This window comes from Megalops cyprinoides, chromosome 3 (assembly GCF_013368585.1).
Source record: "Megalops cyprinoides isolate fMegCyp1 chromosome 3, fMegCyp1.pri, whole genome shotgun sequence".
NCBI lineage: Eukaryota > Metazoa > Chordata > Actinopteri > Elopiformes > Megalopidae > Megalops > Megalops cyprinoides.
In genome coordinates this window covers 43,753,876-43,898,054 of record NC_050585.1, presented here as the reverse complement: position 1 = coordinate 43,898,054, position 144,179 = coordinate 43,753,876, and the positions used below count along the sequence as shown (strand labels likewise).

At 43.8% G+C, this 144,179-nt stretch overlaps 7 protein-coding genes across 10 annotated transcripts; 4 read left to right on the top strand and 3 right to left on the bottom strand.

Annotated features, from left to right (window-relative positions):
* Positions 1-48,581: 48,581 nt before the first annotated feature.
* On the top strand, positions 48,582-53,217 carry nudcd2 (NudC domain containing 2). The gene is made up of 4 exons (XM_036524091.1): positions 48,582-49,133; positions 50,944-50,992; positions 51,146-51,297; positions 51,511-53,217. Exons 1-4 carry the CDS (start codon positions 48,945-48,947, stop codon positions 51,589-51,591), a joined length of 471 nt encoding a protein of 156 aa, XP_036379984.1. The 5' UTR covers positions 48,582-48,944; the 3' UTR covers positions 51,592-53,217.
* Positions 53,218-53,296: 79 nt separating this feature from the next.
* On the bottom strand, positions 53,297-57,364 carry ccng1 (cyclin G1). Its single transcript, XM_036524090.1, has 7 exons — positions 57,166-57,364; positions 55,714-55,977; positions 55,117-55,370; positions 54,751-54,829; positions 54,302-54,400; positions 53,818-54,030; positions 53,297-53,716 (listed from the first exon to the last, which is right to left on the bottom strand). Exons 2-6 carry the CDS (start codon positions 55,975-55,977, stop codon positions 53,839-53,841), a joined length of 888 nt encoding a protein of 295 aa, XP_036379983.1. The 5' UTR covers positions 57,166-57,364; the 3' UTR covers positions 53,297-53,716; positions 53,818-53,838.
* Positions 57,365-62,816: 5,452 nt separating this feature from the next.
* Positions 62,817-66,253, top strand: ccni2 (cyclin I family, member 2). The gene is made up of 5 exons (XM_036525653.1): positions 62,817-63,149; positions 64,288-64,444; positions 64,555-64,689; positions 65,008-65,082; positions 65,314-66,253. The coding sequence occupies exons 2-5, from the start codon at positions 64,331-64,333 to the stop codon at positions 65,485-65,487; spliced, it is 498 nt and encodes a 165-aa protein (XP_036381546.1). The 5' UTR covers positions 62,817-63,149; positions 64,288-64,330; the 3' UTR covers positions 65,488-66,253.
* Positions 66,254-66,356: 103 nt separating this feature from the next.
* LOC118775641 (septin-8-A) lies at positions 66,357-94,207 on the bottom strand. Of its 3 annotated transcripts, none has more exons than XM_036525649.1 (10): positions 93,901-94,207; positions 86,722-86,836; positions 86,396-86,591; positions 84,833-85,019; positions 81,699-81,860; positions 79,497-79,593; positions 75,692-75,860; positions 75,389-75,521; positions 74,687-74,871; positions 66,357-67,321 (listed from the first exon to the last, which is right to left on the bottom strand). In XM_036525649.1, exons 1-10 carry the CDS (start codon positions 94,021-94,023, stop codon positions 67,156-67,158), a joined length of 1,533 nt encoding a protein of 510 aa, XP_036381542.1. In that variant the 5' UTR covers positions 94,024-94,207; the 3' UTR covers positions 66,357-67,155. The 3 variants fall into 3 exon arrangements, with proteins under 3 accessions (XP_036381542.1, XP_036381543.1, XP_036381545.1); XM_036525650.1 differs by having other exon boundaries at positions 66,357-67,318; XM_036525652.1 differs by lacking the exon at positions 66,357-67,321 and adding an exon at positions 71,740-73,486 and having other exon boundaries at positions 93,901-94,205.
* Positions 94,208-95,060: 853 nt separating this feature from the next.
* On the top strand, positions 95,061-96,655 carry LOC118775776 (ankyrin repeat domain-containing protein SOWAHA-like). The gene has a single exon (XM_036525874.1). It carries the CDS (start codon positions 95,061-95,063, stop codon positions 96,534-96,536), a length of 1,476 nt encoding a protein of 491 aa, XP_036381767.1. The 3' UTR covers positions 96,537-96,655.
* Positions 96,656-101,596: 4,941 nt separating this feature from the next.
* shroom1 (shroom family member 1) lies at positions 101,597-129,962 on the bottom strand. Of its 2 annotated transcripts, none has more exons than XM_036525175.1 (8): positions 129,778-129,962; positions 108,839-111,550; positions 108,480-108,532; positions 107,513-108,073; positions 106,557-107,147; positions 106,155-106,278; positions 103,964-104,236; positions 101,597-102,955 (listed from the first exon to the last, which is right to left on the bottom strand). In XM_036525175.1, the coding sequence occupies exons 2-8, from the start codon at positions 111,410-111,412 to the stop codon at positions 102,701-102,703; spliced, it is 4,431 nt and encodes a 1,476-aa protein (XP_036381068.1). In that variant the 5' UTR covers positions 111,413-111,550; positions 129,778-129,962; the 3' UTR covers positions 101,597-102,700. The 2 variants fall into 2 exon arrangements, with proteins under 2 accessions (XP_036381068.1, XP_036381069.1); XM_036525176.1 differs by having other exon boundaries at positions 108,839-111,544.
* A 4,148-nt stretch (positions 129,963-134,110) lies between these two features.
* LOC118774544 lies at positions 134,111-139,736 on the top strand. Its single transcript, XM_036523893.1, has 6 exons — positions 134,111-134,226; positions 134,669-134,735; positions 135,477-135,567; positions 136,826-137,815; positions 138,358-138,708; positions 139,147-139,736. The coding sequence occupies exons 3-6, from the start codon at positions 135,537-135,539 to the stop codon at positions 139,734-139,736; spliced, it is 1,962 nt and encodes a 653-aa protein (XP_036379786.1). The 5' UTR covers positions 134,111-134,226; positions 134,669-134,735; positions 135,477-135,536.
* The last annotated feature ends 4,443 nt before the right edge of the window (positions 139,737-144,179 follow it).

Here is a 144,179-nt window from a genome sequence, read left to right as displayed (position 1 = left end):
CAAGGCAAGCTCGGGAGCCTCTTGAGGTCAAAGCTGATCCCAAAACAAATTAAAAACACATTTGAAAAGTAGGAAATGCAGTGGAGGTACAGTAAGTGCCTTTACAGGTGTGTCGCTGCTTTTAGCTGATGTATAAAGGTGACCGCATTACCATGCAAATGGTTTTAAAAGCCCTGGTTTTAAAACAAAATTCAAAGAAACAAGCCAAATTTAAAAGTAAAATCTTGTCCATATACTTACCCAGCATAAAAATAATGCTTCCTACAAAGAGACCAAACATTTTTCTGAGCTCTTTTGTATTGTATATTTCCAAGCGTGTTGCAGTTTGACAAGCGTCTGTCAAGCGTGCTAACATGCTTGTCTGCTCTCTGTCTGAATAAACATTTTGCCATTGTGAATATTGTGGCTGTCAGCTATCCTGTATATTTCACAAAGACAAGATATAGTACTTAAATTTCAGACTGCCTAAAGAGCCCAACTCGAAACATCACCATTTTGCAAAGCAAATGTGCGTATGTCAAAAATGAATGAAATGACTGCTTTTTAAAAAAAATACTGATGACTACCAGAATGCTGCATTTTGCTCACTAGAATGCTGTATTTAGCGGTTATACTATGCTATTTTCTATCCTCAGTGGGCCATGCCTCTTAACCTTTCTAGATATTTATGAGTGCTCCCCCCACCAACCCATCTTTGAAATGACAGTTACACATCACTGCTCCTTTAGCCCAGAAAGTAAGTCTTTTTTCCCTTTTCTTTCTGTGCAGGTCCCCACATTAGATACCTGCCAATGAGCTCAACATTTCCTTTGGGAAATTCAGCACCTGTTTGTGAATCTACAATGAACCTGTCTCCCAAATATTTGTCTCCCAAAGATAACCTGCAATTAATTTATAAAAAGGTATAACTTTTTTGCATTGTGCATTTATAATACAACAACTGCCTAAAATGGAATGTGATTGTATTATTGTTATTTTAAAACTAAAAATCCCATGAAAATCATCCATTGGTGTGGAAGGATGCAAGGATTTTTTTTAGCCAGTACTTGCAGTTGGGTGACATGGCTCGCAAGATAAAGATCCCCCACGGCAGTGCGCTCATGATAGCTGTGATTGTCGCACTGCGTGTCCATTGCGAGAGTTGTTGTGTTGTTCAGGGAACCGTGGCGTCTGGCATGAGTTCTGAATGGATTGCTAGCCTAGAGGTAGGAGAGCGGCCAAATCGAGTTGCTCTTTTGTTTTGTTTCGTTTTGTTTTATGGAATATTGAGAGGACATGACACAGCAGCTTACAACCACCTGAGCTGGAAACATTGCAATGTGTGCACAAAAGGACACTTTCGGCACCCAGACAACAGGGATCCCGTAGCGAATGCAGGTGCAACTGTGCAAAAACAAAAGAGAAAAATGGGTCCTTCTAATTTACCGGCCTGATCCCGGCTTCATTTCCAGCGCGCTTTCCTTTAATTAAAGTTGTTTTGCTTCTGGTGGAAATGCCGGTACTGCTGACTGCAGCTAAGGTCCCTGTGCTTGAAAGGTCTTCGGTACTAATCGCTGCAAACAGTGCATGTGAAATGCGACAACGACGTTGAAAGTGAGCAGCTGAGATGTGCCGAGATCATGCGGGGACAAGCCTGTGACGGGGGGGGAGGGCTCTCTTCTTTGTGCATGAGCCATCCCTCCTCCTCATTGCAGAGCTGACCCCATCTCCATGGATAACAGCTCCACGGGTCATTGACTCCACTCTTCCACCATCACAGACAACCAGTCCCCTTGGAGAACGAGCGGCCCCGTCAATACCTGTCATTCACTCAAGGGTGTTTAACCAAGGCCTCTTTTAAGGCCTGTGACTTGTCAGGTTTGAATCGTGGGGAGCATCTCATTTCCTAGTCTGTCCAATGCTTTCATTCTGACTGACAAATTAGATCCTTACTGTATCCTTAGCCAGCAGCAACACCACTCTCTATCTGTCTCCTGCCAAGTGATTGAAAGTAAGTGGGGCTGGGTTTGGTGAGTGCTTACATGGGAGACCTCTTAGGCAGACTCAGCTGGTGCTGGAAGTAATGGCAGTCAGCCAGTAGAGGGCAGTGTTCCTTGTGAACAAATTAGGAAACCGAAGTCCCAGTGCAGTGGCAGGAACACTGTGCTGTAGGAGGTTATGGTATAATCACGCTGGCTGGCTTATGAAAATAATGGAAAGACCAAATTTACAATAAAAAAAATGAATTAAATCCAAGCACAAACTCAAGACCCTGCACTGATACAGCCACAGCACCTGCTCAGCTCTGCAGCAGTCATCTGTTTTTAAGATAAGCGAATTATTGGTTTTGCGTATTACCCAAAGGCTGGCCCTTACCCACACACATTCTTCAAACGTACACAGTGACAATCACAGTTGTAAATGAAGTTGATTGAATTGATCACTCACCGCAAAGGTTATACATACGGTATTAGTGGTAGTGAACACTGAGGATCCTCAAAACACATCTAAAGCAAAAATTCCCCACACTCACTCATGTTAGTACAAAACGTTATTGATTGACCGTTCTATACAAAAATATAAAATCAGCAGTTGCATTTCCCAATGAGGCAAAGGCTCCCCTTTTACATGTAGGCTTTCGGATACAATGCTAAACTGACGTCTTTACTCACTGGCAACATTCAACACCCCATGGCATTCCTAGCCAAATCAATGGCCCAAATCAATCAGCCCTATCAACGGTGATCTAATAGCCCTGTCGGTTCACTCAGCTAAATATATCCTTACCTCAAGTGATGTGTGGGGACTCTTTTGCAAAATGGCTGTCAGGTCACGCCTAGATGGATGCTATACGCTGAATGAGATGAGCTCCCCACACACACTGTAGAGTACTCCGAGGTCCTTTAATTGGATGAGAGGTGCTATTTAATCAAATGCAATTCAATTACATAAGTGGCTCATTGGCAAAGTGGTTGTGCTCTGACAGGCATTTGAACCAATGACCCTCAGGCTATGGGATCAAAACCATGAGTTTTGCTGCAGTGTTTTCCAGAAAGCTCAAAGCTAGAGGTTTGTCGCTAGCTGTGAATTCCTCTGTCAGTTTGAGGTGAATGTTCTTATTTTCTTACCTCAACCTTAATAACTTTTGACACTTTTGCTTGTGATTTTCCTTATTGGACCATGGTACAGTATGTACAATACGTCTCTAAAATATCTATCTAATCTAAAATAGTATTTGGTTGGAAGTCTACTCATATTCCAAGGTGTCATGTATTCTTCAAGGCAATTGATTTTCAAGAACAATCCCACACCAAAAAAAAAGAAAATATATTTGTTAAAATGAACAAATAAACGTAGAGAAGCATACAATATTGTTCAAAAATCAATTAAGTAGTTCACATACAGCCATATTATTTCTTCCCTCACTGGAACAGAAAAATCTATGCGGCATTTCAAGATTGTATTGTATGCTTAATTTATTTTTTGCTATGTTTAAATTAATTTTCCTAAATAATGTATTAACCTTTCTTTTATATGATAATAATAATTATACATTATCTTGGCATTATAGCGTTGCAAACAAAAGAGCTTGTTCATTCCCAGGGTAACATATTTATCGCTTTATTTATTTATTTATTTTCTACAGGTCAGCTTCACAAAATGACAAAAACAGATTCTTAGCTCACAATGCTGTTGCTTTCTGCTAACATTAATCACCACTATCATTTCTGAGGAAATGATAATTGACCCATTTGCCGCCACCCTTAGGTTTGATGTCAGCATTACAGCTCAATACTGTCTGGCTTAGTTGAACCATATATCGGCTTTTTATAGGGGGGTTCCGGTTGTCCTTTCTGTGTGTCACAATAACTGTTTCCAAGTAGCTATTGTGGCAATACTAACCAGGTTTTTAAGGATACAAATGAACTGATTAGCACTGATCTGTGCACTGTTCCACATTTTAGAGCAAAGAAAAAAAACATTCAACACTGAGTAACACAATCAATCTGACTGGCAAATGCTTTCTTTTGAAAAACAGGAAACGTCTTTTAGCTTAATTTACAGCCATCCCTGCTTTTGACAATGCGTATGTCCTCAGTAACATTTAGCATGACTCTGCAGTAGAGCCACTCAATAGAGTTCAATTAAGACATTTCAATGGAAGAGCGAGGTCAGCTCATCCTTTTCCTGCGAAAAGAAATGATGTTATTTTTAAGGGTCCTTTTCATGACTCTCAAGATTCCACTTGACTGCTCATAAAATCGTTAGGTTTAAAAATATACGTGACTGTATCTGAAGTAGCAAGGACTGAGAACAGACTATGTAAACTAAGCAATAAGAAAAGGGTGAGAATGATGAACTTAAATACTTCAAGAATGGAAGCGATATTTTTTCAAATCATGAAAGGTAGAAAAGATTTCAATGCGCCATTATCTGAGGAAGGTTTTTTTGGTAATTTTCTGACATGAATACAAATAATGCTAAAATGAGAAAGCAAGAATTGTTTTGCATTGCATTCATGAGACGACACGCAGGCAGACATCCGAGCCAGAGACACAAACCCTCTGAATGCTCAATACTTAAAATGCGGCACCACAGGCCCCGAGATTCATAATTCAGATGGCTGTAACAATGTCAAAATGCTGAGCTGCTTCATCTTGTGAACTAGACATAACTACATTGTTTATTATATTTTGATCATGTTCTCTGGGAGCGGGGAGGCAGTGGTGGAGATGGATGTCTCAGCGAGGTCGTGGTGGGGGGTGTGGGTGGTGGACGGGGGGGAGAGAGGGGGGTTCTCATCTTCTGCCCCGGGACACTGACGAGGACAGGCAAGCTGCCATCACCCTGCAGACCCGTCCCCGAACACTCATAAATATACAACGCCGGAAACCAGCTTAGTGCTCTCAGAGAGGAAAAAAAGGGATGTTTTCCACGGAGTCGCCAGGGTTTTTCAGACGATTTGAACATCCCCCCCCACCCCCCCCTCCCCTCGACCTGACAAGCATTTGAAATCAAGGGTACATCAGAAAGTAATGGAGGGAACCTTAATGCTCTTATCAGGGAAGCAGGCTTCTTTACACTGCTGGTATAGCAGAAGAGCAATGAAATTCCTGGATAACTTCAGGCTGCATTCAGTCAGCATTTGTCTTTTGACTTACGAACGCAGCTCGACAGCTCCAGCAGTCTGCAAAATGGATTAAATAAATTGATTAAGCAAATAAAGTGTTTTTTTTATTGAAAGAGGAACATGAGTTGAGTTTTTTTGTTACATTTTGTTATATTCCTTACATAAGTTAGGGACAAATGCTGATTGACCTTAGGCCTTAGTTCAACGGGGGAGGGGGGGCATGTGGGCTTGTTTGGGCTGAGCAAAAGTCGGACTTTAATGCAGCGCACATCAGACGGGATTATGGGAAGCCGTACAGCCATTTGCCATTCGGCCTGTTCTTTCGGAAAGGCCCCCGAGCAGGGGAGACAGTAATACGAGGGGACTGCGTGCTTTCCACCACTGCGTGACATTTTCCTCCCTGTCTGCCCTTCCATTTCACCGGGGCCACGGCCGAAAATGTCACCTCCAGTCTGGGAATGAGAGGGAGAGGGGGAGACCGGCAGTGGAGAGAGAGAGAGAGAGAGAGAGAGTGAGCGAGATCATTCGGCTTCCCCTGGTTCGCGTCTCTTCTCTCTCTCGCTGTTGTTCTAATCAGCCAGCCTTCACTCACCGCCGCCTCGCCCAGCCAAACCCGCAAGACACCTGCAGGAGTTAAACACGGAGGGGAAATAAAGAAAGTTTGGGAAGTTGTGTACAGCATCATAAAAACTTTAGTTTCAAGCTTAGTTTTTGAAGGAGGGCATGGCGAGCATGTCGGAGGCTGGAGTTAGGCCGCACTGACTACACCCTGGATTCAAGTCATCTCAAGGGGACAGTGCTATTCAAATAAAGCAAACATCACGCAAAGCATCTTAGATTAATCAGGTGCCATACTGCAACAAATCCCTTACAACAGCTTGGTGATTTTGGTGAATTTAACCCAGGGGTCACTTTATCTTAACATCAGAACACCAGGTCAGTCTCAGAAGGACTCGAGGTGTTTTTGATTGAGTAGCAGTTTGCCTTTAGCTGAGTCTAAAGGGAGCAGGGGTTGCGTGTGTCTGAGACTTCAGTGTGGAACTCACACACCTCAGACCTATGGCTAAATTTACTAAAGGGTTATAAATGTTCAGCAAAACAGAGAGTACAGTTAAAAGCAGCAGCGTCAGCATGAAAGAGGCAGGTTCATAAATAGAAATTCTGCCAGCGTGTCTCTGAGAGACACCTGCATACAGAGCAAAATGCTTCAGACAGTTCAAAAACCCAGGGGGCATCATGTCTGGGTACAGCGGCGAGCACGAAGCCTCCGTGGTAACGTTTGTTCTTTGACCCTCCAACACACACTGTGAAAGCGAACCAGGCTGCTGTCGTGACCAGGCACTGAACTCACACAGCACGGTGCACGATGTTCACCCTACAGCCGGTTCCCATTAGCAAACTGCACAAAGCTCCTTTATAGCATAGCACCAATGTAAATAAGAGTTTTCATTTCTTTTAAAGCCCCATGTAGGACTGCACCTACATAGTAGAACAATCAACTTTAGGCGTCTGCCATTTCGCTGAGGAAAATTTTAAATTGTTGTAGTTTACTTGTCTCACTTTCTCTCCACCTAAGATGACGTGTGGTGAGCTTTCTGGCACAAAATGGCTGCCATGCATCACCCAGGTTGGTGCTACACATTAGTGATGGTTGAGAGGAGGCTCCCCACTCCTTCACTGAAACACTTTAGAACCTTGAAAGATGAATACAAGGCTATATAAATGTAATCCATTATTATAATGATCACGATTTTTATAGTTATTATATTCTGTGAAATTAATCAGGGATGGGTAGTTGCACTGCAGCATCTGGGACCATGGGTGGATTTTGTGATGTAAATCTGCATAAAAAATCCAATTTGTGTAAGAAACATGCAATGGCATCTGCGTACCCAACACTGTGCATGTCCCATCATGCCCGAGACTGCTTGGGCGTGTGCACACTTCAGCCAGACGCACGTCTCTGAGCCTGCTTCGACCGGCTCACAGCTGGCCATTTCTGCTCACCGAGCTGAAAGTTCGTGGGCTGCCAGCGCAGCGTGGCAGTGAAGCAGCTCAAACAAAAGACAAGGGCTGGGAGAGCGGAGTGAAGCTTGCCGGCACCGATGGGGCTGCCGTGTTGAATTACAATGGGCACAGCGGCAGCTCCAGCTCGGCATCTCTGCTCCCCCCTCCTCCGGCCTGACCTGTCTGCTCCTGCCTCCTCCCTGCTCTTCAGCCTAGCCTCTCTCCCACTTTCCACCTCCCACCTCCTCCCCACTCTCCATCCTGGCCTCTCTGCTCCCATTTCCCCCCAGATGTCCTGCCTGGCTTCTCCACTCCTGCCTCCACCAGCCTAGCCTCTCAGTTCCCACCTCCTCCCCGCTCTCCTGCAGCGGCGGTGCGTGCCACGACACAGGACCTGTCGCAGCCGGTGAGAAAATTACACAGCAGCGCACCCCCGAAACTGCAACCAGGAGCTTCAGTGTGATGGGCATGGGTAATGAAAGGGAGAGATAAGGAGGACGTGCTAAGGAACACAGCAGGCTGGAAATAGTTCTCAGGAAGCCTCTGCCACCTCTGCCCCCACCCCCCCCCCCCACCCCCATTTCTTCCCCCCACCCATCCCCCACCCCTCACACCATCGTTCCCCCGCACACCCAATCCTTTCCGATTAACTAAGCCATCACCTGCACTCAGACAGACACTCTATCAGAGAATTCATCCCAGTGACACAGTGTAATTACCGTTAAACACATACCGCTGCTGCCATCTTTGATGCGCACCTGGCGAAGCCAAAGCCATGCTCAGCGCCCGCCTGCTCCCGGTCTCTTTTGACGTTATTTATTTGCTCAGCTGACGCTCTTATCCGGGGCGGCTTACTTGGCTTACAGTTTTACAGCTGAATACATTAGCGGGGCAACTCAGGTTAAGTACCTTTGTAAAGGGTGCCCTGTCTGGGGACCGAGCCTGGCACCTTGAGTCCAGCTATTTACCCACACGGCACCAATAATGTCAGTGCCGTCTGTTAGACATTCGAAAGGCTCGCAGTGTCTGTCTGGACTGTAACAAATATATGAGATTGTTATCCTAAATTATGGAACCCCCGCTCTCCATGTGCATACACATAGGGGCGGCAGCGTAGCATAGTGGTTAAGGAGCAGGCCACGTAACCAAAAGGTTGCCAGTTTAATTCCTCACTGGGGCACTGCTGTTGAACCCTTGGGCAAGGTACTTAACCCACAATTGCCTCAGTAAATTTTTCAGCTGTATAAATGGGTAACGTGGAAAAAAACTGTAACCTATGTAAGTCACTCTGGGTAAGAGTGTCTGCTAAATGCCAGTAATGTAATGTAATGCTTACTCTCCTTTCTCTGATTTAGAATTGCTGCAGTGTGATACAGCACATGTTTAGTGGCTGTGACATATGTGTCTGCATAGCTGTCATGCTGACCCCTTACCTGCATATACAGCCAAGCCCTTAGTGGAGCATTGCTTCACACAGTGGTGAAGCAGCCCATCACCCACAGTAGGATAAGTGTCCAGTCATCCCCATTAGAACACAATGCTGACAGCACACTTACACACACATACGTAATCCCACCAGACAGTATGTCATTGCATAATTACCTACATTCAATCAACCCGCAAATTCATCTGAAGAAGACAGTTCGATTCAATGAAACAAACATTCCAAGTCCTCCGAGGTGAATGCAGGACAATGGAATAATGAAGTGATTTTCTTTTTACTTTAAGATGGCTCAGTGGTTTTGGTCGACTCCAGGGGTCACTTGAATGTAATATGATGCATGACGCTGGGTTAATCTGGGAGGGTTTTTTTTGCTGGGGGGGGGGAGGGGTTTGAATACCACTTTCCCTTAAGATGACTTGGCAGTTTTGATTGAATCCAGGGGAAGGTTCATTTGCGAGGGGTTTGGGCTCGTCTGCAGCACCCTGCCGATGGTGATGACGAAGGGGTCACAGCGGCCCAATTTCGTCCAAGGCCAACAGGAGCGGGGTGGGGGGGTTGTGTATAAAGAAGACTGGAGATCAGCTGAAACACTCTGGGGGGGGGGTTGCTTTTTGGTCTGAGAGCCAAGATGAGATGAGACAAGACACCCGACGCTCAGCTGCACTGCCCTGGAAGTCCAGAGTAAAAAAAAAAAGAAAAGAAAAATGGCTCAGACAGGAGGCTGAAAGGCCCTGGTGACAATAAACCTTCCTGAGAGCCTCCTTTGGACTTTTGGAGATGCTGCCTTCTTTGAAAACCCGGAGGATCACAAAATCCTGCTCTCTGAGGCTCTGCGGGCGGTCAAAGCAAGCATTTCACTACCAGGGCTGTTCGGATGGAGCAACAACGGTGAGGATTCAGCCGATTAATAGAGTAACATGTTTCATCGAGGGATGTCAAAGCCCGTTACAGTGGGGGAGCCTTCACCATGTCAGAGCACAGGAGCCATTTCCCCTGCTTTCCCATCCAACGGCTCACCTCTAATATGACACAATTAAATATAAGTGAATAATGAATTGCCAGAACAAACCCGGGGTAATTACACTCAAATTATATCTACAAGCAAATAGGCATTGTTAACCCTAATTATGAGGATAAAAAAACAGTAATAATCACAACCCTACAGCAGACAAGCAATTACAGTATTCTTAACACAACTTGCCGTGTCTAAAGTACATGTAGAGGTGATTGAGGTTAGCCAAACCTCTAGCAAGTATTGCAATTATAATGCTTACTAAAAATACAGCACAGGCATTTCACGTGGCAAAAGCTCAAGTGGTGACAAAAATAACTCGCAATAAAAAGTGCATATGAGAGAGATTTACTGGGAGAAAAAAAAAACATACTTAAAAAATATGAAAATGGAGAGTTAATGTAATCCTTGAGTGTAAGTAAATAGAAAGCACAACTCAGAAGCTTAAGAAGTCTGAGAGTCGGGGGAGATTCGCTCTCCCGCGGCGCCTTTGAAGGCATGGCTGGGAAGCAGGGCTTTGACAGGGGCAACCATTCCTGGGCAATTTTTTTTTCTTTTTTCTGTCAGCGAGCAGATCAAAGCCCTAGAACTGGAGGTGTTTAACCCGTCGCGGTGCACCCTGATCAACGCTTTTTCATGTCCCGCCACTGCAATGATTACCCCCTCTCTCTTCCCCCATAAACATAGAGAGCGGGCCAGGCATTTGATCCGGTCCCACTTCGGGTTTTCAACCGCGCAAGGAGGAAAGGTTACCGGGATTTAAAAAAAGAGAGAAAGTGCTGACGCTGTCATCGATTGATATCTCTCTTTCGGACCGATGTAAGAACGCATGCATAATCACTATTACAGGGGGCTCTGATCTTTAATCGACAGCAGGTTCATTTCAATTGATATCCTTAATTTATATTCATTAGTTGTTTGAACTTGCACGACTGTATTCTTTTCACATCTGTAGGTGCGTAGGCTCTGGTGGCTATCTTTAATTCTCGTTATATAATGAGTTTTCTCTTGATGTTAACGGCTGGCTGGCTCTCTTTTTTCATAAGGCAGAGAGCTTAAAATTCATCACATCTTGCTGCCGAGAGAGAACTTCAAAAGACTTTCACAGGATAGAGTTCAACCAGGTTAACCCTTTTTCTGATCATGATGTGTCTGTACTTATTATAATTAATGGGAAATGCAACAGAGTGTTCAATTAACTCTCATCTGTCCAGTATATATCTCTCTTTGAATTCAAGAAGACAGCCAAAGAGCCCAAAACAGCAGTCCTCTCCTCAGATTAATGTAGAAACTGAGATTTTATTCGGCATGGGTAGTTCATTTTAGAGTAGATAAACATACAGGTAAAAAAACTACCCTTTATTTCATTTGCATCTGACTTTTAGCATGTTCCCAATGTTCCATGTTTCCATGATTTTTGTCCAAAAAAATTCCCACAATACTATCTCTTTTGCTTTAGCACGCAGGGCTGATAGCCGGGCAATTTCCAGTTTTTTCAAAGTGGGCACTTTTTTTTAGAATTAATTATTGAGATAGCCCCACACAGTAAACAAATGATTAAATCAACATTTTAAGAAGCCAGCTGAAAGAGAACCATTTTCACTGTACTGCTGAACAGGCAACTCACACACTGAACATACCCCCCCCCCCCCCCCCCCCCCCCTAAAAAAAAAAACCCTTACACACAGAAAGGTGGTGTCAGTTTGTTGTGGTAGCGATATATTCAATTCTGCCCAGGCTATAAAAATGGGTATTTTAAAATAAAACCGTACAGCAGATTCCCCAATATAAAATGTAACTGCAATAATGGCAAAGGAACACTTTCTCTGGCCCAGTGCACCTTGGAGTAAAGTTCTCATAATGAAAGTGGTCCTGGCATGGGCTGGTTGATAGGACTGGTTCTCATTGGTGCTGATGGAGTAATAAAGAGACGGGCTGTCACATGTGCCTGACATAGATCTAGATGGCTGATAGGTTCTGAGCTCCAATCCACCACCCTAACCATTTCTGGCAGCCATATCCACAGCTCTTGACTGAGTGTGATTAATGATTCATGTTAAACTTTGCATTAATGCTCACGGTAATGAGAATAAGCCACGTGCGAGGTCATGCCTCTTGAGGTCTCACACGGCCGACAGCGGTCACATTCGCTGTATATTCTTTGGAGGAAGACGTGAGTCAAACAGGCGTGCCTGTGTTAGACACACACAGGTAACCGCATTGGTTAGTTCCACTCAATGGCCTGCAACTTGCACTCTGCATGTGAATGATTGCTCTCAGACTGTCAGCAGCGGCCGCAAGGTCATCTATAAAACATGGTCAAGAATGCATGCCAGTGCATACAATCTGCCTTTCAGTCTATGCGAAGAAAATATTTGCTATTGTTTTACTGTGTGGGGAAATCAAAACAATCCTATACATTCAGTTAATCATAAATGTTCACACCCCATAAACCGTAAATTTTCACACCCAGGTCAATTGAGATCTGAGTGGCAGGTTATGGAGCTGAGCAGCCTGTGACAAACAGATGGAAAAAAAAATGATTACATTTGCTCATGAAGGGCACCAGGAGAGCGATTTTCCATACATACAGATGAATAAGAAAATGATTTGAATATTCTGACTGCAAAGACATAAGCAGTAATTTCAATCAGTATATGTTGAGTTCAACCACAGACATCTTCACAAAGAAGATTGCATGAACACAGTTTGTATTATTGGTATGAATCTTTACAAATAAGATGATTAGCACAGCTCTGTTTGTGACTTAGATCATTAGATGAGGGCTTCCTGTGCTCAGAGCAGCCACAAGACAGCTGTTTAATCATATAGTAATTACAGCCAATGTCCTGCCAGATTTTGACCCTTGCATGGTTAGTCTAGTTATTGTGGGACAGATGTCAGGACTTCATTCATTTTCAACCATTTCTCATATCCAAATAGTAGCACTAGCTTCTCCATTGCACTTTAGTTGCTCTGAAAAGGATGCACACATATAGGAACCTTGTGGAAAAACACTACATGAGAAATGTTTCAAATGTTTAATTATTTAGCCACAACCTTTTGGTGTTTCTTAAAAACAAGAACAACTGGATGGGAACAAGGAGTACCGCAATAAGCCATCATCCCTGCAACAGTGAACACACAAATGGCTTTGTATGAAAGTGTAAGTGTGAAAGCATTCTAATGTGCGTAGTGAATATAAGTGTGTTATATACGTGCGTGTTGCAGCACGTTGCAGCACGTGGCTCAAATGCAGAGTACTTTTCCCCATAACAGAATGCTGGGTAAAACAGCAGCCAAGAACAGAACTAGTTATACCTACATGCAGAACGACTCAAACCAAGCACACTTTGTTTCTGATTCCATTGCAGCATGTGGGTGGAGTAACAGAGCAGTGTTTCTCCAACCTGATCTCAGTGACCAGTCGCTTGTGCTGGTTTCTGTTCTGTCGGAGCTGCCGGTTACCTCTGCTTCATTGAGCTCTGAATATTGATCTTTATTTGATATGGCTGTTCTCAGTCTAACATGGATTCATTGTAGAAGAAATGTGCTGTGTGAGATGTACCAATATTAAGACTAAGATTCAGATTAAGTTGGTCAATTTATTTTTTGTGAATATGTCACCCTTTACTGTTGCTGTTTCAGCATAATTAGTTGTTCAGTTACGTGTTTATGCCCCATTGAGCAATTAGTCTTCAGTCAAGGTAAATACTTGAATCACTAATTTGTTTGAGGTGTACGCCATGTCTTTATCCTCCTGTTAGAGCAAATATGTTTCCAACAACCTCTGTAACCAAGAACTAACAGTAGATATTTAAGCAATGTCAAACAGAGATCAGTATTCAGTTAACAGTTCAAACATAATTAATTGAGAGCTCAGCAGGGGAAAACCCTAGCATACACAGTGGGACTCCCAGACCTGGGCTTGAAAAAGACTGGTTTAGAACTCAGGAATCAGCCTAGAGCAGATGCTGTGAGATCCATTAATCCTTATGTCATATGAATGCAGTACTGTAATCATCTGTGTCCATGACTAACCCATCCCAATGATATAAAGACCAGCTGATCTGCACAGTGCCTGTTCCAAAGTGATTCCTGTGAACAAAAGCAGGCAGCTAGATTGTGGAGCCAAGGGACATGGGTCTGAGTCCTACGTTGGCCACTCTGTCTCTATGGCTCCAGTACTCATTCCCTTGACTGAACTTTGACACTAAAAATAAATGTAAGACAGCCAACACAATTCTGCCCATTAGTTTTCACCTTTTAAAACCAGGTTTATGAAGGAAAAATGTAACACTTATATTTAATTGTGAGACAAATTTAAGATGGCTGGAACCCAGGGGAGTGGACCACTGACAGCTTGCTTTGTAAAGCTTTAAATCACCCAGGATAAGGCCAACTGACAAGCAAAATAAGGAAGAATATTCCATTTCTTTCACAAACCTCCCGTGTGGAAATGGACATGCTCTTTAATTATTTCACTCTTTGTGAATAACTAAGGTAAAATACCGGAGGGGAAAAAACAAAGTTATGCAGATGCTCCACGATGGCTGAGGAGGAAAATTTTCACTCTGTTTTTATTTGCTCTCCGATCTCCCCACAATCCACGCATCTCTTGGGGGATCTCTGTCAATTAAACTATCATCAAAGCAAATGGCGTATTAAGGGGCTCTTTCTTTTCGCTCCGTTTTGTGAACGCCGAACCGGGAGAGGAAAGTCGTAGCGATGCGTTCCGTCGTCCGTCAGCATTCGGCCACCGCTTATCGCATCTGCGCAGTCAGACAGCTGCTGCCTACCATCCCCAGCCGTCGCTCCCAGCCCCACCCTCCCATAGCCAGACACTCCATCCCTCAATGTCACACGCTGAAGGACTGGCAGCAGGACGGCTGGTCACCCGTGCAGCCCGGAGATAAATTGCAATAATGCAGCCCGCATGCTCTCCTCTGCCTGCATTGCTTAATTAGCACAAAGGACCCGAAACAAGGGAGAGCAGTTATAGCTCCAATGTTGTCAATCAATTTTTTTTTTTTTTTTTTTTTTGCATGGTCATTTTAGGTATTCGTGAGGAGACTGCTGACTGTTTTTTTTTTTACCTCCAGCAACAAAACTGGGAGCCATTTTTTTTCTCCCTCTCTCCAACTTTTGTTGGTTTATTTCCCTCTACAAAGTCTTCCTGAGGGGACCTCTTATCCCTGTCTCCATCTGATCTTTTAAAACAGGTCAATTACTTCCTGTAAAACGGGAAAAATAGAGGCCGCTTTGAAAAAGCGTTTCGGCTTCATTTCAGATGATAGGATGCATAACCCAATTTGCGCCGGCTCCAAGACCATCGCGGAGATAAAGCGCCTGCTCTCCCGGCTCGTCTGAATCAGCGCAGGCCGCTGTCGCCGCCAGGAAACATCCGTCAGAGCTCCGGTCCTGGGGAAAACATCTCACCGACAGCTTCGGGCCTTTTTCAAAGTTGTGGTTACAAAGTTTAAAACTCAGCAAATAGCTGCGTACGCAACCTTGCGTTCCTCAGAAAGGGGAATTCAGGTTGAGTTTGTTCCTCACAAAGTGGATGCCTCGGTCAGTCAATTGTCATACGTTTTGAATTTCATAAGTTTTGAGGCTCTACGCAAGTCTAAAACCTGAAGCAGCAGTGTGTTTCTTGCCCCAGCTGACCTCAGAGGGGTGAGAACCTCTGTGCTTTCGGCTTCACAAAGGCAGAATAGAGACTGTGCTGGGCAGGCCTCACGTCCAGGGAGGGTCTTTGTATCTGCTTCACAGCAAGTAAATCAGGACGTGCTCGAACCCAGCACGGTGACACGCTGTGACACCAGCTGGAGAGGGAGGGGAAGTGAGCGTGAAAGCTTTGTGTTAAAAGCCACCCTCAGAATGGTCTCAGTATGTTTTGGTAGCACTGCTAATCAACTCTGCCACTTTCAATTACTGTGACACTTGGGTGCTCTCATATTTTAATGTGAGCTAAATGAGAAGGCTTCCCTCATACACTGACCATCAGCTTTAATGCTTTAAGGGTTAACATCCATTTTTCCAGACAGGGAAACTGGAATCAATATGCAGTTGATTCAGACTGCAGACATGCACCCATAAACCCCACTTTAGTGCTTCCCAGATGTGTCTCTGGTTTGGAGTTTGGTCAAAATGAGGGTGTCTTGACACTCAAGTGTCTTTGCAACCCTCGCAAGCATGAAAAGTAAAATGCATGCATAGTGGCAAGCATGTGTAACATTGTTTGTAACTGGATTAAAGTTGTTTGCAATTGGACATGCAATTGCATATGTATTTAATAACCTCACACAATGCCAGCTAGTGGACCTGTCCAGTTATTCAAAGATTCGGACCACAGACTAAGTGGTCTGCTTCACTACTGATGTGTCAGTTTTCTCACTATGCTGCTCATGCTCCACACTGTCCTGTAAGCATGCTAACGTTGCTCATTTGCACTTTTTATAAAATCTCCGCAATGTGATATTATATGGCTTATATGGCTGGGAAGCAAAGGCAGGATATACCCTTCTGTGAATAGAGCCAGCTAAATTTACTTGGAAGTGTAATAACTAGATAGCAATTACAAAGGTAATCTAAAGTCAGAATCAGCTCCTATGTTTTCTATTCCCAGGGAAACTCCCTATTGGTCAGTGCCTTTGTACATTGTCCCGAGAACACTCATCTCATTGTTCTCATGCTTCATCTGGAGTCCCTGGGTCTGTGCTGGCTCTTAAAAGTGTTACTTTCACAGTGTTAAATGTTTGTGTTTCACACAACGATACCAGTGTCAAACAGGGAAAGTGCATTTCTCCCTTTTAATTTTTTAATGCCAGTGTTGTTTCTGTCCCACCCACACTTTTAACTACCGTTAAAGTGGGTTAGTCAGGCAAGACCACGACATGCCATGCGAATAGAACATGTTGAGTAATGGCAGCACTGTAGCAACAGGTTGAATGACCACAGCTAGGCCACATCTAGCTACAGTTCATCCTCAGAGGACATTGGTCTAATGATAACATAGTAATAAGAAGAGGAAGAAGAAGAAGAAGAAGAAGAAGAAGAAGAAGAAGAATCTATCCATTTATGCTTCACAGGAATTTTCAGTAGTCAAATATTGTATCATAACTACAAAAAAATCAATAAAATTGATTACATGCGCATTATAGTATTGCCCATGCTTTGTCAGATAACTATATCGGCCTAGACCAATATAGACAGCAGTGTGGCACAGTAGTAAGGAGCAGGGCTAATAACCAAAAGGTTTGCTGGGGCACTGCTGTTGTGCCCTTGGGCAAGGTGCTCAACCCATAATTGCAACCATAAATATTCAGCTGTATAAATGGATAACCAATGTAAGTCACTCTGGATAAGTACATCTGCTAAATGACAATAACATAATGTAACGAATTGTATGCCGAGTTGGTAAAATCCTTAACAAATCAGCCTGTCATTCGTGTCAACTGGCCTCTGGTAAAGAGTATTTCTACGAGGGGGGGGGGGGGGGGGGTGAAAAAATGTTATATTTACTCCCCCCTGTTGATCCATTAGCCCGTGTAAAATGTGCGTGAGCTTGTCCCATTTGCTAATTTATTGTGAGAATCATGAGCACTGACATGGAGAAGATGTGAGAGGCGGAAGTGTTGTTCATTCATAGAGTGGTGGGATGCATCACTGTCCCTGACTGTTCAGTCACATCCTGCTCAGGCTTGTAATTATATTCCGTCTGTGGAGAACAGAGCAGGTACAATCTGTTTACCGTCCCCCGAACTCACTTAGCCTGCCTGCACCTCGGCTTATTGCATTTTCAGGCCTAGCAAAACTGGCTGCCAAAGTGCCACAGCAGTACTGCTCTCTCTCTCTCTCCTTCTGTCTCACTCTATCTTACTCTGTCTCTCTCCCTCGCTCTCTCTTTCTCTCCTTTACTCTCTTTCACTCTCTTTCACTGTCTCTTACTCTCTCTCTCATCTGCCCCACTCCCTCACTCTCTTCCTCATTCTCTTACTCGCCCTCTTTCTCTTTCCCTTCCCTTTCTTTCTCTCTCTCCCTCTCCCTCTCCCTCTCTCTGTCTCTCTCTCTCTCTCTCTCCTCTCTCTGTCTCCCTCTCCCTCTCTCTGTCTCTCTCTTTCTCTCCCTCCCTCTCCCTCTCTCCCTCTCTCTCTCTCTCCCTCCCTCTTTCTCTCTCTCTCTCCCTCCCTCTCTCTGTCTCCCTCATTCTCTGTCTCTCTCTTTCTCTCTCTCTCTCCCTCCCTCTCTCTCTCTCTCCCTCTCTCTCTCTGTCTCCCTCATTCTCTGTCTTTTACTCCCTCTCTTTGTTGTATTTCTCTCACTCTCCCTCCCTCTCTTTCCGGCTCTCTCTTCCTCACTCTCTCTCTCACTCTTGTTTTCACAATCCCCTCACCCCCCCCCCCCATTCCATTAATCTCATTCCTCTCCCTGTGCAGCCCAGAGGTTAACACCTCTCTTACTTCCATCTTCCCCGTTCCTTAAAGAAAATCGCATTAACGGTGTCGCCCGGTGAGGTGCGGGGAGCCAGAGTGACAGCAGGGTCTGCAGCAGAGAGGGTCTGAAGACAGCAGCCCCAGAGGTGAGGTGATGAAGTGACCGGAATTAGGAGCTTCCTTCCGCCCAAGTCCAGGCCGCAACCCCGGGGATCAGCTGCGAAAGGGACTGTGGCCACTTGGCATTGAGGAATATGAATTCCTGCAGCAACGCTCATCTGGGCCCTAAGCATGGGAAGACCCTGTGAGGTGACTGAATCATGGATTAGCGGAAATGAACTGGAATGCCTGGGACATTGTTGGATTAGAGGAATAATACCACATGCCCATACTACAATACTACTGTAGCTATCACTTTTTTAAGTGTCAATCACCTAATCCAAACCAGCGGTTCAGTCCCGTGTCAGAGCTTTGGCAGGATCTGCGAAATCACCCCTTAAAGAATTTATTAGATCTGAATATTTTTGCCACATCAGTAAAACCGCTATCTGCTCCCTGCAAGCGCGTGCGGAGAAAGATGTAATGCATTCCGCTTACATTCCTGCAATAGAGCAGAACTGCGAGCCATCAATCACCCTGGCAATTTTCCGTGCCACGGTGGTGAACAGAGCTGTGCAATAATGTAAATTATTTCACATTTCTGCTGAGCCAATGTGAGCAGAGGCGGCTGATGAGCTAATGTTGTCCCATCATTGATAATTCAGCCCTACTGCTACCCAGACGCTAACAGGTAATACGAGCTTTATGGGAATTCATTACTCTGTCTGAGATGATGGAATCACAATGGGACCCAGAGAAAAAGGACACTGGTAAATAGTCAAATATGATTACAGCAATAATGTATCCTCGCAGTCCTCTCTTTTGTCCAACTAAGATAAATGCAACGTATTCGTCTTCATATTTAATCCTTGGCTTTTGCAAGGTGCCAGAGTGGGGAACAGCAAATGAGATGTGCTTTCAGAGTGTTCTCGGTGTGAGGAAGTCCAGCAAGTTTCATCTGAAAGCTCTATAAGGGGGACCAGACTTATTCTCTCTGTTCCTCTCTCTCTCTCTCTCTGCCCATATACATATATATATATATATATATATATATATATATATATATATATATATATATATATATATATATATATATATATATATACATAAATCTATATATAAACCTGTACTGCTTTGTACAAGCACATGTGGGTGTTCATGTCCTAGATTTCATATGATTGCGTCAGTTGCCGTACGTACCAGTGACTGCAGTCAGACATCTCATTCTCAGCATGGTACAGTGGTCAGGGTGCAGAACTCATCACTAGAGGATCATGGGTAATCTCCAGTGAGGCCCATTCTTCTGCTGCCGGCTGAGGTTGTTTGCCTGCGGCCCTGTTGTGCGTTTTGTTTGGATTAGAACATGAGGGAGAAGCATAATAATGATAATAGCCTCATCGCCATCACCAACGCTATCATCGTCAGCATCATCATCATCATTATCATCAGCATTTTCATAATTATCATTATCATCATCCACTTGGATCTCTCTTTGCTTAGAGGGGTGACAACCGGTATAGAGAGGAGAGAGCCCCCAGCCAGGGAGCACTGCTGATTTGAGGGTTCTGTAATCCTGCTTGTGCTCTGCTATGGGTGAGGATCCATGCACAGTGTCTCAGAGAACTGCAGAGAGAGAAGAGGGGGGGATGGGGGGGGGCTGAAGGTTGAGAATAATTTTGGGCTGCACCCCCAGGCAGGGGAGCGAGCGTGTCTCCAGCAAGCCTCACCCAGAAGTACAATGGGATCAGTCACACTGCAAGCACAAGCGCGCATGTGCGCCCAAAATCCCGCACTCACAAGGCCTGCAACCTGACTGAGGAGGGGGGGGGAATAAAAAATAAAAGCAGAGTTGCCATCTTCCGGGGAGGAAAGGAGACACGCTGCAGAGGAGAGGGAGAACACACTGTGAATCAGGGTTTATTTTTTTCTTTTTTTTGGGAAGGGCTCCGTGTGTGGTGGAGCACACCACTGTCAGCCGTTTTTATTTATTTATTTATTTTCTGTTTTTTTTTTTTTCAGCGCTGGTTGTCGTCCCCGTCCCCCCCCGCTGTGCATCGAGTGTCCGCGCACTGTGAGTACTTCACAGAGTCGGTCTGATCGCTCCACGCCCGCTCCCCGCATGAGCCGTGCCACTCGTTCAAAGGAGAGTATTAGCATTCCCTCTCCCTCTCACTTCACCAGAGTCACATGTCACGTCGTGTGACTGCACAGCCCCAGAAAATGGAACGCGCCTCCTGCTTCCTGACGCAGCACCCCAAATCTTGGATCCAAAAGGAAAACTGATGCGCGTCCACGTGCATGCACCTGACACATGCACACTCAGTGTACTATCCTGCTTCTCATCCTGATCGTGAAAAGTCAGAGGACCTCTCTCAGGGATGCAGTCTTACTCTGTGTGTGTGTGCGTGTGTGTGTGTGTGTGTGTGTGTGTGTGTGTAAGTGCACTTGTTCTGGTGAAACATGGGGACAAATGTTTGTCTGCATAATAATGAAGCAAGGCCATGTGTAAGTGTGTGTGCATTTGTGCATCTGTGTGTGTGTGTGTGTGTGTGTGTGTGTGTGTGTGTGTGTGTGTGTGTGTGTGTGTGTGTGTGTATGTGTGTGTGTGTGTATGTGTGTGTGTTTGTGTGTGTGTGTGTGTGTGCGCGTGCGTGCGTGCATGCGTGCGTGTGTGTGTGTGTGTGTGTGTGTTTGCGTCCATCTGTGGATCACTCCACTCCCCTTTCTGCTCCTGTCCTTTTGCCTGAGGGCTTGCTTTCGCCTGCAGCTCCGTGGTGCCCGCTATCTCACGGCTAAAAGCGTGCACTCTCCTTCCCTCTCTTACCCTGACACCCCACCATCAGGACCCAGCACAGCGTCTCTGCCTGAGCCGCCTCGCAAAGGGGAAGAAGTCAGCCTCGCCACGGCAACAAGCTCACGGGGGTTTAGAGCCCATGTTCTGGAGGGAAAGGCGAGCTGCTGGCGCCGCCACCGAGACCTGGGAACGCCGAGCCGAAAACACTCAGCACGCGCTTCTCAGCGCGCCGGCGATAACGCCGGAGTGGTGTTACCGCGCAGACGTCAGGGTGTGCTCTAACCCAGCCCCTCTCACCAACACTCAAACACACGGAAACGAGAACGAACCCTATCCCTGTCATTAAGCACTTTAGGAGACTGCTGGGGAGTCAAACACTCGCAGAAAAAAGGCCGGAAAAACTCAAGAGGCGACGGAGAAAGTGTGCTTCAGCGTCGCTAAATGCTGCAAATGCGTTTTGATTACCTGTAACGCAATTCTGAACTGCCGTAATTCATCCTGAGGGCAGTCTTCCCAGACGCCCTCACACAAGAGTTCAGACTTTACCCTCACCCATCTCCTCACCCCCCCTCCCTCCACTCACACACCAGCAAACTCTAGAGCTGAAGGAAAAGGTATACTTATCACCCAAATGCAGCAAATGTGCTTTGATTACCCCGTAACACAATTTCAAACTGCCGTTATTCACATAAACGGCAGTTTTGCCAGACTACCTCAGACAGCAGCTCCGCATTACCTTCACCATCTCCGTTCTCCCACCCCACTCAGCGCTGAAACGGCAGCGAGTTCAGGAGCTGAGGGAGGAGGTGCGCTTATCACAAAAATGCAGCACATCTGCCATTATTACCCATAATGCAATTCAAATCAGCCCCGTTATTCATCCCAACGGCGGCCGTGCCACCCGCCCTCACATAACAGTTCCACTGCTTCACCTTGCCCCTCTCCGACCCCATCCCTCCCCCCCCACCCCCCACACCGATCCTCCAATAAGCAAACAGCATGAAACCAAAGATGAAGAGGGCCTGACTACAGACGTGCCCAGAGGGAAGGTCTCTGACCTCATCGCTTCACCTCCACAGCACTAGCACCTGAGTACAGAGAGACAGTGAGAGAGCGAGGGCGAGCAAGTGAGCGGGCGGGCGGGCGGGCGAGTAAGCGGGACTGTTTAATAAGCATCAGGAGCGGCCTTGAGGACGGCTCTCGTACCACCCCGCACCCTCTCATCCTTCACCACCGGGGGCAGAGGGCCTGCTCACTACCGTCATCAGGCTCTCATTAACTCAGGGGGGAGGAGAGGAGAAAGCGTTGTGCGCACGTGGAAATAAACAGCAATCCACAGCTGGCCGCATTCGGCCTGGGTCAGAGTGATGGAGGAGAAGAAGGGGGGAAAACACAAATGAAAATGCTCATGCCTGCGTGCAAACGCTCCTGGCTTTGAAAGGCTCTCTGTTTCGCCCCACTTTAATGAATAACCCTGTTTGCCAGAGAATGCCCCTCTTCTGGCTGGCCTCGTATACAGCCAGGGGTCTAAGGGTCAACAACTCGCTGTCAGGTAACTCATGCACAGCACACAGAGAGCAAAACAGCTAGTCAGAAACCGCAATCAGATAGGAGGAACAGCAGACCCACAAACACCTGACTTCTCTTTGCCGTTCGTCTCCTGCATATCAAAAGTGCGCCATGATTTTTTACAGAGGTTTACTGTATGTGGTTTAATGGTGTCCCTGTGGCTTGGTAGATGGGTGATATCTCAGCACCAAGAAGGTAAACTAAACAGACACAGATATTAGCCTTTTCTCAAGCCATACACCAGGTCAGCTTTTCAGGGGTTCAGGTGAAGACAGCATCCCAGATTACACCCACCCCCTCCCCATCACATTCACGCAGTACACACTTTGTTGTGATATTTTGATGGTATTAGGAGGTGCCCAGTGAGGTTGGCTTGTGGGTGAGAATGTGGGGAGGCGCTAACAATTCAATCCCAGTGGCACACTTCATTATCATCATTTTGCACCATTGCACCAAGAGCAAAGCCAGATTGTGTCATTTGCTATGGTGTCAGCAGCTCCCGCAGAATTCATTTATAATGTACTTTCTGTGCCATTTGCCGCCTGCACCCAGATCAGCTGGAGCATTCTTGTTTGCATACAGTTTATAGCTAGCTTTCATCATTTGGTAATATTGTGTTTGTGTTGCAAGGAAGAGTATGTCACGAGTAAAAATGTGCCTTCTCTAGCTGGCATATCACTTAATTTCTAACCCTACATCAATAGACAATTCTATTCACAGGAACTCCCACTAAAACACATTTACAATTTATGACCTTCTACCATGTCCACTTCCTTTTTAATGTCTTTTTTGTATCCCCCTATAACACCAAGACTCAGATCGTGAGTGCTCTGCCCCTTCATATGAACCCTATGCTTTCATGCTCACACAGAAGGGGCCTCTTATGGTATTGGGATGCCCCTCAATATGGAAGGTGAGGCTGTCATGTGCAGACAAGAGCGTGCTAGTTCTAGTAGTCCCAACCAGCTCTCCGAAGACAACCGAAATGAAATACCCAGGAGAGGTGGTTTACTTTCCCCCATCTACCTTATTCGGGAGCATGTACCAAAAGGACTATGGCCTTTTAATGGGCTCCCTGGCGATGTCCCTGACTCCATAATCACCTCACCATGGCTTAAATAACATCAAAAGTGCAGGGCTGAGGGAAAGGTCAGACGAGAATGTAAAGTAATGGGGTAAACAGGGATACACTTTCAAATAGATTTCAAATGAGCTCACAGATGCAAACCACAATAGCACGCTGCCCAGGGGCAGATTCAATCAAAAGTTCAAAGTGTAAAAGGCCTTAAAAAGCCTTGGTGAATGTTTTAAGGCAATGTTTTGTCATAACCTAAAGGCAGCCAGGGTTGATGTATGATAACATGAAACCTAGGGGAAGTATTTATTTTGACATACTATGCATTTTAAAATAATGTTTCGTGAGGGCTATTGTCTTGATGAGTGCACAATGGGTCCAACAATGGGTCCAACTAATAACTTTCCCTGGGGGTTGTTATTCACCTTTTCCAGGTGGCCTAAAATATACTTGAAGCTCTAATTGGATATGAGGAAATATGAAATGATTCATGAGGTAATCTACATCTACCTGCTTTCAACAAACAGCCACAGGTGTTTAAGGTCCCATAAAATCTATCGCGCTTTATGATTCAGACGGACTTCACAGTAAAATTGAACTGGCCATGTCGCAGGCAAGAAATCATGCATTATTCATTTGCTTAGCAGACACCTTTATCTAGGTCACCTTTCATAGCTGTCATTTTACACGTTACCCATGCACACAGCCTGAGGTTTTCTTCAAGGAATGCAGGTTACTGAAGGGTACAACAGCAGCATCCCCCTTACAGAGTTCAAGCTCACAACACTCTGGTAACATGTTCCGGAACTTTGTCAGAAAAGACTTGTATTCAAATTAAATTAGGCCGCATTCCGTCACATTCACATTTGTTTCGCATCACTCTGACTCTGAGCTCTCACGGCTCAGAATTAATATTCCTGGTATGAACACAGAAACAGGACGAAGCTGTCTCAAAATATTTAATTAAAATGTATTTGGCTGCATACCGGAGACGGAACACAAAAAACAAACATAAGCTCTAATCACCATTCCTCCCCACTTTCCATAAAACAAGTCTTGACAGCCGCTGAAAGTTTCCAATAATTGCGAAGAAAATGGAATCAGAAAGTTGAGGCAACACTTCTACCCCCATTTATCATTTTAGGCAGGGGGCTGCTGTTTCAGACAAGGCGTAACCCGACGGGGTACACTTCAGCATCCTGACTGCTTCCTCACAAGCATATTTATCCATCCTCTTCCGTCACTGTCACTTTTCACCTGTGGAGCTACAACCGTCCGTTTCCAAAGCGAAGGAGGCCAGGTGCTCGTTTCCCCAGTAAATTACTGCAATTCACTTCCATTTAAAAACAATGTGAACTCAGACATATGCCTGCAATAAGAGCTGCTAAGTGATCATGTGACACTGTAATAGCCTACTGTATACCGTAAGAGGTTATGGCCAGGAGAGTTTAAACAAAGCAGATTCTTTTGCTGTACAGCCAGTCTTTTCAATCCGTGTCTCAGAATGGCTCAAATGGTGTTTGTATATCGTCTGAACATGCACCATCTGTTATATTCATGGGCAGTGGGTTTGCCATCTTTGTCATCTCATTGTAATATATATTCATGGTGTTCTATTAGCCAGAGAAGGACTGTTTGGCAGTCTAATTAACCGAAATGGTCTCTGTCTCTCTCTCTGCCTCTCTTACAGTCTGTGATATGAAGGTGCGTTTTGCATGCCCCGCCACATTCACCCTTTTTAAATCAGTTCATGATTCGCTATGATAACCTGCAGTGGAACCACTGCATATTTAAATAGGGCGTAAACTGCACAGGCTGTACGATTCCATTCCCAGAGCGTTCGTGCTCCCCTAGCGGGGTCCACGTGTCTGCACGTGAACCCAGACGCACACACCCGGACACACACACACACACAGCACTGCTGAAAGGGACACGACCCCGTGTGGCTCGCCACAGAAAGAAAGGGGGAGATGGGGGGTGCGGGGGGGGGGGGGGCGTTATGTTCCAGGACACTCTCCCCCGAAGAGGCAGAGAGGACAGGCAAGGGGACCGGGTGACAACCGGGGCTCAGATGGAGGGAAGGGGAAAAACGTAGAATGAGACTGACATGAGGAAGCAATGCCGTGTCATATCATGCCAGAGTGTAACCTTGACAAGAGAACCATACAGCTGTATCTGTGTCCTGTGTCCTCACACAGGGAAGACACTGCTCAGGAATTCATATGCACAGTAGCTAATAATAGCCCAGGCTTGGGGGGGGGGGGGGCTGATTTTGATCAGAGATTGGCTCCAAATGGTACCGAGACAGTGGTGCTGGAGGCTCATCTTTAAAGACATAATCACACAGCAGTCCTCATCGTCTTCCTCCTCCTGTCTTCCCAGCCACCCCATCTGCATTCAAGAATGTGCCTTTCTGTCAGCAGCGTTGCATGATAATGTGCATCTCTCCATCAGCAATCTTACATACAAATGTGCGTTTCTCCATCGGTCCGCCTACATCGAAATGCGAGTTTCTCCATCGGGGGCATCTACATTCAAGTGTGCTTTTCTGCATCAGGTCATCCACATTCAAGTGCAGTTTCTTGCTGCCTATCAAGTCATCTGCATGTAGATGTGAGTTCCTCATTCAGCTCATCCACATGTTGATGGGCCCTCTTTTCACTTTCATCTTCGGGGGGGACCACCACCTGGCAGCCGAGCGGCGGTTCCACGGGCCTTCCCCTCCTCCCCGAGGACCCGCATTGTGCCTCCCAGTTCCCAGCATCCTCCCGGGCCTGAATGACACCTGCCAGGAAGAGCACCTCATTCAGAGTACCAGTGAGATGAGAGCTCCAGTCGTCTGGCCATTTCCATTTCAAAGCCGTCTCTGGATCTTTAAGAAGCCACAAGGCTTTAATATCCACAGGGCCCAATAGAGCCGGCTCCTGTCACCCAAGACACAAATCGCTCACCTTCTGCGGACCAAATTGCCCGGCTGTGTTTGTGGAAAAGCCCCCACGTAACGGTGGGTCCGTTCTTCACAGGAAGGTGACCTGGAGGAACAAAGGAGTTGCATAACAACATAATCTATCCAATCAAATCACATCTTTGATGTGCCCTCCCCAGCCACCCCCCCCGAGCTTTCAAGTTTCGCACAGAGACGATCTACTTCTGATCAAGCGAGCATCATCAAAAAGAATTTTTGAAAAACGCTGGGGTGCAGAGATTCAAGGCTGTGGATCTGTGGTACCTCTCTGTCCAGTGCTCTTTAAAGAAGCACACGAGAGACTCTGGCAAAATGTGAAAACAGATGGGATTTGGGCGGCAGAACTTTAACTTGGCGGTTACGTCAGCAGTCGCTCACTTTTGTGCATGCAGGCTGCTGTGTAATCTCTTTCTCTGACTTTGAAGTTTTTTGATCAAACCGACCCGCTCTCCCCCCGGGAGGGCACGGATGGGGGCTCTTTGGTTCATTATGTTATGCTAACCAGTTATGCCTTCCCCCGGCTTCCTCGTACAGTGAATTTGCATGGTTTCTTTCTTTCTTTTTGAAGGAAGCTTGCTCGCTCGTTTTGTGCAAGATCCTCTTTCATGGGGTTTAAACAGCTGAAGGACACACACACAAAAGAACGAGGGGGAGACCTGCTCCCCATCTTTGCCACACCCCCACTCTGAAAAACTGCAATAAAATAGCTGAGATGGTGCAAAGGCACAGACTAACAAAAGCCTCACAGTGCAATACTGAGGCCAGATCATTGCCCAGCTGTCAAATTATGTAACTTAATGTGAGGTTGCAGCAAAACAGTGTGTGGAGAAAAGTCTGAGATCAGCTGGTCTCATTTTGACACCCAGCTGGTCCTTAACTCATGTATATGGCTATGTTTCAGTCATGCGGGAATGGCAGACGATACCACAGATCAAAACGGTTACTGCTAGTGAACTCAAAAAGGTTAACTGGACAATTACAGTGAAGCGAACCAAATCAGTCATTTGAACAAAGCCAGTCCTACTCAGTCCAAAGCTATTTGTGACAAACATTTAATTCTGCAATAGATATAAGAGCAGGAACACAAATTCAAGACTCCAGCAGTAGATTTTATCCCAGTGATAACATTACTACCATGGGTAACAGATTCTGCTCGATGCAAAAGGAGTCTTTACTGGAAATATCTACTACAATCTTCTGCTTTTGCTGGTTGCAATGACGTTTTGAGATGCTTGTTAGTGTAGTAAGTGTCTGTTCTCTAACTAGGGGCTAAGCTAGCACTGATCCACTTCCTTTGCTTCACTGAAACTGGGCCACTGTGACTAATCAATCACTTACCACCTTTACTGTGTTATAACCTTATTGTTTACTGTGACCAAAAAAAAAACAATGAGACGTGCACTGCTGCCCCAGCTATGGATGAGATATTCTGAAACAAGTGAAGCTTGAGTAAGCTTGAGTCCCAGGATGGACTGACACCAAGATCTGGGGAAGTGCTTGTAATCCCGGTCTCCTTCTTGCCAGAGGCTGCCTTGTGGCATTGCAGGTCTGTTCATGTTGTGAGCAAGTGGTTGGAAACGCAGGCTTTGACCGCAGAAGGTCAGCTTGCCGGTGTCCCACATGGAGGAGCATACGGATCCGGAGAGATGCTGAGCTTTCGGTGAGAAAACACAGAGATCCCCCTCCGCAAACACACTCCAACCCTAGCAACTCCCCCACAGCTGCCCTGGCTGCCATGGGATTGCTCTCCACCATCCCTCTTCCCTTTTAACTTAGCTCTCCCTTTCACCACAATCCCCACAACCCCCTTGATTAAAACATGACTTTCTTGCTCATTGCTTGTCTCACTTTTTTTTTTCCACATATTGATTTTTTTTTTCTTGGTGAGGTAATCCACTGTTCAAAAAGCAGTGTTCATTTGCCCAGCTGTAAGAAAAGTGGCATGTGTATATGCGTGTGTGCGCGTGTGTGAATAGGATGAGGGGTTAATCGCGCATGTGTGATAAGCTAAGGATCACAAAGTTCACGTTAGGAGAGAGAGAGCCAGCTTTGGACCACATGAAATCCAGTCTGGAAGCGATGGTGAATGCAGTGAGAGGATGGCAACACCTGCACCCCTCTGGCATGCCCAGCAAACCCAGGGCTTCTTCTCCCTGGCAACGAGCGGGCAAGCTTAAATGAACATCCACATCAGTTATTCTGAAATAAAGTGCTTACAAGCCTTCCTTTAAGGAACACTAGATCTCGTCTCTCTCTTCACACAAGCCGTTTGAAGAAGTTGAAAGGCTCCCCACCGCCTGCTGCTGCCGCTGATGCTGCTGCGTGTCGGGGCAGCGACCGACCCGGAAAACCCAGGGACCAGGCGTGTGCCTCTGCTGCCATCTACTGGACATGAGGAGGCTGCGATTTCAGCACCGGGTCCAGCACGATGCGACTCATTGCGGCAAAGCTTTTCTTTTCTTTCAAAAAAAAAACAGGACAAACCATTGTGCTTTTGGCTACGGGCGATTTTAACCTCTGAAGCATATCCTGACAACGGTAACGAAAAAAGAAAAGGAAACGATGATATCTGGAAGCAGCATCTGCCACGCGAGAACGCAGGCGGGTCCTTCAGAGGGGAGCGTGTGGCGGCAAGTTCGTTTTTTATGATGATGAGTCTAATTGTTAAGCGTGGCGTGGATGGCCCAGAGCAGGGCGCAGTGACTTCAGATGGGCCTTCTGGTTGGCAGCAGCTGTCTTCTGCCAATTAAGGCCGGCGTGATGAGTGTTTATCCGCCGTCCCCGGGGCAACCGCTGCACCCACCCAGGGCCCTCCTGCCCCCCGGATGGCCGCTCCACTCACTCCCACCGTCATCAATTCAGACCTAATTGCGGCCTAAATGAATCGCGGGCGGGCACGGGGAGGGGGGGGGGTGCGATGGGGTGCGATCCGAAGGACATTGTCTCGCAGCGGTAAGCCCCCCTTTAGTTTGGTTTCAAATTACAGTCGCCCCAGCGCAGTCGTTTCATTAGCCCGGCGCAATAAATTTGATCCACTCGAAGAGACGCCACGAAAAGGGAAGTCGGCGCTGTTGACCTCCAGAGCCGGGCGCGCAACTACCGAGGCGGTCTGAGTCTGGCGTGATTCAATCTACCGGATAACACAGCTGCCATCTGTATCACAGCTAAGGAGAGTTTTTTTCTTTCTTTTGCTTTCTTTCTTTCTTTCTTTCTTTCTTTCGCTCCCTTCCCACAAAGTCAGCGGAAAGTTTCGGCAGTCCTTTCCGCTGTCAAGGTTACCGTGGTCTTGCAGTGCTAGACGTGTTGCGTAACAGCCGATAGATCCCAGAGGCAAGGAGAAGAACAAAAGGCCGGGAGTGGAATAGGGCTCCTCCCCAAATGTTCTCGCAAGAAAACTGTGCAGTGGAACAGGGCCCCTCTATAACTGCTCTTATAGGGACTCAGTAATGAAATTCAGCCCCTCCCCAGCCGCTCCTAGAGGTAGTCAGTGTAGTGAAATTTGGCCCCTCCCTAACTGCTTCTATAGGGAGTATGTGTATTGGAATAGGGCCCCTCCATAACTGCTCTTGTAGGGAGTCAGTGCAGTGGAATAGAGCTCCTCCCTAACACTTCTATAGGGACTCAGTAGTGAAATATGGCCCTCCCTAACGCTACATTACATTAAGTTATTGTCATTTAGCACACGCTCTTATCCACAGCTATTTACATCCATACAGCAGGTTACAATGTTAGCCGTCTCTACAGCTGGATGCTTACTGAAGCAACTGTGGGTTAAGTACCTTGCCCAAGGGTACAATAGCAGTGCCCTAGCAGGTGACTCGAACGAGCAAACTTTTGGTTACAAGCCCTGCTCCTTACCGCTTCGCCACACTACTTAGCCTAGTCTCTAACTGCTCCTATAAGGAGTCAGCGTAGTGGAACAGGGCCCCTCCATAACTGCTCTTGTAGGGACTCAGTATAGGACGGCGCAACCCTGGACAGGCTTGGAGTCATCACCACTGGCTGCAGGGTGTCCAGAGAACTCTGGAAAGCCCTTGCCCAGTCTCCAGCACCCTGAGGCAAATCAGCCCTGCCCTGGATGAGGAGGACCACACTCAGACAACTGCCAGAAAACAAACAAAAAACAGTTACATGGGATTCAGGACTGTGCTGTCTCAATCTCTCACAGACCGGGGGCCACCTCTGGAGATGGTGCCCCTTCATATTCACTCTGAAGTTGTGTGTGTCTCTCAGACATAATGGCTGCCCTGAGGGAGACCTGTGAGAACCGGCAGGGAGGCTGTAGAGGTGACAATGGTCTCAGATCTTGTCTGGGGACCAGCAAAGCACAGAGACACCCAGGGCGCACACCCCCGAGACGAGGGCTCTCTCTTTTAGCCATACATCCTTTAGAAGTGCGCTATTCGTAGCCACCAGTCAGGTCACAGATGCTCTCTTAAGCTGAGTATGAAGACACCTGAAAATGCAGCTCCATAGCTTCAAACCTTAAGACAGACAGTGGCTCACCTATAGAACACCTGTGCGTGTAGTTACAGCAAGTCACTTAGAAAAGGGGCTTTTAACTAATTTGGTTGAATTTTAGCCTAGTCCCTGCTGATTTGTTAATTAATGAACAACAATAAGGAGAAGACTAAGAATAGCACTAATCAACTAACACAAGAAACTAACCCCTTTGATATCATCTTACTTCAGTTTGCCCTCTGCCAAATGTTCAATTACTCTATGATGCAAAGTTAATAATAAACTTACATAATTAACAGAGATTTTCTTTTAATTCCATTCAAGACTTTACTTTCTAACCAAAGTTATCTAATCCAAATTCAATATTTAAGGGCACATATGCAATTATAGAAACAGCGTTAAAAAAAAAATCAGCATTATGAAACCAAGCACATAAGTAATATTCTGTAACCTAGCAACAGACAATTTTAGCAGCCGTGGCAAAAAGGAGCTATGTTGGTCTCAATCAAATTAAGAAAAACAAACCTAATTTCCCTCTGCCTACACCAAGGCCAGCAGCTGCTTGTGCTAGATTACAAGTTTCAAACATCACTTTCAACCACAGAAAAAGACAATTTATGAAAGGGGCAAAAAATAAACACAACTAGGGGAAAACACTGACAGAGGCAGAGTATACTGGAATAGTTTTCAATCAGTCAGTCAAACTAAGAATCCTTTTTGCTGATGACCTACACTATAAAGTTACCAGTTCAGTCAAGTCATGATTTTGGAAAACACTAATTAATGTACATTTATATGAAACAGGCAGACACAGGTCTTCAAGAGTGTCCCCTAAACAAGGGAAAAAAACTGATGCCCAGAATGCTTGATCAACAGCAGGCTGAGGGCAGGAGACAGTCTTTGCCAGTCCCTCATCATGGACAAAAAGCAGCTGGAGGCCAAAGTGCAGGAAGGACATGCATGTACAGCAAGCATAAGGCATTTCCTTATTAGCTGGGTACATTTAAATAGACAACCATATGTAACTGTTAAAATATATCATTGCTTGTCTTTAAATGAGGCAAACAGCTGATACCGACAACACTGATTGCTACCTGACAACCCGTTGAGTTCCCATCCTGAACTCTGCTCTGCTGATCACCAAAGAGGAGTCCAGTGACTTCAGACCGGAAGAGGCTTCAGCCTCTCCTCCCAATTGGATGGCCACAGACCTGCATCACTACTTTTTCAACAGCTGCCTGCGGACAGACTCTGGGACTCTGGTGCGTTTGAAAGGCACGAAGGTCGCAGGTGCCCAGGGGACAGCGGGATCTCCGCCACCTCTCTCAGCCCGGAGTGAGCTCAATATGCACTGCAGATCATCTTTTGTGTTTGAAGAGCTGAAGGCAAATCCCAGGGAAATCCTGATCCAAATGCATTTCGCTTACCTTGTCATGCAGCAGCCCGTAGTTCAATTCAATCTCTGCATTCGGTGTGCTTCTGTTTTTTCAATGCCAAACATCAATCTATAGGCGTTGATTCATATGTACTTATCATAACAACAGGATCAATTCTCATCTGACTGGATTGAATTAACAACCCTCTGTTCAATGAAAAACATCTGTGCAGTTATTACATTTCAGGTTCTCACTACCATGATCCACCTATAGGTATCGACCCATATGTATTTTACTGTAATAAAAGCATCAGTGTCTGTCTGTTCTGATTGAAATATGTTACTGAGCAATTAAACACAGAGCTACTATAGTGCTCATTGCAGACGGGTAGTTATGTTTTGACAAAATGCTTGGTGTTTTAGTCATTCAAAATAATGACACTGATCAGCATACAATATACAAAGAAAACAACCAAAGTCCACTGAAACAATGTGACAAGGAATTTACAGAACCCAGTGTCTACTGTTCTCCTCTGGATGAATTATGAGACTTTAGTCAATAAACAACTCATTCTGCCAAATACGAGCATATTCATCAAGAGATTGTTTTGCTTTTGTTTGCAAATAACGAATATTAGTTCTTGGCACAGTAGGCCTTGTTCATGAAGCCTTTGTTCATTCCTAAATTAATTTCAAAATTTTCTTTTCGTTTATTTTATTGAAAAAACTTACAAACACAGGGCTCCCATGCGGCTCAGCCTTTTAAGGCATTCGTATTGAGCGTAGGTATGTCATTCATCAACAGTGACTGGGAATATGTAGCAAAGGAACATGGCTGACTTTGCTCAGCTGGGGTGGGATGGGTTTTGTCAGTATCCAGGGTCCCCACATCCTGCCACTTTGCCATCCTCCAGTGGCAAATCACAGGCACCTGGACTCCCCCAGATGACATCAGTGGACATGCATCTATACTCCAGCTGGCATTCGCCCTGTTGTGGTGCACTGTGGGAATTGTAGTGTGAAAACAGCCATTGGCTGAGTGTGGGAGTACTGCCATTTGTCTTGCTCATTTCCTTATCTCCTACAGGAGAGGCAGATACTACTGGAGATTAAAAAATAATAATAACAATTGCTGACATGCAAGCTACTCCTATGAACAGTCTCATCACAATTTGATTATATCTATTTACAAATATCTATGTTTTTTTCCCTTCATTTTCCTAACTTCCTTTATTGTTTAATCCCATACAAAAACTTATATATTGAGAACACTTTAAAGAACATTTTTAGCTGACTAAATATATTTTCAATATGGAAATTATTGCCATTTTGGTGTATTCCATTATATTTCTGATTCTCCTTGATATGTTTCAATTATATTTCTGATATATTTTTGGGCTGAACAACCAATTTTTTGGAATATCACAATATATTTCATTTTTGTATGCGATTTGAAAAACAATGAAACTGGTTCACTGGGAAAAAAGGTACTAAGAAAAGGTACTAAAACTGGCCAGTCGCTAGCACTCCTGAACAATTCCACCCCGGTTCACACGTTAATTTCGGCACATTGCCCTCCACTCCTTACACAGCAGCACCTGGAGGTCGCAGGAACCTCAAACATTCAGCCAGACCCTTCTCCAGACTTAAATGTAATTGCATCCCAGGGGGTCAGACACCTACAGGTCCAAAACGCCACCTTGCGTTAGCGTGTGTTTACATGCGGGTATGCAGCCCTTGCCAGGTCATATCAGCATCATAATTAAAGGCAGACGGTAAATAAGATGGGCGCCTCTTTCACCCCTCCCCCACTCCCCTCCCTCCCTCTCTCTCTCCTCTGCCTCCATCTGTTGGGCCCACAGCCATGATTAGCGCCTCTCCTTTCCCCGGCGCCTGGCTGAGCCAGCGCAGCGAGATGCGTCAACAGGTGACCTCATAATTAGTCTCTCCTCTCGTCCACCCCTGCCGCGCACCACCCACATGACAAACTGCGGCGCCCCCTCCCCGTCGATCGCGCCCAGGTCATAGGAGCCGAGATCGGGGCTCGTTAGTGGGGGGGGGGGGTTCGAGCGGTTCAGCATGCCCCCCTGTGCGGTCTCTTCTGATGCCACTGTCCGGTCGTGGCGAACCGCTGTTTGGTCCTTCGGAGCAGGGAAAAGCACTTATGTTTCGTCTCCCCCTGCTCTTCCCCAGACATCCCGACATGATCACAGACACCATTAAGGTTGTGTGGGCGGCGACTGAAAATAGTCCTGCCAGCCTCCCCCACCGCTGTGGATCTGTCAAAGCCATGACTGTGCAAGAAAGTTCAGGTTATGGGTTCTATTTTCAATGCTGCGAACACCGGAGCTGACAATGTGACCTTTCTGAATTTTAATCTTGTTTTTAATGTGTAAGCTGCAAATGAACAAGAACACTTTTCCCCAAAAAAGCAACCACTGGAATTTACCTGGATTATGGATATGTCTGCTGACATTTTCCTTCACAAACTTGTTTGCTATTTAATATAACCAAAATAAGGGGTTACATCAAAATTCTGAAAACTCGGTCGATCTTTTCCGCACGTCGACACCTACGAAATCACCAAAGCCTGTGCAGCAAGCAATCAATAAAGATCTCATTCCACATTAATGCCAGATCATAGACAGCTATTCAGAGATGCAGGTCTCATATTGCATTTACATATCTCTGTGGCATCTTTCAGACAGCGCTCTTCAGCACCTGCCTGTCACATCCTACACACTTTTAGGCAATCAGATTTTAAATTGATAGTTTCATTTACAGCACGGTGAGATGATCCACTGTGTAAGGTTAACGTTTAGAAGGCTGTGCGGCTCTTGATCGGCGGTGAGTGAATGGATTAAAATTAAAATCACGCTAATGGAAAATGGCAAAGCTATCGCCAGCCATCTTATTTAATCTTGGTTTTAATTACCAAACGGTCAATTATTTTCATCATAAGGCTAATTAGTGTTGCAATTTGATTAAATGGCTGTGTACTCTGACACAAATGTTTAATTGTTTGGTTGACTGCAACGAGTCATTTCAGACACCAGACATTTTCAGATGCTTTCAGATCTCTTTCCCCCACTACGACACGGTTTACGACAGGCTAGACATCTGGCTGTTACTGGATACTCAGGGGGGTCTTAAATTGATTCTCTTGGCGCCACAGTCATTGGTAGATGATGACTAATCACTCTTTAATAACCTGTAATACATTTAGTATGGATGTAAGTGAGCCTGTTTCCAGCATCCCATGCGCTGTAATAGGGGGGAACAGCGGATTCTGAACTCTGGACCCAAGTGTTTGACGCCCAGGTAGGTCACTGCTGTCGTGTTTTAAAGAAACACAATGTAATAAGGAAGGCATGGGCAGTCACGATGCACCGAAATGCATCTTGTTGTGTTTTCAGCATTTAAAGGCAGGCAGCTGGCATGGCATCCCCGCATATCAACACAATGCAAGGCACTGACTGGATGCAGCATGTGCTAAAGCACTTTCTGCCAGGTCAAGGAGCTTACTGGAGATGCAGCTGAAGAGCCAAAACCCAAAGCACCTGTGCATTGGACAGGTTTGGGGCATGCAGGGGCTGGAGCTGCACACACAAGGGAATCTCAACCCAGAACTTAGTGCATATCAAAAATGCTGTAATGTAGAAAGGTAATGGAAAATGTGAAAATGTAAAATAATTCAGACCCCTCACTGTTTTCCCCGAGCGTCCTCAATCTTTAAAGACCTGTTGTGTCTGTTCGGGCACCACCCCCCCATCCTTATCATTTGTCATGCTGGTGGTCATGAATCGTTAAAACTGAAGCTGGAAAAAAAAACTGTCATGTTTGTGTGAGGCGCTTCCTCCAGAGTTATTAACATTGTTGTTAAAATGAGAGAAAAAGAAATGGAAGTCACGCGCTATGCTCTCTCAGATTGTGCACTCACGACCCAGGGGTTGCAGGTTCAATTCAGATCCAATCTACCCTTGAGGAAAATAGATTTGTACAGCTGTACGAATGGGTTCTGGGAATGTCACTCAAATGAATAAATAATAAAAGCACAGCGTACACAGAGATTCAATTTACCTTTAAGACAGAGGTCTCACACAAGATGTGGTCTACCACACAACAATGCTATTACAAGGCCCTTCCTTTCGACAGCACATTGCAATACACTAGCTCCGGCTATGGAGAAAGTCAAGGAAATTAATGCATGAAATCCAAACACTGGCCTGTAGTCACAAGTAATACTCAGACAAAACTTAAAAATGACAATGGACAGCCTTTTCAGATTGCAAGATCTTTAATTAAATCTTGGAACACACTGGAGATCTTTAATTACCCCTCTGTTTCACACCCGAGACTTTCAAATCTCCCAAACTTGAAGCAGCTGTCACCCAAATGAAAACGTGTTTGACTAAGGGTAGGAAGTTTAGCAGAGCCCTATTACAGGCCGTGGCTCAGCCCCCCCCCCACTGTTCCATGGGTGGCGAATGTCTGACCACAGTGGTTCACAACACTAAATGGCACCTGACAGAGCGAATTAGAAAGCAATTACAGCAGCAAGGCCTGTGTTGGTGCATTGCTCCACGGCTCATTTGAGCAATAAATTCAAACGCAGGGAGAGGGGGACAGCGCGGACCGCACACCACCTCCTCCGCATCCCACACAGTGGGGTGTTCGGCACTGATCAAACATCCTTATTTACAGATTATTACACAATGCCTTGGCCAAATGCACAAGCAGGGACCCAGGATTTGCTCCTTTATGGCCCAAAGGGTCAGGCTTTAGTAAGGAAGTAGTGCCATAAAGCAGTCAAGCATGTAGGCAATCCCCCCCTCCACAGGTCCACCAGTCACTAAGGCAGTACTGACATGAACATCAAAACAAATCCTTTACTGTTAATTTCGCCTAACCAAAATCTGAGAGGTTTTTTTGCCAAAACCAAATACTTCTCACTGGTTGTACCAACTTTAAAGTTGTGAAATTTTAGTATTTAGTATATACACATATTTATTTATTTAGTATTATATATAGTATAATTTTAGAATTTAGTAATATCAGGCAGATAGTTCAGTAATATCAGGGAAACCATGCAAGACCACAAAATGGAAGTTTTACTGACCTACACTGTTACAATTCTGAGTTTGTTTTAACAGCATAAAAGTGACAGGAACTCAGGCAATCTTCTGGAACCTTTTATTTGCATCTAGCTGACTACATACTAAATGATAATTTACTTGGACTTGTAAATGAAGACTGTGCAGCTGACATCAACGGCACATCACACTTAAGTGCAGCCGACATCAATGAAAACAGTCATTCTGCAAGACGCGATGTTGACATGTATTTGAACTTACATATCGGGAGTGAAAATGAATTTGGCTGTTCCCTTCTGGGAACCTCCTTAATTGCTCTCCTGGAATGACAGACTGCTCGCTTCTCATACATATATACATACCCTCTGTATGTGTGCTCAAATTTAATCAGACTCATTGTATTCTCAATCTTTTCAAGTTTGAAAAAGAACAGAAGATGATTACCAAATCTTTTTTTTTTATCAAAGGAGAAAAATTCCACTGAATATTTTGTTGAAGTTTTACTGTCTAAAGCCTGCTCCCTCTGCGCTCTTCAAAGGACTGATGGTGCGTCTTTGTGCAGCTACAAAGGAATGCAGGTTTGTGACCCGTTTATTTGAGCAATAAATCGCATTTTCATGATAATCCCATTGTGTCAGCCGAGCACAGGGAGACTGGGGTACAAGGGGGCGGGGGTGGGGGGGACAGAGCTACCGTTTAGAGCACTGGGCTGGTTTGTGCGTGTCTGGTTTGTAAGTGCATTTACTCTCGGCTGTGCAAAAGAAACCTGACAGCGAGATTATCTGCAAGGCCCAAACCGAAGGTTGAAAGGCACCGTAGCATCGCTTTGTGTGCGGCGCCGGAAAGGTGCTCGTCTCCCCCCCTTTGATCTGCGGAACCGGACGCCCCCCTAAAGCTTCCGCGGGAGGGTTATCATATCAGACGAGCCCTGCTTCCTGATTGCTCCCTCCGCGAGACGGAGGAATTATACTGCCACACCGTAATTGATATAAAAAAAAAGGGAATAAACCCTGCTGTATGTAAAGAGGGCTTTCTCGAGACTTGCAGAGAGCTTATTTGTGCAAGGGTTGCAGAGCACGCCTGCTTGCAAGCCATTTCCATTCACACGTGCATTCTTCTGAGGAATAAAATGGGGGTTTACTTTGCACAGTTTATATCATGTTCCCTTTTTTATTCTGTTTTTCATTTCCTCTGTCTTTGTCTGAAAGTCTGGCCAGTTATTACAGCGTTGAGCCTTCTTGCTGAATAAATGAGAGGTCCTTCTCTTGGCCGCCACGCTTTAAAAACTGAACACTAATAACTCCAGGGGGTTTGGGAATCCTTCCTCCAACTGAATTACTGCAGCAGTTCAGAGCTTCTTTAGTTCCAGTTGTAGTCTAAGGGGGGGAAGTTCAGCTCTGGGCTAGCTGCACATCTGAGGCGCTGTTTGCAAGTCATCAAGGTAGTTCCATATTGCACAACATATCAGATGAGTTTTGACCGAAGTGCCCCTTTAAGCGCCCACATCATCCCCCACGGGGTGAAGGGTGGGCTTAATTAGGAACAGAGTTTGACACTTAGTCCTTGCCTCACAGCAGCTGATAAGTGAATTAGGCCCCTCCTGACGTTATTTCCTTAAAAGCCCAAGTCACGCGAAGGTGCCGCGAGCAGGACGAAGGAAGCATTTAAACCGAGAGTGACGTTGCCAGTTATCGTCGCTTTCATTTGACCTGTTGACGCATCTTGCTCCAGTGGCTCAACTAGGTGCTGGGGGGAGGCGGGTCACAGTTAGTGAAAAAAACATGAATTTTTCTCAGCATAAATCGCTCTACATTTTTTAAAGCAACAGGTTTTTTTAAATGTTTTTTACCATGGTGATGGCAGGTGTAGCAGCGTGTTCAGGCAGATCAGATAGCTCACTGCCTGTGGAACCCTATCTGATCACCGACGCCCGTCACGCCCACCCCTCACCCCAATTCGTAAGATAAACACGTTGCATCCGATTTTGGGGAAGAAAAAAAAACTCAAGCCTCACCCTGGACTGAGTGTTCTAAATGGAACTGCAGGCCTCTGTGCGATTTCTCAGCCAGGATGTTACAAAAGATAAATACCCCTGCGCATCGATCACAAGCTAAGTCATCAAGCATAACATTTCTAGCCTATCCACAGCTCTATTGGGGGCTGTCCATATAAGCCACACATTCTGTTCAGAGAGGTGTCAATGACACTGTCTCATGGATAAATGATCTGAGTCCATTTATGTGTGTGCGTGCGCATATGTGTGTGTATGTGTGTATGTGTGTGTGTGCGTGTGTGCGTGTAGGATGTGCATGTGTGTAGTGCTAGGGTCTACTCCTTCCCCTTCACATGAGAATAACTATATAAAAAATCTATCCAAACATTTTGATAGCAATAGTGTAAAAATGAATTCAATCAACCAAAGGGTGAAATAAAATGTATAAAATAAAAAAATCTTCCATATAACTGCAAAATCCTTTCAGTGGCCAGACAATCACCTCGGCACAACTGCAAATGGAAATCTAGCTCTGGATAAATACATTTTTCTGCTGATGAATACAGATTAGTGCACTGAATACAAAAAAAAACCAGCTCAGGGAAGCAGCCAAACAATATGACACCGCCACAAATAATCTTCCGGTGAAAAACTGTTTTGTAGATGAGCGGACACAATATTAGTTTTTTTTCCAGTATTATTTAGATTAGCATTTAGATGCATGCCCATACACGCAGGAAGCAGCCTATTGCAGCGGGTCACGCCGCTGCTTAACGGAAACCGTTCTAATGGGAAAGGACACTGAGGTATTTTGTCATTGGAAAGACTCCCTAGCTGCCTCTAAAAAATAACACTCCTTCTCAAAGACCACTTAGGGGGCTCTTTGTGACAAAAAAAATCCTTGAACGGAGAGCCATCAAGTCTGATGACGCACCAATTATGTTCCGCTTGATGGTTCCTGCGCGGTGACAATGGGGACCTGGAAGAGTTATGGCTTTCTGGGTGCTGTGAATAGTGAGTAGTTATGATTGCACAGTAGACAGGTGTCGGCCTGGCAAGCTGTCTGTTAGCAGGTTTTGTACTTTAAAAAAGTCTGTGTCATCACAGTAGCCCTGAAACAATGGCAGACACTTAACTAGTCACCTAGTATTGTGTCTGAAAAGTGGCTCCCCAGCAGTATCTTCTTTATAATAGTACAGCCAAGTGGCATTTTTTTAATGTTCATGATACACCACTCCATGCTAATTCAGCCTGCATGCAGCCTCCAGTGTTTATGAGTTTAACAAATGTGAACACTTACCTGGAGTCAAGGTAGTCCAGGCAGGGAACTACTTGGGTTGCCATAAACCGGTATGCTGCCTTACTCTCATTCCTGCTGCTTCATCCATAATCTAACACTTTGCAATGATATCTTCCAACAGGTACCTGTGGTGGTCTATTTAATCTTATCCTGCTGGTGAAATGCATGAGGCTTGCCATGCCTGCGGTTCTCTCCTCCAAACAAGCCCCTACCTGAGTTTTGGGTTCCCCTAATATGGAAGTCGCTGTCATTCTGCCTCCCTGTCCCTAGCCACCTGTCGGTCAAATGTACTGGGTGTTGTTGTGTCTCCTCTCAGATTGCCATCCTGATAGGCAGAGGCAAAGGCCAATGTTAGAGCTTGCTTAAACACACAGAAAATGTTTGCGTGTTGTGTAAACAGAGCCGAACTTATGCAGAAAGTGAAGCGTCTGTCACTCTGTGCTCTGAACATGCGGTGCCAAAGGCATCCATCAAGGACACTGGGAAATTGCATTCGGTCGACTGGTATAAGGTGGGAGCAGAAAGCGACGGGCAGCCATAGCTCACTTGTCATCTCCCATAATTCCAAGGATTTGGAGTGTCAGGTTACATTATTCACAGACACCCCAGCTGCGGTTAAATAAATAATCAAACAAATGGAAATAGGAAATGGGAGTTTGTACAGACTTGAAAGGCAATTTAGCCCATAACCTTGAATAATGTATGTTGAGCAGATTCCGTTTTTTTTTTTCCCCCCTCGCTCAGGTGTGGTGGAAAATGGCCGGGCGCTGGCTTGGCGTGGATCCCTCTCCTAACGACCACCAACCAGGACGGAGTGTAATAACATGCATTTGCATACCGCTCCACCAGGCGCCTCGACGGATCCCAGCGCTTGCTGCATAAAATGATTAATAACAATTCCAACCCCGTCAGGCATTCTCACAGCTCCGTAAAAAACATTTTCCAGCAGGTTTCAGAGCATCACAAGGGCATAGCGTGGATAAAGTTGAGCTGAATGGAAGCCCTTTCAAGTCATATGGATCCCTCTCCATCTCCACCACCACCACCAATGCCCCTCCCACCCCAAACCAATTTTCCTGATCTGACTGATTCATTATCAGCCTCTCATACACAATATTGTTTCATTTGGCCTCATCCTGTGAAGACATGGATCCAGCTTGATGAAAGTTCTGTTGTATTTGTGTAAGACAACACAGCATCAGGGTCTGGGGTGGGGGGCTCTATTGGCCATGTTAAGGTCTTGGGGATGAGGGTGACTGGTTGCACTGACTGTGTTCCTTACCGGCCTCTTCCCTACCGGCTTCATATACACACTATTGTTTGTTCATTCCTCGGTCTGTGAGTGTATCAACGCATTCAGCTGGATGGAAGCCCGTGGAAGCACAGGCGTTGGAGCCCAGCACCGGAGGCTGTAGCTGGGGCCGGGTGTCTTCACATACTGCTCATGCAGGTTCCTGTGGATGAAGGTGACGACAGCTGCATTATTCAAATCGGACCCCAGAGGTGTGCCGAGCTGGCTTTACCTGGCGGGGCCCCACGGGACACGGGGAGGAGACAGAGATGCAGCAGCGGAAATTTAACTGGAAGTCCCCTGGGGGCCTTCTCACGCGCCTGCAACCTTCCCGCATTTCACAAATCTCAGCGATGCCATCCACAGAGCACCTATAGCGAAACGCAATAAAGGCAGCAATATTGACTCCAGAACAAAAAAAAAACAATAACAAAAAACAAAAAAAAGTGTCCAGGAGAGAGCTCTCAGGATTCGGGGAGCTGACTTTTCGAAACATTACTACCTGGGAGGCAAGTATTGATCAGCCCCTTTTCGGTCTTGAGAGGCGGATCGGAGGATTAGCGCAGACGCGAGGGCCTCTGGGGACGGCAGCAGGAGGGAAAGCAGGCCTCGCTGCGGCGGGAGCTGGCAGGACAGCTTGTCCCCTGCAAAAGCGGGCTAAATGAGCCGCGCAGAGAGCATCCATTCAGACATCTGATCCTCCACGGTGCCGTAAACAATGTCAGTCACTGTGCCTGCGTCCAGACCACCATCATACGGCACTGTCACAAAAGAACACACACACACACACGCACACACAAAATCGTTCAGCTTTCACTGAGCCGTGTAAAGAGACCGCCGACGAGCGGGGTAGCGCCGCGCAAAACGCCTGCCCCCGTCGCTCCACATCCAGAGCTCGCATTTCAGAGGACGGGCATGAGAGTGGTTAAACGAGGCAGGTCACCCGTGGAACTCGCAGACAGTCGATCCCGAATCACCTTCCAGAGCAATTCAAGTTACAGTCTGTACGTGTGCACCTGCCATCAGTATATCTCTTCCTCCAGTACCAGGGGTTGCCAAAAAATGCCCACTCAGATTCTGCTGCATCAATATTCGACATAGGACTTCCCTTATTAAGTTGTAGTCACCTCTTAGAGAGGAACATAAACACTGAAAATGACATTCTGCAACTCTCTTCCAGCACCCAGGATGAGCAGGAGTTGACCATCTCGTTATAGAAAATACACAACGACACATACATAGAACTACATTACATATGTATTGTCTGTGGTGCTCTACTGTCTCTGACATTGATACTGTGGCTGACATAAGGGTGCTTAGGTAAATAAATCTGTGACCTAGCACCTAGCCAGCAGACTAAAAAAACAGTATTACAAACTCAATGTGTGGAATGAGACTGCAGTGGAACTGCAGACTCTCCTGGACTCTGCCGGAGGACAGGCGGTAGCACTCAACCTGTGTTGATGTGGAGTATAAATTATTTTCAAACTGAAGGGGGGGTCCTGCATAGAGGTCCTTAAAACAGAGCCAAAACCCTTCTGGCACTTCCCAGATGAGGGAAACAGCCCTGGCCTGTGGAACTCGGCGCTATTCGTCAAATTCCGTATTCCATATGGAATGCCATCCACTTTAATTTACACGAGGCTTTAGATTCTTTGAACCTTTCATTAATATTAATTTCCTTTCGCATTGCTTGGTGGTTTTTAAATGTTTAATTTAGTTCAGAGGCATTAAACAATAATGCCAGGACGCCTTTTTACTCTAAATGTACACAGACAACGCGAGTGCATTTCCGACGTGGGCCTCAAGATTCTGAATCCCCACCCCCCAACCCCTACCACTTTGCTTCTTCAGTTAATCAACATGCATCAACTGAGCACTTCCAGCTGGCTGGAGCTCAAGGTTAACATTAACGTTGAGGTTAAGGGGGAGGTTAACATATTGTCGGGCACTTTGCTTACAGTAAATGCCGGGCGCACACAGTACGAGCTGTGGATTTGCATTTTCCCGTCCTATTGTTTCTCTACTGATGCTTGCAAAAACCACCCTTCGCTCTCAGCCATTTACAGCACTTATTTGGCTAGCATACACCCTTATGCAAGGCAACTAACAGTTTTGCCATTTTGCTGAATATTTATTCATACAATTCCAACTAAGCAGAACGCCCCTGGGTACAACAGCGCAGCCCTCCTCTCAAGATCTGAGCCTGCATCTTTTCGCTGCTAAGCCCTTCCTTTACCACAGTGCCACTCTGGCAAGTAGCACTCTCAAGCAGAACAAACACACCCACAGAAACAATATTAGGTGCGCGCTTGAGATTACGTTACGAACATCTGGGTCCTGGATCTCCCTCTTCGCTTTGGCAACTGGCCTCTGTTTGCACGCAAAAGAGGGAGCGGAGGGTGTTCTCCACAGCCACAGAGAGCACAGAGTAAATCGCATTAGCGGTGCATGACTAGATGACTGACTTCACAGGACGCTGCGGAGGCCCGTAACATGATCTGACTCGGAGGCGCACCAAGAGCGCCCAGTTCCTCTTTCAGAGGGTCCACCATCGCAGAGCACACAGCACCTGCCAAACAGGGCAAGCATCAGACACGCGTCAAAAAAAATGACAGAGTTCCTCCTATCTATCCAGTGAAAATCAAGCGTTCAGCACCACTGAGACACTGCATGAAGTTTTCCCCCGTACATACACCAGGTAAGATTAACAGCACTGGCACCCAGAGCTCTGTTATTACAATTCTGAAGGCATCTTCATTTTTTTTAGCTGTGGGGTAAATGTGTCACAGCAGCGGCTCAAATTGCAGCAACAGAAACCAGCTGCATTTCAAAGAGAAATGCCACTTCTTTCCATCTCCAATGCTACTCCAGGAATGATAAAGAAAATTAACCACTAGAGAAAGAAGGGTAAACACAGTCACTCAGCACTGAGACACAGAGAGTCCATCATGGCATTAATAAGCACCTTCAGGCAGGTTTTCCTGTATGAATATTTCTATGGACAAGAAGACAAATCATGATGATGAGAGTGGCCTAATTGTGAGGTAAATGCAATGGCCTAACACTACCGCATCAAAAAAAAAACTACAATATCAAAAAATGTGTCTTTCAGGCTCGATATCATTCTTGGCTCTATAATACCTCTCCCACATGAGAACCTGGCATCCTTCTCTGACCTTCATAAGCACAAACATCATCTGAACAAACTTCCCTCAATGCAAACGGACTGATATCATGACTGCTGGCAAGAGCAATATAGCAGTCAGTGTAATGTTAGTAGTTCTTATTCAAAGGGCTTATGATACCAGCAGAGGATTCGTCATTATGATTTCTCACATGTAGTACTCCCACACATGTAATTTATGTTGAGTCGATCAAAAAATATATATATGGGAAGCTTGCATATGTCTGTTTTTATCTTTTATGGCAACCCATTCCTCCTGTTTCCAAGCAAACGAGAGGAGAGGGGGTGTGAGATATGTAAATTAACCAGGCTTTCGGCCTCAGGCGATCTACTTTGGAAAAACCCATGTGAAATATGTTGAAACAATTACATTATTATTAAAATATGTTGACGTGACGTCAAGTGCTCAAGTGACAGCAATGTCTTTGGTGGTTTTTTTTCCTTCAGGGAGGCATTTCAAAAACAGCTAAAAAAGAAAGATCTCTGGCCAACTGGGAATGCCGTGCATCTCCCAGCTGCAGCAGCAGCCTGGTTTCAGGCTCAGACGTGTAGTAAAAATCACCCATGGCTCTCCGGGTTTCTGCTCAAGAGGGAACATACGCTCCTCGTTCTAGGAAAGAAAAAAGTACTATGTGACTGAATCGAGTCAGTCTGACCTGTACTGTTACCTCTTTTGAATCAGGTACTGTGCTAATTCAGACATTCATCTATATTTCAGAATCTTCGAGTGTAATTATTTATACCTATCTGGAGAGACAAGGTAAGAGTGTCCTGACATAAACCACATTCTCATGGTTAATAACTGTGAACCTACCAGAGAGGCAGCACTTACCTTAAAAGCCATCTTCAGAACACTTAAGCAATTTCAGTATCTCCTTTATCTGCTCGCTTAGCACTTTAATGTCATGCACGCAGACTGCTCTGACAATTAAAGCTATTATTTTCTGTTTTACAAGTTCCACATCAATGCTTTCTAATATCAGCAGTTATCTTACACAGTGTATATGTTGAGGAGCGTTTTCAGTCAGGATCGTGAAGGCTGCCAGCAAAGTTTTTTTTTTTCCCTGAGACAATACTGCCCCCCACTGAGCACAGAATTGCAGAACCTATTAGCAGCGTGAGGTTGACTGTGCAGCTGCGGATACATTACCTTCTGCCTCTTACTTTTAAAGTGTCAGGGGGGCTGCGGTGCGGTATTTGAGCATTATGGACTCTTCCGGAGACAGGGCCTACAAATGTTTTATAATGCAGACCTCCATCTTAGAACCACATGGAATGCGATGAAGAAGAGAAACAGATTGCAGATTGATAAATTTAATAACTGTGTTTAAGAGAAAACTTCAATGCATCAAGGATAAACATCTTCCCTCTCCCTACTGACAATGATATGCCATACTATATTTTCTGGCAAGTATGATTAGCTAAGTGGAGATAAAGAGTGTAATATTTTGACAATGTTCTTTTTTCTTACAAAAGTGCTTGCTGAAGTCTGTGTGAATTTTTTTCTCTGGTCATTACCTTTAGATCACAGTGATGATTATCCTTGGGATTAAATTTGCTCTCAAGTTTGCCCGCATGCTGAGATACACTGCAAAACCTTTTAGAATACGAATACGTTAGACTGTACCCCTATCAAAATGAGACAAAGAACTGCGTTATGCTCAGAAGATTCCATGATGAAAGAGCGATCTAACTTGCAAATATAAATGCCAATGGCAGTACCAACCACATTTTATGGTTTCTGGCGCCCTCAAGTGGTAGCTTGACGGCACTACTCCACTACTGGATAAACAATTAACAACCCATTTCTCTCCGGGATAATTTATTTTTACTGGTCCAAATGAGAACAGTAAAGCAATGGGAATAACTGTTCAGAGGAGCCCCATTTAGTTTATTCCCATTCCAACAAATCCGAAAAACCTATACTGGAGATCTGAAGTATTCTAAAATCACAGGATTAATCTATTTTTGAACAGAGGAGGTCATTGGAAAGCAGAAAATTTGTTTTCAGTTACAGATCAGTAACTGACCAAAGATACAACCCATATACAGTACATGCCACCTTTTACGTTTTCTCCATGGAGCGGAAACAGAACCAAAAAAACAACATACAAGTCAAATGTATGTCAATATACCTATAAATCGAATGTATATTAATTTAGGCATACCCTTCTAAAATACAGTTTAGGCTGCAATATACTCAAAGATACATTTTATACATAGTTACATTTGTGTGCATAATGTGTTACGCATCAAGTATAGTTTTCTTTTGAAAATAAAATGGACACCATCTGCAGCTGCAGGTGGCTAGTTCATACCTTCAACAGATTTATGTACGTCAGATTTCCACCTGTTGCATGTTCAACAAAGAATTTAAACATAAGTTGCATATTCAAACAAGGGCTGATAAACACGATTTAAATGTCCCAAAACTAAATTTCATCGCAGATGAATATCATCGCAATAAGACTGTAAAATAAAATAACAAATTATCAGATTATGCTCCAGTCCTGTAAAAATTGGTTTTACTGGCGCTAACAGTAGCTATCGCATGTTGATATTGGAACACGGTGCCTACTAGGCCCTATTTCCATTAGGGTTGTTTTTTAATTTCTATGGGCAAAGGTAACAACATAAACAGCCTAAAAAGTGCCACTTCGAAAGCAGCATTCCACTTGGCAGAGCTGCCATATTCAACTGTACAACCTCTACAGGCCTGCTATACATTCTTGTCCACCTATGTTGACAAATGTATAGCAACTCACTTTCTTCCTCTGCTCGGCATGTAGATCAAGCAAATATTCCCGAGGGATCTGCCACAGCCTACCGGCGTCTGACGAGTTCTGGCTATAAAAGAAATCTCATGATTAATGATTTCAAATTACATCTACAAAGCTGAATCAAAAATAAAAACCCTTCGACCCTGTAGAGCAGGACTACACTATTCATCACAGAGGGGGCTGTTTTCTCGGATCAATGCATGCAGATTCAGTGCGGAGTGTTGAGACTATAGTTTGTGGATGAGCTGTCCGCGCGGTTAAAAACTCGGTGCATTTGCAGTCGTGCTATGCAATTCCGGCCTGGACAAATGAGTCTTAAATTAGTTACGACATTACAGAGGTGCTGTACAGAGTCAGTGCGAAACCCCGCGAACAAGATCACAGCAGTTAAGTTTTTTTCCAAGACATTTTCGCCACATAATTTTGACATTCATTCAGGACTACGCCTCCCGTTAAAAGGCTGGAGCATATAAACGTCTATGGAACAACTTTCTCCACTCAATCCGAAGGAGGGCGCACGACTTCCTCCGACGCAGTCGGCGCCTATACGTCATTGCGTCAGCACGTCCGTTTGCGTCAGATCACGTCAAAGGCGTGAAATCGATAATGTTACCCTACCGAAACTATTCGGTATAAATTACGCGTAATGCGTCTAATAACGTTAGGAAGTTTCACTCAGTGTGTCGTCAGATAACGCAGAACATTTTCAAACAATCTTATGTAGGCTTAATAGCGTTAGGTAAACAGATGGATGATATAGCTAGCTACCTATGATACCAATTAAGAATAAATTTCTCGCGGGTAGGTACCTAGTTAGTCTAATTACTCTTCTCAAGGTTGTTAGCACTTAGTGTCTTAACACTAACTAGCCAACATTAGCTACCGTTTTTAGCTAGCTATCTATTGACTTATTTAGCTACCGGGCTGTCCAGTAGCTAGCTAACTAAATCAGCAATGTCAGTCCATTTTGAGGAGAGAAGTGGGATTGTGCCCTGTCAGACATCATGGGGTGTGTGGTATCAGACGATGGAAGAAGTTTTTATCGAAGTGAATGTGCCGCAGGGAACGTCTGCCAAAGAGGTCAAGTGTGTCCTCGGCAGCAAAGAAATAGAGCTCTTCGTAAAAGGACGGGAAATACTGAAGGTAAGAAATCAAAGAACCGACAATAGGTGAGACGCTCGTTAGCTTGTTACCTAGCTCGAGAGTTGCCAAGAATGTAGTCAGCTCGCTACCTTTTTTGTCACCTTAACTTTCATTAAAGAGCGACATTTTGTGTCTGTTATGTGACTCAGTTTAACTTAAGTTTGCGAAATAGCAAAACTTACATTTTACATATTCTTTTACGTTTACATTGAGTTTAGATTCAATGGCTACTTTAGCTGCGACACCATGTGGATTCGGGAGGCCAGCTAGTTTACCACGACTGTCAATCTCCTAATTGAATATTTTAATTACTAACCTTGTGTGTTCTCAGGTCGTAACGTTCGCAGTAGTAGAGACCAAGTTAAAATGCAAAAATGCCGTTGTCTGTATTATATTAATGTCAACAAGTCCATCTTACGTTTTCCCGTTTGATACGTGTGATAGTAACATATTTAGCTGTAATTAGCCTCTGTTTATTTTGAATATAACGTAATTCACTATCATTTACTTTTACGTATTAGGTTTCAGCTATGACAAGACACAGATTTCTGACACGTTTATCACTAGAGTCTAACAGACAAATCCGAAAAGGAAATGGGCCCGTCAAGTACAGTTTTAAAAATGTAAACAGAGACTGATAGTCTACCTTGGCTGTATTAACAGCCAAAAGCATCACTTCATTTCTCCCAAAGATGTTACTGTGACCGGCTGTTGGTCTGTCTCCTCCTCCCTATACTGCCTTTGACACCAATTTTGCACCCTAATTTTGGGAGTGTAGTAAAAGTCTTCACACACTTGAACATATTTTCTCAAAATAAAACTTAATTTTCATTTTAAAAAATCAGTAGTGTACCATAATGTGTGGATCAGTGGTCATTGCCATCAATAGACACGTCCCTCAAAGGGATGGCGTTAGAATCATCACTAGAACTGCTGTATCTACATTTACTGCCAGAGACTGTTAAAAGCCAGTTGCTTAAAATCCAACAATTTTGGATTTTAAAGACAATCAGTCTGAAAAAATGTAGATGTTTTTATATCACTCAATTTGAAACGTATAAACCAGCTAAAGCAGTCTTTTTCAGTGATTGATTATGCATAATACACTGATAAACATTGTATATCATGGCGTTTTAAAAAATAAAAGTGGAAAATAGGGATTTCTAATTGTGTTGCACAAGTTTGTCCTCAGGATAGCCACCTGGCACAAATGTGTGACAACCTAGCATTTGCAGCAGCTTTCCATGCTGTTGGTCCACTATGTCACAGCTCTTTTTCTCTTTCTTTGTACTTCATCCTATCATAGGATTCATCTGTAAGTGTTGATTTCTCCACTTACACAATGACTACAACAAGCTAACATTTGCAGCTTCTCAGCTAACTTGGTATCTGATTTTGCCAGCTTAAATCTCTTGCTTTGGTAAACCTAAACACAGCAGGAAATGTTATGGCCCAGTGATACTTGCTCCAGTGTTTCATGTTACCTCCCTTAAATGGTAATTAACTTTAACAAATCAAAGTTATATTTTATATGCATACAATAATTAATACAATAATTACAAAATTTGTTGTGGCAGCTCCTTGACTGCACTTTTCCCTCTCTCCAGCTATGGTGACAGCTGCGTATTATGAGACAGCAGCTCATATTCTAAGTTAATGCATGCAGACACGGCTTTAATACCTTACTGGACTCCCCCGGTTCCCTAACAGCCACATCACACTGCTTTTTACATGATATGCTTTGCCCAGATTTGGGTTAAAAAAAAGCATTTACTTGTCTATTTTTTTATTTATTTTTTTTTAATTTCAGGGGAAATTATTTGGAACCACTGTTGCTGATGAAGGAACATGGACTCTCGGTGAGTGTGCCGTTACGGACAGTGAAGTACTTCTTGCTTAGAGTCGGGCTAGTTTATGTATATTTCACGGCCAATCGGTGATAAGCAGAAGCAGTCACAACGAACAGTGTGTGTTAGTGCATGAACACTTCTTCATGAGATCTGTCCAATCAGAGGACAAGAAGCTGATCCGGATTGTTCTGATGAAGTCAAACCGGGAGGCGGGGAATTGCTGGCAGTCTCTGCTGGAGGGGGAGTACTGCGCTAATGCTTGGGTCCAGGATCAGATGCAGAGGAAACTAACGCTGGAGAGGTTTCAGAGGGAGGTAAGATCCTCAACTTGTTAGCTCAACTTGCACGTTCGCACAGAAGTTAAGGATTTTCTTAAACGCTTGCATCAGTACATATTTGTCGTATTAGTGAGCAAAATGCCATAATATTGTCAGCGAACCTCCCTCACAAGGGCCATTACTAAAAAAATGTTTTCCCATAAAATTGAGTTTGTTTTGAAGGGGTGACTAACTAGAACTTTCTTACAGAATCCGGGATTTGACTTCAGCGGCGCAGAGATTTCTGGGAACTTTCATGGGGGTGGACCAGATTTTTCCAATTTAAAGTAAAAAAAATATATATAATATACAGTATACGGTATACATATACGGTATGTTCCTGAAAGGTGGTACACTGAGTATATGAGATGGCAAGCTGACACATTAAAGCCCAGATGTAAAGGCACTCATCCTTGACCATCTCCTGATGACTGTCATTTGGGGCAAAAAAAAGATCCAGTATTGAACACAGCCGGGAAACGCTTGAGCTGTTGGGATGTTATGCCATTTTTTTCCCACCGGGAATAGCAGAGATGTCCTTCAGTGGTACTGCTGATAAATATGAATGAGAAGCCTCAGCCTCATACTGGTTAAATATATCACAAGTACCTTCTAAGCCTCATTTCTTTAGGGATTTTAGATATGCCTTCTGGGGAAAAAATATGAGGCTGGATTAGTATTCAGTACTGTCTGAAATGAAGTCTTGTATGAAAAGGCTTACCTTCAGTAACAGGTTTATTTGAAGTAGACTGATCCATAACAAATTTATATTTTTGCAAAACAGTATCGGGATATTACCTGACCCATACCAGTGCATGCATTCGACATAACGCCAAGCTCAGGATTGTACTCAGAAAATTAAATTGTGATTTTAGCCACTTGAGAATGCGTGGATATTCTTAGGTCAAACTTGCCATCAGTTCCATTCTTTTTTGTTGGCAATGAGCTATTAAAATGCAAAGGAATATTTCATCTTTGTGTGAGTGAAGCCCTTTAACTGCACATTGTTCACATTTGTATAGATATTGGTTGTTAGACCAGAAATGGTAACCCAAATATAAATGTTTGCATATTGTTACACTGTCTGGGCATCTTGGATTTGTAATAAATGTTTTCTCAAATAACACACACGCTGCATTTCAATGTTTTATTGGAAGGTCAAACTTTAAAACATACATCAGATTGTGCTGTAGCAGGGGTTCCACAAAGCTTCCAATTCAGACAACACAATCACTTCATGTTAAAAATCAGAAAATTCATTTCAGATTTTTAACAGAAAGTATGAAAACTTTGGCACTTCTCAGACACATGAAATTAAAGGTATTACTACGATGTATTTATGAAAGCCAATTTTCACCACTGTGCACCCTCAATCCATGTTCACATTCACCTCCACAAATGGTGCCCAGTTCATAAGTTTTAATCATCCCAATTTTTTTGCAACATAGAAACCCAAGATTTCCAAAAAGGGAAGTCTGTATCCTATAAAATTAACAAATGTGTATGCTTCAATGTTTTAACCATCTGTAAAGGGTGTTAGTGTCTACATTACAGTATGCAGATTAAGGTTCGGTTTCTCTCTGATCCAAGACACCACAATCCACAACATTGTAACATTACCAAAACAAAGGGAGGAAAAAAAAAATAATAAAAAAGGTTTTCATGACCATGAGCAGGAGTGTGCATTCGGATAGTTCAGCTACCTAGGGTGGAAGTTAAGGGTTTTGGGCCCGATTTCTTGGTTGTGTTTTTTAAGCATTCACAAAACCCTTCTCCCTCCTCTTCCACATAGTGGACTGAGGACCTAGGTGGTTCAATACTTCATTGCTTTAAACCATCACCAGTGCCAAGAACTACTTCAGAATCATGGCGCCGATTAGAATGAGAATAGATACACAAGCCTCCAACCACTAAAGAAAATGCCTTCTCCCAGGGGACTCAGGATTGACCTTTTCTTTGTTATTGAAGGATTATAAATAGGCTTTTTTTAAAAAAAAAAAAACAGATCCCTGCCCATTCATAGTTTTTCTCACAATTTGTTTCTCAAACAAAAATGCTATTAGCTGTGTGAGGAAAAAGGCAAGACCAGTCATAATGAAAGTGCATTTACAGAAAGTTGAGGTAAGGATATGCAAAATTAGACTTACACATTGGGGGGGGGCATGGCTGACTTTTACACCTACTAGTTATTTGTATACCACCATATGCCAAATGACATCATGCATTTTAGTTTCAATTCATTAAGGAAAAAAAAAGAGCACCTCACTTCTCTGCTCCCTTAATTGAATTACGCCCTAAAGCTAAAGTCAAGACATTTCAGGCACATGTGGATTTTGTTTTTGCATTTGCCTTCAGCTACTGAGAACTTTTTTTGTTGTAGTTGGAAACTGGCTGCATTCTTCATTTCTGAAGTAACCTGGGGGATCAAAAAAAAAAAAATCATCACCATTACATTTGTCAGTTTGAAAGGGCAATATCAACAGTGTGGCAAACGTTCATTTAAAGTACAGCACTTACATCGTTTCTGTTTAAGAAACTTCAGCATGCAGCCTCTGGGATGGTGGGGAGATGAGCAACCTTATAGTAACTGTGTTTCAGCTGCCTCGCTGTCCGGCCAGAGATGATCCATCGCAGTTTGCGGTTGCTTGGTTTGGAGCATTTTGTTGAAGAATACTCGACCAGACACTTTGCCACCAGCTCTCTCACACAAACAAGGTCCCCACTTTTAATCTGAGAAAGCACAATGCACAAACTCAGAAAAGGGTTTTTGTACAAAATTAACATTCTCAGCAAATCACAATGACTAGCTTTCATATTGCAACTTAGGGAGAATTGTTAGTTACAGATTAAACTCTTCCATAAACCCCTTAAGTAATGAGTTGCGCAATGACCCTTGTTATTTTGGGCACACAGCTGACTATGTGAAAACGTTTCATTGGTCATATTCAGTTACCCAAGAGGCATGTTTTGTAACGCAACCCTTCCCTGTCAACTTGCTTACATTAGCTTGCAGCTGTAGAGTCTGCTGTGCTTCTGTCAGTTCACAGAGGCCTTGCTCCTGGATTTCCAGGGCCAGTATGGCCAGGGCAAGTAGAGAGGGCTGTAAACAAAAAACAAGCCAACAGTTTACAAACACAAGCAAGGAATCTGCCCTTTCAGTTCTGTGGCATTGGTCAACACAATGATTCCATTCTCTGGCTCACAATTACAATAGGACCCCCGTTAGCGTTCTAGAACAGTGCACAGTTCAGGTAGTAAGGGGAGTCCTACAACAAAAGTGGGCCTGTACAAACACAAAATGTACACTCTGCAGGAGCACTGAAGAATACAGCAGTGCGTCACTGTATCCATGTAACATCTGCAATTTATACTTAAGAGACTCCCTTAATTCCACTCCCTGACAGTCACCTTGATATACTTTTAAAGGTAAAATCTTCATAGCATACATACCTTTATTTTGGAGAAGCCAAAGCTGCAATGACAGGCTTTCAGTTGAGCCTCAAGCCTCTCAATGTTTAGATTCTTCTTCCTAGACAAGGGAAAAGACCACTTAGCATCATGGAAACAATATTTACATTATAGGACAGTATTGTTTGACATCTAACAAGGACAGGTTATGATTTAATTAACACTTCAAGCTAGATGTAAGCAGCTTCATTTGTTTGTGGGATAACTGTTCAAGCTCCAAGGAGGTCCTGTTGTTCATTTAAAAAAAAAAAAAAAAAACGCAACTATCTTAATGAATGGGTGCTGTCACCCTCTCCAGTCTGCAGAGTAAAGCTCAGCTTGGAAAGGTAAGACGCAGAGAGAGCTTACCCCTCCGCATCAGACTGCTGGAGAACCATCGCATGGAACAGCCGGAGGAAATGCAGTGCCGTGGGGGCGCGGACCTTCCAGTACAACTTCTCCAAGATGATCTTCTCCATCCGCATCATGTCTGACACCGTGAAGCGGTTCTGGCTTATTCTGATCAGGTCGTTGGCCAGAGGAACGTTCTTCTCTTCCTCGAGTGACTTCACAGCGATGTAGAAACAGCACAGTCCGACGCAGGACAAGTGCTTGGGCTGGATCTGAGGAAAAAAGGTCAAGACATTCACTTCTGTCAGCATGTTTCACACACAGGACTTGAAATAAGACAATACACAGAAACATCAACTTTGCATTCATTCATAGTCAAAACAAACTATGAATAGCAGCAGATCCTGTGCTGGAAATCAGCTTCTGCATTCCCTGCAGAATAAAGAACATATTTGGTTCCTGAAACCAACAGAGGATCTGATCGAATACAGTGAATGGGCCACGCTCATAAGGCATCTTTCATTGTGACACAAACGGGAACTGCCCATTTCAACGAACACCCCACTTTCGATTGAACAAACGCACACCTCAGCGATATGGAATTCACGTTCCTACCTTCATCGCAGCGAGAAATCGATCCAACAGGTTCACCGCAAGGGAGAAGGTCTCGGCACTGAAGCCGAAAAACCGCGTGAGTGAGAGCAGGTCTTTGACCTCGAAGTCCCGCAGTCTGGGCGTCATTCGCAAGCCGTTCTCCTGAGCCGACTCAATGATCCTCATCCCGCACAGTTTGGGCTGGTACCGGGTCTCCTGCTCCAGCAGAGTTTTCAACTGGACGGCGTAAGGCAAGCTTTCTGCTCCTGGCGCTGTGTCAATCATCTGTAAGGCGGGCGGCCAGTAACAAAATTCAAATTATAATTTATTTACATTTATTCATTTAGCAGACGCTTTGTCCAAAGCGACTTACAAGTGAGGCAGATAACACAAGCATGGAGTCAACAGTATTGAAGTGATGCATTACCAGGTTTCAATAGTTTCTTCCCTTTGTCAAGGTAAATGGAGTGTAGTGGTTGAGATTATATAGATAATATGTGTGTGTATTTTTTATAATTCATCGTCATTAATGAACATAAAATTTCACACTGTCAGTCATTTTAAAGGTCCTGAATGGGTTTACGACCGAGTGAAATAATATCGATATCGAATTTTCCGAATGGTAGGCATCGTGTTTTAACTCACTAATTACACCCGATAAATTAGTGGGAAATTACCCACCTAATGTGCTCACTGAATGAAATAATGGCTTGCGGTCCTACTGTCATTTCGGTCATAACTTTTTCGAAGTTAAGGTGCATCTCCATCATGAGAAAGGAGAAACGTTAGCCAGCTAGCTAGCGCAACATGTCTAGACATGTCTTCAGGCCATCGAGTCCCCGAGTCTTATAAACTTGCTGAAGAAGAGTTTCGGTTACAGTAACGTTATCACTCTAGTTAAATTATTTGGTTAGGCTACATTATAGCCAAAGCTTGTAATCCAAGTGCCAAAAACGTACTTCAGAAATTATTTACAATATCAGCATTTTGAGAAAAACCATGTGCGCTTAGGCGAGACACGGGCAGCACAGAGAACGCGCAGCTCCCGTGTCGTGCCTGGGCATGTTCTCAGCCATTGAAGTCAATGAAGCTCAGTTGGTAGCTAACGCTACGTACTTTCAACAATATTAATGACATTAATTACAGACGAAATCGACGTATTAACTACAAGCACTGTCAAATGTGAAAAATGAGTATGGTTTAATATTAACGTATATTGGTTATATTCCGCTATTTAAGAACGGCTGGCCAGGCATAAGTGTAGTCAGCTAACTAAACATCTGTCAATAGTCAACTCCGTCTATGTAGCGAACTACAATTATCGAAATGTTATTCGTAAAACAGCAGAATTTGGGCTGGCAGGCTAGACAGACCTACTGAAACAGCTCCCCAAGACGTCAGAAAAATACACGGCAGCTGTTTAAATAACTAAAAAGAATATGAGGTAGGTAGTTTGCTAATTAAAGAACTTACCTTGTTTTCCGTTCGTAAAAGCAAAATCAAAGACAAATGAAAATATCAGGAATATCTACAGGGCTTTGAAATAAAAAAATACGTTATACAGTAACTTAAAATGTACTTTTTCACATTTAACATGAAAAAAGAATTTTATCTAGTAACGGTTTAAGCAGACTTTCGATTTTCACCCAAGCACACCCCTCGCCCTTGGCTGAAAACGTAGAGTTAAGGGCGTCCCACCTTTAAGTAAGCACCAGATCCAATCCCAATGTGGGGGACGGAAAACCCACAACATGTAGATTTTTAATTGGACAAACGGCAGAAACTCAATCGCAATCATTGGCTTTCACGACGATGAGGCGGGACTAAGAGCAGATCACATGTTAGCCAAAATGGTTTTCTATTTTTTGCTGAATAATACCAGCATTGTGTAGTGTTTTGTGATTTATTTTTTTCTCATTTTCAGCTAGAGTAGAAAACATTTATACTCACATTGTCTCCATTGTCAGATCTCTTTTTCTTTAAAATAAAACGTTTTCATTTCAATGAATGTTTCGGTATGTACAGCATATTGCTGAAGATCACCATTAGTCGCCATTAGAAAATGTTAGTCAATTAACTACAGGAACCTATCGCAATCAATCAATTAATCTAACAAATCTATTGTAATTAATGTATATAAATAAGTGATTCACAGATTAATTGGTTCCATATAAGCAGCGGATTTAAGTTCCATATATAGAGGTAAGATTGTCCTTTATTTGTGGTCTTGAAAAGGTCTGTTCTGATCAACAAAGTATAAAATTATTATATGATTATCATCATTATAATCAGAATAAAATATAAAGGATAATAAGCAGTTGTTCAAAATGCTTTGTGCTTCCATGGTGCATTTGGATTTTGCATAGCAGTGTGTGGAAATGTTTTTACATTTCCTTATCTTCTACTGAGAACAGCCTTCAGGCTTATCCACTGTGATGGTATTTCTAGTCCGCATAATGCCTGAAGAAGATAAACCACAACATCAAGTAATACATCACTACAGCTTAACTGATCTAATTTCTGTGTATGATGAGGCATATGTGATATTTGTGGATGATGACTCAATTTTGACAGTGAAGTTTCCTTTACAGTTTAAAGGATAAGAATAATAATTTTAAAATCTCACAACTTTGAGCATAGAAATTGTAAATGCATTTATTGGAGACTCGAAGGTGATTACCTTACAATAGTCCAACATTACAACACACAGAATCCTAATAGGATGTCTTTGTCCTCTTACCAGGAATAATTTCAAGAACAGCAAGGCTCTCAGAGACAGATAGGTTCATCCAGGCGTTCCTGCCGTTTACACACCACTCCAGTGTGGACACTTCTGTATTTGCCTAGCAACATCTGACATCAGTGATGTCGGAGAGCAATAATAACATGAGATCATTTGTCTGTTGTTCTGCATTTAAAGCAAATTGTAATAAGACTCATCCATAAGCAGCAGGTTCACAATTGTGTGGCATTACCCATGTGCACATCTAATTACATTTACATTTATTCATTTTTACATTTATTCAACATAAATAACTTTATTCATAACACAGAGGTTGGGTTACATGAAATGATTGCTATTGTGACAAAGATGCTGGAGGTCAATTTTTAACTGACACAAAATGTTTTTGTTTTTTTTTTTTGTTTTTTTTTTTGTTTTTTTTAATTTATAACTAACTGGATGCAAAAAGATAGGGCCACCACACAGGCAATCAAGTAAAAGGAATCATTCACTAGTGAGTGAGCCTTCTTTAAACAAGCATTCTTGTTAGTCTTGCAAAAGTAAATAAATAAATAACAGGGACAGAATCATTTCACCAATAATGGTAAGGTCTCTGCCTTCCCTATTTGTTTCTTGCCATACACCACAGATGTGACCCTCATCTTGTAGTTAAGATCGTAAAAAGTATATTAACATTAACACATAACAACGGCAACTTCCATCCTTTAAGAAAAGAACACACATGGCGAGGGGTAGTTATAACATTAATAATAACAATTTATGATTTCATCACATGATGTGTAATAATCACAGAAGCAGTACCACTTTCAAAGCATCAGGTAGAAATAATTTCATGTTTATGAATATTCCCAAAGCCCACCACGCCACAGTAGGAACCAATGAAAATGCAGGGGTCTTGAGGCTAGAACCAATTAAAATGTATACATCGTTCTAAAAGGTTCTTAAGCCCCCAAACAGGGACTAGATCATATCTCATAAAAGTGGCCAATAAAGAAGCGTTAGTAAGCCATTGGTAGACGAAGGCTTTAAGGTAGATTATCATTTGCTTAACGTTCAGTCAATCATTGTGTGGACTCTGCCCTCTTCACAGCTGAATTGTCAAAGGTCTTTCACTCTGAGTAAGGAGAGTCAAATTTCACTCCCATACGACTCCGCCCTGAGCTGTCATATGGGTACAGAGGGGGTTATTACAGGACATCTCTATGGGAGAACGTTGTCACTCTGCTGTTTATATAAGATCACTGTGTCCATAGAGCGTACTGATTGCTACACTTTGCCAAACTATGCTCTACATATATTTCTGTATATTTCAGACTGTTTTATGCTCTGCACTGATAATTTGATGCTGTGTGAACATGTACAATTACATGTGGAGTGTTGCACAAGGACAGGAACATCTTGTGTAGTCTTTTCCACCACAATGATTGCTTTGTTCACAATGTATTAACTAGGTGAGGACAAGGAAGAAAACCTCCCATATAAGAAATCACATAATCATCCCAATCGTACATTTTGAACAGAATAAGTCCTTCATAATGATTAGCCACTGCAAAGCAGGTAAACTAGACAACTACATCATGTTGTGATTTTTTGAGTGATTCTTATGATGACTGTGACTATGTGATAAGTAGTAGTCATCTGAACACCCTCTTAAGCGCTGTCCACCATCTACACTGTCACATGTTCTTTCACAAGCAGTGTAGGTCTTGCCAGTTTTATATATAACTGGTTTAACTTTGATGGTCTGTAAAATTACAACTAGAACTCAAGTCTTACAGTCTATATTTTGTTATATTTTGTTTCATGTATTTCATTTATTTCCCACCATATATCCAGAGGAATGAATTTTAGATGTAAAACCAAATGAAACATTAATAATAATAATAAAAAAAACTGTTAACCTTCTGTTATTTTAAAGCTGAGGTTGTGAAAGAAACAGAGAAAACAGTCTGTAGCCTGGTTACAGTTCCTGTGCATCTGTAGGGCTGACTGAGGACACAGCTAGGTGCTTGAACCTGTGTAACTTGAGTGAGTCTGCTCTTAAGATGATGGATGTCCCCACTGCCTCCAGCTTTTCCTAGGGTGTATGACACACACTGACCCCAAGGGATGATGACCTGACAACCCTTCTGTCAGTTGTACAGGCAGAAATTAACAGAGGGCTACACAAAAATGTACTAGCATAGAGTGGAATTTCAGCCAAAAATAAAACCAAAACCAGTAGAAGTTGAACTGCCTAAATGGTGTCAGTAACTTTTTTACATTCTCATTTTTTGGCAAAGCCGTGCCAAATTATGATTGAAAATGAATGGCTGCAGGCTTCCAAGTGGCTCAGTCAGTTAAGGAGTTGGTTTGACCTCAGCCATCTCATAAGCCAACAATTACTTGGAACCCCCAACAGTGGAGCAAACTGGCCTTTTTGCACTGGGGTAGAAGTGAATATGTTGGCAGGGCTCCTCATGTCTCAGGCAGCGTGCAACTTGTCAGGTGCCTAGTTGCTGAGTCAATGTCAACATGTACCTCTCTGATGTTCAGCATCTGTTCTGCTGGTGTACTGTGGTAATTGTAGTTGGGAAAACAGTCATCAACTGCATGTAGGCGCACTGGAGGATTGCGCTCCTGGTGTTTCAGCACCCTTGCAAGAGTACAGTGACTGCCGTTGTGAAGTAGAACCTGCTGTGTACAACTAATGATTCTAAAGCTAGGGTATGTGCATAAAAGGAGGAAAAAGAGAAAAAAAATATGTCAGTTGAGTATTGATCATCAGTGAGCATATTTCTTTTCTTTTTTTTTTTGTTAGTAAATTATTATTTAAATTGAGTGGATGTCCTAAAGTCCTCACATCTATAGAAAGAGAGTTTTATTCCAATAGCATATCACCAGCTGGTGGTAGTTTAGACAGCTGACCCTACCCGAGATGTCCTCAAAATCAAAAGTGCAGAACGTGAAAGTGGCAGAAGTCTAACCTTACTTTTTAAGTCTGTACGTTGTTGATTGATTTAGGCTGAGAGCATGTGCAGACATCTTAAGTGCAGTTAAGACAAGCCCACCCCGAGTGTTATTTTTTATACTGATACCCCTTAAGAACACCATCCCGCCAACTTTGATTGGCAGTTCATAACATTTCTACAACCTGGCATGATATTATTGTGTAAATCGGTTGTTTTAAAACGACACACGCACAGGCCAAAAAAGATAAAATTGGCCATTCAGAAGGTGAGCATTTACTTTTTTGCTGATATTAAAAGTCTATTTAGTCCATTCTTCCAGTCCTTTGATACCAGTGGAGCATGGCTGATGGTTGTGAAAAAAAAGTGGCATAAAGAGAGATGTGATATTAAACCAGGTGTTGTCATAAAGAATAATCTATAGCTTCCATGAAGATCATGCGTCACAATTTCAAATGCTGTAATCCCTCACACATCTCTCATTAACACTTGTGTAACAGTGTATTAATAAGGGACTGGCTTAATCTTTTTGTTTTTAGGAATGTTATTGTTGAAGCAATGGTGAAATATTTCCAAAGCCCATTAATGGTTGGCCTTTGAAAGATCTACTGTTCGTTAAATAAAACAGTACTGTTAGCCGGACGTTGCTAATGCTGTTGAGCGAATGGTTGTCTGCGCAGCTTGCAGTTGTAAGTGGCTGGCAAGCGTCACACCTAGGTCTCCAAACGATTACCAACTCAGATGTCCACTCTCCAAGAGCACATCAGGTTAGGATACTACGAAACAAACAAATCAAATTATGTTTTGATGATGGTGTGGCATAGAAGTTAGGAAACTAGATATATAAGCAAAACTCTCATACCCCTGAGCAAGGTACCTCAAAAATAGGTATGTACATACAACAGTGATATGCAAGTCTCTGGTTAAGGGTGCTTGCTAAGCAAATCAAAACTTTGACCTACATTCCCATGAAAAACTCATAAGGACCGTGTCTAGTGATTTGCACTGGTTAAAGTTCAAGGCTGCTTTTCCAGTATCAGGTAAACTTACGTGAGAAGTGAGGATTAAGCGGTCAACTAATGGCTCAAATGTAAAGAAATGTAATACAATATATTTCAGATTCCTCTGAAATCTTCCAGTTTTGTTCACAGTAATTTGTATATAATAATTTGTACGTTATTAACTGAAATACTTATGGATCAGGCGATTTTGAAGCGTATGAAAGTCAATTGATGTTATAAAGAAGCTGTTCTTGCACATTTAACTACTCAGTTTCGCTTTTATGACAAAGAATGTAACCTTATATTTTTTGCATGAAAAACGCCCCCCTTTAGCTTCCGGGCCCGTATGTCTGACCCACTAACACAATTCTTCGTTTCTTGTTTTTTAAAAACCAGCTCATGCTGGAGACGTGACGAATTTGTAGGCGGAGCTGGGGCGTTTAAAAACATACACGGACAGTCAATTTAGCCGTCTCTTCTGGACGTTCAAGACTTGCATTTTCGGTTTGCACAAATGCCCTTTCTTTTCTTGCATTTGATTCTTATTTCACCAAAGCAGTTTACAATTAAATGCATTTTATAATGCACCTTTGTTTTCGTTTCGAATCGTTGCAACAAAATAGCCAAGACCCCTTCTGTGATCAACAGACTCCCTTCCTAGTGTTTGAATTTTAGTCTTTGTTTACGACTGAAATGGACGAATAAAGACCTGTACGTAAATGCGCCGGGACTCGAAGCATTTTTTTTGTTTTTCGATACGGAGAGGTAAGAGCAATCTTAACAGAATGATAGCTTGTGGCTAAGAAAGATACTGAATTTTTGTGAACTCCTGGCTAGCTAGCTAGTTGGCTAACTACGAGCGCAAAACTGTCCCGCCCATGATAATGTTTAGCCAGCTAGCCAGTAATTTCTTGCAAGATTGAGTTTTAACAAACAGCCTTAATAGCAAATATACAATACAGACCCAACTGTATATTTGTTTATTTGAAGAAATATGGAATGCATGGCGTTTGGCGAGCTTTTTAAAATGTTTTCCACATACGCTATTGTGACCAATCAACAATGTAACTTCCTTAGCTCTCCAGCTAGTGGCTATGTGAAAATTTTCTTTAGTCTTCTGTTCAAAGCAGACTTTCATTTCATGTAATCGTGATTAATGTCAATTTATAGTTCGTGTTTTGCACTCAGCTGAATTTTGGTTGAGAGGTAGGACTAGTGTTTGAAGTGCCGCTATTGTGCACTATGTTTTTCAAATGTACTTAGCAAGCTGAGGATTGTTAGGCTACATGCAAATCTTTTTTTGTGAAACATATTCTTGGAAACTCAGGTCTGAATCGGTTAATCGAAAACTCCGCGTTTTAACCCTTTGAATTATAAGATCGCTTAGTAAGCCATTTTTCGTTAAAACATTTTATAAGGTAGTACGTCGCGAAACGCTCATTGTTTGAGTCAAATGCCAGCTGTTGTTGATCAAGATGGTTTAGTAGCTTTGTTTCCTGAATTTAGTAATGCTGTGTAATATTGTGACCTTGAGTCGTACAGTATTTATCTGCAAGTAAATTCTGCTTTAGTCACCCATTTAGCTACTTGTGTGTGTTCAAGATATATCATTTAACTAAGCCTAAGGCATAGGCAAATGCCGATCAGATTTAAGTGATCGATGTGGATTCGTTTAGGTATAGTACTAGCTGCCTCTCATAATAAACTGTATGGTGTTTCGTTGTCGCTTGCACAGTTGAGAATAGGTTGGTCTACTTCTCTAAATGCGGAATAAGAAATGCACTCGTGACCTCGGTACATTAACAGGAAAACTCGATTTGTTTTGCTTTTATTTAATTTACTTTGGCGATGCATTACGACCTCACAATTACTCTTTAACGAGACGTCTGCGTTTTGTCGTTAGGTGTCCGTGCCCCCGGGAAAACCTGGCCGACTCCGGGGCTGCTATGAAGTACCCTGGACTCACAGAGAGCCAGCGGCTGGTGGCATTGCTGGAGGACGCGCTAGCTCGGGAGACGCGCCTATGGAAGGCGCCAGTCTTCAAAAACGGCCGAATTCAGGCGAGTACCTTAAAGGTGCAACCTTTTATATAGCTACTTTCACACCATCTCAACGCATGTTTTGCGTTTTGTTTACGTAAGTCTTGATAAGCCTCCCCTTTTTATCACAGGGCACGGATATCTCTCAGGATCAACACCAGGACGTGATTTTGTGGCTGGGTGAATTGAGCAGATTGTTTAAGTTTTGTACTGAAACATACGCTCTTGGAGTATGCATTCTCAACAGACTTTTGGCATCGGTGAAGGTGAGTAGGAAATTGTTACATTATTGGCATTTAGCTGACGCTCTTACCCAGAGCGACTTAAATCAGTTACAGTTCTTTACAGTGTTATCCATTTATACACATGGATATTTACTGAGGCAATTGTGGGTTAAGTACCTTGCCCAACAGTGCAGCAGCAGCAAACCAGCAACCTTTTAGTTATGAATCCTGCTCTTTAACCACTTTGCTACACTGCTGCCCATGTATTGTAACTGAGAAACATCTTATAGCAAGACAACTGTCACATAAGAATGCACAATGAACCGAGAATTCACCTGTGTATGACTGCTTTCTGTTCAGGCTCAGCCCAAGTATCTGAGATGTATTGCAATAACTTCCCTGATTCTTGCTGCAAAAACCAACGAGGAAGATGAGGTAATGGCATTTTGGCAAAATTAGACTATGCAGTAATTGCACACAAGTATTAAAGATTATATTTCACCAAACAAAATATGCAGACTTTGGGTGCAGTAAACCCTAATTGATATATCCCGTGTCAGACAGTAAATAAATGCATTGAGAAAAATACATTTAATAACAGCACAAGTTGTTAATTTCATAGAATCAGCATTTATTGGTTTTTCTCGTTCATGTCTGCAATAATAGGTGATTGCGTCAGTGAAGGACCTTGCGGTGCGGAGCGGATGCAACTTTTCAACAGCAGAGATTCTTCGCATGGAGAGGATCATTCTCGATAAGTTGCAGTGGGACCTTTACACTGCAACACCAATCGACTTCATTCACATCGTAAGTAGCGGCTGTCTTATTTTTTCCACTTGAATCTAAAATGCATCAATACAAAAAGCACAAGGGGAACACACATACACATACACACACGCACGCGCACACACACACAGATTTTGTCCAAGAGCACTGTGTTGGCAAACACTTCACAGAATGGAGCACTGGTCTGAGAAATTGCGCCTCCATTTTTAGCTTGGCACCCTGAACAGGAATGGTGTGACAGGTTAAAGCGATTATTCCATGCTCTGTATCCGTGCAGCTTTTCTGTGTTGCACCAAGCCAGCATTTGCAAGCCGTCACGCTGAATATTGAGAATTAAGTAGGCGTTTCAGGCCAAGGCACTTCTCTATAACTTTTAGTAGTAACAAGAAAGTGTAGGCCTTATACAGTATAGGGAGGGGGAAAAAAATCCAGAAATAATTCAATCCATCTGTAGTCATCACTTAAAATGTCTAAATAAGAAAATAAATCTCTAACAATTTTACATATGTAAATTTAAGTTGTATCGGCAAAGAGGAAGAAAGGAAAAAAAAACTGTCCTGCATTTTTTGCCCGGGTGTGCAAACGGCTGTCTGCATATTCGTTGAAAATAGCCTCGATTGCTTGCTTCTCTTCACTGAGCAAAATTTCTGTCTCACAGGATTGTCTTGTATGTCCTGTGTTTATTACTGTGCAGTTATATTCTTCTATAAATTCACCATTCATAAATAATACATTAACAACATACTGGTACAATCAGGTTAAAAAACGTTCTGTGATTTACCTTGAAAACAAACAATGGAAATATATCTTGCATCGAAGTAATTTGACAGGAATGCAGTAACAGGTAGAGACTGAGATTTTTTTTTAAACAAAACAACAGCCAACCATTTTTGTTTTATGGCACAAAGCACTGTGTAAAACAGTTCTGTAACACCCTGAATACGCAGAAAAATATGTAACTGTTTTTTTTTTTTCTTCATTTGTTTTTACACACACAACACATTTCATCTAAGTCTCACGAACCTTCTCTGTTTCAACAGTACATTCCTCATGAAAGTTGTTGTTCAATTAAAAATATTCATCAAGTGGGATGTTTCCTCGTTCATTCTTAACATAATGGATGCCTCACCAAAACCCAATCATTTTTTTCCCTATTGAAAATTTGTGGTGATATTTAGTGGATCTCAGCCAGCCTGCTCTATAGCTTCACCCACATTGATATGTCACTACAACCCGTAAAACTAAAGTTACTTTATTTTTAAATGCCATGGCTTACTCACTAAACTTTAAAGTTTACAAAAGCCAGACTGATCAGTTTTTGAAGATTTAAGAGAAACATTTTTTTGACAGGAGGAACAACTCTGGTAAATACAAACAGGGACATTAGCTGAACCAGGAATCAGAAAGATAGGCCATCCAGTCAGTTGGTAAATGGTATTAGCCTGGACAGGGAGACGGACTAGCACAGCACATAGCAAAGAGGGGTTTGCACCCCAGCGGAGAAAAAGAGGAGGGTACAGAGATAAGGAGAACATGGACATGGACGGTCGGGAGAAGATGGGCGCGAAGGATGTCCTCAGTGTTAGTTGTTAGGCGCGGTGGGGAGGTGGGGGGAGGCTGACGATGTGTTTTGGTCTCCGTTTTTTACTTTTTGATTTTCTGATGATCACAGTTCCATGCCCTGGTGATGTCCGGACACCCCCATCTTCCCCACCTGTGCGCTCAGAAGAAGCCCTGCCTCCAGGTGGCGCCGTGGACCAGGCAGGTGCAGCACTGTATGGCCTGCCACCAGCTCTCGCAGTTTAAAGGCTCCACGCTCGCCTTGGCAATCATTACCTTGGAGCTCGAGAGGCTGACTCCTGACTGGTTTTCTGTTTTTACAGATCTGCTAAAGAAAGCACAGGTAGGAATTCATCTTAAACCTTAAATCGTAGACCGAGGGGGAGGGGTTTGCCACACTAATGGTTATATGTATCCAGAACAGTTTAAAGCCACATAAACAGCTTTATGTCATTTGTGTTCTATTGGCGAAATGAAAAACATGGAATTGGTCAGTAATTATCACGACAGGCTTTTGTAATGAGTACCTTGCTTTAGACAAAGAGCAATGTCTTGTTACACACAGCAAAGTTCTCAAGCACGCCGTTATTCTCTGCCTCAGATCTCAAGCACAGAGCTCATCCGCTGCAGAGAGATGGCGGACGAGTACCTCGCCAGCCTGGAGTTCTGCTTCCCGCCAAACGCTGTGTACATATTCGACACAGCCAGAATCGCAAACTTTCGAGCCAACAACCCAGAGCTGGCCCCAGGGAGGGGCTGGAGGCGCATAGGCCGGCCCAGGCGGGCCCAGAAGCTCAGACTGAACAGAGGGGAGGAGGAGGAGGTGGATGAGTTCTATGATGGTTTCAGGTGCCTGTACAATGAGGGGATGGCATTAGAGGTAAGGGACAACAACGCGGGGGGTCTCAATGAGGCCTACCAGGGAGACGTCTCCCCTTGCCCCCCTCTCCAACCTCCGGTCAGCTAAGGTCTCCGCGGGGGTCATGCAAACATTGTGGGGCTTTGTCTACAACTTTAGAGTAACATTTAATGTAGGTTTAAACAGGAGTTTCATTTTTTCCCCTTCAGTTCTCACACGTTATGAGCGGGCTTCACTAAACTGATCAAAAGCTGAGTTGTAATACAAGTTATACCTACTTAAATTGAGTTTCTCAAAGTTATGGACCCAAGGCCTCTTGATAGAGTTAAGGCTACCCCAAGTTGTACAGCCTGAACTTTCACACAGAGAAGTAGGAAGGCCATTTAAGGAGCTTGTAAAATTGGCACCTTCCTACATAACAAATGCTGCACTTTCACATTTACAGGAGTTAAGCTTTTTTCATCTAAATATATTTTGAAAAGCTTTGTTTAAACTTTATTATTATTATTAAACCTATGCCAAGATTCAAGCTAAATGAAATGCACTTTGTCCTTAACTGTGTACTCGCTCTGTCATTACTTTCTGCAACTTTGAGTGTCAAACATTACACTTTAATTATTAGGTAGTTAAGGATAAAGCGCATTATAGTTTGACTGAATTAAGCCACTAATCTGTGAGATTTGGTTGTTCTTTCAGTAGTTTACTACTTTTCCTAGCCATTTATTTGCATTCTTTTGTAAGAAAGGCTTTAATGTCAAGTGACAAACAGCTGCATTTTTTTTTATTGTTCACACATTATGTGTATATATTTTATAAAGTTACATGTAACATATCTTGGAGTAACTGTAGTCTCTGCTTATTCATGTAAAGTAAGTCTATATTCAAATCATTTAAGTTACTGAGGTATTTGTGCATATATCCTTTATGGGAGATTAAGTTGGAATTATATTTTTGTATCTCATACTACTCTTAAAATGGTTTCCATTTTGACTGTACTAACTGTATACTTAACATTTTCTCCTTTGGAAGTTTCATATGTTCATGGAATACTGCTTTTTCAATACTGTGTTTGTACTTTACGGTTTGCTTGTGAAAAACGCCTACTTGCTCCAGAATGTGATTACCTTTTTTTTTTTCTTAAGTATTGTGAAGAAGAGGCAGCGTGAAAGCTATTTCAAAATGTTAAAGGCAGCTAAAAATGGTTCGTCTTGGATAATTTTCTAAGAAATTTCTAAATAAATCTGGCCTTCCAAGCCAAACCCCCATGAGAAAAGAGGGGGAAGATCCTTTTCTTTGGCTGTGACTTGACTTATTTTTATAAAAAAAAAAGGATATTCTGAATTTATAAATGGATGCCTGTCACTTACCTCTGTTGAATGATCCAACCTTTCTGTGAACTGTTCATTCAAACACATAACATGTATAATGAACTGTGGCTTCCCACCCTGCACTTGCTTTTAATTCTCAGAATAGAAGGAAGGAAAATGCCATACATACTGGTCACGGTCATGAACTCATTTGATAAGGAGAGGATAAAAATAAAGATAAGAGGTCATTTGGTAGCAACGGAAAGATTCACAAACACGTTCTGATGTTACTTGGCTGTTGGTTTTGCGCATGTGAGCAAAGACATTAATTAGAATGATTTGACACACTAATGATGTTGAGATTGAGATTTTAATAGAAAGATTTCTACCACCAGATAAATTTACCAAGTTAAGTATACTAATGTAGCCACACTACCTCAATTAAAATGAACATTTTCCTTTTAGAGATCTACCATTTTATGAAAAGCAAAAGTCACAATTTAATTGCAATCAATTGTATGTTATCTCCCTGAATAGCAACAGGGCTATGAGAATTCACATAGTAATTTAGTGTTAGAACAACTATCCCTCAAACACTTGATAGGCATTTTTTCACGCAAATGTAATGTCTGCACAACGGAAGCTTCAGGGTGCCTGTTAAACTGAATCCCCTTCATGGCAAGAACCAGCCGAACTGAGCTGAAGAATTCTGTCAGGCTGACTGGCAGTCATCGTTCAGCTCGAGAGTTTCATCAAGAGTTTCGTTTTTTCTTCTTCAAAGGCTGCTTTCAAGCATCACAACTTGCAGTATTTCTGCTTGGATCAATCTTGTTTAGCTAGCGTGCCATGTCACTGTCCTCCTGTCATTTAAGCGTATGTCCATTAAAGAAGGGGAGTAGGCAGCTAGCCATGAGGCCTAATAACTAGCCAGCTACACCTAATTTCAGTCATTGTAATAAATTACAATAACACAATTAATGGGAATGGGTGAAAAAGATACCCACCAGCCCAGGTATCGTATGTGCTTAGAGGAGTGCATTCTTCTATTTCCATTCTCAGGAAATATAACTACCCCTAACTTTTGTCTTGCTGGGGCAGACTGCACTCATTTGTTGATACACACAAGTCCAAATGACATGAAAATAGTCGTTTATTTTATGTACGGTTCCTCTTTGACATATCAGGTCCTTTAGCCAAAATTCACTTATGTAATATTCCCCCCTCGAAATCCAATAATGGCAGCACAAAGTTTGCCATTCATCCCACTAAAGGCTTTCATATGCAACTTGTGGTCTCAAGTTTCCACAAAGTCCTGAGATTCGTGCACAGCTGAGAAAAAAAAAAGTTGAAAACAGGAGAGTAACCTCAGGATTAGTCTCCCAGTTTATATTTCTCAAGAGTTACAATGGGATCGGCTATGTGGTTAGGAAACCACAGATTAATAACACAAACATGAATGTGCAATATCAGCAAAATATTGTTTACTGCGTAGATAGGGGGAAACAGCAAAGCAACGTACAGTAGATTCCAATTATGGGTTTTTCTTTTTTACTTAAGTCATTGCCCCCTCAAGTCAACTTCAAATACACTGACAAAACTGCTGAATGTGAATCTCAGCACAAGCTACAACACTGATGCATAAAGGTCCATAAGCTGACTCAATGAGGGGTTCAGAGGTGCAGTTTATAATAGTTAATAATGCTGACAGAGCTACATCATACTTATTTCATGCTATAAAAGGCCAGTCAAATTTTATAAAGTTTCAAAACTGTAAACTAATTATATTGTAGGAACACTACTGGATATTGATCTGAAAGAAAGCTTGTTTTGAAGTGCAGGAACAGAGCAAGAAGCAGTTAATTAACTAACAATGTTGCATTACAGAGAGCTACTACCATTGCTTCATTAGTGCAAATACACTGTATTTCAATGGAGGGAAACTACTGTAGGTGACTTTCACAATTTCCCAGTTTTTGTAGATTATAGTAACTGGATAAAGTTAACACTTACAGTATTACATTTTCCTCATATTTCAATTAAACCTTTCACATTCATTGCTGATCCAGGAAACCCCATACTGATTTTATTCATTAATATATCTTTGCATGTAACTGCTCATATCGAAGCTAAAAATACATTTCGGAAAATTGCTCTTCTTCTCCTAAACGTTACTGGCCCTTACATAAGTCTGTTCCTGAGGGAAAATCAAGGTTTGTTTTGGAGAAAAAGTTCCAGCTCAGATACAGATGTCTAATTCAAGGTCATGGAGTTTCCTGTGAGAAGGGAGCTCGGTACAGTCTGGCCTCAGCGGGGTGATAAGTCATCCATTACGTGCTGTCCATGTCACTCACACAACACCGTTACACACGCTTAGGCTGTCCGGTACTGCGGAGGTCAGTATGTTCTGAAAGTCATAGATTATTAACACGCGGAGACACCCCCCCCACCCCCACCCCACCCCCCATGAGAATACTGGTTAAGGGGAGTGGCTCCTTTTGATTTCGCTGCAATTTCTGCATAACGTTCTAGGTACCATTACCCCTCACCCCCCCCCCCCAAGAAAAAAAAATTGAGTGAAGTTTCATTTAATATGTGAAGGTAGCTATCATAGATGCATCGTGTGCATACTGTAACTGCCCTCCACTCTCCAAACGGATAGTACATATTTGTGGTTCTGCCCAATGACATGACTTTGTTTCTCCTAGACACCCATACTACAGTGAGGCAGACAGTTAGCCCTAAACAATTAGGCACACAATTACAACAAAACCCCCTTAGGGATGTGTGGCTCCCAAAATACATGATTGTGAGAAAATGAACAACATTTCAGCCAAAGTCTGATCTTCATTCCAGTCTTTGTTTCAAAATGCCGTGTTTACTTACTTACAACAAAATAATTAATTTGAGGAGATAAATATCAGTGTGTGGGTATTTTTTCCTTTGTTGACTTTTTTTTTTCTTTTTTATGCATGAGGAATACTGAATTAAAACACAAGCAAGTGGAACATCACAAGAAAAAAGCAAATGGCTTCACAGTTTAGTTGCTGTTAATTTCTTTTTTCTTCTTCCAATGGTACTAAATCATATATTATACCAAGTCGTAGAGGACAGAATGTGACCAATGCTCATTCTCAATCCACAGACACTCACAGGTGTAAATGGATGACAAAGTAATGTATTTCATCATTTAGGGAGCGGGCAGTTATTGCTCCATCAAGAACCAAGGAAGACAGGAAATGACATCATAGAATGCCTGTGAGATAGCAAGGGGATGCAGAGGGACACTTCCAAAGGGAGGTTTTGACTTTATTTCCAATGAAAGAGAATTGAGCTCTTCCCCTTTCACAGTTTACCTTCCCACTCTGCAAAGCAAAAAAAAACCCCACATGCAGATCGAAGCACTTTGTTCAGTGGTTGTGTCACCCCAGCTGTGTGGACAAACACCTCTCTCACATCCATGACTTGAAGTATATACAAAGACTCTTACATACAGCATTGTGTGATACTGCTTAGTGTACAACTACTAGGAATGTAGGACAAAGTAATTTGTATATCTGCATAATTTCTAAAGGCAAGTAAGCTCTTAAAATATACACATACACATCTGGATTAATACAAAAACAGCACCAAAAGAAATTCATATTTTGTAGACTTACGACTGGTCTTCTGGTCATATTCAGTGGAAATTATGTATATGTACTTATTAACATACATACAAGTACTTACTGAACTGCTGTTAATGCTATATATGAAGTCATTCATGCCCAGACTGGCTCAGATTTCAGACACCGTTTGAATACTGAGAAAGACTGCCAACATGTTCCCAAACACCACCACTTAGTGTTACCTAATCTACCTTCAGTACAGCACTTGACAACCTGGGTTATCTCTCCAAGAACAGGTTGACATGAATGTTAGTACCATTAACCAAATAATGGAGGACTTTTCAGAGTCCAATGTTTCTGTTTTGCTGTCTTCTTTCCTCAATCAGCCGCTATGAGCCATTGACAAAAAAAGTCTCCAAGAATTTCAAATAATGGATTAAAAAAAGTTCCACGTTACTGAAAAGATGATCGAACCTAGAAAAGGGCATGGCCTTTTTCTCAACCCATTAGCCAATGAGGACCCACAATGCATCTCTCTGTCTCTCTCTTTCTTTCTGTTTTTTTCTGTGTCTTACTCTCCCCCAGTGTCTTTGGTCCACTTACACAGTGTCATGAAGGAATGTAAAAAAAGAAAGCAAACAAAAAAAAAAAACAAGTTGACGTTGCTATGGTGATGGAAGACAAATCCGTGGTCGGCCTGGGTGGCAGTGCCCATAAATTAACTGAAAGAAGAAATGACAAAATCAAACAAAACAAACAAATTAAAATTTGTGGAAACAAATAATACTAATCAATGGTTATGTGTGTGATTCTTTTTAATTCACTGATTTAATAATAAAAAAAAATCCAGGACTATACTTTGCAATGAAAGTATACATTGATATCAAAACTATAACTGAAAACAGTTCCTGTTTCAGACAAATAAATTCCAGAAAGACAAGACTGAAAACTACTGAAGAAGAAACTGAGGGGAAAAGATGAGCAAATGGAGCACAACCTCAGTGAATCACTTTTGACCTCATATTTCACAATTCTGTGCTAGTGGTACTTTCCCTGGTATTTCTATAGAGGGCGCCACAAACCCTGTTTTTTTCCTGAGACGAGAACTTGACGTTTATGAGAAAAAGGCCTTGCATTGCAAATTTAACACGTGTAAAAATTCCACTAACAAAAAATTCTACATTTTTGATTCCTTCCTGGTCTGAAGCCCTGAGCTAATAAAGATTACATATGCCACTGTGGAACCCCTAGGAACCTTGTTTTTCATAAGTAGAAAACTGTATTCTAATGCCCTCCTGATAAGGAATTCTGAGTAGTTTTTACTTACCGGTGACTAACACCACCAACTAATTAACCAAACCCACCATTTAAAATGAGCTGACAATAATTTCTAATGTATTTCTGAAATTAACCACAAAATGGATGAACTGAAGGTTCCAGGAAGTATAGCACATAGCTTCCACAAGATGGAGCCTTCTGGCATTTGTTTTGGATAGAGCTCAGCCTTGCACCTCACAAAAAGGCCTTCCTCCTCGTCTCTCTCAGTTACAGTGTGGAGGGACTGCCATGAAGCTGAGGCCTTCTCTAGATGTTTGTCTGTACGCATTTCACCACCCGGTCGGAGATGTATAATACAACTGCTCTCTCTGCCGTTCGGGGGAAAACAAGGACCTTTGTGTGTGACGCCAGGCTCCGGCCTGAGCTGCCACTTCCAGACTGTCCCTGCTTCACCGTGCCAGGGCCGCCGCTGCTTCTGACACAGCATGACTGTTTCAGTCCTTCCCCAAACCCTCCCCGCCCTGTCCCTTCCCCAGAGTGAGAGGGAGAGAAAGGGAGAGAGGGAGAGAGCAGAAAGGGGAGAGAGATGAACAGATAGATAGAGAAGGAAAAACAGAAGGTGAGAGGAAAGAGAGAGAGCTTACTTTTTCTTATCCTTGTCCTTCTTGAGCGGCTGCGAGGACTGTAGGGACTGTGCTTGCAGGGTTTCGGCCGCCACTTTCCTCCGGTTGAAGGCGTTCATCTCCTCCTCCAGGTCCCTCCTCTTCTCCTCCACCTTGCGCTTCTCCTCCTGGTGCATCCGCTTCAGCTGCTCGAATTTGTCGTGCAGCTGTTGTCCGACAAACACACACACACAAAGCATTTGTCAGCGACTACTTGCATTTCAAGCTTCAGCGGGCCCCAAGAGGCCCCCTGGTGGACATTTCTGAGACAGCTGGGTAAGAAATCGCTCTGTTTTAAATGGTTGAACTGGTAGGGAATGATCTTTAAAATCAGCGGAGAGCAGCACAATAGTGTCACACAGTATCACTGAGGCACAGAATAGCATGTCAGCAGACAGAAAAATATTCCCCTCATACATGTTCTGCGGTGCATGTCAGTTCCCCCCCCCCAAAAAAAAGAAGGAGGTGAGTATAATGAGCACAATGTCAAAGTATCCCTGTCACTGAACTGAGGCAAATGGACCCATTTCGTGACACGAATGCCCTCAGTGCTCTTGTAACTGGAATTCCAGTACAGAAAGCAATTTCGAAAGAGCTTGCCGCTGCGCCAAGTGAGGTTGTTTAGGGGTCCCCATCATGTGACACCCCCACCTCCCCTCTCACCAGTCCCGGTCACTTCCTCACCTCTCTCTCCTTCTCCTTCAGCTCCGCCTCCGTCTCCTTCACTTTGTTCACAAACATCTGCCTCATCTCCTCCTCTTTACGCTGCAGGTCACCCAGGAACTCCTTCCTCTTGGCCTCGTACGTCTCCTGTAGACTGTGGAAGAAAAAGAGGTTAACCCATCGTGTCCACACAATCCTCCACCACCAACATTCTATGATGCAGCACCCTTTAGATTCACGTGAAGCTTTGGTTTTGCAAAGCCCTGGGTCTTCTTTTCGTGTAACTGCTCCTGACGGCTGCCGTCAGAGTTTGCCAGGGCCTACCTGAAGGGCTGGCTGTCGGGGTCCGTGTCCTTGAAGCCCATCTCCTCCAGCTTGCAGCGGCGGTACAGCTCATAGTGGCGGGCATGTGTCTGCTCCCGCAGGTCCTCCATGTTCACTCGGATCAGCATCTCCCGCAGCTTCACGAAATCACAGTGACTCTCGTTCTCCACTGCCAACGACACAAACGGCCCAAGCAGGGTCACATCAGCATCCTCCGCTCCGCTCTCGGGACGGCCGCTCACGGCTCCACCCGGGGTTTCAAAACGCCAAAACTCAACCTGCCTCAACAACTCCATTTCCCTGAGCCAGGTCGTTTCATCCCAACCATATCAATAAAATGTGTGATTCAGTGTGTGACTGCAATGAAGAAAAAAAAATCAATGCATAAAATACTTTCGTCTTTAATACATAAAAATAGGTGGACATCTGGGCTAAACTTGGTCACGGGAAACTGTGGTTCAGCTGACCCAGGTTGACCACAATCTTCCACAGATGTTCACAGCTCCCACACACCAAAGTTCTGCAGTTCTTGCAGCAATCCTTTACATTTAAGGACCTGCATTCCCAGTAGGAGGAAGGGTGGGAGTGAAATTTGATTAAAATGTGTCCCTCGTCTGATGGCCTCTCAAATAATGTGTGAAAGTGCCTTCTGCTTCTTCCTTAAGCCCCCAAAGTCGTTACGAGTCAAACAAGGCACTTCACACAGTGGCATTTAAATTGAGCCCAGGGAGAGTTCGCCGTCAAGATCACTTTTTTCACTTCTGTCTGACCTTTTCCAGGTCCCGGCTGGCAAAGATTTGATATGAATGTTTTAAAAAATAAAATAAAATAAAATCCATTAGTTGTGTTTCTGACCTTAGTGGGGCTCAAGAAGCCCCCTGGTGAGGTTTTTGAAGAAAATCTGGGAACGGTCATGTAAGAGACCTCTGCTTTAATGGTTGGGCTGGTATGGAATGACCCTTAAAATCAGCAGAGAGCGGCACAAAGGAACTAGTACCACACGCTATCGCTAAAGCCCTTGCTGGCCTGTCAGCAGCATACTGCATCTCACAGGGACCCACGGTCCATTTTTATTTTCTTTTCTGCAAAGACCGACACTCCAAAGGGTAGGATGTCAGAGAGCATGTGAACTTTTCCTTAATGAGTAACACATGTTGCACTGTGCCAGGGTTTTGTCTCCTGTTCAAGCTTTCTCTGTGACCCGCTATGAGCATTAAAATGACTAATCGCACAAAGTCTGATTGGGAATGTTAAAACATGGCCTGAGAGATCAAATTGTCTGAGAAATATCTGAGTCCACTGTCTGCTGAGATTAAAAAAAAAAAACAGGCTTTAAATAAACAGCTCCTCCGAGCCGCAGGAGTGAGTGGAGCCGTCCAATCAGATCTGAGCCTGCTGGTTCTGGCAGGTCCCAGCCTCCGGCTCCCAGGGCAGGGATGGACAGTGATCCCATCACCGTGACAACCGTGAGCCCTGCTCTTGCTGAGTGGCAAGAGTGGCGTAGTGGTTAAGGGCCAGGACCAGTAACCAGAAGGTTGTAGGCTCCATACAGCTGTAAGACACTGTTCTGGTAACCTTGATCTCAGCCTAATTCATTCCACGTGAGTAGCTAAGTATCCAGCTGTTTAAATAGATTAATCCATGTCAGATGTAAGCTATGTAAGTCAGTCTGTTAAGCAAACAAATAATGTAATATAATTGAAGACATAAGCAATAAATGTCATGGGGTCATCTAGTAGAGAAAAAAAAACATGGCAGAAAATATTTTAATTAATCCCCTTTTGGGTTTTGGCTTGTTATTTCTTTTTAGGTTCTCACAGTCTCATGTCACATGCATCCTCTCATACAAAGACCAGGAGTCATTTCCTGCCTTTAAGCATTGGCTTCATCCTGCAAGAATTCAAAGTCTGATGCAGAGTCCATGGACTCTAGAGTGCAGCCAGTATTATTAGGGTCCAATGCTACTAAACATAAATGCGGCCATCTTTCTGGTGATAGTATACATGTGTTTACACTGTCCACCATGCTAAGCTAACAGTATTATACCAACAGTAAGAGGGAAATGCTTGCTGACTGTTTAATAAGTAAGTTTATGATCAAAGTCTGAGTGTACATACACCCCTGTATTTGGAGCAAGAAAAGGAGAATCTACATGGAAGACAGGAAACTCAGGAACCCAAGGGCCCTGTCTCCGTGAGGCCTTGAGGGAAAAGCTAAAACATTTGGCATCTGCTGTGTAGCAGCCCGTCTGTGAGAGTGTCCCCGCTGAGACCCAGAATGCAATTTGCTGACCCCTGTCTAAAAGCACCCCGGGGGAACACGTGCATTCAGCACGGGCAAAGGGGGGGGGACACATCACAGACACATGGGGGGGTGAGCGGCTGCGAAGCAGGCAGAGTCACGGAGCCCCTCCCTGCCTGTCACACACATCCGGGGTCAGAGCCCGGAGAACGCGAAAGTGCCGGCTGAGGAGCCACCGCTGCTCTTCGCATGTCACCTCGGCTCTGTGTCACACGGGCATCTCAGCCGGAGCGTCCAGAGACAGCCCAAGCAACCAATCACAGGTACAGACGTCCTACAGCCATCATCTCCCTCACGTCTCTCTCTGTGGCATATATACACTGCAGCGTTTCTAATACTGTGGCTCATCTCTGCCCTCATAAAAGCACAGGTTCTGGATTAAAGCATCGGAGAGAGAGACAGAGCAATGCGTCCTCAATCTCCCTGTGCCACAGTGGAAAAAAACGCTGTAGTGTTTCAGAAGGTTAAGCATGAAATTTTCATAATTCAATGACCCAGTAATTATAAATGTGAACTACCAGCACCACTTGGGTGGGGCGGGGAAGGAGAGAGGGAGGGGGAGTGACGGTGAACTACCAATTCAGCTTCAGGCATCAGACCTACCCCCACAATGAGGGGGACACAGATTTAGAAGGAAACATATTCTGCCCCCTATGTGTCCTTCCGATAATGGCTAATGTGCTCCCATGTGATGATCATTACCATACGCTCCAGACTGGAGGTATCAGTCACACCTGGAGCACCATGTGTATACTATTTTTCCCCCCTCTAACCAATTAATTAGCCTAATTAGGTAATTAGCTATATACATTTACAGCTGTGCATTTTCAAAAACCCTGTCTTGAAAATACTCACTTATCAAAGGCAACAAACATAATCTTTCACAAAAAGAGCTGCGAATTTTCAAAAACCCTGTACTAAAAATATTCACAGAGAATAAGTGACAATCGTAATCTTCAGATATGATACATCATCGACAACAATGGAATAAAAAAACAAAGTGACAATTAAGCTAATACAATAATTAAGGGAAAAAATGAGGAAGAGCGCCCAATGTTCCAGATACTGAGCTGAAACCCCCCCCCCCCCCCCCACCCCGAGCTGTTTTCAGATCAGGTAGCCGTTAGCGGTAAGGACTGAACGAAACATAACCCAGCCACACCATGCCCCGGGGCTCTGACCTGGGAACAGCGGAGAGACAATGGAGAGCTGCATTCCACACGGACTCCCGGCTGGGTTCAAATAACCTCCCCACACCATAGTATTTTCATTCAAAGCAACTTTTCAAAATATTCTGTTTCTCCATAAATCACAACTGGCTTTTTAGCCGGTTCTATCAGCTTGAAAACAAGGCCATTCAAAGGAAGGACCCTTTAGTAAGTCAGGGCACATGTGCATATGGGCACACGTTAATGTTAGCGTTTTTATTGCAGTGTTCAGGAGTACATGAAGGAGGGGATTCGTCTACAAGCGAGAGCCAGAGAAGGAAACCAGGAGCACTTACCCTGCACCACTCCCCAGGGGTACTGCCTTGCCCTCACCATCTTATTCCCCACCTTCACCTCCTCGATGCTCCCCACCACGGCGAAGGGGAGGTGGGCCTGGAAGACACACAAACCACGTTCACCACCAGTTACGCCTCCTCCCTGCACACTTCACCACTTTGGGCACGTTCACCCCTGTTTTTTTTTCCCCATTCTTAATGATTTCGAAAGATTTCTCCGAGGAGACATAACAAAAATCCGACATCTGCCTAAATAAACTCTGTTTCTGTATTAAAAGGAACTATTCATATTCATAAAGATCAAGCTGTTCATATTAGCTGTGGTGCGGCATCAGTCTCTTGAATGACAGAACCACAGGTCCTCTTTACACTATACAAAGACATGGATCCTAGGCTGGCTGTAGAATTAGGAGTCAAAAACACAGATCAATTTTTATCAACTTTTTACAGAAGAGAGCTCCTGAGCTGCCTACAACCATTTCTGCTGATTGCACACACATCACATCGGTATTGTCATTGATGGTATATTTCTGCTGGTGAAAGGGCCTACGGCACATCAGACATCAACTATAATCATTCTGACAGTGAGCCTTTGTGTGGTTTATCCAGTCACTTATTACTGAATTAGAACTGTCTCCGGGCACTATTCAAATGCATGCGATGTTATCCAATACAGTTTACAATTCAGCTGAATTGGTGGTATGGAGGCAAAAAGACTGACAGCTTCAGATTTATCCCTCGTATGAAAGAACAACAACAATCTTGAATCTTAACTGAGTTTTGTCTTAACAGTCAGCACATGGGTGTGTCCAGCAGCTGTCTGGAACACACACTGTTTACCGGGCAAGTCACTGAGAAGGTCCACTCTGATATTAGTTTTGGTATTAAGGAATTTGGCATGTGGTGGCTGGCCACATGTTTAAATAGCATCTTAAATATCGCTAGGTAGTACCTTTCAGATTTGTTGTGATTGTTAAAGCTCAGTAATATGGTGGTGACTTGCCCTGTGGTCCTCAACAAGCCTGCGCTAGTCCATTAGTCCATCCTTAAATAGCCTTTCTCAGACTTGATTTACAAGGCTGGTCACAGCACTAGTTCTAGTGGGGAATCTGAAATAGGTAACTGCCTCTGCCCTCCCTATCTGGACAGTCGGTCAGCAGGAGACCCGGCAAGTGTCTAGACATTCTGACTGAGAAGCGGCCTTCCTCCAAGCTAAACTCCTTTTGTTGTTTTGCACTGTTAGTCATAGCACGCTCTTGATCAACCAGGATGCTTGTCTCAACAAAAGAGGCAGACAGAAACTCCCCCAGGTGATAAAAAAAAGTTAAACTCCAACCTCATTCCTCATTTTCATCCTGTTAGTGAACTGGCTTGCTGCGATACTCTAAATGTTTACAGTATAAAATACATCCCTTCCCTCTGACCCAATGAGCAACCCTACGCAGTCCTGAGCATATGGCCTAAAAGCCTGATGTCTTTACACTTGTATGAAGCCACTGTAAACGTACCGAGGATGTCTCTAGGGGCGGATTATGAAAGCGGGTCTTTGAAATCTGGAGTCCAACCCTTTATGTCTTTTTAAATCTCAATCTGCGTTACGATTTACAAACGGTTTCCAAATCGGAATGCAGATGGACGTAAAAAAAAAAAAAAAAAACTGCCTCTGTAAAGGGAGCCCAACATCTGGGCGGCGGTATCTGGAGACATGCTCAAGCCGTGATTAAGCGTATGTTTCCTTATTGCTCCCAGAATTACCCTGGGCAGCAAACCCTGACATCACGAGGAAAGCACTTTTCGAGTCCAACCTCAGGAACAGAGCAGCGATCCAAGAATGGCTAACCGGAGCTCTGAAGTCATTTTAAAATCGAACCAAAGGGCTTACAGGGGGAACACAGGGATTTCTAGTTTCTAATCAACTAATGGGCTCTATAACAGTTCCATGCCCTGCCAATTTATTTATATAACTCGGGACTGATTGGGTTTACAGCCCGAGACAGTCGCTCCCTTCGTCCCTGGAATGTAACAGTAAAATGGAACATTGGAAAGAGAGAGAGAGGAATCCATTTGAACAAATCTCCTGGCCTGTGGAGGACTGAAGGGAAGGTCAGCTGCTGGTTTTTGAATCAGCTCTCTCAGCTCCTTCAGGGGAAAAAAAAAAGAGAAAAGAAAAACGGGTAGTGAGGGGTGGGGCGGGGGTCTCACGTTCATCGACGAGTTGATCTCCGTCACAGCCTCATCGTCTGTGGGGAACTGGTAGATCTGGACGCCGTTGCTGACCAGTTCGCTCATTATCTTGATCTTGAACTTGTGCAGCTCGCTCTTGGAGATTGTGTCGGCTTTGGCGATGATGGGGATGATGTTCACCTATATGGACAAACCAACAAAGTCAAAGTCAGAATTTTTGAGAAACCGCACCATTTTCCTCAGCAAATGCGGGGGAAAGGTTGGGGAAGAACTGTTGAGACTGGAACACACGGATACTTCTGTGCAAGGACTCAAGGAAACTATTTAAGTTCAGCTTTCACTTTGGAGCAGAATTATGGTTGGAATTAAGTGTGATTACAGAACAGGCTAAACTTTTTAAACAGGACTCCTCCAATAAATTCTGGAGACAAAAAAATATATGACCCTGGCACTCTCTCATGTACAAATACTTTAATTGCAGCTCTCGTAAACAAGTGCAGATGCAACCGTGACGACGGTTTACTTCGACTGGAACCCAAGTAGCAGAGGAAGCCAGAGGAATAGTGATAAACAGCACAGGGCCTCCAACCCTCAGCAATAACAGAAGATCCGTGGGTTTGGTCCAAAGTCTTGACACCACTCCTCCCGTTCCCGAGTGTATGACGCAGGAGGGGTAGAGCTGGGAGCACAGAGACAAACCCAAACCCAAACCACACATCTCACTGCTCAGAGCCGACACGAAAACTAAAACGAAACTAGAGGTTCATTTTATGATGCTCACAGTTCTTCATTCCCCTCATTCTTTGAATGTGAAAGAGCAGGCATTCCCTCTCAGTTTCTACATAATTAAATCCTCACTACGCACAAATCATAAATCATGAGCTACTTAGCTCAAGTTTTTGCTGAGGTAGGTGTGGTGTTTTTAAGTGATAATTGTGCTATCCTTGGAAAGGAATAATTTTTCCCAAAAGGGTTATGCATTTCTCCACTCACTCTATGAAAAGCTCTGGCTAGTAGCCAGGCCAGCTTGTGTCATCAATTGGAGGCTCAGGTTCTAGTCTTAGAGAAACCTATTCAGAAAGCTCAGTAATGGAAGTTATTAGTTGACAAATGTGATAAAAAAGATTAAAATATATTTTCGTTTTACTGGAGTTCTCCTTTGGCATGTTAGTCCATAGCAGCATACTGTCCATTCATTGCAATTCCTTGATCATAGTTTGAAAGACAATGCAAGTCTCAAGAGGAAAAGAGACACCGTGCGTTAGGGTAGCATGTGCACTGTGTCTGTATTAAAAGGAAAGGAGACCATACACACACCTTTCAGAGGTGCTGGGAAGTAAAAAATTACACTCAGCAGATATTAAAACATCCACACGTGGGTGTAATGCTCCCTAAAGGGAAACTTTAATTAAACTGGGAACTCTACAATATTACGACCATGGAGGCCTTTGTCAGGTCTACTTCACTTCTACAGTATGTCATCTGTATAGCACTGTTTACAGATTCAGTTTGGTTTGCCTCTGCATTTCCTACTCAAAGGCTCTTGTTGAAAAGGACACACTGAAAGATAACAGGCAATGTGAGTGGAAATGGACAAAGCTGAAAAGCGTCTTCATCCTCCTCAGAAGGGCTGGTGACTCCCTTGGTGCGCCGTACAACAGCCTGCAACATCACCTACTCCTGCCAGGGAGTGCGAATTTCTCTACTGACAAGTCTCTCCAGCGCCTCCGCTCTTCACACCAGACCGAAGGCCGGGCCCTCAGCCCGTCAGCTTCACACCCTCGACACCACCACTCAAAGGCTGCTCCCACAGTGTCTGCAGGGGTCACGACCCCTGAGGCCCCTCCCCTCCACGCTTTCACCTCCAGGCACGCGCCAATGTCAGTCTGCTAAACCGCTGCAGTTGAATGAAAGTGAAGTCGGCGATCAATGAGCTAAATTTCCACCGAGGGAGATAGAGGAGTGACACATAACACTGCATTACCATAATCTGTGGCATCTTGCCCACACCACCCACACTCAGCTGCTTTTAAAAGGATTTTGTGTGAAAAGCCACAACTTGAACAGGCCCTCACGGACTTAACACTTACTGCCCCTTTTATTTTCTGTAACATTTGCTCAGCAGACACACTCATCCAGAGCGAGTATCAGGGTTATGTGCAATTATGTGGAGGTTTACTCCAGGGTATCTTTTGAAATTGTACTTGGCATGGTATAGTCCCTATATCATATATACTGCGTTCCATTTACACTTTGATCTCAGCATGCACCTGTGATCTCAGTACCACGTTTTGGCACTGACACTTGTTAAAACCTGGTGGTGTGCCGTTTGAGAAACTTTTCCTGCCACTTTATTGCTGTGCTGTGGGTGACAGCGTCTGCTAAATAACAATAATGTACGTACATACATACATACATAAACAGCTTACATAACCATCCATTTGTACGGCTGGATGCCCACTGATGCACTACGGGTGATGCACCTTGCCCAGGGGCGTAACAGCAAAGATACCTAGGAATCTCACTGCCCTGCTCCTCGCCACCACACCACACTGCTGCCTGCCATTTCCCTCTGTACAGACACAGGTTCAGTACACATATCCCCTCAGAGCTGGCCCAAACAAATCACACAGCGCCAAACCCTCATACACTGAACAGCCTCCAGCAGAAAGCAGGCCCAGCTTGACGCCGCTGTAAGGCGGACGTGTCCGACGGTGGAGTCGTATGGCCGAGGGGGCCCCACGATGGAGCCCCGCTTGCACGGATTTCTGGATTCTATCTGGAATTTCCTCCCGGCCTCCACCGACACTGAATCCGGCTCAAACTGAAAGGAATTAGAAAGGAACCCTGCCTAGCCCGAAACATACACATCTGTGAATGAAATGCATACTAATAAAAGGCATAAGGGGTGGAATCTGGAGCTGCACCGAGGCTGAAATGAAGACACTTTTTTCTGTTGTTCTTTCTATCTTTCTCTCTGTTTTTCTCTTTCCTTCTGACTTTCCTTCATTATTTTCCCTTTTTCCTCTTTCCTTCTTTCCCCATTTCCTTCTTTTCCTCCTTCTTGAGGTACCTGATGTTAACACTGAGCACATGCATTCAGGAGGGCCATGCAGAGTCCTGGTATATGTCCCTGTGCTTGGCTTCCTCACCTTGCTGTCCAACTTCTTCATAGTGACCAAATCCAGGGATTTGAGAGAGTGTCCCGTGGGAGCAATGAAGTACAGGCAGATGTGAATCCTCGTGTCATGGTAGTTGAATAGGGAGCGCTTGATTTTCAACTCTTCCTGAAGGTAGTTTTCAAATTGTGTGTCAATGTAGTCCACAATGGGTTTGTAGCTGCAAAAGACCAAATCAAAAAGACAACAAATGAACAGTACTGCCTTTCTCAGCCTTTTTTTTTTTTTTGCTCTGGACAAAATGTGTCATTCTTAATTGTTTCTATCAAATTTCACGTACAGCCAGCTATTATACAAGACCGCTTTGTCTGTCCAAGGGAGACTGTCACACAAACAAGTTATCATCATCTGAAATCAATAGCAGCATCAATTATGCATGTCCTCTCTACTCTCTAACTACATAACATCAACCCAACTGCACAGCCTAGACTTACAGAGCAGAACAGAGGACAAAATCAAATGTTGCTTATCTATTTTTGAGGATAAGTCATATAGTACAATTATGTGGACTGAAAAAAATGACTTGGAATACACCATGACAAAAAGGGAAAACCCATTTCAGTTGAGATTCAGCAACTCTAAACCTTTAGTATATTCTAAAAGGAGACCAGGCAATGTAAGTTTTTAAGGGTGCAAGGCCTGCTGATCTTTTTACCAGTTCTCTTCATTGCTTAATTACAGTGATTATCTGACTAACAAATCACCCTGGTGTTCTAGGATTTAATGTGTCACTAATTTAAACTATAACCTGCAGGACTTCAACCTTCCACAAAGGGGACTGTTAAATTGTGAGATGATAAGATTAACACAGCACTAGAATATAATAAACAATAGCCTATACGTTAAGGTTCTACTTAAGGAGAAGGCTAATTTGAGCCCTATAAGTCTGCACCCATGGCTATGTCTTTAAGAGAATCTGAGATCCCTGCACTTGGCTTGTTAGCGACTGTTTGTTTGTAATGTAAAGACTTGCCAAGAAAACATTTAACCTCTCTCTTGACATCTCCCAGCATTTTTTTTTCTTTCCCAGAATGCACATCTTAGGAATTCTTGAAGCTTTCTGTCTGTGGCATTTCTGCTGGAAGTGTTGTCCCAAACTAGATGAATTATGGTAGTGTTCTTCCCTCTGTGTCATGCTGAGAGTGAAGAAGCCCTCTGCCTTCCTGGGTCACACAAACACTCATTCCCACAGCTGCAGCTCAAACCAAGAATTTCCTCTCCTCTCTCACCCATCCCCACCCCCCCCCCTCTCTCCCTGCCAAACTTTCTCATGTCTTTTCAAACTGCATTAGTTCTGCCAGTCATCTCCTCTCCATATCTCCTCTCAGCTCCCTGGTCCTGCTTGCCTATTCGTTACACTGCAACAGCCAAGACAGTACAAACCCATTGGTCCTTTGCTCGTACACATTGGTACCAAAATGAAACACAGGACTATATGTGGTGGGGTGGGGGGCGTAGGGGAGCTACTGAGGGCAACCTTATTGGTTCCCATCAGCTTGTTCCTTGGGTCCCTGCAATTTCTACATGGCGGCCCACCTCTCCTCTTTGTTGATCTGGTCCCCAAACCCAACCGTGTCCACAATGGTCAGCTTTAGGTGGACGTTGCTCTCCTGCAGGTCATATGTTCTGGGTCGCAGGTATACCCCATTCTGGTAGTGGCTGGCCTCCTCGTTCTCGAATGTCGTGTTGAAAAGCGTGTTCATTAACGTCGACTTGCCAATACCCGTTTCCCCTGTGAAACAAGGGGCAACGTTTAATGAACACCTTCTAGAGCGTCAAGGCTTCTCTGTCAATTTAGCCACAAAAATGCTGCCTCAGGAAAAAAAATAACTAAGAGTTTCCAGCAGTGTCCATCTACTTACCCACACAGAGGATGTTGAAGCAGAAACCCTGTGTCACCGATTTACTGACCAGCTGGTCAGGAAGGCTGTCAAAACCAACATGGCCGCCCAGGCTCAAGTTCCGCTTTTCTTCACTCTGAGGAAAGATTCAAACGGAAAGATAAATACATTAATAATTTACTCCAAATTTCTGACAGGTTTGTTTTGTCCTTTGACAGTGTGTCATATAACATTATTACGGTTCTAGAGTGTTGAATTATTTCAGAAAATATACAGTTCTGCAATTCACAAACATAGAAAAAATGTAACAACTTGATTGCATGCAGAATGCTGATGCAACATTAAAATAATAATGAATAAATATGAAGACACAAAACAAAACCTAACTGCATCCTGCACAACATTCACAATTAAGTCAAGTGGCTTAATTGATCCCATTACACAACTCTTGAGAATGTTAAACAGAGGCTGTCAACCAAGGGAACAAGTCTCCCCAGGTGCACTTCAAAGGGTTCTGGGGAAAGCTGGTGATCATTGTAAATACTCACAGATAATGACAAAACTACAGGTCCCAAATCAAAGTCCTTGAGCACTTACGTTAATAAGGTCCATAACTTAAAGCCTTGGATTGAAAATTGGTACAAGTAACACAATACAATAAAACAAACCTGAATACAATACAATCAATACAATACAAATACTGATGTCAAATATTTAATGACATATAAGTTGGCCATTTTTAATGAGAATCTATTTTATATGCAGGTCAGCCTCACATGATTAGCTTCACACGCAAACTGAGCTTCCAGAACAGAGCAAAGAGTCCTCGAATAGTAACAAAAATAATACTGTCAGTGCGTTGGTGGTGTTGCAACTTCAGAGAGTGACAAGATAGACTGGCATTCCATACTTAATGGTTTTTATTTAAAAACAGATGGAAGTTTCTGCCTGGCAGAAGTCCTTATTCTCCTCATCTTGCTATGCGGAGTCCAAGCTCATGAGATGTTTGGAAATCCTTGCATCATATTGCAAATCCCAATAACATTGCCATATACAGTGAATAGGAAATAGCACTGCCCTATACAGCAAATATGAGTAACTCTGTTATTTTGTGATGTAAGGGTTGAGGCAGGTAACACCTAGAGATCAATGTACACATCTGAGCGCTACTGGCTGAGCCTCTCCCTGTTAGGGCGCATACTTGGCGGGTGATGTCATCGGAATCGGCCAGAGAACCCGAGAAGGCTGTTATGACTACAACAGAGGGCACAAAAGGAATGCAACTAAATCTGTCCAAATATTTTTTTAGCCCACTTTCTTTTTTCTCTGGGATCGATACAAATCACACTAACCAGCAACTGTTCTATGAAAAATACTTAATGCTTTGCGATGAATACGTACAAGGCAAATAGGGGAGGGGATGAAAAGAAAAAAAAAAAGGTTTGCACGTTACTGGGCTGCTTCTTACACAACGAGAAGCAGTCAGGCCATGGAAAGCAGGTCTTTTCAGACCGCTGCTGCTAAATAGTCCCAGGATGATGAAATGCTACCCCTCCCTGGAGAATTAGGCTCCTCACTCAAAAGGAAATGGTAGGACGCTTGGCTGAGAGGAGCAATAATTTCTTTTGACTTCAGTGAGACTTAATCAATGTCTTCTGTGCAATGCGCAGTCATAACTGCTGACGTCTGTGCATGAAAGCAGAGTAACAGAAATATATATATACATATATATATATATATATATATATATATATGCTCACAGTATGCAGTCAGCGAAGCATGCAAAGCCAGGGTTGTCAGTGTTGTGTCTTTCAGCCAGATGGGCCATGGAACAGGACAGGGCATCATTTGGATGGGCACACCCAGACCATTTCCTCCTACACCTGATTCCTCTATCTCTCTCTCTCTCTCTCTCACTGCCTCTCTCTCTCTCTCTCGCTTGCTCGCTCTGTCTCTCAGCTCCAGCCAACTGGCAAGGAAATCATTTGCGCCACAGCGACGTGCTGCTAACACAAACAGAACAATCGATGGGACATAAAAAAAAAAAGAAAAAAAAAATGCAGATGGTTAGACGTGGCCACCGCGTGGCACCAAACCAGCACCCCCCCACCCCCCCACCTCCCCACCAAAAAAGATAACAAGTCTATCTTTCATGTATCTGTGACAATGGGGCCCACAGCTGTCTGGCTGCCTTTTTACGATCCCGTCACTCCGCCTTGTCCACCGGAGCAGAACAGAACACAAGAGGAAATAACAGAATAGAGGACAACAAGAACACTCTGCAGACATTTTAGGGGGGGAGCCTCAAGCTTAGATTACATTACATTACCCTACATTACAATTTGGAGGCCTCAAGCCTGAATTGCATGACATTACATTTTAGAGGGGGGCAAGACCAGATTACGTTACATGACATTTTGCCACATTCAGAATTCTTTCAGGCAGCTAAAATACAAACCCTAAACTAAAGGAAATGCCACAGACATTAACTTCAGCACAACCCAGGACATAAGTAAATGGGTTTTGTTATTTTTTGTTTTATTTCCCCAAGAGTGTTTTGTTAAAATTTGTATCCACAATGGCTCTGGGTCTTACATTTTGCAATTTTGTCTGCCCAGCTATGCTAATATGTTATATAAACCTAAGCCACCAGCATGCTGGCCTTGACGTTTCTGCAATAATTCTGTTGTTTACTTGAAAAAATGGATCTCTGTAAGAAGTATCTTCAAAAACATGATACCAGCACTACATAAAACGCCCTTGTGTTATGTCTGTATCACCAAAATAGCCACACTACCAACAAAACAGTGTGGGCAGACTTCAAATGCATATTAAAATATTCTGGACTGATTCACAGAAATGCTAAGATTACTGAACTACTTCTGCAGGTCTCTAGTCGACTAGAATCCATGAATACTCTAGGAAAATATTATTTCAAGCCTGTAAAAAGAAAAATGTCTACTTTAAAGAGGTCACAAAATTCTTTATTGTTATATTTAGCCTTTATTATTATGTTTACACTTGATCCCTACCCCACTTAACTAGAGAGACTGCCACACAAAATCTAGACTAAATACCTACATTTGAATAAATTGAGTCTATAGCTTTTGCACATGTTCAGAAGAATGTGCAATTAAAATGCCAGCAATCTTCACTCTAAAACTGATCCAGTTAAAAGTATACTGTGCAGATGAACAAAACCTGCCAGAAAAAATATGTAAATTTAGGAGATAAAATTGTGATGTGAACGGAATCGAAATTAGAGAGCACAGAAAATGTGAGCACATTATTTAAAGAGGTGGGCCACGTCTTTATGGTTATCATGAAAGCGACTTAAGATATTGCAGAATATTGGAAGGAAACTCATTCCACCAGAAAAGAGAGAGGGACCAAGATTCAGCAGAGACAAACAAGAAAAAGAAGATGAAACCGACTACTAGATCTACATTCACATTTAATTGTTTGGCAGGTGCAATTTATCCAGAGCAACTTAACGTGAGTTACAAGTTTATCCATGCTTTTTTAAAATGTAATCCACTGGTACAGCTGGACATTTACTGATGCAGCACTGGGTTAAGCACCTTGCCTGAGGGTACAACAGCACCACCCAAGTGGGGAGTCGAACCAGCAACCTTACGGTTACGGGCGAAGTCACTTCCCACCGTCCCCATGGCTGCCCACTTGAGCATTTCAGCAGAAGAGAGGGAGCACGCAGAGAAAGCACACTGAAAACTAACGTGAGCGGAACGGTCCACACAGCAGTGAGGAAGACGAGAGGACACAAAGGGAAATCTGAGCAACACGAGAGAGCCAATGGAGGGAGGCGTACAAGCCAAGCACAAGCAGGGGAGAGAAACACAAGGAACAGGGACAGGCCTAAAAACAGAATCCTATATTAGTGGGAATGGATATAAACTGCACAATGGACAGCAAGACGAGAGTGAAATACAGTGACCAAGATGAAACGGCAGGGAAGAAAACAAGTGAAGCCTAGACATGCAGCCGCACTGTACTCTTTCATACCGAAGCGGAGCAAATCATATGGAGATTGTTAATGGCGTGATTAAAATACAAAGAGGATATAAAAGATACCGGCAATAAGAAAGGCATAACAACAGTTCAGTGGTTCTGAATTAAAATATCGACCGCTGTCCGTTGTTGGTCTAGATCAAACACTTAACGATCTAAAGGGGCCCATATCAATTGGCGTTCAATTACATAATCAGACCCAAAATAGAGACTCACAGCAGAACAAAAATCAATGCCTGTGATCTTATACCCTTTGAACTAGTTTTAACTCCTGGAATTGCTAATTGATTGCCTCACGCAGTACTACACAGCAGCAATGATGGCAAGCTTGTGCGGCCTTTATCTGTACACTGTCTATATCACAGATTCAGAGCTGCGTACTAGGGATGTATATTTCCATTAATGTGATATTTCTGTATTTCTCTGGCTCCAAGTACTGAATATTCAAACCATCGAAACCCATTCCCCAAGCCCCCCCTCCCTCTCCGTCCCCAACAACACACACACTGTGTAAAACTCTGCTTCTGTCTGTGTAAATATTGACTCAGTGCAAAAAAGAGCTGCACTCTTTCACACCTTCAGGCATGAAACACCACCGAATTTTGTTTAATGCAAGGTTCCCAGGTTCTCCTTCATTACTGTTAATGAGAAAGGATGAATCCCTGGTTTTCCCTTTTTTTTTTAGTTAAATTAGTGTTCAAAAACTGAATCAACTAGTGATCTCACCCAAGTATATTCAAATAATTGGTCTCATCCTAAGTGCTCACCTTATGCATATTTTACAACATCGAAATTTTTGATACCCTGTTTGCGACCCATGCGAAAATTAAATATATTGTAATATATTGAGAAATATGTTGTTCGGTTCAAGAATATATTTCAAATGCATTTAAAATATATTGGAAAATACAAAAAAAACAATTTTTCAATTTTCAATATATTGACTAAACTGAAAGTATATATTTTCTACAATATATTCTCACTATATTATTATTTCTTTATGGGGACACCACTGAGGTTACCTCGTTGCCCAGGCAGACGACATCGGAGTCATTATGAACAGAACTATTTTCACATCAGATTGAGTGTGTTAGTGATGGGCTCCAGATTGCTAGGCACGTCTCTGTTCACACACTTCACATGCAATTCTGCAGAAACCGAAACAGGATATTTAACATATGCATCCCCATCCTTTTTCATTGGCAAGCTGAACCCAGTGAAAAGTCCAAAAACTGTCCTAAAAATGAAAAGGGGAACTCACACAGCATGCCAAATCTGTCTCTGCATGAGAAGGAGCATAGACCAGGCAAAGCGCTTCACACAACAATCATCTGTTTGAGTCGCTCAGTACTCTTGACACACACAGACAGCACAATGGAGCCTTTCTTGAACCGTTACTTCACTGGGCCACAAGATTTCCATGTCCTCTGCCCTCGGAAATAACTCATCAGTGAACAAATATACAAAACTTTGCACCCTTCCCGGTAGATTTTGTATTCAAGCCGAAAATTGCAAAGCGTGACAATTTTTTCCCAGTCATTGAAAAAAACGTACCAGTAACGTAACGTACCAATAAGTGGTAGCTGATAGCATTTTTCCCCATGGAGTCAGTGACATGTCCTTGACCTGGGACAGTTTGGCTGTGGTGTCTGTTTTACAAGGATGCCCTTATTTGCACCTTTTCATAATGTAGCGGCGACGAGAACATACTGACATTACTTTGAGGGAAGCCGCAGTGAGTGAACGAGGGAGTAGTGAGTGGGCGAGGGACACCACCGTTTCAAGGGCGGCTTAGAAATGCAATCGGCAAAGGAATAGAATATTAACAGAGTTAATATAATATATAACAGAGTTTACTACATACTACATTCTAACGCACGAGATCCGTTGTCTTGTTTCATCCAATGCAATGCCGCTGGCTTTCAGAAAGATTTGACTTTACCTTCGCTCTCCCTCAACTGAGGAATTCGTGGCAACCTGCGAGGGGGTGGGTGGCTGCTAATCTACTTATCCACGTACGTAACGCCAAACCATCCAATCCACCAAGTCAAAGAATCTCCTTATCACTTGACTGGAAGTTAAACACTCCCGTCAAGACTCACGGCGTCTGTAAATATAACATTAGTATTTCACTTTACACAGTATTATTTAGCCTATTGTGTTGTTGCACCAGTTCCACACTGGTTCGGCGAGCCATTTAAAACTGTCACCGACCTTTTTTGTTGTTCTACACTGTAATTAGCTGTAACGTTACGAGGGAGCTGCTCTGCTTCGTCTTCAGATTGTTCGATTTCAAACAGGCCAGTGTAAACAAACCGGTCCAGCCAAAATTGAGGCTTGTATTCAGATGATGAGTGTATAACGCCGCAGTTTCTTTCTGCATATGGTTCATTACTGCTTAGTATTTTCATTTAGATAAGCAAACAAAAATGGAACTCCCAATATTGGCTAGTCGTATAGCATTCCTTTTTTCTCAGTGGACGCTCCCAATCACAGTAGACCTACCAACAGATGCATTCCAAAATCGTCGGTGGTTTATTATTATTATTATTATTTTTAAACAAAAAAGAAATATTTGCAACGTGTACGCTCACTATGCTTAATGCACAAGATGGGCTACCATATGTCAACAACAGTTCCACTTACGTATCATTCAGACAACCGTATCTGATGAAGCCTCACCTAACCTGAGGTTTGCCTACAAAAAGCACGCAATGTTGCATGCCTATGTTGCAATGAGACACGCTACACGGTAAATGGTTACAGTCCTTTGGCGTGTTTTATCCCATGGAACTGCAGATTTGGCTAAGTTAAAACTATCGATAACGTTTTCAAAACACCACCGGTCTTCTGGTCCAGAAACTCGTCACCATACGATAGCTGGACTACAGCTCGTTCACCCAGTACCACCACTGGCGCAGTTCTGTCTTTAGAATTACAGTGTCTCAGTTGCTTCATCTATTCAATCTTTTTTCCATTCAGAGTAACACACAACGTGGCTAGATTAAATTCTCATCAGGACCAGTCAGATATTGAAAGGCAAATCACTACCACCATCACCGTAGTAGCCTGCTCGCCAGCTATTACTTGTGTGGCAAAAATGATGACTGCGTTAAGGAAGGACCAACAGCAGCTGCAGATATCGGAGAAATCAAACCAGTGCATACTTACGGAAAATATGTCTACATCCGTGGCAGCCATTATGCGGAGTGTGAGTGTTTTATTAACAGCCTGGGCGAAAGGGGTACTTCGTTTCGCTCTCTCCGTGACACAGTTGAAGAGGCTCTGGTACATCCAATATGGCTACTTCCTGGAAACTCCCACTTCTCTTTGGAATGCCATTCTTAGGGCCACACAAGCCGGGACAGGGCAAGCGTCACACTATCAAAACCGTTTGCAAGTGGACCACATTACATCCGCTTTCTTGGAATACTGCACGCAGACCGAGGCACACCACGCCGGTGCAGTTACGGCTCGAAAATGGACACATAAACAAAAGTACACATAAACACAGTCAGGTTTTTTGGTAATGTTGGGTCACCGTGCTCGTGAGCGCTCTCGGGATCTGTAGTCTCGTAGGCTGTTACTGCTGTTTAGAAAAAAGGCAGTTATTGCTCCTTTACAGTGAACATCTGTATTTAATAGCCAGTTTTACTTAATAGTTTCTGCTTTGAATATTTAAAATGCAAACATAAATAAAACAGCCAAATATAAGGCATTGTTACATTGAAATGTATCATGTCGTGTGTTGTACTACAGAAATCAAATATTGGGAATTGCAACAATGTCAGACAACAATCGAATTTAACAAAGGAGCAATTGTAACTTCCCTGTATTGAGGTTCGTTCCCCAATGCATGGCATATGGACCTCTGTAACTGCGAGAACTGATTATTATGCTACCTGCCCAAAAAAAAAGAGACTGGCATTATCAGAAATAGGATTCCGTCTGGGGAGGTTACCCTGAAATTCTTTATCCATTGTCTAGCAAAGGTATTATGTTTTACCTTTCTTTGTGAAACCATGGTTAATAGCTCTCCGCGTGTTGGGATTTTAAACAAAGACTGAAGTTGCAAAAACTAACCCCGTGGCTATCAACTACAGTTACCAGAAATCCGTCTCGCCCCCTTCTCCCCATTCACTACTGCGCATATATTATTCTAATTATGCTCCATATACCACTCTCAGCTCACTCACTCACTCCCCGGAAACTGCAGGTAGAGTGAAGCCACAGCCCAAGGTATCGGAAAAAACGGATGACAGCCAAGGAAAGAGGTGAACAGTAACTGAAATAACTGGCGTTCCCTTCATCATTGGTAAGGTGCGAAAACAATGGCTTTGACTCAAGAAACTATTTTGACATTCCTGCTGGAACGGGACGGCAAAGTGAAGAACTCCGAAATGCTAAGTAAGTTCAAAGGTCCTTTAAATTGCAGCGATCTCGCGGAAAAGAAACAGAACAGGGAACTTTTCAAGCGTTTTGTTAACAACGTTGCGGTTGTCAAAGAAGTTGAGGGCGAGAAGTACATTGTCATTAAGAAACGATATTCGCATTTATTGAAAGAGAACCTTGCTTTAACTGATCAGACGTCCGATCTTGCGGAGGGTTGCGTGGATTCACCTGGTCCGATCAGCGAGAACAGTGAGGGTGGCGGGGGCGAGACGTCTGATCTTGGTAGTAGCAACGTGTCATCTCTTTCTGACATTAATGATGATTCTTTCAACCGTAATAAAAGCCCGTCACCAGTTGAATTAGCATTGCAAAGATGCAGGGGTGCGGATAACTTGAAAACGGAGGCACAATCTATTTGCGCTTTAAGGTCATCTGATGTACCCCAGACTAAGACCTTTAATGACAAAGACACAAGTCCCTCGGTCTCACAAGTTAGGAGTGATGATAAAACAACCGCGCCCAGTGTTCAGAAGCCTTGCATGTTGCCTTTGAGACTGCCACCACCACCACCACCACAGATTAATATTGAAGTCCCAGTGGACATCAAGGACAAACCGCCAGGAAAGGTCAGTGAAGAGCATGAAGTTGACAAGTCTCCCAGAACCAAGAGGAGAGTGTTTGAGCAACTCCAGACCCCGAACTCGCCGTTCCCGAGACGAGCCTTTAAGAACAGTAAACCCACAGAGGAACCTAAATTCTCCACGACTGTCCCTCTGGAGTCCACAGAACACGAGTGGCTGGTTAAGTCTGCGGCCGGGCACTGGAGCCAAGTGTATGGTCTCCTGCTTCAGGACGCTCGGCTGGCCCCAAGGAAAGATTTTATGTCGGGTTTCACAGCTTTACATTGGGCAGCCAAATGCGGAAACAGTGAGATGGTGCGTAATATCATTCAGCTATCCCGGCAAGGCCACGCGGAGCTCGACGTCGACGCCAGAAGTCACGGAGGGTACACGGCGTTACACATTGCCGCCATACACGGCCACGAACGTGTGATCGCCTTGCTTGTGCGGGACCATGGCGCAAACAAAAACATAAGGGACAATAACGGCAAGAAGCCTTATCACTACTTACACAAAGGCGTGTCACTCGAAACAAGAGAACTACTGGGCGAGCCGCAGGCCTTGCACCCGGAATTACCCCATGAGCGGGATGGAGACGATCACGTAACGGAGCTGTCAAAGGGTTTTAACACGATAGGTAGACTGTTTCAGCCTCACGTGCTTGGGCCGAAAAAGAAGCACAAACAGCGGCCAGGAGTGCTTTCGCTAAGCGAGGAACCGGAGGAAGAGGAGAGTGCGCCAAGGAGCAGAAGCTTCTCGGATCGGTTTAAGCACGGAGCGCTCACACCGCAATGAAAAGCGATGTGTAAATCAAACAAACTTTGGTTTGGTACAACGCCTTTACTGTCAGTCACAAAGCGCTGTAAAGTGCACTTTATTCCTGATGTAATGAACAAATGCAAGTCTTACCTTATATGAGGGGAGGGATGGAATTAGATTATTGTCGTATCATTGTATTGGAGTTTTCCTGCACTTAGTAGTTGCAGCAGTTATTGCCACGATATATATACAATATACAATATATGAACCATAACATGTATTTTATGTACTGAAGCAGGACACTTGAATTGCTGGAACGCAATGAGGAATGCCTCGCATTGTGCTGCGACTTGTTTTATGGTATTGTGTTAGAATGCTGATATGGGATGTGAGGGTACAAAGCACAAGTTATGTAGGTCATCATTTGACTTATTCCAAATACTGTCCCTTTCCATACAGCGGGTGTGTGCCGTTGCGGTAATTCCTAAGAGAGATTACCAGTCAGGTTTTATATCTAAGGCCACTCGAGACAATTTTTTTAACCAATCAGAATGGAAGTCAGCCGTGAATGAAATGCATCTGCATTATTTTTCTGTTTCTTTTTTCTTTAATTTATTTTTGTAAATCATGTCTTATTTGAGAACGGTGGTGAAGGGGGAGGTTAAATGTATGATTCATCGTCATTTCATCGACGCATCTGCTCCAAAGACAATATGCAAAAATTATGAGTAATATTTAATTCAGTCATGCAAGATACTTTTTTTCTATCAAGAGTCAATCCAGCATGGAATGTACATGATATCGAAGACCCGTTTTTCTTTGCTCCCGCAGCCGTGAGTTCAATATGATGTATGTTTAGATAAAAAATAACTTACTTCAAAAATAAGAGTTTGCACATATTTTCTAAGGATAAGCGTGGATGTAACACCTCTGTGAAAGAGACAGGGAGGAAGAGAGGAAGACATGTGAGGGGTATGCAACATGCTGTTTGGAAAGATGAGCTTATGTCCCCTGGGTACTTTTCATTAAAAAAAAAAAACTATGGAGTGCCAAGAAATGTATGTATACATCTTTATCAATAAAAATGAAGATGTCAAAACGACTCAGAGTCTCTTTCTCTTTGATGGAGTTTAACAGAGTATAACTGCCAGTCCAACAGCTGTGGGTCACAAGGCCAACCGGCCCTTTCTCCTGCATCTGCACTGATAGTATCTCTGATATGCTCCACAGAAGGTAGTGGCTGGCAACAGACTACATGTCAGAAGGAGCTTTGATGCTAAAATCTAAAGGCTTCCATTAAAGGTGTAGGAATTTTTTAAAATGGGTAGTGTATAACACGAAGGGGTCAAACAGTGGACAAATAGTAGCAGATTGGGAAAAATCTGCTCTGATGTTATTTTCCACTTTGGTGTCCAAAAACATTGAACCCAAAATAGATATGCAAATGTGCCTTCTCTCCCACTGCCCAAGAGTTATTCATGATTGCACACACGCAGTTGTGCAAATCTTATTCAGTAATCGGAGTGTGTGATGATGTCAGTGTGTTTGCCCTCAGGGCTGGGAGAGAGAGGAGAACATGCTCTTTCAAGCTGTGTCTCTGCTATGATGTCAGCTCCCTCGCAGCGGAATTTTCCCCAGCTGAGTTCTTCTGAGCACACTGTGGGGGGGTTGGTTAGGGCCCCCCAGCGGTTTCATTAGAGAGAGGCTGGCAATCAGCAAGAAGGACATCACATGGCCGAATGCCCGCTGCCTTTCGTAACACAAACACGCACGCCCGCACGTGCACCACGCCTCGGAGACTTGCCGGTTATCTGAAACGTGATCGAGAGTGACGTGAGCGTCTCTGGTCACGTCCTGTTGTGTGACGGGCAACTGTGCGTCCTTTTGGTGCAGTTCAAAATGGCTTCTTCTGCATCTCTCTGGTCGTCCCATGTCCCATCTGTCATTTGTGCCATCGGAAGATGGAGCTTTTGGGCATGGGTTGGAAGTCCTTGCCCTCTCCTAACCCTCACTTTTCCAGTGTTGCCTACTTACCAATTTTTCTCAGCCGATCTAGAGACATTTACAAAGACAGTTACACTCATATTCTGTCATTTTCAAGCTGTTTGTTTTTTTTTTACAAAGTTATAAAATATACATGAAATTCTCGTTTGTTTCATCATACCAGAGTGCCCAGAAATGTTAGGCGTGCAGAATAAAAAAAACTACATCCCCCTCTGGATTGCCCCAAGCCCCACCCCCTAGCAACTTTTCTTCTACAAAAAAAGAAACTCAAGAGTTGGCCACATTTCAGCCCCCCCCTTGCCACACTCTCTCATACACACACTCTCTCACACACACACTCTCTCTCTCTCACACACACCCTCACCGCCTCCCAGGGAAGGGGATGATTCTGTTGCCAGGGAACTTGAGTGCGTGGCTCTTAAGAAACAAAACTGTGCTTCAAGGAATATTGTTAAGGACACAATAATTGTGACATTCCTTGAATTAGCATATCATAATGGCAGCCACTACATTACATTATTTGCTTAGCAGACACCCTTATCCTGAGCAACTTACATAACACCCATTTACATAGCTGGATATTTACTGAAGCAATCTGGGTCAAGTGTCCCTCCTGGTAATCAAACTAGCAGCCTCTGGATAATGTGCTCTGCTCCTTCCCACTACACCACACTGCTGCCCTTATAAATCGAGTGTATATACATTTATTATTTCTGCAGACCTTGGTCAAAAAACATCCTGAGCCGGGGTTTGAAACCTGCTGGTTTTATTTCGAGAATCCCCAAGCCCGACACTCCGACTCCGTCAGTCTCCTCTTGTCAAAGGCCACTCACCCCGCAGAGTCCCCCCCCCCCCCCCCCCCCGCCTTAATTGATTACAGGGATTTCAAACAGGGAAAAGTCACAGTAATTGGCTCTTGTGTTCAGAAACAAATAAGGCCAGCATTCCAATAGGGCCCCATTAAAGGAGGCAGTGCGTGTGAGGCCGCTTGGATTCAATAGGGCAATTAACCGAATCAACATCCTTCCGCTCCCCCTGCACATCTCCTTCTCCTCTGAGAATCCGTGGAAAAAAAATCCCATTTGATATCATTAGATGATGATGACCTATTTTATGTCGGGGATGATTAATAAAAAGCCTATCCAATGTGTATGCACATGTACAGCAAAGGAGGCTGGATAGCAGGGTGAATTGCAGGCAAAAAAAATGTAAAAAATGTGGTCAAAGTAAAATGCAGTAAAGTGGAAATGTAAAAACGCGTTCATTACCATGCAAAACGCAACTTAAGCGTTCATCAGAAAATGACCGACTTGTGTCGGTCACTAACTGTTGCAGACCTTGTGTATTAAATAGATTCTCCAACATCCTATTTATGGTCTCCTACCCAATGTCAATTTTATCACTTTATTAGACAAATAAAACCACACAACTGCTTCAGCGGGAGGAGGAAAACATTGCCATTTATTCACTGTATAGCAAAAAAACATGTTCGTCCTTACTTTGCTTTCCACGTGAGCTTTCCGTAACACACACAGAACAGTTACTCTTAAGTGAAGGCCACAAGCATGCTGCAGATAGAAGTAGAGATGCATGAGAAGCTGTTAAAGTCATTACTTTTCCCAATGGTCACCCAGGATATAATAACTGGAGAATAGTTTTGTTTGCATCACAATCATTTGCAATTCCCCCTAACAATTAAAGTCACTGCCACATTCGGCCACCGGTTCAATTGCTGTATGTAACTGAATCCCGGCAGAGGTGACTGGTTTGTGCTCTACCAAAAAACACAAAAAAAACAACAACAAAAAACAACAACAATAAAACTGCCCAGTATTAAATCCAACCAAAACACTGCTTATAATGAATATCGCAAAAAAAGGATAAATTACACGTTATGCAGTAAATGTATGTACACAACAGGAAATGGCATGGAACTGTTTTAAGACCCAGAATGTTCCCCTTTGTCTCTTTCAGCGTAGTCTTTTGCATGTCATCACTGCGCCCTCGGGCCATATAAACAGCGGTAGCCGGAGGTGCACTCACACACAACCTTTAAAACCGCCATGAGAGGGAAGGCCAAAACAAACACGCCGTGTTTTGCCAACTAAAACAATCAAAACGCTCATCTGAAATACGTGGTTTTCTGCAATTTAAACCAAACAATGAGACTCCAGTAGCAGACCTCCACCAGGGTTGTCATAGCAGCCCTGAAATCAAATCATTTTATCCTTGTCCCAAAGGTAATCATTTCGCCAAGCTGCATTCAAATCTTAACTTTTTTTAGTCATCCTTTTCACAGTAAGACAAACAAACAAAATGTACAGGGGCCATATCATAACCTCAACTCCCCCTAGTGGTGAAAGAGGGATAGAAAAAAATAACATTCACAAGCATTTATGAAATAATATTTAAGATATAGTACACTTTGAAATTTGTCACAGGCACATTCACTCACTGGGGGAGCCTATGTTCTGTGAAATTCTGTATCGCAAACCTGTTTAGAGAACACACCACTTTTTCCTTTGAATTCAGGTCCAAATCATTTTGGAATGTCATTACGAGTCACCTATGGATGCAGGAAGTGACATCACTTTCCAAAAACAGATGAGCTTGTGGTCTGTGAAATGTACCAAACTGCCTTGTGCAATATACATGTACAACGCACATCCAAACTTACAAGACATGATTGCCATTACAAGGGATGTATTTTCTATAATAACTATGCTGCTGCTGAATTGTAGCTGTGAAAACAATAAAAGGACCCAAAACTGAAATTTAGAGTTAATTACTGAAATAACACAGGCATTTGTTGTCATATTCCATTCACTTTAGCACATATATTTAATATACTGAAATATTATAGATCACATTGGAATTTTGTTTCAGAGAACATTAAATGATTCTAGGGTGAAAGTCAGATTTCTTCAGTGTTTAAACCTATCAACACAGGTGAGTCATCCTGACTGACAGACAGGACAGGAAAGAGAACCACTCGTGTGTAATGCCTTATAGTCAAGCAAAGGTCTGAAAAGCTTTTGTGATATTAAAATAAATCCTTTCAATAAGAGTATCTTTCTGACAGTGTTTCTTCTGAGAGAAGCTGAAGCTTAACAGACAAAGACAATGAGTTCACAAACCAAACATTTAACGGAAAAGGGGGGAGGGGGCCCAAATTCTGACATTAAGCATCTTGCCTGATTCACAACATAGTGAGACGCAGTCAGCACTATGTTGGGTTAAAGGCCACGTTAATTCCTCTCACCCCGCCTCCTGTCAAAGTACCTTAGCCATGCCTTCCAAATGTGTTCAAATTTAAGCTCAGCTTTGGACTCAGCTGTCAATTTAAAACATTCATTAAGACGCTTTTAATTAATTATTGCCGGTGAGCTAATTAGCTAATGTATAACAACAAGACAGAAATGTTTAAAGTAGGACAGCGAAGGAACAATGGAAGACATGGACACAGTGCCAGGAATCAGCAGTAAAATGCATCGTTTATGATATACAAATACCTTAACATATCCAACAATAAAAACATCACCACTACAGCTAAGTACTATTTGTTTCTTTTCATGAATATTGTTTTATTCATAATCCTACTTTACCTTATGTTTAAAAGCTCATCATAAATAACACCTGTTTCACTGCATGCAAGTGTCTGAGGGGAACATTTCTAAGAGGATTTATTAATGCCTCTGCAGATTAATGTCAAAGTGCTTTCTCTTCTCTTTTTTGGTTTTATTTAGAGTGCCAACATTAAAAATTAGTAGGAATAAATTAAGTGGATATTTTTCTTACTTTCAGTCTACTGTCTTGAAATTTGTTGCCTCCTCTCACATCACCTCAGCAACATGTGTATATATTTAAAGCTTATTAACGTTATTATGAGAAACGGCGATTGCGCTGGACGACGTGTCATGTGATCGGCGACTGCAATACGAAGCAATGGCAGCACTCATGAGTAAAGGCACAGGTGCCCTAGTGACGGCATCGCCGCTGGCGCCTGTGGTGCACCGCAGAGGCGATCCCGTGGACAGACGGACGGGCACTTGAAAAAAGTCTACGGCAAGTCCTACGGACGACCCAGCTCATGTGAGGGGTGACATCGCACCAGAAGAGAGCTGGTCAAAGCGTACCCCCCGCTCCCCAGCTCAGAGGGGGACAGCGGGGACACGCCCGGGGAGGGGGGGGTGCCCTCAGGGCGGGATGCTGTTGAGCAGAGACTCCAGCTGCTCCTCCCCCAGCCGCTGCCTCTCGTCCAGGTCCTTCTGTAGGATGAGGAGGGAGGCCTTGGTCTGGACGAAGCGGCGGTAGTCCTGCAGCTGCTCGGACGTCAGGTGCCGGGCCAGGATGGCTGACACCACGCGCTCCCTGCGGTCCAGGTTGTCCTTCAGGTCTTTGGCGTCCTCTCTCTGCTTGCACAGCAGACGGTGCCGGTTGTCCAGAGATTGCTGCCATTGGGGGGGGGGGGGGGGGGGCGCGAGGGGAAGGAGAAGGGCTTTAGGATGCTCTCATTAAGGGGAGAACCTCAGAGAGCCTTTCACACAACAGACCTGGACCACCAAATACTCAACTGAATCAGATAATATTCCCACAGTGATCAGATTTTTTATAAAGCAAAGCCACTTATAATCGGGAATTATTACATTCAGCACGTTAAAGCACCATTTCAAACTGACAGTGAAATGGCGCAGTTTCACCAGCAGAGGGCAGTGTAGTCATGCACAGACAGATCGAAACCAGCACCTTGTTTCCGTGACTCATTGAAGATAACAGTGATGCTGATGAAAGCGGAAAAAACTTGCAAATCTTGCAGGAAATACAATAACCTTAACTGGATATTTATAGATCCAGTTGTATAAATAGCCTTTTGACTCTATTTAAAACAAGACCGCAACTTCCATCAAACCCACACAATGTCTCTGACAAGAAAGCAAACCTCAGGGAACCAGGGCCATTTTTTAATTAACGCAGCAGAAAAACGCGCTGAACACAGCAATACCGAACATATATGCCAAATGATGTCACGCGAATTACCAGGTAGTGAAATACTGTTGTGCCTTGGAGAGCAGTGACCCCTTAATTGTAGAAAGTGATCAGGTATAACCGTGAGAACAGACCTGGATGTATAAAAGGGGAAGGCCCTGATGTCAGATACAGGACTATGTGTATGAAAGCAGAGGGCACTAATGTTAGATGAGGGCCTGTAGGTATGAAAGCAGAAGCTGCTAATTTCAGAGATAACATTCAAATGTAAGGCGCTAATGTCAGATTTAGCACCGTACATATGTACATATGTACAAACCGTATGGCGCTACTGTCGGTTATAACATACACTACGTTATAACTATGCACTATGCACTAATGTCGTGCATAACACTGTAAATATTAAAGTGTAAGGCGCTAATGTCAGATATAGCACTGTACATATTAACGCGTAAGGCGAGAATGTCGCTCACCTTCTCCTCCGCGTCTGTGTTCTGGTCCACGGTGCTCAGGGCGTTCTGCACGCGGGCCAGGCGGGCAGAGAGGCACAGCAGCAGGCTGACGACGCGCTCCAGGTCCCCGATGAAAAGGGCGTAGCGCTCGTACTCCGCTGGCAGGCAGGCCTCCTGCACCAGGGCGTCCACCTCCCCGCCCCGCAGCCCGTTCACGCGCACCTCCTCCTTCAGAGACGCCCGCTGCTGCTCCAGGGCCTGCAGACGCCCCTCAATACAGGCCACCAGGAGTCTCTGCAGGGGACACACATATACAAACATGTCACCACACAGCAGGGTATCTCTGCTGGACAGATACAGAATCAGTGATGCACACATACACAAACATGTCAGCACACAGCAGGGTATGTGTTTGACAGAAACAGCATTAGGGATACACACATACACGAACATGTCAACACACAGCAGGTACAAACATACAAAAGATGTCAATACACAGGAGAGTATTTATGTTTGACAGACACAGAGTTAGGGGTACAAAAATATGCAATACTCTCAATACACACCAGAGTACCTGTGTTGGAAAGACACAGATTGAGAGGCACACACATACACTAACATCTCAATACACATACACTCTCAATAAAGAGAATTTTTGTGGGACAGTCAGAGGTACACACATGTGCAAACATGTCAAGATACAGTAGACTATCTGTGTTGGACAGACACAGAATTAATGGGAACACACATACACAAAAATCTAAAAGTAGGGTATCTGTGCTGGACAGACATAGAATCAGGATTAAATATATACACAAACATTTCAATAAAGACCAGAGAATGTGTGTGGGATAGGCATAGAATTAGGACTATGCACAATTCCCACACAACACACCGAAATCTCAATAAATACTGCAGACTGTGTGGGACGGACACAGAAACAGGGTTACAGGCAACAGACAAACATCCCAAAAATACCAGAGGCTCTGTGTGACACAGAAACAGGGTTATGACAACTCCCACACAACAGACACTCCGCTAATAAACACCATGTACTGACACTGCAGTGGACAGAGAAACAGGGGTTATGTACAACACACACACATTTCAAAACACCGGAGACGTGCACAGACACAGGGTTACAGATAACTCCCACGCACCAGACTTAACACCTCAAACACCCGAGACTTTGAGTGGGAAGGACACAAATCCAGTGTCATAGACAACTCCCACACAACAGAAAAACACTCAGAAATCAAGTATCTAAGAGAGGCATAAAAAGACATGACTAACAACTCTATACACAATATCAAAGTATCTTACAGGAGAGGAAGAAATACATTTATCATGCAAATGGGGAGAACCCAAAGCCATTCTCCCATGATCTTTGCTCATACAAGACCTGCTCTCCTACAAATCAGCTGTGCCATGCCTGCACTGTATCATTCAAAACGTTTGTTTGTGTTTCAGTGGCCGTTTCCATTTCTCAACCTATAGCTGGCCTGGACATGTCCCAGCAACCAGACATTTCCTGTCCAGCTCAGTAAAGTACTGTCAGATGTAATTGTCATATATGATGTAAATTCCGCCTTTCCGTGTTTTTCTGAGATGGCTGATGACTGCTGATCTGCAGTTTCAGGCACAGTCAAATGAATGTGAACCTGTCTTGAGGTTCTTTTTTGCCATTATGCTGTTAACATCCGTGACTAGCTAGCTAGCTTGCCAGCAGCCAAGATGGAACATCCAGTTTTAAAAACATTAAGGTTCCTCCACCATTATTACATGCTGTAAAACAGGCTAGCTCATTTTAAGATTAAATGTTTTTGTTTAAAAGCAAAAGAAATGAAGAGATTTGCTGGAACAGTGGTTGCCTAAATCCATTCTTACCAACACAAAATAGGCTTACAGAAACAATCCATGGCAAACTAGTGAAAAATGCCCACTTGCACCTGACACAGTTAGGCCAGTAATACTAAGCAGGCAACGTTAGCTAGATGGCACTTTCAGCTATATTCGGGTATGCTCAAGATGAGTGGAACCAAGCAATCTGAAGACAGCTACACTAAAGCATCACTGAACTCAAGCTCATGGATACTAGGATACCAATTATGCTGCTGAACAAACATGCTTCTACTTTTCTCTGTGTATATACAATACTGTTTTTATACATTGTGTTCTGTACTGCTACTCACAGGGGGAAGTGATGTCTTACCTTCTTCTCTGTGACATCACTTCCTGTCCTGTCTTGAGGCTGCTTTGTCTCCTGTGTCTGGTCATCGCTATCCAGGTTTTCACAGGAGGAAGGGGTGGTTTTCTTTGCTTCCACCATTTCAGGTCTAAAAATAAAACAAGACACTTCACTGAATCTTCTCACACACACTAACCCTCATCCTATATCTGCAATTTGAATAACTGCACAATTTTACTTTCTCCTTTAAGGTGCACACTCTGCTTAGGCATATTAAGTCACAAGCCTCAAGCTTATGCAGTTAGGAATCCCCTATATTAGACCCTTTTCGTTTTTCTCAAACACTTGCCAGAGCAGACCCTCAGTAAGGAGTAACGGATGGGGTCTCTTGTTTGAAAGCTTTAAGGAGAAAGCAGTGACGGTCACCTGTCCTCGGCCTGCTGGGCGTTGCTGGTCTTCTGGGACTGCTTCTTCCTGTAGTGTTCCTCCATGAGCAGCGTATCCTCAGACAGCAGCTGCTCCATTAGCATCATTGCCGTCTTGCGATTGGTCACCGGAAACAGGACGCGGGCCAAAGAATGGTCATCGGCGACCACCTCCTCCACGAGATCCTCCCACTGTGGCTCTGTTTTGGCGGCGACATTGCTCACAGGCGGCTCGGCATCCCTCGACGGGATCCCTGCCTCCTCCGGTGGCGTTCCCGGCGGACCGCCATCTGAGCTCTGGCTGCTTTCCATGTCCTGGACCCTGGTGGGCGTGGCCACTTGGGGCTCAGCAGTCTTCGGTGTGGTAGGCAGTGGGTTAGGATCCTCCTTCGTGCTGGCAACGTCACCCGGAGACACAGAGGGCTGAGGAGCCGGGACAGGCATTTCCTGAGTGATGAGCCACAAGCTGGGGTCCGTTGTCACACCGCGGCTCAGGGACACCTCCTGGGGGGAGCCGGGCTTGGTGACCTCGTCCCGATCCTCTGCTGAGAGCTCCGAGAGTAAGGAGTGCACAGGAGGGGCCGTCTTTATCCTGCCAGGCGAGTGAAACAGACAAGAAACATGTAAGATACAGGCGCAGGAAGAGCCACAATGTGCATTGCGATGGACCATTCACAAAACTTATTTCTAAGGATTTATTCTAAGTGGAGAAAAATGGGTGGTATTAAATAATGCTAAAGTCTGGCCTCAAAAACAAATCAAATGTTGAAAACTTAAATTTCTCTACTTATGCAATGCACTGAAACCTCTCTTACTCCCTGATTAGTTGTGGGGTAATGACTAATTATGACATAGAGCTCACTGAAACCATCCTCTTTTTTGATTGGTTTCGGGGCAGTAACACCACTTCCACTAAGTGGTAAAAATGGAAGAATTGACAGTGCAAATTCAGCATACCTGGAGCTTGTCCTGCTCTCTCTCTGGCACTTGGGTGGGCAGGGCGGGGAGGTGGGCTCCCTCTCAGGGGAGCGCCTTTTGGGCGGAGGCAGCACCTGGAGGTCTTTAGCATGGAGCATGATGTTTGCCACAGCGTCGGTGAAGATGGGGCTGGAGCCAGAGGAGGTGGGAGAGGAGGAGTGCGACCTGCCCTGGGGGGAGGGGGTGGACACCGGGGAGACCCCAGGTTTGGGGGCCCGGGAGTCCTCTCCGCTGCACAGCTGGGGGTCGGAGCCCTGCTTGACCAGGGGGTTCATTTGGGAGCGTCCCTGGGGTTTTTCATCCTCCGAGGACAGGAAAGACACGCCCCTCTTCTCCCGGACTGGCTTGGCCTGCCTGCCATGGAGCTGGTCCAGCTGGTCCGAGCTCTTGCTGAGGACCGGGGTACCGCTGACCCGGGTCGAGCCCAGCTCCTCCATGGACTTCCCCCTGGGGGCTACCACCCGGACCCGCCGGTCCTCTGGGACGGACGCCGCCCGGGTTTTCATCACCGGCACCTCCCCCTCCGCCTTCTTCGCAGAGCTGACACAGAACAAAACACACCTCACGCTAAACACACAAAGACTGGTCCTCTATCAACCTTCCATATGAGTCAGCATTAGTCTGAAGCATTCATTTCAATCAAAAGGCAAATAAAAAGGAAGCGGTCGGTCTATGATGGTGAAATGCCACATCTGTGTGACGCAGGCATGTATATTTTTGTGTATGTACAACCCATCGAGAATGCTGATAGCGGTACGGGTGTTCCTGTTATGCATACAGGAAACCACTTTCAAAACACGCACAACCAGACATGTGCTTTACAAGCATTTGTGTACAAAATGGGGTCACGAGGCAGTCAAGATGTGGTGCCCCTCAGCCGGTAATGTGGTGTTTCACCTCTTAAGATCCTAGCGCTGACCTTTTACCTACAGATGACGAGACCCACCTGGAGCTCTGTGCGCTGGCCTCTGGTGAAGGCTCCTTAGTGCTGCTAGCAGTCTGAAGACATAAGAAACATAAAGAACCACATGTGCTAATCCTGTTTCAGCAAAGCACACAGAGAAATGAGCCGGAATGTGACATGAGCTCTTGTTCGGAAACATTCAGCTGAGATATACTCATACACATTCTACTCCATAATGGGTCATTTTTGAATTCAAGTACTCAAGTACTCAACAACCATTCTACTGTTACGCTAGATTCAATATGCCAGCTGAAACAAACCAAAGCTCTTCCTGAGGGCAATACACTGATTTATAAATGGGCAAAAAACGAAAAGGTGCGGATAAGGGGGATGAAACATACCTGAAAGGCGTGGGGCGTGGAGGTGGAGCGGGCCCGGAAGAACTCTGGCGGTTCCGGCTGGTCCAGCAGACTCTCCGCGGAGGCCGACTTGCTTGCAGCTGGAGTGGTCGTCTCCTTCCAGCTGGACTGGCGTGCGTGAGCGCTGGGGTGAGCGGGGGTGAACTGGGCGTACCTGATGGAGCTGGACGAGGAGTCCAGGATGCGGCCCGCGGAGAGGGGCCTGAGCAGCTTCTTCCTGGGCACGGCGTTGGCAGAGAGAGGCCTGGGGCCCCAGTCCGAGGGCTTCCCTGCCGTGGAGTGCCTCTGGCCGGGGGTCAGCGGGGCCGGCTGCTGGGGCTCGGCCGTCTTGTGGCCCGTCTTGCGCTCCATGTAGGCCACCAGGGCCTTGTGCTGGATCTCCTTCAGGGTGGCCTTGGTGAGGCTGGAGGCTGAGAGGGCACGGCCCCTGGTCTCGAACATCTTCCTCCTGGAGGCCACCAGGCCCTGCTCGGTGAGGTCCTCCCTGGACAGGAGGGCCTCCTTCTCGTTGCCCAGGGAGCTGTGCGCGGCATGGATGGGCCCGTCGCCCAGCTGGTGGAGCTTCTCCGGCTCCGAGTAGCACAGCTTCTTCTGCTCCGGCGACAGCCTCTTCCGGCCACCGATGCGCGCCACTTGGGGCTGGGCATGGTTCAGGGGTCTGCCGTTCTCCTTTTCACTATCCTTCCCACTCTCCTTCCCACTGTCCTTCTCCTGGGCCTCGGGTTCGGAGGGGACGGGGCTCCCGGAGGTGAGTGAGGAGCACTGCGAGGACGAGACGGAGCCAAGCACTGAGGGCCTCTGCTCTGGCCTGGGCCTGACCCTGTGCGGCCAGGACAGTTGCAGGTCCTTCCTCTTGAAGGACGTCTCCCTGAGGACCTTGCACTGGGCGTCCTTCAGCTTCTCCTTGTAGTACTTCTTGAAGGAGTCGTCCAGCGTGTTGCAGGAGTCGGCCAGCGATTCCCCTTGCTCCCGCTGCTCCTCCGCGGGCGCTTCACCGACAGGGCTCCTCTCCTCCTTGTGGGCGGGGCCTTCTTTGTGCGGCCGCCTCAGCGCCTCGCTGTGACGCCTCAACTCCTTCCAGTTGGCCTTGGCGTCGCTTTCGCTTCTGGACCTCTGAGCTAACACCGCTCTGCTCTCGCCGGTCAGGTGGTACAAGAGGGGAGTGGTTTCCTTGCTGATCTTCTCACTGGCTACATCTGCTAAAGGCGGCCTTTGGGCTCTCTTCAGATGGTCGGCCTTGGCGTTGCTTGTCTGGTCAGCATTCTGGAGGGACGCCGCAGCATCCTTGTTGGGCGGGGGGACACAGTCCTCCGGGCCGCAGTAGAAGATATGATGACTACTGCTGTGGTGGCGGCGGGACCCAGGGCCGATCTCCCTGCCCTGGCCTTGCTCAAAGTGCTCAAAACCGTGGCACGCCTGTTCTGAAATGGGAGAGGAGCAACCTGGGCTTGTGCTGTGACGCTCCTTATACTGGGCTCTTGCTTTCAAATCGTAGCTCTGGTGGAAGGCCTCCCTGTCACTCTGGGACTCCTGACTGCTCTGTCGCCGGTGGCGGGCGTTTCTGTGCAGGTCGTCGACGGCGACGTGTGGCCTCTCTTTCTTCTCCAAGAGCCTGCGGAGACCTTCTGCGGAATATTGCTCCTCCTCCCCCTCCACGACACCTGAGAGCGCCTCTTTGAAAGCGGGCTCAGAGGGCTTGCACATGCCCGTCACGAAGTAGAACTGCCCTTTGTGTTGGATGTTGCCATTGGTTACGGCCTGCGTCACATGCTGGGGGCTGGACTGCGGCAGCAGCTCGGCGCAGTTGGAGCCCTGGGAGGAGATGGACGACCGATGCCTCTGGGTTTCCACCTGACCGCCACTTCCTGTGGGCTGCTGCTTGAGGCCTTCCTGCAGGAAGTAGGCTGGGGGCGATCGGCTCACGGTACTCGTTAGTTTCTGCGGCTCAGGCAGCTGGGCAGCACCATCTGCGCCCATCAGGTCCCTAAGGTTACACTGCGAGGCCCCGCAGCTGTAGCCCGGGTCAGGCCTGGGATAGGCAGCCTCAGGGTTCACGGTCTGAGGCAGGTTGTGGGAGGTCACCGCCATCTGGCCCTCAGGACTCTGACAGGCCCTGGAGTTCTCCAGGTTCCTTATCATTATGAAACTGTCCAGGCGGGCCGGCGGCGGGGGTGGCTGCGGAGGCTCCCGGTTGCAGTACTGCCCGATGAGGCAGGAGTCGTGGGGGTGGTACTGCTGGGAAATGACTTCCATCGACCGGTAGAGCTGGTCCATGCTCCTGGGGCTGGGGCTGAGGACGCTGGGGTGGTAGACGGCCTTCACGTACTTCAGGTCGGCGTAGTGCAAGCTGTGAGGGTTAATCTCGTCCGGCAGGAAGGGGGACGAGTAGTCGGGGGCGTTGGACCCCCCAGAGAAGGAGCTGTAGGCGGAGTCCCCTTTCCCGTGGTGGTGGCTGAACTGGTCGATGCTGCTGGTGGATTTAGCTGGGGACAGTCTGCTTAACGGGTGCAGGTCCAGGTTGCTCATTCTCTCAAAGTGAAAGTTGTAGGAATCCATTGGGGCCACGCACCTGAGTGTGTGAGGAGGACAAAACGGACACCACCTTTTGCTCCTAATCGCTTAAGACATTCTCCTCCTCTTCTTCTCTTCTTTTCTTCAGAAAGCACACACCACTGTCAGCTGTCCGTTCTGTCCCTAAGGGCGAAAATATATATTACAGCAGGCACAGACACATACAATTTCTGATATCTCGTGTGATCAAGTTTACAGTAAAATATATTTAGCTACAAACTTGCCCGGTAATTACAGGGAGGTTAAAAGCTCCAACCCTATCATAAACACTGCATTTCCTCATAAACATATCCCTGACAGTTAATGGGGCATAATGTATGTTTTTCTCCCTCTGCAAGCTGTTTTGACTGATAATAACATGTTTGTGTTAGATTCTCAACGTGGCATGTCTACCAGGGCAATGAAACTCAAAGTCCTACCAGCACATCAAAAGGAATGCAACCAAGATGCTTATCTATGCCCAATCTCCAAGGACTTGGGTAACTATAATACCTAGGTACTTTACACAGTTGCTATCTGTAATTTATCAAGCTGAATAAATTTCCCAACGAAAGGGATTTCCAAACGACATGAGCAACATGGTGCTTGGTGCTTGGCAAGACTCAGAAACATCTCAGTTGTAGCAATGAAAGGCAAATGTCATTTCAGTTATGACTCAACTGAAATTTCGCTTCAGCTAGTTCGTTCTTTCTTGGCTTGATTCATTTGATTGTGCACGCTCTTTGAAATTAAGAACTGAGAAAGAGTTAAGCATCTGCACACTGTCTCCTCTGAAAAGTGATTTATGTTATGTTTCGGTCCTGTTTGGATCTTCCTTAGAACAGTTCTGTGTTCACAGTTCAAATAAATTGCTTTCAGGTTTAGACAGTCTACAGACATTTAATTCTTTCTCATATGGTCTTTCCTGTCTGGTAACTGAACAACAAGGGTGCTCCTGGTTCCTGGCTATTGCTAAGATCTGAACTGAAACAGAGGCTAGATCCGGTAAAGCAGAGAGCAGAAAGGATTTCGTACAGAAACTATGTGGAGGTCACTAAGCCCCCCAATGGAACACCTGTTCAAGGTGCCTGATGCGTATTCAATTCCTGGTGCAGGAATTTAAATGAGATTGGACCGTCAAGGTATCACACAGCACAAAAATGCCTGGAATCCCATAAGCTAACTTGGAAGAAATATTTCAGGATTAGTCATGTGAGCGCCATTAACTGGATTATCTACCACTGGAGGATTCGGTGTATTAGCTCGATTTGCAGGGAAATCAAGGGAGTGTTATTTCCATTACAAACACTGAAATCTGAATGTCAGCACTCTGCTTTGTTTTGTTTTTGATCAACGTATACTCACGTAACACCACTGAAATCTTCACTCTGTAATTTGAAACAAAGTGAGGACCACGCAGTCTTTCGGAGTTATAAACATGATAAGAGAAGAGGCTTGGAAGGATCAGACTATAAGCTTTTGATCATTTCTTTCTTCTGTATTCAAGTGATAAATAAAATGTAATACGAGACAAACTCACTGCGTCATGCGGTGCCCCAGCATTCTGTTTGATGTAATTACTTTATCCTAAAGCACTTTTAATGAATTCTTATCACATTACAGTTACAGGTCTGAGTCACCCTGCTTACAGACCCCTGCCTGTTATTACACTCAGCAAAAGTGGGAGCTCTGAAGGCTAATACATTAGAGGGATCGAATGTATCTATTCAAGGAAGCCCGTTCTGAAAAGAAGGTCTAAAAATGCGTCATATGCAGCACCACGGCCAGAAGGAGAACGGCCGTCAGGCAAACAACTGCTGTGTGACAGCAGCACTTAGCAGCAAGAGACGCAGGCCGCTAGCTGTTTACCCTCCATTACGGCTCTGTTATTTACAATGCATACCTGACACGCACTCGCAAAGGTCAGCGCGAACCACCTGGAAAAATCACACACACACAGACGCCTCAAGATAAAGCACCTACACAAAGCGTGGCACGCAGGTCAATAATGACTGTGTAACTCACTGTGGTAAAAGCATATTGCTAGCTGGAGAATAATAAGCACTCAGAGGTACACATTTACGTGTAGCTACAGAACTGTGGTTCAGTGGTAAGGCACAAGGCTTGTAACTGAAGGCTGCCTGGTTTAATCCCCCAAGTGGAGCACTGCTGTTGTATCCTTGAGCAAGGTACTTAACCCTCAATTGCCTCAGTAAATACCCAACTGTATAAATGGATAAAACTGCAACCTGTGTTAATTACTCTGGTTATAAGTGTCTGCTAAATCACAATAATGTAATGTAAGGTACTAAAACTGTCACCATTTAGCAACTACTCTGAGATATGAGGCCTCCAAATTTGCTACAGTGCAGGGCTGGCGCTACAGCTAAAGCCTTAATTGTACTGTACTTATAAATGAACTCTCTCCAATAATAACTTCCTGTAAGATTCTTTGCCACACACAGCAAATTTGAGGATCTGCACTGGAACAGCAGATTAGGCCACAATGAGGTTCATTCACATCTTGCTGTGCGCCCTCTGCCGTGAGGGGAGAGCCCTCTATTAAAAATGAGCAGAGACAGTCTCCGGGCCCATTAGGACTAATCATTTTAATGAATTCACAGGCACAATTCCCCCAGCTAGCAGGGGATTCACGTGTTGCATGAGGACACATGGTGTTCCATGTGCAGATGGGGGGGACCAGGGCTCTCTCTCCTCCCCACGGGGAGCGCGGAAACAAGGCCCACTCAAGTGGAAGTGATGGGGTGGAATGCAGCTGACAGAATGTCCAGAGCAACAGAGCAAGAGAATGGAGAACACATATACATACACACACAATCATATACACACTAACACACACACACAAGCACACACACACACACACACACGAGCACACGCGCACACACACCACAAAACATGCCCGTTGAAGCTGCTCAGCCTAAACCCAGTTTGTTGTTTCACTTCCCAGTAATATGGTTTATCATAAACTAATAAACATATTTACTGTATTTAAAACGCCAAACATCTCACTGACCATAAAAACTTTTGATCCCTTAAAACACTTAACACATGCCTATACTGTGCATACTGTACCATTTTAATTGGTGTCTATGATGTTGGTACCTAAAATTATTACTTACAAAAACTACAAGTCTACCAACTCAAAGACCAAACAGAAATCTAGCCATCCAAAATATAAACCATCTGTAAAAAAAGTCCAAATGCATTCCTTAAACAACTGTCACTATTTCTAATTTACCTTGGTGACAGAGACTAATGTAATTGCTTACCTGCTCTCAAGGTATGAAAGCCCCATCTGTTTACTCCCAGTCAAGAGTACACCAAACACAACCTAAACACACACTTAACTTCCAACGGGTCAGAAAAAAGCATTATGGGAAAACAGACGGTGCTTATTTAGTGGTCATAGAATGGAGAGACGACGGAGCAGGGGACAAGACACAGGGAGAAGGAGAGCTGCTCTCCAGAGACAGGGGGAAATGAGAGAGCACTGTAGCATGGCTGAGACGGCGGGCTTACCGTCGCACAAAGAGCACAGCAGAAGGCATATTTCACCGCTGATAATGCCACCCCAACAAAAAGAGCTCGCATTCCTGCCGGCCTTCAAAGGGAGACGGGCCAGGCCCGCATTCACGCGGGGTCCTCGGCGCATGGAGTGCGGCCAAGCGGGGAGGGGGGTGTCGGGGGGGGGCGGGGGGGGCGGGGGGGATGGGGGGGGCGTTCTCACCCGAACCCTCAAAGGACACAAAACATGCGGAGCCCCATTTTTAAGACCCGGGGGCCCCTTTTTAACTGTGCTGAGGCAGGCTTCTCACGACCCGGAACACTCTGCCAGCACTGAGCTGCGGGACAGTAGAGTTCCAGAACTCCCAGCATTCCGAGGAGAGGGGAAGCCCACCAATGAGAGAGCCCCTGGAGTTGTATTCGTTCCACCTTCCGCTGAACACCACCATCAACGGATCCTCGAGACCCCGAGGCTGCCTGACAGCTTTTTGATTCATGCATACCCCCTTTTCCCGCCATGTTGACTCCCATTCACTGGAGCAAGCTGAGAGCGGAGGAGGCTATCGGATGTCAGCAGTTAAGACCCCCAGCCAAAAGATTCGGGTTTCATCCTAACCCACGTGTCCCTTACTCTTCAATTCAGGTCTGAAATCTATTCCATGCCCATCTTTGTAAGGGTGACAGAACTAATGGGGGCTACAAAACACCTTGTCTGCTCTTCCAGATACAATTTCTGGTTCCTACATATTTAGGTCAGAGAATATACACAGGACGTATGTATTTTCTGGAAAAATGCATGTCCCAGTTCAAACTCTGGTGACGTCCCTTCTCAGCTGATTGGCTGAGGTTACGATGTTGACCTTTGTGGCCTCCTGTCATCCCCACCTGTTGACACAGTGAGAACTGCGAAAGCTCTGCACACGAAACAATACAGGAGTGCTATTCTTAACCTGCATTGCACTGACACGCCCAGTAGCCCATCAGACTGCAGGAAATATTTACCTGTACTCACTGGGGGTTATTTGTAGATTCTCATTGTCCTACTCCCAACTGATCCAGTGTGTGCATGCTCAGAGCGGTCTCCTCAGAATGGGTTTTGACAGCGGGTGACATTTAAATTATTTAATGGCTAACCCATATATCGCTGTATCACTAACCCACCCATCCCCCCCAATGCCACCTTCTCCCTCCAACTGGACGTCTTCATATTTCACGTGAGGGTGATACTGTACCGGCTGTCATACCGTTACACAGACACCACAACGAACTCCGCATGGCAACAACCCCTCACGACCAATCACGCACAGGCCTTGTGAGAGTGAGGGAGAGGAATGCCATTGTTTTCGAAAAGCTGGAGGTGCTGGAGCCTTCAGAGCCTCGGTAAGAGGCTTTCATCACAAGGCAGGCTGGAATTCCTGCGAGCAGCAGCTGAAGGGTTGCAAACATGACCTCCATTTTTCTTGCCACAAGACTAAGACCGCTGGGAGCTCGGCATGCGTTTCAAATCCCGCTGATGTCATTACGGTGGGTTAAGTGTATTACTGCCGACCCCCGGAGACGCTGGGAGGTGACGACGGTGCCGTTTCGGACCAACTAGATAAATGGATTTAGCGCACCGGTAGATGGCCGCTGCATGGCTCCTACGGTAAGAATACCCACAAGCTCCTGTACAGTAACAAATCAAAGGGGGCAGAAAACAAGATCTTAAAAGTCAAACTCAAGGAAATGACCAGGAAAGAAAGAAATTAAGTAGGGGGATTCCAGTGACTCTGAGCACAGCTCTAGTAATACCCCATGATAATTACTCCACTCAGAATAACACTGACCTAGTCCCGCAGAAATGTGAATTCCGACCTAGACGAGAGGTTTGGATTAAAGAGTGTGACCCAAAAGAAAGTCAGCCAGCTTTTATGGCATACTCCTGGGGTCCTTTGTCTTTCCCCTATGAAACAGACTGTTAACATGCTTTGCTTTGTTACCAACGATAAACTTGTGACCTCAACACCTGGATTCAGTCTGGTGTCCAGACAAGCCATTTTTCACTGCACTATAGAACTTCAGCTATGTTGTGTTACGATAAGATTCTGCTCCAGTGTTCATTTTTTGACTCAGAGGTTCTGGTAGGTAACAGGTTTCAGTGCTGCTTGTATTCCTACAGTATGCTGACAATGCATGTTGTGCTTTAGACTGCTCCCCTCTAAAAATTGTTCAAACAGAGCCAGTAAATCAGAAAACACTTGCAGATTCAACAATGGAGTAGACAAAATTTCAATGTGACATGTGAACCAGATAGGCAGCTCATTGCATATCTGTGCATCTGTGATGTAAAAAATAAGGTCACATTCCAACGTAGTCAATGGTGTCTCCTATGTGACTTTCTCTCTGCTGCATGATCAGCCAGCTGGGCTTCATTTTATCATTTACTGTCTGGCAATTTCTCTCCTGACAGGGTAGAAATACATCTAGTACCCATAAATGAATCCATGGATATGCCCTGAAGTTGTTTGACCTACGTAATTCTGCAAGGATATACAACGTCATAATCACAGCTATTGCAATTTTATTGTCAAGGGCAAATTTTAAGACAACATGAATAAAAAGTCAATAGATCATGCCCATGATCTGGCTGAAAGGTGAAGACAAGTGCATGCTGGTTAATGTAGTTCATTGCACAGGATCCCTTTTGTGAAATTATGGCACAGCATTGTTTTGTGATGCTGCAATGAAACATCCAGCGATAACCCATTTGTCTCTACACAATCTGCTCAGATACAACAGAGGCAACACGAGTAAATGCTCAAATGAGTATGAAAGCAAGCTTTCATATGTACATAATGAAAGGGTCTGAAAGAGTCTGAAATCGACTGTGACACAACCAATGTCAGAATTTCTTGAAAGCTGACACGCTGTACAGGACAGTCTTCCTAGTGACATGAAGTAAGTGATTACCCTTTGTCATTACTGCACCAGTCAAGCCTTCCTCCACCTAACTGCTGGCCTACACATAAATTATGCAGGTAGAACGTTTCGAGAAATGCATAAAGCATGCCGTCGATTAATGAAACCCTTCAGGGGAAGCAAACCAGGCTCACAGCCAATGTCATCATGATCGGAGCGTACTGTCCTACTTTCTCCTTCTGAACACTGACCGTATGACAGGATGCGTTTATGATGCACTTCCTGCTCTCTCCTCTCATTGGCTGCCTCCCCTCCCATTAGATGTGAATTAAATCACAATTCCCAGGGCTTCAGCCAGAACACACATTGCCACACCATTACCATAAAGAACAGAAATTGCCATGTACCTCAAACAAAGCATCTTGTGTCAATAAGATACAAGACATTTTTACATATTCACACTTTTGGTTAATGCGCAATTTAAGCAACACCACATGGCACTGGAGTCAGCCAATTGTCTGACATGCTAAAAACCAACAGTCAATTTCTATCCTCTTCTAAAGACGGCCGTCTTTCAGAAAATCCTGAAATCCTTTGTCTTTGTGACATTACTAGTACAGCACATCCAGGAAGTGTTGTACACTGTGCTCTGGGTTGGGTTACTTCCTAGTGCAGTAGCCAAACGGTCGTTCACAGAAGGCCTGAAAACTGTCTACATTAATCCAGACTGAGCGAGCAAGTGACAGAGAGAGAGAGGGGGGGGAGAAAGAAAGACAGAGAGAGAGAGTGAGAGAGAGAGAGAAAGGACAGAGACGTGTTTCCCTGCGCTCGAAAGCGGTGACAAGCGGACGCCTTTGTGTTTGCCATCTGTGGGCTGTTCTGTGGAATGTGGACTCTGGCTCCTGTACAGCACACAGTGGCTGGGGCCTGTCCCAGCATTCCACAGCAGAAGGTGCTGTTGGCATTGCAATGGGCCTTTCGCAAGTGAAGAAGAAACAGCTATTGAAAAGGTAGAGGCATTTAGTGGGGGGGGGGATAGAGGGGAATCCAAAATGTCACCGCATAGGCCCTGGTTTCCCACAGGTCAGCAGCACGCAGGTTTAAGCTGGTAAGGAAGCGATGGGGGTTTTGCCGTTCTCCTAAGGCGCCTTAATCTCAGGGCGTGTTTTGTTTCTCTCCTGCTGGGAAATTCAGCAGCCCATTAGTCGGGCAAACTCTGCATATAATGGAATTAGTGCAAGCCAATATTTAACTAGTGGAACACACTAGAGTCTCTATGCAATATACTGCATTATACTGCATTATAAATAAATTAAATAAAAAATGAGCAACAAGTTAAGCATTCAGCCATCCTGGCACAGCTGAGCCCGGTAAAAAATTAACTTAGAACCCTGACATCCCATAGCTGTAATGTCAGCCTTGAAAAAGATCTTTAACACATGATGATACTGGCGCTACATTTCGTTCAGTGTTTTACCTTGGTCTATTGCTGGACAGTAAAGACTTCATATTATCAATCGGGAAGGAAAGCGCTGTTAGCATTTTAGCAATTTAGCCCAATTACACCTTGGGTCCTGAGAGACATGGTCAGAAGGTCCACCTGGTACTTACACTCTGAATGAGTGGAACACAGGGTGCAGTGGTTCAGGAGCTTGACGCCGGCACGGTCTGCGGGCAGAATCCGAAGCCTCTCCCGGAATGACCCCAGCGGCCCGCACCGCCATGTCCAATAAGAGGGTCACTTACTGTCAAGAGCAGGAGAAATCCTCCAGGCCTCCACCCCCTCCACCTTCCTCTGTTTAGAGGGTCAGCTGCGCTCAGAGCGCCAAGACACCTGCAAGCAGCCCGTAATAGGGAAGGGCAGGCCAAAGCCCTGAGAAAGTGGGCCACACAGGGGAAGCATCTATCTGAGAAGAATAAGCCGCGTGTGCGTCTATTCAGCTTCTCTCCACGTTACCTCAGAGGCAAGATAAAGCAAATATAATAATAATTACGGCACTTACAGCAACACTGCCCCATTCAAAGGGGCGTGGAGTGCCGAGGAGCGGTAGAGAGAGGGGGAAACGCGGCAGGAAGTGGAGAACAAAACAGCGAGCAGCTGACCCACTTCCTGGTGTACGCAGGCGCCCGGGTGGTTACCTGAGACCTCACGGTGTCTCTACCTCCGTTTAGCCCGCTGTCTCTGGGGGCGTTATGTAAACTAGCAAACACCCTGTCCCTGGATACCACAAACCGCCGCCGAGCCGGGCCCCTGGGAGTCGGGACAAAGCCCCGCCGAGCAGACACGGGGTAGACCGCGACTGAGCGCGTCCCCCGGGAGCCAAAGAGACGCCGACGGGGGCCCCTGGGATTACCGATACCGCCCCAGCCAACTTCCTCACACCTGCTATTCAGACAGTCACTCCCAGGCCTTCTGACATGAACACCAAGTGATGCTGGGGTGTTATTCTCTACACTGGAAACTACAATACCCAGCAACCCTTTGGAACCTGTCTCTCAGGGGTCTTCTCAAACTGCTTATTCTGTACCAGGGAAATATCTCAGCGTCATCAATGTGTTAAACCAACACAGATCATTTTGCCACTAAAAATGGTGGAACTTTAACTCCATTATGTACAATGCAGAGATTCCCACAAGAGCACAAATCCCCATGCTAACAGGCTCTTTAGGCCTTGGAGATGGACTTCATAAATCAAGGTGAGACACCTTGTACTTTCCAGAAACCCCTATGCAGGTGTTTCCAGAGCGCTTATCTCCAGCTATTCTTAGACTCACGATTACAAACTCTTCAGAGTTGCGAAGAAGTGGGGAAAAGCCATACAGGGGCGATACCTGGCAAACACGCAGGACAAGGAGCCACCACCGAAACACAGACAGAGGGACAGGACAGGTCCTCGGTGCACTTCTCTGCCCCAGAGCTTATGGGTAAATTATTTTTTCAGCTAAGCCCATTACCTCTAATTGCATTCCAAATTTATGTAACGCAAATTTATGTAATGTGAAAAAAAAAATCAGCTTGCTCTGGAAGCAGATGAATGCAGTCACGGAGGGCAGGACAAAGCTCTCGACTGGCCCACGCCGGGCGCGTTGGTCGCCCGCGTTGCTCGGAGGGGAGATACAGTAGCCTTTGTTCGCGTGGCGGTTTATGCTAATTTCCACCACCCCTGGCACTCTCGCTGCGCAGTCCTGGTAATTATACACGCAAAGGAATGCGAGAGATAAGCACACGCAGGTAAAGCAAATAATACAGTATGTACCAGTCTTATGTCATGCCTTTTTTTTTCACCAGAGCTCTTATCTCTGCTGGGAGATCAGAAAACAAATACGAGCAAACATTCCCCGTTCAACCCAGGGGGCAGAGCGATAGGCAGGGGCGCGGAGCTCGTGGGACCGGGTGCGCCGCGTGGGGGCACGTCACACACACAGAGCACATTCCAGAGTCCCAGCTTGGGGGGGGGTGATTCTCCTCCACCCCCCAGAGTGTGTGGAACTGAAAAGGAAATGAGAAAACATGCGAGACGTAACGTATCTTTCATATACAGCAATGCAATGAAAAAAAAAAACTCAACCTAATGTTTTACTGTGAAGTGCACACACGCTTAACGGCACCAAATAGCTGATCGCCAGCTACAAAGCTTTCAAACGCCTCCCATGACGACAGTCACTCCCATAGCCTGTATTTCCAGTAATTATTCCTGCTCCATTAACAGCCGTTATGAGCTCATACGTTAAAAATCCAATAAACGACAGGGAGTAACTTTATCTGGTTCACAGCGCCCTGCTAATATCACAGTCCAGGTGTCCTGGTTACTCTTTCAAAGACCGGAACAATCAGGTGTCAACGCTAGCTGTTCTATCAGGGAACATTTTACCCACCCCTCCCTGTTCATCCAAACACCTTCACGACCCTCTCACCATGATAACAGATTCATCACCCCCAAACCACTCTCAGGCCTCCCTCTGTTGCTTCCCATCTATTGCCAAACACAGCCACATCACCATCATTGCATTGAGATGTTTACCTGCCAGGTGCAGAGGTACAGCTTTTAGGACAGGAAACAAGAAGCTGCCCACTGTAACACCCATTATTTACTTTACTTGTCGTTCAGCAGATGTCCTCATCCAGAGCAACTACCATAGGTTACAATTTTACATGTTACCCATTTATATAGCTGGATATTTACTTATGCATTTTTTGGGTTAAGTACCTTGCCAAAGGGTACACTGGCAGTGCCCCAGGGGGGAACTGAGCTGGCAACCTTTCAGTTACGAGCCCAACTCACTACCACTACACCATAGTGCCATCTCACAGGTAGAGAGCACAGCTTTTGAGAGAGAAAACAAGGAAACAAGAGGCTGCCCACTGTAATAGCCACTGTAGTGTCCTCAGACCTACCAGTGCTTTTGTCACGGTGACTGTGTAAATATGCAGCTGGGGGTGATCACCTTTCTTTGTCATCGTGAACAAACACAAGGAAAAGCTGGAGAAAGGGAGTGGGCGGATTCTTTTTGTCTTTTCCCAGCTGTCGAGTACCGGTTGGCCACCTTGCCCCTCCGGGGTGTGTGCAGCCTCCAGTTCCTGGTTTCCCAGAACACGTTTCACCATCAACCGTTTTCACACTGGAATGCACTATACCTTGGTTTAGCTATAAGCTTATTTTCATCACCAGTCCAAGGGAAGTTATAAGCACAAACACAGAGAAATAAACCAAACTGGACAATATCTTAATCCATGAATATGGCAAGTCAATAGCAATAGAAGTGAAGTGAACTCGGAAGCCACTGAAGATGCACAAATAATATGGCTAACAATCCAAAAATGCATCGTTAAGAATAGCAAACCACTCCAAAATCAGCACAAAATCCAATCACAATATGAACTCTGCAGTTACATGTGAAGGGGAAGTGAGAACACTGGGATATTGATTTAACGCCCAACGAAACCAGGAATGATTACGTTTGGCTTTTGTTTGGACCGGGGGGTAAATAAGAACACAAAGAACGCGTTAATTATTATGAGTTATTATTTGCTTGGCAGACAACCTTGTCCATGGTGGCTTACAAAGCATACACTGTTCACAGTACCCATTTATACAGATGGATATTTACTGAAGCACTGCAGGGGAAGCACCGTGAAAACCGTAGAAAAACAGTGCCCCGCCTAGGATTGACGAAACCTTCTGGTGGCAAGTCAGGTTGGTTTCGCTGTTGAATCTGGCTACGGCGCTTACTGGTGTACCTAAAGTTTATCGGACGGTGGACAAAAATTTAGCCCAAATGGCTAGGGAGGAAGCTGTCCTCTTCTCTGGTAGACCATGTCATTTTTTTTCCCCCGCTGGTTTACTCCCCATTCATCAAGGAGCACGCCCCTATCCCCTTTCCTCCTATTCATCACCAAAGAACCCCATTGAGCCAGCTACAACCCTCTCGCCAACGCGCCCTATCAATCCGCCCGAATTTGACACCTCATGAAGGGACCACACAGGGGAGCAGAGTCTCTCGCTCTCTCACCCAGCCACTGACCTCCCAGAAGCTCCCGCCTTTTCGCCTTGATCAAGTTAATGGCTGGCAGGTCGCACAATTAAAACATTCACTGGCTTGCAGAGTGGATATTTTGGATGCTCCGGTCCAGAAATCCCAGGCACTGGCACATGAGGTTCGGGGGAATCCCAGTTCCACTGCAGGAAAGTGTTGATACGTTTCAGTGCAAGTCTGTTTCTGATCCCAGATCAGCTGAGGAAGGCACTCTTGCCACTCTTAACTTCTGTCTGTAGATCAGCTGAAGATCTTGCTCTACTTTAAAAGACCAGGTGGTACAATAAAAAGATATCTCAACTCTGCACAATCAGGAAACCTGGGTCGCCTGGTCAGGTGCCATCATAAAAATGCTTGTGCTGCAGTCATTACATTTTGACAATGATCAAATCATTTCTGAGTACTTCAGTTACAGTTACAACCCCCCATAACAGAGGATGCCAAAACTATTGCTGACTCCCAAAAGACACATGGGGAACAAGAGGACACAGACATATTGTCCAACACACACACACACACACACACACACACACACACACACACACACACACACACACACACACACACACACACACACACACACACACACACACACTACTGCAGAGACACGGACACACACGCAAATGTTCGGCCAATTTGCCTGTTCTCGGGTTGGATTTGACTTGCAAAAGAAGCACCCTGCAGCCCCAGAGCAGGCATGCAGTCCTGAAAGGGGCTCTTTCAGAGGCTGTTAGCCCTTACCTGATGGATGGCACACAGCGGGGAATGTGAAGGTCATCCACCCAGTGCTTCCAACGCTGTGCTCCCCCCCCTGCTGCTGCCCTAATTACTGTACCTGCACACAAGGCCAGGCTTCCGAAGCATTGTTAAAAATGGGTCGAAACTGCCTTTAATCCCCTGGATTCCTTCGTTCCTGGGCCATGACATCACATCGTCCCCCCCCTGCCCGGCCCCCTAGGCTCCTCTCTCAGGCTCTGGTTCAACTGTACTTTGAACTAACTGTAAAGCAACGCTCAGCTCCTCCCACTTCCCACTCCGAGTGTGGGGGAGTTCTCCGGCTCAAACCTTAGCGCTGTAATTACCTTGTCTCTACCCATAGAATAATGCAAACGATTTCTGCTGAAGCCGAAACACCAGGAGCTGCCACAGCTGGCTTCAAAAAAAAGAACAGGTTCCATTATCTACAGGCAGTGGATGCTGTTCACTGGTTGTCTACTACCTTCTGCCTGCTACCCTGGTTTCATTTGAATGCAGTGGCCAACAAGTAAAGGGAGGCTCCTGAAACAGAACAAGGGACAAAAACACAGGAAAGGAGGGGGATTAAACTGCCTTGAGTGGCACTGTTACTTCGTAGCTTGGAGTTAGGGGAAAAAAAGCAGAGGAAAGAGAGCGTCAAAAGGAAAGACATAAGGGAGAGGAGGACTGACACTGGAGCTGAGCAATGAATGCCAACAGATGAGAGAAAGGACAAAGAAATGAATATAGCGTTTTATACGCGGGAGGCGACTCCAGATGAACAGCACCGCAGGTGTTTTGTGGTGTTTACAATAGACCAGGAGGAAAAATGATTATGTGATGAGTTCAGGCCCCTCCAGTCAATATACTGTAAAAACCCCCTTTTATGAGCTTATAACAACTGTGCTCCGTCAACCCCAGCTATCTACTGTCTGGACCAGTGACAGACCATCACAGACACCTTTTCATCAAATCCAATGAAACGCCCCAGGCAGCGCCTCGTTAGCATGGAGGAAACGCGGTCCTCGGTACCTTGCCTGCTCCTCAGTGCATAGCAGAGGTTGGGATTGGAGGGGTCTCAACTGTGGGTGAACCCCTAGAGCAACATTCCAAAGTCAGGGAAAAAAAAAAGACAGCAAGAGGGTCCTTTGCTGATTGGCTGAGCCGTCACCGGGGGTGGAGCCAATGAGCAGTCAGGCAGAATTCTATGGCTGCTCTCTCTTGGATCGGGCTGCGTGAATTCCGCACCAGCTCTGCACTGAATCAGGACATTTTTCAACCTGGCAGCTTCTCACAGAATCTGCACCACCTGACCCCCGAGAGGAAGCCCAATCAAAGCTCTGTGTTTCTCTTTGTGTTGCTCTTTGTGATGCGTGTCATCTCCAACCCCCTCCCCTCACACACACACACACACACACACACACACACAGGGTGCTACATCTCTATAGGCCTACACGTGACACACAGCTCAACAGATTACCCGGGCTTGCTGAAGAGCTCTGAGAAACAATGTGAGAAATGTGGGTCTACTTGCACAAAATACAGCATTAATATAATTCAAATGGGATTTTTCCTCTTTCTGAAGGGCACTAATTAAGGATTGGGCAGCAGCTGGTTGTGCATTTTATGCAAGGTGAGTTCAAAGTGCTTCCTTTGCTATTAGAACAAAAAAAGTGACAATAAGATACAGCCATGTCTGAGTGCCACATACAGTACAAGTACAAGTACAAGTGCAAGTGCAAGTGCTTGCTGGATGAGTCTGTGTTCTGACACAGAGGAGAGATGACAAAGACAAAGAGTCCTTCTGTGTTTAAGTGAGCTCTTTGTAACCAGTGGAGTGTTTCTGAGATAACTGCGCAGTCGATGCCCCATCCCCACGGAGTGGACTTAATCCACACAACCAAGCCTGCGTGGAATGCCAGACATCCAGCGCTCCTTCAGCAGACCCCTGTCATTCCTAATCACTTCCTGAGACAGAAACTCTCTAATGTATTCTAATAGGTTCCCACGGTGTGTGGAGCCCCTGCCACGGCCAATCAACATCAGCCAGAGGTGGCACTGTCCAGTAACGATCCAGCATGGTGGGCCACCTTGTTCCATGGGAACTCAGGTCACTGCTAATACTCTGCACAAGATCCAGTGCAATACAGTATAAAACAAGATATGTGGGAGCCCATACAGATATGCACTATTATCAGAATGTTGCAGGGTTAAGGAGCAGGGCATGTGACCCAAAGATTGCTGGTTCAATTCCCAGGTGGGCCACTGCTGCTGTACCCTTGGGCAAGGTACTTAACCCAGACTGCCTTAGTAAATACCCAGCTGTATAAATGGATAAAATTTTACAATGGGAAGCTATACATAAATCATAATGCAAAAATGTATTACTCAAACAGTATTGCCAGGCCTCCTTGTCCTGACATTACCTATAAGACAATTCTCCTGCAAAAGGGAGGTGCTGTCACCCAAATGGTCCTTGTGAATTACGTCCTTCTGACAGCGCTATTTGCGCATGGACCCCGTAACCTAACCCGCTGAAATTAAATTTCCATGCTCTTGACATTAACATTTAATGGCAGTTGATTACAGTCAGCGCCTGCCAAGTCTGCGGGATCGCTGCACGGCATACAACCGGCAGCTGACGAGAGAGAGAGGGGAGAACAGGAGGCCAGCTAGTCCGCCATGATGCACGGCTCACCTGCCACACGTTCGGCTGCACGGCCTTTGTTCCAAGGTTTCCAGTCAAACCAGATAATCATAACACAGATCTGAACGGGTGTCGCTAAACCAACGCGACAAGATCGGAAAACACCACGGAAGCAGTCGCAGTACTTTTCCATTGTCAACACACACAGATTTTTACACATTGTCCTGCAGGTTTCAAAGCAGGAGCCTGAGTCAGCACTGTCATCAGCTCCAGAGACGCACACACTCCCGCTTCACTTTCTGGCATCGACTCGCCATGACTGCTGCAACTCTGTTCTTACCATTTCTGATGTTTTTTATTGGGCATACAGGTATTTCAAAAGCCATGACTTCCTGAAACACCAAGGAGGAGTTATCTGGGTATGATATGCAGCGGAGAAGGTAGTCGAATTTTACCCAGCGTTAGGACGTCAGTGAACAGTAATGTTCAATGGAACAGCAGTAACCACATGTTTAGCTAATGAAGGAACAAATCAGTTGTGCGCCAAAAAGAGCGCATTTGCCGCGTTTGGATTTCCATGTCTGCAGGGCACCCTCAGTAGCTATGTTTCAATGAGCCGTGCTGGGGTCGACTCCCAAGAATTTATGTGGAAAACAGTGCCACGGGCTCAATGGGGACAGAAGTAGTTTGCATTTAACTCCTGACAGCAGCAACATCCGAGATTGTACTCACAGAGAGAATTTAGAGAGTGTAAGAGAACATACACAAATTTAGGTTCCTTCAATTGTTACGTAAACTAAAAATGTGCATTTCAGAGGTGTGTGATATTCAAATATTTTTGACTCCCATGATCAAATATTCAAATAATTGAACCTCAGCTTTTTGTTTGAAAAATCCATTCTTTTTATGTAAATAATGACACTGCTGAAAATATCAATGAACTATTTTAATATAATCAGGTCATTATCCTTTGCTAAGACAACAATCATTGACCTAGTGGTTGGCTATTACAATAATCAAAAGTTTGCTCTCATCCCCAAAGGAAACTTCGCAAGCAACATGGCTGCCATGACTCTTACTGCACTGGCATCTGACATGACGGCTGTCAATCTGCCTGCCAAGTGCTGCTCCCATAAATGGCCTTTTTCCAGTATGCATGCCAGTAAGTTCTGCCTGAAACCTACAGGGGATTAAGAGGATAGCATGCCACCCCTGTATAATAACACATGTCTATGTCTACCTACTGTTGTTTATGTTAAAAAAAGCCTTAGGGATATCACTTTTGGAATAGGAAAGACACCACGGGAAAAATCTTTTACTGAATCAATTGAGCGGGTATTGGTTCAGTTGACTGTATTGAGCATGCTTTGTTGGTGTTGTCTGTGTGTTGACTGCGTTGTTTGTTGTGCACTAACTGTGGTGACCGTGTTTCGTGTTTGGATGTTGACCATTTTGTTTGTGTATGTGTATGTTGACAGTGTTGTTTGTTGACCATGTGTTGACTGTGTTTGAATGTATGTTGACTGAACAAGGTGTGTGTTGACTTCGTTGAATGTCTGGATGTTGACCATGCTGTATGTGTGTATGCACTGTATGTATGTGTTTGTGCGTTGGTCATGTTATCACTTGACCATGCTTTGACTGTGGCGACCACGCTGTACATAAGTTAACCAAACTGTGCGTATGCTGACCGTGTCTGGCGGACTTCAGCCAAACAGACCTGTGCGGGTGCAGGACCACACTCCGACAGGCTGCAGCTCCTGCCAGAGCTGATACAGAGAGGCACTGTTCACACCACATCAGCGATTAGGTTTCAGCACCGAGACAAAACCTCCGTGTCTGGTTTCCTCCAAAACAACACCCAACAATAGTGTCATTTTTGTTCCCACTTTAAATTAAACATGCAAGAGTCATTAGGCTGAAAGGAGGACCCTGCATTATTTAATGCACTCTGAGGTGACTGCATTCCTTTATAAATAGGACATTACATGTGGAAAAAATAGCATGCACCAAGCTCTGTCTCAGGGATACATGAATTTTGTAAAAGAATATAAAGATGGTGTGGAAATTAATAATATGCTATTGCTGAAGCTATTAGAATGAACAAGATATCCCAATGTGGCTAGAAATACACTGAATAAAAATACAAGTCCTGATAATGTGTGCTGTCGCTCAGACATTTTAGCACATTAAACAGAAAATTAAGGAAATTAAGATGGTTCACCTTCAGCTACACTATTAAGCAGGTGTACAGACCAGACGGAAAACTTTAGAAAGTGGAGTAATGCTATACAACCTGAACAAGAAAAAAGACATTTCTGTAATTAATTCAGGAAAGAAGTAACCCAAGAGTTCTATGAAGTCAGTGTACGGCTCACAGCCTTATTCTTATTCTTATTCTTATTGAAAACAGTTGTCTTAATCTTATATAAAGTTCTGCATCATAAACCGTATGTCATTTCGAAAAACAGTAACAGAGAAATACTGTGTTCTAAAGATACGACCCACCGAGTTCGAGTTACCAGTCATATGGATTTCTACTACCATTAACGTTAGTTACAAGTTATCATTGTCATATATAACCTATAGGCTACTACAAAAGCATAATCTGTCTATACTGTGCATTGTTAAATACTTTTCCCAACATATCCCCGCCAAAGTAGTTAAAGGAGAACAAAGGAGTTACATTCATTTTGTACAGATCAAAAGAGACTCGCGATTGTTCACTTTCCTTTTATGAAAACTACTCAACACTTGAATTTCATCATGAGTTATGTAGCGATTAATACAGCTAAACTAGGTAGCGGGCAAGCCACGCTTAAATGAAAGATCATGTTTACGTACATGTTTTCGCGTTTTGTTCAAAAGTTTGTTAGCTAGTCTGTTATTCCCCAGGTTGGTTTGTTTGGACACTCTATCTCCACTAATAATCCTGTCCTTGCCACTGAACCGTTGACGACCGAAACTATGTCACGTTGATGAGAAAAGTACAGCCGATACCACAAACACCTGACACGCTTCATAAACATACCTGGCAGTTCCCTTTGAATCTCTCCCCGGTTTTCCTCCCGAGATCGCAGAACTTTCCTCCTAACCGCGGCAGATCCCTTTACGAGTTGAATCACTAATTTACAATGGAAAACACTGCATATTCCCTGAAACAGATTTCTCTTGTAGCAAACTTCAACCCACCGGCGGCCAGCTTTTGCGCGTACTTCACCCCCGTAGCAAAAGAAATTGCAAAGGTATCCGAGCTACCGCGGAGCCAATCAGAAAATGCATGGGCGGATCCTTCAATGTAAAAAAAAAATGGCTGGTGAGTCGGGAGCCTGTTGTATGCACTAAAACATTACAGCCGAAGTGTTCTAGCCGAATGGGTGCATTCCTTGTGCGGCACTTAATAAATGATTATACTGGAGGGAAGCCTACCATCCGTATTATACTTCCGGGATGATTCGCTACTGGCTTTTCTTCTCTGTTTTCTGCCCAACGGCACGTTACAATAAAGCTGAAGGTCAAGAAACAGGTTTGAAGTTGACTCCTAATATTTTTGTCATAATAGAGATTATAGAGCTGTTGGCGACCCAAAATAGAGTGGGTGCCCAAAGGGTTTGACCATTGGTACACAAAGCACAGTTCGACCCATACAAATTGCTATATGATCTATACGTGTGGCACTGTGAGCAGGGAAAGTGCCTTGCAAATCAAAAGGATGCAGGCTCATAACACTGGGGGAACTCTGTTGTTGCAGAGTATGAATGATACTTAATAGATATTCACCTGTATAAGCATATAATTTTTTTTAAAAGAGGCTATGTACTGTATGTCACTCTTGAAAAGGCAGTCTGCTTAGGAAATAAATTATGCACTGGAAATAGCTTGATCTGTCCATTTACAACTTATATCATTACATTACTTTCATTACTGTCATTACTACATTGACATTTAGCAGACACTCTTACCCAGAGCAACCTACATAGGTCATGATTTTATATGTAAGCCATTGATACAGCTGCAGATTTACTGAGGCAATTGCAGGTTATGTACCTTGCCCAAGGGTACAACAGCAATGGCCCAGTGGGGAATCAAACCAGCAACCTTTCGGTTAGAAGCTCTGCTCTTTACCACTACACCACACAGCTGCTGTCAATGGCATTCACTATGCTATCAGTTTATACGAAGAAACAGTATTCGTTACATTGCCTAAACATGAATATTGACTGCTTAATATTGGAGCACTTATTACAGTAGAAAAATCATGGGAGTCAATTTTTGTACCCTTGCATTTTAAATGTCAGATATTTTTGTACCTTAAGGGTCGATTTTAGAGTGATGGGAATTCATTTTAAATCCACCCAAGGAAAACTTCAGCTTGGCAATTGCACTCTGCAATCTGTTAATATACATCTAAATATTAGAGGAGGGTTAGTGTTCTGCGAATAACACAATGAGGAATTGAAACTACCTAATTCAGTGTGAGGACCTTTGTACGCCACAGCTGTATAAACTACTTTGAATACTTTGTTTCAATAATGTGCAGCCCCAGCTAAGAAAACACTCTAATGCTGTGAAGCCCGAAACACTGTTTAACCTCAAGAGAATGAAACTTAGTTTTTGTTTTTTACACAGCAATGTTTTTGGCTCCCTGTGCATGGCACAGATCTAAGAGGATTATGTTACCAAATGTCTAAAGTAGTTTGTTTGATTACATGAGTATTTGTATCTCAACAGCATAAAAAGATTAATATTGTGCACATTTAGGTATATAAACACCCATATCTCTAATTAAATATATCTGACAATTACAAAAAAAGACTCAAATGAAATCTAGCATTCATATTTCTCTGCATCTTACTTCTACACTACAGAAGGGGTTTCCCAATTTGTGTCAGCTAATGAGACTCAACAGCCCTACAGGCTGAAATAGCCATAGAACTGCAACACTATCTATCCACAAGGTGGCAGCTGAACCTGCCACATTAAGAATGGGTTTCTGTTTCATAATTACTCCATTTTATTACTGGAGAGACCTGGAACAGCACCTGTTAAGTGAGAATGCAGTTTCACAACTCCAGGCTCCAAAGGTTGAGTTTATAACATGAGACAAAATGAATTCACTGTTTTATTACTAACTATTCACCATAGCTGTAAAGTCAGGATATTTTGAGATATCTGATTGTTATCTAGTTTTCTTTTACAAAACAAATTTCTGTGAATGGTCTCAACACAGCATATATTAACATTTCATTTTTTTTCCTGATTTTTTGATTGTTATTTTCTTTCTCAGTGCATGCAATGCATGTGCTTTCCAACACTGTCAACTGTTGATCTCCAGTTTTGGTCCATTTATCTTGAAGACACAATCGGTGCATATAAGGAGCTTACTCAAGTGTACAGTTTCAAAACCAAATAGCACCTCATATCACCCTTGAGGCATATGCAACTTAAAACATCTTTGTTATGATCTTTGTGCTTTCTTTTGGAATTTATACATTAAAGTAAATGTATACACAATTTTTATATAAATGAATGAATGGATAAATGAGTCCAATATGAGTCCATCAAAGGCGTTGGATGGTGTGGGTAGCAGTGTGACTTAGTGCTACATTTAGCATTGCATTGATACCCCACCTGATTTGTTTGTGTATGACAAGACAACATAACATGAAATGCACTGAATCTTCCCTGCACTACTTGATTGGTTCCAGGCTAATGACATCATAGCCAATTGCTGTAAAAAAAAAAAAAAAAAAAAAAATAGCACTGTTTGGGTCCATGCAAACACTGCAGGGCAGTTTCAGCATTCAGCATCCAGTTTTCTTTGCCTCCTCTGCACATGCCAATGTGAACATACTGCAAAAAACCTAGGAGTCACATTTGGTGTGTCTAGGTCAAGGGATCAAGAGATGTAAATGCATCAAAGATAAGAGCCCAGCACAAGAACATACTGCAAGCATTCAAATATGTCTCATTTATTTTGTATGCATAATGAGCATATTAAAAGTACAGGTATAACGTTACCTCTACTAAAAAAATACCTCTGAGAACAAAGCTCTTTGATAATAAAGTTGCAATTGTTTAACTGATATAACATTACATGTGTTTTTTTTGAATCACCTGCAATCAAGGGACATCAAGTTGAAGTTAATGCATGGCCTGATGCAAAGGGATGCATGGTTGGGTGAAGTGTAAAGAATTGAGCTAAAAAAAAAAAAGCTGCAAGGTTTGTCAAAGCTGGGGGAATGCAAAGGCAGCTCAGCTGAGCTTCTCCTCAGTGCTGACTGGCAGGACTGAAAATTAATTTGAGCATTCAGTGTGAAAATCACACACACACACACACACACACACACACACACACACACACACACACACACACACACACACACACACACACCATGTGATTGGCAAGTGTTTTCTGCACAAAAAAGTGCATCAAAAAATTAAGCCAAAGCTTATTATCATTGTCTCTAAACAGTGCAGGGTCTTGCCTTTTATAATTACTCTGTTGTTAATTACTACTGTTTTATCAAACTCAAATGTCTTAAAGTACATTGTACAACTTTAAGTTTCTCTCTAATTCTGCCCAGTGCTGGCCAGAAGCAAATGGGCTCCCCCTCTGAGCCGGGTTCTGCTCAAGGTTTCTTCCTGTTAATTAGGGAGCTTTTCCCTGCCACTGTTGCCTTAGGCTTGCTCTCAGGGGGTCTCCGGCCTGGGAACAATGTAAAGCTGCTTTATGACAACTTGTGTTGTAAAAAGCGCTATACAGATAAAATTTAATTGAATTGAATATCCAGCAAAATTATGAAATGATATACATGTAATAGAGAGGCCACTGTATTAGGTATGCCTAGTTCATAGTTGATTAGTTCCTCTTTTGCCCTCAGGACAGCCTGAATTTTTCAGGGCATGGACTCAACAAGGTGGGAAGGTACAGCACAGGGATGTTGGCCCATGTTGACTCCAGTGCTTTGTGGTGGTGGATAAAGTTATGTGTTCTGACATGCCACCTTCGGTACCACTGTTGTACTCAGTTGTTAGCTGACCTGTCTGTCAGCCTTCGTTGGCGTCTTTCATCAATGGTCTTTTTCCAACCATAAGACCGACTTTGGTTGGATGTTTTTTGGGAGGCGAACCATTCTAGACCCAACGGTGATATTGTCATTCGTGAAAACTACAACAGGCTTGCTGTTTCTTAAAGACACACGGAGTTTCCCCGCTCATTTTAAAACTGGCCTGTTTGAAAGTCGCTGGCTTATTTTTAAACTGAGTGTCAGTAAGGGTAATAGCCAATAGAATGACACTGCCTGCGATAAGGCAACTTCACCTGGTCAGACCAAAGTTCAATTAAAAGTGTAGCATTCGGTTACGTCTGTTTATTCGCTATCTTGATGTAGCCTAAGCTTTTATGCAATGTTTAAATCATGAATCGAAGTACTAAACTACTGTTGAATTAACTGAATGTTCGTGGAATCGGCTATTGGTAAGTAACTAGCCTCTTCTATATTGTAAGTAATACTATTCAGTGACAAAGTTCAAGTGGGTGCAGCAATGGCGGTGGCGCAGGTACCCTTATCGCCTGTCATAAGAAATGCATTTGCGCTTTAAGTTACCGCTATTTTATTTCATCAAATGCTACATTTCCCGTTGTGTCTGTGCAGTTTACACCATAATAATAATAATTTATTTTATTTCATATACAGCAAAATTATGAAACCTTCGCCCTTTCATTTTAAACTGGCCAAATAAGTGGTGGTAAGCGTTAATAGCCAATATACGCTGCTAGCGATAACGCACCTAGTCAGATGAAAGGTCAATTACAAGATTTTTTTCCTGATCAGATCAAGGTTGTTACAAGCTTAGATTTCACTTGTGTTCGTCTGTTCGTTATTTTGATATATGCTTTTTATGCATTGTTTAAATAGTGGAAAATCTGAACTGAACTTCTGAAGTACTGTTGCATTAACCGAATGCATCTGGAGTAGGCTATTTGTAAGTAACTATCTATTTTCTTTAATCTATTTATGCTGAATAGATGTTCTTGAGTAGCCTAACGCGCTTTTAACGTACAAACAACAATGTAAGTGTACAAAAATTACAAGCTCAAAAGACCAAAAGCAATTCCAAGGAACTTTGTTAATTCTGTACATAACACAACAGGTTACTCTACCAGCGCAGCTTAGTTACCAAAAGCCAAGTGTGGATGTACTTTAAATTTTACTAGAATTAAGTGCAACCTTCAGAATAGCTTCAAGGTGTGATTTAGACTAACAAACATGTAATCTCAGGTTCATATTGGAATTTGACAGCTGGCAACACTTAATGTGGCATGCGAATTTGGGCGTGGAGGTGGCACGTCAACATCTGCTGTAATATCCAGAATGCAGCAGAAATTTAGAATTCTGCAGCACCAACAAGTGTGTGTATTTGTGGGCTAGAGGAAAAATCATCCTTTTAAATTATCATTCTATCAAATCTGATTATAGAAATGAATTCAATCCTACCATTTGGCTGAAAAAAGTAGATTTACTTTTTCACTTCAAGGTATAACATATAACTCAGTTGAAATTAAGTAGTAGTTTTCCATCTCGGAAAGTTTATTCATTTGAGTTCAGTATCAGCATCAACCTGCATTAGATTAATTGGTTTTGGTTATGTGTTGCATTGCGATGTACATGCAAAAGTTAAAAAATCAGTGAGGACTGAATGTCATTTCATTTGTTTTGTGTAAAGGTGTTGGAGACGTGTTTTATTAAGGGGTCCTGGGTGAAGGACTGAGAGAAAGCAAGAGAGATGGCAGCTGGAGTTTCAGACTCTTATTGTGGTGAGTTCATAAAGCCATCATTGTAAGAACCTTTTGTATTGATCAACCCTACATTTGTATATAATGTATTTCTTGGTGATGAATATCAACATGCTTGGTGGCGATTGGGATGTTTACAAAAATGTCTTATTTTAGAATGACGGTTGGTTGAAAGCAGGGAAAGCACGTATCATAACTTTAACCATAAAACCAAAAGTTTTAAGAATAGATATTGATCTAAGATTACAAATCATGCATACATGTTATCCACCATTTCTCAGAGAAACAAATCCATGTATTCTTATAACAACAATTTGGCTCAATTCAGCATCTTCAGATTGACTAAAATAGGTTAAATCAATCTATGTGTGCTATACATGTGATGGATTTTTGATACAAATAATCCTCAAAGGATTAGCAAAGCATAGTAAAATTGTATAAAAATTGTATAAATGGTGGAGCTGGTTAGGGTGTTTGTAAATTCAAACATGGATGTTAGACATTTTTATTCAGCTCTGTAATACTTGTACAGTAGTATGGGGTAGTGGCAAGGAGAAGGCACAGCAGCCCAAACGTTTGTTGGTTCTGTTTCAAGGTGGGACACTGCTGCTGTACCTTTGAACAAGGTTCTAAACTTGAATTGCCTCACTAAAGATCCAGCTATATAAATGGATTATATGTATTTAATTTGCTCTGGTGTCAGCTAAGCAAATATGTGAAATAAATAATAATGAATATTTGTACATGTGAGTTATGTCTCTTTATCCTGCAACTCAAAAATTTTAATATGTAGATTTGCATTTACTGTAGTTTAGAATTTTTGCAAGTTTGTGGAAACATACACATTCCTGATAGAGTAAACAGAGTAGCCTCATGAATCCTACTCTACATCAAGCAAGAAGTCCTGACCACAAAACTGACAGCTATTTGAAATGTTGAAGTGAAAATCATGTGAAAAATATAGTGTTATTTACCTGCATTGTGATTCATATGGAAAATGGACAGTTATAGTTTTGATTTGACAAGGAAGTAAAGTTTTTAGATTAACAGTCGAAGTCTAAAAAAAATCTACTTTTGGATCAAATAGAAGGTAAGTCTGCATTTATTCGGATCAAACTTTTTCAGACAATGGAATCAACTGCCCCATATAAATTCTTTTTGGAAGCATATATATGATCATAGTATAATGTATAGGCATAAGTTTAACTTAAATGCAGATGACTATATCAATAATTAAATGATTTTTAGAAGAGGAATAAACCTTGTTTTGTTCTTGCAGGGAAACCCTCATATCACTCAGAGACAAGGATTGTGTTGCTGGGGATGAGAGGGGCTGGAGTGAGTTCCACAGGAAACACCATCCTGGGCAGAGAGGCTTTTACAGTAGGGAGAAAAACTGTGCAGTGTGAGAGGAGAGAGGGCGTAGTTTCAGGCAGGCAGGTTACTGTAATCGACACACCAGGTATGGAGGGATACTTCACTGAATCCATTTCAGAAGAGGTTAAAGAGGAGATCATGAAGAGTGTGTCTCTCTGCTCCCCAGGACCACATGCTTTCATTCTGGTCTTTGAGATTGGTGCTTTCAAATACATTAAAATTGAAACAATAGAGGAACAATTGAGGCAGTTTGGAGAAACAGTCTGGAGACACACTATAGTGCTGTTCACCAGGGGAGACAAGCTAACAAACACAACCATTGAGAAGTACTTAAAGAAAGATGGGAAATCACTCCAGAAGATAGTGAAGAAATGTAGGTACAGATATCATGTTTTCAACAACAAGGACAGAAGTGATGACACTCAGGTAGCAGAGCTCCTCAGAAAAATAGAGATGGTGGCAAACATCAATGGTCAGTGCTTCACTGCTACTCTAGACATTCACACACTTCAAAAAATGTGTGAGGGAATGGAGAGACATATACTGGAGCTGAGACAGAGACTAGAAAAAGCAATGAGTGAGAAAGAACTGCAAAGAGAAGAGCTTGAGACAGCAATAGTGGATCTGAGACAGAGACTAGAAAAAACAATGACTGAGAAAGAACAGCAAAGAGAAGAGCTTCAGAGACAGATTGAACAGCGAGGAGAAATGTATGAGGAGAAATTAAGACAAATGAGAAAGGACATTGAGGAGAGAGAGACAAAGATAAATAAACTTCAACAAGCTTTAGGGAAGAATCCAGGGATGGAGTCAACCCCTGTGATGCAAAGGCTGTGTGATTATGTGATTCCTGCCAGAAAGACAAGTAGTCTTCCCATCCTGCCACCCAACAGTAAGTTATGGATTTTTAAGATTTATTTTCCTGTTTACATGTTTCAGTGAATAATTTAACAATAATTTAACACATGAAAATGAAATGTGTTGTAATACAATGAGAATGTTGCTTGGTCCAAGGAAATATTGCAAATACATTTAAAATGTTTTAATGCAAATCAGAAATATTGAAATTTACCAAAATGGCAATAATTTACATATTTACATATATTAATTCCTGAAAAAGAAAATGAAATAAGTAGGCAGGCCATTCACCCTAGTTCCTGTGAGTTTCAGTTCACTTGATAGGTGACTACTGAAGAGATGTGTTACCCACTGAAGCTGTCTCCTCTCTTGGAGAGCACACAGTGGGTAGCCCATTTGCATTACTACTTGCCTACCACTCTAGCTACTGAGGTAAAAGTAAATGGTAACTTCTACAGCAGTGATAAATAAATTCTAGAATGTCAGCATCAATTAGAAATGATGGACACCTGCAGTTTTTATCAAAAGTTCAGTATCAGTGTAAAAGAGTGTATTGTTGTGTTGCTTGTTGTTTAGTGAGGGAAGAGGGACCAGCGCCCTCTAAAGGCAGGTGCATGATACAAGAGTCCTCTAATGTCCGTGATGTGGAGCCTCAAGCTCTCAGAAGCAGCAACACTAATGAAGACAAGGTAGAGCAGGATGTGACTGCAAGGAGCGAGGATGGTCTTGAAGATGGTTACAAGAAGAATGATTCCAATAACCAACACAGTGAGAACATCAAAGGAATGGACATCCTGAAACTGGGATGTGGTGAACATAAAGTAGACCCAAAACACGTGATGACAGAGCCACTGAAAGAGCGTGAAGCAGTGCCTCCTTTGAGGAGAAGGAGCTCAGAACACCTCCCTTCCATTAGTGAGTGTAAAAGTAAGTGCTCAGTCACTGATCATGCACACTACTGTCTTTAATACTGTAGAGTTCATGGGTGCACCATGCTCTAGATATGAACACCAAACATTTTTGATTGGTATGGATATTCTACAATGTATCATTTTCATACATTATGAATTATGTGACTGTGGTCCTGTTGGTATCAAGGCTGGTAATATTATTGGTTGCATCATGAGTACAGCATTCATAGCTAGTTTACTATCCAGGATATCTCTGTATCACGTGTGTTTGCATGATCAGACATTATTGCAAAGTACCAATAGCAAAACCATCAAAACTGTAACTCTAGAACAGCAGAGAAAAAAAACTGACAAATAAAAATTAATCCCACTAAACCCTTGAAAATCACCTCTAAACAGCAGTGTCTGTGTTGTGCAGGAATTCTAATGTGAGTTTATTCCTGTGTCATGCCAGCGGACAGCCCCTGGGAAGTCAGCATGGAAGGGGCAGCAGCAGCTTCAAAGGAAGCCGTTCCAGCCCAGATTAAGACCAGAGAGAAGAAAGAGAAATGTCCAGGCTCCTCTGACACAGGCAGTGAAGGACTGCCTGGCCCATGTGAACAAAGCAACAAGATCAGCTGGAAGAAAAGGCTTAGTTCATGGCTTCCCTCTATAGGGAATAATAAAAAGGGCACAAAGAGCCCTGCAACAAGCACTCCTGAGACCACTGCAGCACCGAGCTCAACCACAGGCTCCTTTCCAGAGACTGCTGATAAAAGCTTTCCTGCACATCCTGCTTCAAATCCCATCACCAGCTATGCGCAGAGATCATATTCTGTAACCAATATGGCACCGTCCACACCAGAATCAGGAGAGACCATGACAGATGCATCTAGATGTCAGTCTGATACAAACCTGTTTCGTTGTAGAAAGCAATCCTTCGCTAGCTCTGCAGCTAGTTCTCTGATGACCTTTCTGTCACGTTCTTCACATTCTGTGTTGTCTGTGATGTCTAAAAGCACTTTTAAAGGTTCTACAATATCTTTACCCGCAGTCTTCCTGTGAAGGAGAGCCTTAACCGCCTCTCCCTAAGGACTAATTGATGTCATTAAATGTCAGTTGTGTGGCAATCATTTGTTAATTGTGTTCACCTGTTGGCAATTTGTAGGGGAACCATCCGATTGGATAAAGAGCCACACCTTGCTAATTGAAAGGTGGTTAAATACAGGTGTGGCTTGAGAGCAGGGGAGGCTCACCTTGTCTCTGCTGCTGTTTGTGTATAGGCTGGTTTCCTTCGTTTTGTAGTTTGGTTTTTATTGTTTATTTACTTGTTTATTGGAGGAGTATCGGCCAGCTTCTCTGCACTTCCCAATGACCTGATGAGAATGGAGCAGAGGCCTCAGAGTTTATGAAGAGACTGCCAGGATCCATTTTCCATATTCAGCCACATTGTCAGTGCTTATTAATATTGCTAGAGACTTTTGACATCCACGTAAATTTCATAATTGAGGGTTTATCATATATGAGGGTCATATAGCCATGGTGATGCAGGTCAGGATGGGATTGAGCCTCATAAGGGCTATGAAGATGCTGGTCCTCATGGTGTAATCTCACTTAAACATGATTTACATTTACTCTTATTCATGTGCCAGACACCCATCCACAGTGACTTTTAAAAAGAGAAGAAATAAAATATTACTGAATATGACCACACAGTACATGGCTAGACTTGGACTATTTTGTACTTTTATTTCCTTCTTCTCTGTCATCTTTGTCTATTTTCACCATTGTATACACAGAGCATTGTGGAAACCACTGTGTTTTCAAATTAAGAATGATTTTAAAAATCACAAGGCAGTTACAAGAATAGAGAATAGAATAGAGATATCATTTGTCTGGAATAGTGCCTTGTATGGTTAAGAGGAAATGTGGCCAGAATTTTCATCATACTGACACCAATACCTGGAGTGGCAGAGCTATTTTTGTTAATATGTATATACTGGTATATGGAGAATATCTGATTTTTACTCGTTAATGACATGGTGTGCTTGTAACATGAAAGCACCATTTTATTGAGAAACAACTATTTTTTCTCAATAAAATGGTGTGGTTTAGGTGGAGATTAACTGCTTTTGTAATGCATCCTATTGCTCATTTTGTAATATATTGTACACCTTGTAATCTGTATGTCAAATCCGTATGTTGAAGCGACTGTAGGTTGCATGAATAATCTAATGATCTTGATCTTGACTTTAATGTACTGTATGTTGCCATGGCAATTATGACTTTATGCTGAATTTTGTAACAAATGTAGATGAAGAGATCAGTGTTGAGTTTGAAATGTTTTATGTGTTTATTACTGGTAACAAATGTATGCATGTATGCAAACCTGTGAAAAGTGTTTCCAGAATCACTCTTCTATGCATATCAAAATATCTGAAGTACAAGTCAAATGGGGAAGCTGAGTGAAATAGCAACTTCAGTATGTGGGTAATACTAACAATTGATGGTGGATCTTTACTGTGCAGAACACAGACAATGCCATCGGGGTCTCCTGTCTGGTGATGTGCAGTTCCAAAGAACCCTTGCACAGTCTCCTGCACTTAATGCTTGATCGGTTTTGCATGGGGCACCTTCTCTGTGTGATGTGTCCTACAGGGGAGTCCTGTACATGTCAACCAAGCACACCTGCGCAATACTTCCTCTAACTGATGAAGGCATCTTCAGCTTTCACGCGGAAAGATGCACTGTGACCACTATGCTTATCGAGTAGAGACCATCTCTCCACCCGTCCGTCAGTGAGGTTGCCACCAAATGGAGGCAGTTTTACACAGGTCACAGGTTTATATGGCCTATGGGCAACATCGCTGGCACATGTCAGAGAGGCTAGCGCATAACACAGTGCCTATGGTTACAGGCCACATAATGTAATGGTCCTGTACATATGAAGCATGGACTTGAATTTAGATACGGTCTGGGTGTATTGCATAACTACTGAATATATATGCATGTGAGGCAAAATTGGTTGATGGCTACCAGCAACAAATACAAATAATGTATTAATATTAAATCCATGAATAAAGGGTAAAAAAACCACCTATGTGACTGAGTTTTTTCCACAGAGAACTAGTAAAAACACAGTGTAAGACATGTTCTGAAATGTATTTGTTTTATTCTCAATACAACAAAATACAAAGAATGTACAGGACAGACTGAGAAAACCCCTTAATTACAAGTTAATACTCACTTCACAAGAATGTATTTAAATTACATGTTATTCCAAGAAAAAAAAATGAATATGATCGAGTACCTTTGTTAATCCTCCACATTTTTCATAGCGTTAAAAAATAATCCAGTTCAAACTCTTTACTGGATAAACCAAGGTCTCTTAAGACTAATTAGGAGAGCACAACCTACAAACGTCTAAAACCGTTCAACATACATAAAAACGTGTCCCCATTCAATACATTTCTAACTCGATTTAAAAGGCACCAAGGTTGGTACTATGAGAAAAGAGAACCCAGGGCAAGTTTTTGGTTGGACATACCGAGCATTTATAAATTAGGCTTGTAAGGCCCATTGACATTGTGTGAGTGGTACATCCAACTGAACACTTCCCCTGAGATTCAGTATTAAATACTTGTAGATATTTTTTCAGAAAGGTTTAAAGCTGATAACAGCCCTGGGTGCCTTTTAAACAGGAGGAACCTTCCAACATGACTTGGAAACTAAAGTTGCATGAAAAACAGAAACAAAAATTGTATGGCTAACCGTATACATAATATTTTCCAGTTTCATTCAGTTTGATCAACAATATCCATATAAGTGAAACCTCTCCATACCATATATATATAAAATAGAATATTTATACTTCATGAAAGCACATCAGTGATGATTATGAAGACAGCACAGAAGCCAGAAAGGCAAGACATGAAATACAATAAAAACAAAGTGAACTGATCCAAACATTTTCAATACATCACTTGAGTCTGGCTCCAATCATAGTCATGGTGATCCAGGTCAGGATGGGACTGAGGCACATGAAAGGCATGTAACCAGAGACTCATGCACACTAATATATTTGGTTGTATTAAGCTTGACTGTATGAACATCAGGTAATGCAACAGACACTAATGAAATATTCTGCAAATTAAATGTTAATGACCTACCATGAGTGAAAGTGGTAGTCCATGAACTCTGTATCTTAAAATCGTCTTGATGCAGTTGTATCTTTTATATGTGCATATAAATAATCTAATAATCTTTAGTTTCACATTTTTTTATTACATGCTGTCATAGCAGTCATGATTTCAAGCTGATTTTTGTAATAGACAGATGTATATGATGAGATCCATAAAAACATTTTGTCCATGTTTGAAATGTTTACGAGCTGATTACTGTTGACACGTGTGCATATAAGTAAACATGTGAAAAGCGTCTGTAATTATGCTGTGCATAATCATTTTTTAAAAGTACTTATTTAGACTTATGAAATGTCACCATGGTTTTTATTTTCTTTGGAAACAACACACTTTAAAACACCTTGTGGCAATTGGCTGTTAAAGGTACCATACAAAAATAAAAGCTGATCGACTGAGTTCCGATCCAGCTAAATTATGGCATGATACAAACACATATAAGTGAATACACAGCAGTAATACAATATAATTTTTTGATTCCTTCTTTGACTTTAATGTACATGCAGGACATGCAGCTCATTCCAAGATGTCACACTTTAAGACCAGAAACTGTCAGAATGATCATGTAGACGACATACCTCTGTCAGCAATACTTCAAACCACTGATACTAGCCAATAAAATTGTATATGCATGGGTGACGCATTCTAACCAGAAACCGTTTAGAGGAAGTAAAGTTTCTTTTTTTTGTCCGTCTTTATCTTTAGTCATTTTTGATATAGGCCTATGTTATGTGCTATTTGTGTGATAGACTCTATATGTTATTTCAGTGTTTAGTTAATGCTTTTAAAAGCACGTCTGTTACATAAATCCCATTGTATTTACATCTGCTTCGGTAAGTAATTAAGCTACAAATATTTGCGTAGCTACGGCGGCGAGTCAGCTACCGTTATGTTATAATATATATATTTTTAAACTGAAGCTAATATTTCACCTTGTAGAATGATTTTCCGTTGTGTTATTGAATTAAAATGACATTTATGTTCTTGATAGCAAGTAGAAAAATCTCTTTATTAATGATGATGTTGTTTGTTTTTGGTCTAACTCATCATAAGCCTACCTTTAGGAACATAAAAAGTAAAAGTACAAGATCTAAGAAGATATACAGAAGATCTAAAAAATTGTGTCAGAAACAACTTCCAGCGCAATAGAAGGTTTAGAAAGCAAATTATGCACGTAACTTAAAGACCGCAAAAAAAAAAAAAAAAAATGCGCCACCAAAATCGTATCAAAGTAACACTATCAAAATATAGGCTAATATAGCCTACTTGTTTTTATTTAGCTTTGTTTACTACTAGACCAAATGTATGC

Excerpts from the sequence above, each read along its gene's own strand:
- nudcd2 (XM_036524091.1), top strand. The coding sequence starts at position 48,945 with ATGTCAGTCCATTTTGAGGAGAGAAGTGGGATTGTGCCCTGTCAGACA. Across the intron at positions 49,134-50,943 it reads AAGGACGGGAAATACTGAAG|GGGAAATTATTTGGAACCAC; the intron begins GTAAGAAATCAA and ends TTTTAATTTCAG. Across the intron at positions 51,298-51,510 it reads TGGAGAGGTTTCAGAGGGAG|AATCCGGGATTTGACTTCAG; the intron begins GTAAGATCCTCA and ends ACTTTCTTACAG.
- LOC118775641 (XM_036525649.1), bottom strand. The coding sequence starts at position 94,023 with ATGTACCAGAGCCTCTTCAACTGTGTCACGGAGAGAGCGAAACGAAGT. Across the intron at positions 79,594-81,698 it reads AGATCAACTCGTCGATGAAC|GCCCACCTCCCCTTCGCCGT; the intron begins GTGAGACCCCCG and ends TGTGTCTTCCAG. Across the intron at positions 67,322-74,686 it reads AAGGACAAGGATAAGAAAAA|CAGATCTGTAAAAACAGAAA; the intron begins GTAAGCTCTCTC and ends TGCTTTCTTTAG.
- ccng1 (XM_036524090.1), bottom strand. The coding sequence starts at position 55,977 with ATGATTGACACAGCGCCAGGAGCAGAAAGCTTGCCTTACGCCGTCCAG. Across the intron at positions 54,830-55,116 it reads CAGCAGTCTGATGCGGAGGG|GAAGAAGAATCTAAACATTG; the intron begins GTAAGCTCTCTC and ends TCCCTTGTCTAG. Across the intron at positions 54,031-54,301 it reads CTCTACAGCTGCAAGCTAAT|ATTAAAAGTGGGGACCTTGT; the intron begins GTAAGCAAGTTG and ends GTGCTTTCTCAG.
- shroom1 (XM_036525175.1), bottom strand. The coding sequence starts at position 111,412 with ATGGATTCCTACAACTTTCACTTTGAGAGAATGAGCAACCTGGACCTG. Across the intron at positions 108,533-108,838 it reads CCACGCCCCACGCCTTTCAG|ACTGCTAGCAGCACTAAGGA; the intron begins GTATGTTTCATC and ends TTATGTCTTCAG. Across the intron at positions 107,148-107,512 it reads GAGAGCAGGACAAGCTCCAG|GATAAAGACGGCCCCTCCTG; the intron begins GTATGCTGAATT and ends CTCGCCTGGCAG.
- LOC118775776 (XM_036525874.1), top strand. The coding sequence starts at position 95,061 with ATGGCTTTGACTCAAGAAACTATTTTGACATTCCTGCTGGAACGGGAC.
- LOC118774544 (XM_036523893.1), top strand. The coding sequence starts at position 135,537 with ATGGCAGCTGGAGTTTCAGACTCTTATTGTG. Across the intron at positions 135,568-136,825 it reads AGTTTCAGACTCTTATTGTG|GGAAACCCTCATATCACTCA; the intron begins GTGAGTTCATAA and ends TTGTTCTTGCAG. Across the intron at positions 138,709-139,146 it reads TTCCATTAGTGAGTGTAAAA|CGGACAGCCCCTGGGAAGTC; the intron begins GTAAGTGCTCAG and ends GTGTCATGCCAG.
- ccni2 (XM_036525653.1), top strand. The coding sequence starts at position 64,331 with ATGAAGTACCCTGGACTCACAGAGAGCCAGCGGCTGGTGGCATTGCTG. Across the intron at positions 64,690-65,007 it reads GACTTTTGGCATCGGTGAAG|GCTCAGCCCAAGTATCTGAG; the intron begins GTGAGTAGGAAA and ends CTTTCTGTTCAG. Across the intron at positions 65,083-65,313 it reads AAACCAACGAGGAAGATGAG|GTGATTGCGTCAGTGAAGGA; the intron begins GTAATGGCATTT and ends CTGCAATAATAG.